Source organism: Ochotona curzoniae, unplaced genomic scaffold, assembly GCF_017591425.1.
Source record: "Ochotona curzoniae isolate NIBS_2020 unplaced genomic scaffold, NIBS_Ocur_1.0 contig_3498, whole genome shotgun sequence".
Taxonomy (NCBI): Eukaryota; Metazoa; Chordata; class Mammalia; order Lagomorpha; family Ochotonidae; genus Ochotona; species Ochotona curzoniae.
Window position 1 is genome coordinate 32,786,529 of NW_024465885.1, and position 144,179 is coordinate 32,930,707.

Genomic DNA, 144,179 nt, shown 5'->3' on the forward strand with positions numbered 1-144,179 from the left:
GTTATAGAATTTATGTTTAATTTTGGCTTTAAATTCTGATTTTTATATTAAAATCTTCATAATTTAGTCTACTTTTTTCATTTGTATTACACAATAATATTAATTTCTTTTTAATTATGTTTTTTGTCTATTTTGATTTTGTACTCTTAAAGCACTGTATGAAAGCTTTACAGTTCTTAAAATAAAAACATTTGCATGAAAAGCAAAATGTGGGGGTTCCGTATAATGTGCATGATAAAAAGGAATAAACAGACAAGCTTATTTTGGTGCAAAAAGAGAATACATGCATCGATTTTTAATAATAGTATATATTATTAATGGACTTTGAAAAGTCCACTTTTTCTTATCAAAGATGGATTGTGCTGTGTTTTCTAGGGAGATAGGAAGAGAGTTGATTTCATCATGACAAGAATCAAATGGATTGTCTCTGGCCCACAAATTCCTCATTCTCAATTCACCTTTGGTCACTCCCCATTGCTGGAACTCTTCTGTCTTTGAAATCAGTCTGCCATGTCTCTCTTTAACTTTTATAGCCTGGGAAAGTATGCCTTCCAGAAGTTTTGACTTCCACAATTCAATGCTTGATCATTGCTTTTTCTAAATCTGGCAGATACTCTGAAGAGAAAAAAAAAAATGACTGTGTTTGGAGGATTCTCCAATTCTACAGCTTCTTGTCTTAAGTACTGCAGGAGCTATTGGTTAAATTATTTGATTTATTAGCTTCCTGGCCACTTTATAAATGATGGAGATCCAGGGAGTATCACCTTGGGTGCATTGACCATCTGAGCATTTTCTTATTTCCTGCTTCTTCCATTAGTCCTGCACAATTATCAAACCTTACACTTTTCTTACCTTAAATTCAGTTTCTCTGCATTGACTCTTCCTGACACAGAGTGCAACTTGAATTCGGGCCCAGCTCATTATCTGATTTTCTCCCAGTAAGAAAATAATCAGCATCTAAGAAACATTCATCTTTCTGTCCCAGTTTTATTCATTGCTGCAACACTGAACTTCAGTGTCTTTAAATTGTGACTTTCATAATATTTTGAAGTTTTGCTAGTTGTTACAGTACAACCATTAAGGTGGTACTCAAGATACACCTTTTTATTTTACATTTATTCATTTCTTATTTTGAAAGAGAGTGGGGGAGATAGAGTATATGAGAGCTCCCATTCACTGTTCTGTTCTGGATATGATTGCAGCAGCTGAGGCAGAGCTAGTCTAATGTCATAAGCTGGGAGTTCACTATGGCTTCCTCATAGGTCCAGCTAAATGAATCATCACTTAACGTCGACCAGGTTACACAGCAGCCAAATACTGGAATCAGGAGCAGACCAGGACTCAAATCTAGGTACTCCAATATAGCTAACAGAAATAAGCAGTGTAACCTGGTCCCAGAACACCATAATAGATTTATTTACATTGTATAAATTAAATTCATATATCTATTTTGATGCTTATGTGTATGTCTAAATATTTTATATCTATATATTATATACCTACCTATCTAAAATATAGCATTGATATATGCTTTAAGGAGTTTCATTGCTTGTATTTGTAACAAACTTCCACATCAAAATTGATTCTTATCTTCAAAACTATGTAATACTGTATTTAGTAGTTTTATGTAATATAGCCATATTTGCTATGATATGCTAACATTTCCAGTGCTTTCCTTATATCCTCAAATAATTTTAAAATCTTTAACAGGGATTAATACCTTCTAATACCTGATTGTAGACATATACTCCATATTTTAATTTCAGGAAGTTGTAATCCAAGAGGACTTCCACATCCATTCAAAAGAGATTCTCTCGCAGGCTTTCAGGGTGTCTGCCACCCAGGATCATTTTGTGATGGACCCAATCTCTTTGCTAGTTCTCTTACATTAACCTAATACATACAAAATATTTCTCTGATTTTTAAATTTTCATTTAAAATGTTCATTTGATTTTCATAATGAAATGAAATACTTCCACAAAGAAGCCTTCCCTGAACACTTACTTTAAATTTATATCTTCCCATGATACATAATTATCATTCTTCTACTACATTTGGAGCAGTCAACCAAATCTCTATTCAATATCTTTATTTGCTCACTTAACACTGCAGGCCTCCCAAAATAATGGAAAGATGAAATATCTTTTCTTGTTCAATTTCCTCTTGTCATTTTTTTAAAGATTAGTACTAGAGCGTGTTTCTGGCAAATCAACTTCTCTATTAAGGACCATATGTTTTACTTTTGTGTATGACTCATTTAGCTATATTTTAAAGAAAAAATGTTACCAATTCACATTTGCATCAACACTATGTGGTGTGGTTTCATTGTATCTTTCTGAATGTCTAGATGGAACTCAGTTTGTGTCACACTAATGTCAAGACGTGAGCTCTTTAGTCAGTGAATAGTCTAAAATTCCTGCCTTGTGAAGGTGATGGAGGACATTTTGAATGAGCTCCACATAGGCCTTTGTCCTTGCACTTATTTGGTTATTTGAGGACACAGCATTCTTCACTCTGGGATTTGCAGTAAACTTAGATTCAGAAAACCTTTCTCCCCGTAAGTAGAACCTGCTGAAACCTTGATCTTCGACTTCCCCATCTCTGCAACCAGGAAACTGAACGTCCGCTGTGTACTAGTCATCCACTATTTGGTATCTAGTTAGAGCAGTAGCCAAGACAGTGCAGGACACAGACATTGCAGACAATGAAATTTGTAAATGTAGTATTGTATGGTTTGGACATAAACAGATAAAATGTATACTGAGTGAATCAATCAAATTCAAACCCACACAGAGGTCATTTTAGTACATTAAAAACAACACAGTGGTTTCAAAATGTCTGAAATAATTGAACACAATATTTAAATGGATTATTTTGTAATAAATTGAGTTGGTTTCAATACATTTATTTCATTTCAATCCAGGAAAAGTGGGGATTACTCAGAAACATTAATATTTAGTGAGACTAATAATTGACAAAGCATTTATCTACATGTTAGTTTGTTAATATTCAATTCTGCATTCTTCCCTTATCTTTTCATTGTTTTTCTTTAACATTGCAGTTTCTAAAATTGCCCTTCTTTGCATTCAGCCAAAAAATGGTAAATATAAAATAAGGAAGCAATGACTTTTCCTCAACTCACTAGTCACATTTTTTATATACAAACTTCATGAAGCTGATATATTTGCATTATTAACATCTGTTTGGTTTATCATTAAATTTCCCCCCAATGGTTAATGCCTGGAGATGCAAAAATATGAGAATTAGCTGAAAGAATCTCAAATTAAAGAAGATCATTAAACCTTTGGACATGTAATGCTAGAACTATAATCTTTGGTCATGCACAAAATAACAGCCTCAAGCCAAACATAATACTCTTTTTAATAATGGAGAAAATTTAAATGATAGTAAATTGCTGGTTTGAAGAAAGATCCAGTGAATGAATCTTGGAGTTTCGTATGCATAATAAATGTATTTTATGTCTATAATACAGAATACATTTCAAAACAGCTGTGCATCCGAATATATATAATGCTAAACAATTAATATGTAAGCTGTTCATTTAATAAACATATCTGACATGTATATAAAAATCACAGGTTTAACTTGTTTAACATCATAACATAAAGACTGTAGAAAAAGGTATGTTTGGTTGAATGTCAGTGAGCAGTCACAGATATTCTATACAATGAATATAATTTTTATAAGATTTACTTATTTGCTTGAAATGAACGTTACAGGTAGAGAGAAGATTTAGAGAAAGGAAACTTCCACCTACTGATTCACTTTGACAAGTGACGAACAGCTGTGGCTGGGACAGGCCAGCCCCAAAGGGCCCCCAGTTTCATCATGTCTCCCAAGCCGGGTTTAGGAGCACAAGCACTTAGCCATCTGCGGTTGCTTTCTAGATGCAATTGCAGGGATCTGAATTGGAAGCAAATCACCCAGGACTCAAACTACAGCTGACAAGAGATGCTGACATTGGAGTCCACTGCACCACAATCATAACTCCTTTAATATCCTGCTTTTAAAGTCCCTTTTATGAAACAGTGAAAAAAAAATAAAAAGTTATATCTCCTCCTTTATGCTGTTCATGGAAGATACGCTTGATTGTTCGTTTGTTCTCTGCAGACAATATTAATAAAGGGATTATCCTTAAAAAAAAATGAGTTGCACTTGACTTCCAGAAATAGAGTATGACTATCACCTCATTGTCTCATATAGTTTCATGTGTTAATAAGCTGGCATTTTTTGGCACAAGCCCACCTAATTCAGTATTCTGTCCTTAATGGATTCCAAGCTTCCTTAGTCTTTTTAAGACGATGATATTCTCTTTAACAATCATTGCTCCATCTAGTTGGTCTATGTTTTCCCTCTCCATCATTATACCAAAACACTCAATGATTTGGATAGGTAGATTGCAGCTGTTCCACAGTAAAAACTTGAAATAGTCCTCAGAAATTAGAAAATATTTAATAGGGCACACAATAAAATATTACCTTTCAATACTTCAACAACATAACATGTTAGGTCTCTAGTTTTAAAATCAAATTAAAATTATTCTGTGGGACTTAGCTTCATTAGAAGAGAACACAAATATATATTTATATATATATCTATATCTGTATCTATCTATATCTATATCTATAGCTATAGCTATATCTATTTTCTAAAGTTTCCTAAACTGAAGAGACTTGATGTTCTGTCGAGTCCAGAACTGACTTTTTTAATCTGAGCACTACAAACGTTATCGAGTCAAGAAAACTGACTTTTTAATCTGAGTACTACAAGAGTTAAATTGTTTGATAATAAATATAATGCTCATAGAGTATTAAGACATATATCTCGATTCATCAAATGAAATTTTACTCAAGATCTGAAATCAATGGCAAGTGTAATGGTTTTTAAAATAGATAGTGCTGTTTTAATTAAAAATGTCAGCAATGTAATTACTCCTTAAGCAAAAGGCCACAGAGAGGAAAATTGGATGATACTTAAATTGAGCATATGGGAAAATTAATTCGCGTTAAAAAAGTAGCAATTAGACATTTCCATGACAGCATGAGAGATCATGATTTCAAGTTTTTTTGCTCTTTTGCAAAGTACAATTTATTTAATATATTAATTTTAAAGTAAAAGTGTAAGCCTTTTACAATTGTGGAAAATAACACAAATTTTTAAAATCTGAAAATGTATGCTTTCTTAGAATATTTATGAAGTGCATAAGATTTTTCTCTTTTTTGTTTTCTCATGTTGGTATTTCATTTCTTTATTCCAGTAATAAGTTATTCAAACTTAAATTATGTCACTTTCAGATTCAAGAATTCTGAGATTATTGTATGATTTTTGTCTTTTTTTGTTGTTGTTGTTGCTGTTCTTGTTAGATGATTGGTAAAATAAGTGTGGCTTGGCATGTGAACAGACTGATCACGTATGCTAATCATTGGGAGAAAACATTCCTCTTTCAAATAATTATGTTATACTCTGCATACTAATTCTTCATTGTTACAATGTTTATTAAAAATGTATATAAAAAGAAAATCTCATCATAGGTAATTTTTTCCACGTTAGTGCTGACATAAACATCACAAAAATTGTTGTCTGTTTGAATGAATCATTTTATCAATATACATTTTGCATTATTATTTTATAAATAAAAAGGACAGAAATCTTATCATTCACACACATTTTGCAATGGAAGTCAGACTCACTACTAGTTTTCTTTTATGTTTTCAGAATTTTTAAAATGATTAATTTGAAGGTCACAAGACTGAGGCAATTTCAATATTGTGAAGTTTCACCTAAGACAATACAAAGTCATTCTAAGACTTAGGCTTAACCAATCGGAAATAGAAAACCAAATTCTAACTTTGTTCTTTCCACTTTTCAGACTAAATCAGTTAGTCCTCCAGTCAACTTGAAACTTGAGACTTTCCATGGAATGTCTCAGAACTACACTTTTGCCAAGTTACATTGTTTGCCATGATTCCATGTTTACTTTACAAAAACCATCCCACCTTCACCACCTACTCAGTCTCCTTCTTCGTGGGTGGGGAAGCTCTGAGATATGATTCCTTCAGGTCCTTTCATCCACATTGACTTAATTCGAAATTGAAGACTTAAAGATGTACAGGACAGCAAAATTTATTCAAAACAGAAGTGCAAGCTCAGGAACTGAGTTGTTCATGAACAAATATCCCCAAATGCAAAAAGGCTTTAAAGAAGCTTCTTAAAACAATCGATAGTAAGAAGTTTTTAGTAAAGGAAATAGCCAATAAAGGCAAAATCAGAATGTCCTATGAGCAATGATATGGTGTCCCATGTTTACCGTCTTAGGTCATGGGGAGTGGTGTTTGGAGCTTCATGCAACTGAATATTGAAAAGTGACTGTTAGCTAATGACAGTTTGAACAACATCTACTCCTGTGCTCTGTCTGGGAAATACTGAAGCTTCTACTTTTAAAAGGGGGCTTACTGGGGCAAGGAAAATTAGCTTATACTATGTATAAAAAGGTTTGTTCACAAAAATGGTGGGGCCACTATGGTCCGAGGCATGGTAATCAAATGGCCTGACTACAACTGTCCTGGCAGGTAGGTCGTGGCTGCTGAAAGGCGGAACCTGTGGAGTTTGCAATCATCTACTTCTTGCGATTCCGTGAGGAGCTGCAAACGGTGGTTTTGTTCAAGGTCAACCAGAGCAGTGAAGCGATTTGAGAAGAATCTGTCCATCAGCAGCTCCACTGCATCTCTGAGCTCTCATCTTGGCTGTAGTTATCTATCATTGGATCTCAGGGTCCTGCAGATTGCAAGCAGTTGTCAGAACTCAGCCACTTTGCTAGCTATGTTCTCAGAACACTTCTATGGAGCCCAACACTGCTTGGTAACACAGCAGTTTTATTTGCTGATAAAAACACTTTAAGTGATACTATGTTACACTTTTTTTTTAAAGAAAAAGAAACATATCTGAGAGATAGTATGCACAGTTGCTTAGAAATGAAAAATGTACATTGAAAATGTCAGACTATGATCAAGGTCACCTTATTTCACCCTTCATCTGGGCACGACTTCATACTACTGTGAAGAGTAACACTGCTCTTGTCAATTATTTCATCACTGAACAAATCTGCTCTGTTCTAGTGATCTGCATGTTTCTTTCTGTGCCAACATTAGTTCTTATTATAAGTTTCCTGTTGTACGCCTTCAATATTTTTATAGGAATGCCTCCAGATTCGTTTTTGTTGTTTAACATTGTTTTAGCTATTTAAGCTGCCTTATATTTACACACAGATATTAGAATATTTTTTTTCTGGAGAAATCATGCTTTTCAGAGAAAAAATACCATAGGCAATTTTATTGGGGGCCACACTGAATCTGTAAAAGCTTTTGGTAGAATAGTCAATTTGACTATATTAATTCTACTAACTTGTTAATAAGGTAGATTTTCCTGTATCTCTGTGTCATTTCTTTTGTGATTTTCAACACAGAGATCCCACACATCCTTGATTAAATGATATTTAAATGTATTGTGAATAAATTTACAGTTATTGTGAAAGGGACTGGTGCTGCAAGTTATCTCTTTAAAAACATTTTTCTTTGAAAGCCAGAGTTACAGAGAGGAGGAGAGACAAGGCTCTTCCATCCACTGACTCACTCCAGAAATTGCCACCACGATCAGACTGGGCCAGCCTGAAGCTGGGAGCTTGCAGTTTCCTCCATATATTCTGTATGTACAAGGTCCCAGGGACTTGATCCATCCTTCACAGCTTCTCTAGGTCATAAACAGAGAATTGTATTGGAAGTGCATCAGCTGGAGCACTAACTAGAACCTAAACTGAATACGTACCCAGGAGGAAAATGAGCTTGCTGTACCACGGTGCTGGCTCCACAAGTTATTATTCAGTCATGGAATTGCTAATGTATTCAAGGGTTATTAAATTTTGTGTGTTCACTTCATATCCAGACACTTTACCAAAATCTCTTAAGAGTTCCAATAGTCTCGGTAATCTTGTCATTGTCCTACGTGAAGAATTGTGTCACCTGTAAACAAGCATAACTCAACTTGCTCTCCTCCAAGTTTAATTCATTGATTTTTTTCTCTTATTTTCTTTATCTGATTTATTTATTTGGTTTTTAATCTGATGGATCTGGCTAAAACTTTCAATGGTGAAAGTGGTTAACCTTGTATAATTCCCTGCCTTAGGGGAAATATTTCTGAATTTTTTCCATTTTGTACAATTCTGGGAGTGAGTGAGAATTGTACATATTACCTTCATTGTGTTGAGTAGTGTTCTTTCTATATACATTTTGCCTGACATTTTTATAACGAAAGGGTGTTGTATTTTATAAACTACTTTCTCTTTAGGGATAATCATATTGTTTTTGTTTTTCAGCATGTAAATATGATGAATTACATGTATTGATTTGCATACAAAGGATAAATTCCGCTTGGTCTGGATGAATAATCTTTCTGACAAGTTGCTAGGTTTGATTATCCAATATTTATTTAGTTATTATTTTTAACCACTTTTGTGTCTATGCTCATCAGGGATGTAGGATTATAACTCTTTCCTGGTGTCTTTTTTGCTTTTGGTAATTAGTTTATGATGGACTCACAGAAGGAGTTTGGGAGGATTCCCTTCCTTTGAGCAATTTTGAATGCTTTGAGAGGAATTGGAGTTAAATTGTCCTACACAGTTTAGTAGAGGCCAGCAATAAGACAATGGGTTCTAGGCTTTTCTTGTTTGGGAGAACCTTTACTCTGAACTTGATAACTCTGTTACTGGTATATTTTTTATTCCAATTTAGATAGATTGCAGATTGCCAGAAATCTATCTGCTTCTTCTAGATTTTCCAATTTGTTGGCATACAGCTTTTTGTAGCAATTCCTCATAATTCTTTGAATATCTGCCTTGTGTGTTATTATCTATACATGTAAATACATACAGACATAATTTTTATTTACTTTATTTTACGTGTTATCTCTCTCTCCTTGTATCTCTCTCTCTCTCCCCACTTGCCTCTTTTTCTCTTGCATTGGTCATTATTGTATTGATTTTGTTTATTTACCACCACCAGCACCAGCAACAACCACTCTTAAATTCACTGACATTGCAAATAATTTTCTGGTTTGAGTTTTGTTTATTTCTTCCAATCTCAATTATTTCTTCCTGCTGCCTTCTATGTATGATTTGTTGCCGTTATTCCAGATCCTTGTGATGTACTGATGGTTCATGTTGTTGGTGGTTTTCTGACTAATTGTTGTGCACCTCCCTCTTAGCACTGCTTTTGTTATAACCTATATGTGTTGTTGTTGTTGTTTAATAATTATGGTTTTTGTTTGAAAGGAAAAATATGAAGTGAAGGGCAGAGATAGAGAAATCTCCCATCTAAAGGTGTAATCCTTAAAGGACCAGAATGAATGGGGCTGAACCTGTGAAGGCAGAACCAAGAGCCTATTGTGGGTTTCTCATGTACATACAGCAGCCCCCAAACAAGGGCCTTGGTCCACTGCTTTCCTGGGGACTTGAGGAGTGAGATGATGTAGAAGTGGAGCAGTTGAGTTGAGTGGTATATACATGGGATTTCAGCAATGCAGACAGAGGTTTACCAGCTATACCATGACATTCAAGAGCCAATTAATTTTGATAGAGTGTGCTATTGTCCTCACTTGTTTTCAGGAAATTTTTAATTTCCTCTATGAGCTGTTGCTCATCCAGTGGTGATTAGCATTCTTTAGTTCTCTTTGTAGTGCATCCTTAAACATTATTTTGGGGGTGGGCCAAGCGGGGGCAAATGCAGTTAAATTCTGTTTGCTTTGGAAAATTCAAAAGTTTGACATAAGAGGGTATGGTGATAATCATTTCTGATCATGCATGTTAGGAGTTCTTTGTGCTTCCTGTACTTGGATGACCCATTCTTTTTGTATGTTAAAGACACTTTCTAGTATTATTTGCTTAACAGGGCTGCTAATTTATTTTTTCTTCCAGAGTACTCAAGCATTCCTAAAATAAATATACTTAAGTCCTTGATAGTGTCCCATACATATTGGACACCCTTTTGAATTTTTGTAAGCTCACAAAAATATCGATTAGTCTCAATTAGATCATGGCATTCTGGAGAATGCTAATGATAATGAGATGATATTCAGAGAGAGAAAGTGAAAATATTTGAAAAGAATGTTCATGAAAATAAGTAAAATCCAGAAGTCTTGGAGGTTTAGGTAATGGAAAAACAAATAGATTGACAAAGTAGCAGATACATCCAGGATAAAAACATATTTCAGAAACAGCAAAGAGAAACAAAAAAGTGGCCATTGGATTGATCAAGCAGCTGTATGGGGATCACATTTATGAAGCATTTCAACTAGATTTTAATACAGGAAATATATCAAATTAATTCTCATAAGTAAGCCTGGTGAATAATCTATTTCATTTGTTACTTTTGCTAAATGCCAGACTTTATCATATATTTTGTAATAGTTTTACGCAAAGGAATGAGATGAAAATTTTGCTGGTTGAAGAACTTCCTATTAAGGAAAAAAAGGCATGCAGGATTACTTTTTTTTAAAAACCAGGGATCACATTTCTTACACACACACACACACACACCACAGAAATAATAATGAAAGATGCTCATTTGTACAGTAATCCTTCAAACAATATTGATTTTTCCATTCACCTGCCTGCAATTAGGTTTAAATTTACCCAAGTGACATTATCAAGGCCATAATTTATGTTTCAGTTCATCACCTCATCAGCACATTTGTTTACTGCATGTAAGCACCTACTTTCACCATGTTACTGAATATAAGAGCCCAACACACACAAGCACCAAGATGTACAGTTATCATCCCAATCTCCTCAGCAACAAGGACTGAGCTGAATGCCAGAGATGGAAGCTCATGATTTCTCATGTGGGTCATAAGAATCTACTTCTCTGTATAATCAATCCTGCTTTCCAAGGGTCTGTGTTAGAAGAAAGCTAATTCAGGAATCAGATTTAAGCACAGTAATGTGGAATGCATGAATCTTAACTGCTAAAGTCAATGTGTGCGACTAATGTGTCTGTTAAATTATGAATTTAAGCTTCCTCAGCTGTCTTATTTGGAATTTATTTAGGATTTATGTAAAAGGTGCTTGTTCATTGAGGCTAAGTTTGATATGCTGGGAAATAAATTGGTCTGGCTCCCCAAAAGATGAAAATGAAACAATGAGAATTTCTATCGTATAAGTAATTCTTAATAATGCAATCCATGTAAATGACAAGCAGAGAAAAATCATCCTCAGAAGTGAGAAGCTGAAAGCTTCATGAATAAAATTATGTAAAAGGTTAACCTGAAGTTCCTCACTTCAATTAATTTAAATATCAAATGTATGTGAAAAAGTATTATACATTAATCATGTATCTCTATAATATTTACCCTCAGGTGTGTTAGTTCAACAATTATTTTATATTATCAGAAAAAAGAGACTCTGCACAGGAAGGTTATATTATTACAAAGCTGACCATAAAATGTAGAAATTATTCAGAATGATTAATCTAATCCAAGGAGATTTTTTGTAGATAATTTTATAAAACTTTACATTTTTTTTCAATATAAGGATTCCTCCCCACACCCTGGAGACTTTGAAAGCGTTGGAGATGGTTGTTTGTACTGCCAGAGCACTGAAATATGAAGTACTTCTTTTTAAAAGATCCACTTATTTTTATTGGAAAAGGAGATTTATGAATAGAAGGCAAGACGAAGACAAGAATCTTCATCCTCTTGGCTCACTCCCCAAGTGGCTACAATGTCCAGAGCTAAGGTGTCCCAATTCCAGGAGCCCAGGGGTTCTTCCTTGTCTCCCACGTAGGTGCAGAGTTCCTAAGCATGGGCCCATCCTCCACTGCTTTCCTAGGCAGCAAAAGGAAGCTGCATGGGAAGCGCATCAGCCAGGAAATGAAAACTATGCCATATGGTATCCCGGCACTGGAAGGATTAGCCAATTGTGAGTCATTGTGTCAGCCCTGAGATTTTTGCTTTTTAAATAAGTTTGTTTTGGTTAAAAAATATTTCTGTTCCTTTATTAGTACTTGAATAGTTTGGTATCAGAAGCTGGAATCTCTTTACATACTGCGGGGAGGGGGGAAGAGGGCAGAGCAAAGAAAAGCAAAGAAAGAGTAGCAATCCTCTGAGCCTGTCTAGCTTCTTGACCTGAAAAAATTGTCACATGATAAATGAGTGCAGTTTTCAGCCATGATGTTTATAGCAGTATGTTATTGAACTAGCAAAGCAATTCTCAAATGATCGTCTCTAAACACAATTAGCTTAAAAAGAACAATTACAACTCTAACCTTTATAGTATATTGGGTCAACAAGAAACAATGTCTGTAAATGGTTGGCTTCTATTTCTTTCAAAAGAATACCATCTTAGAGGTATTTTTGCAGTTCTCTATGGAAATATAAATGCACAAATACTAAATTTTAAGGATGAACAGACAACATATTTCATTTATTCATTAATGGAATGAAAATTATAAACATTGAAACTCACTTACATGCAAAGCCTCTTCATTTGGGGTTTTGTATTTTACTAGGTATTAAACATTTAGGTGAAAATGTAATATCCATTGTTGTATGTAGTAGACTGGGTTGCTTTGCCAACATGATTTCTGTTTTTCTCAAGCTTTCTGTGACTTCCTTGTATATTGAAAATAGTCACACACTGCACATATGAACACATAGCATTCTTTGGTAAATTGGAGGGAATGCAGAAAGATTTGGTGGCCAGTTCTGAGGGGCAAGGAAATTCACTCTCCTTCTGGAACTTTCTCTGTTTCTCATTAGAAAGAAGTATCCAAGTCAATGCTGTAAATAATATTTGATTAAAATATTAAGATCTATACTTGTAACAATTAAGTGATGTGAAACGTTTCAGCATTTTTTTCTGATTTTATCTTAAAAACATGAACAAATTATGAATAAATACTATGTTAAAGGTTTAGAAATCCAATTTTTACATGGGCAAATATGTATTTAGGCATTCACTGATAAGCGTGCCTAATTTTTAAGCATTTAATTTATTTATATCAATATTTGGCATGTGTTTAAATTATACTATTACATTTTTGAGAAGTAATCTCAACTCAATAAAACAGTTATCTACTTTTTAAACTATGCAATATTTTCTGTAATACTTTAACTATGCACAACAGTTTTATTAATGATATTCTATTTAAATCAACAACAAATTATTTTCCCTATTTGGATCATTTTGAATTATGACAAATGCAATGGATCTGTATAATAGAGCTCTTTCCTGCCAGGACAGAGAACCATCTTTGAACAATATATCAAAGATTAGGCTCTGCTTCATTGCCCCAGTAATCAATTTCACAGAGAGACCATTTAGTCAGCTTACGCATGAGTGTAGTGTAAGGGAAAAATTTGGAAATATATTATTATGTCTACATAAGAAAAATACATTTTAAAATATGGCACTTAAGAGAGTACTTTGGGAGTGCCTAATGGGAAGCAAAGGGCACTGGGGGCTAAGTGGAGAGAATTGGTATTTGGTCTTGACTATAGGCAAAAATTAATGAACACAGTTAAAGAAAAGTAAAACCCAGCAAAAGATCAAGTCCTGTTCAGTAGTCTTATCGTTCATAACAACATTTCTGACGTTACAAATAAATCCATGCCATTCTGTTCCTGAGCATAGGAAAAAGAAATTTTTAATATACATGACACTCATAGAAATAATTTGTCATGAGCATATAGAAATACAAATGGTAACTGTTTCACATATCAGTAAAACATATTCTAATTATAAAATAACATATTTGCAATACATAATGTAAAATGGAATACACTACATATCAATAGATAATTGTATACCATAAAAATGTAACTTAGGGCCTGGCGTGACAGCGTAGTGGTTAAGGTCCTCACCTTGAATGTACCGGAATCCCATATGGGCTCTGGTTCAAATCCCAGCAGCTCCACTTCCCATCCAGCTCCATGCTTGTGGCCTGGGATAGCAGTTGAGGATGGCCCAAAGCTTTGGGACCCTGCACCCGTGTGGGAGACCTGGAAAGAATTCCCTTGCTTCGGACTGGCTCAGCACCAGCTGTTGTGGCCACTTGGAGAGTGAATCATCAGACAGAAGATCTTCCTCTTTGTCTCTCCTCCTCTCTGTACATCTGTCTTTCCAACAAAAATAATAAATCTTTAAAAATTGCAACTTACAGAGATAAAATTTATCTTCTACTAACACTTGAAAAGGAAATTCTCAATACACTTTGTGATGGTTATATAAAATGCCAACTAAAGTTGCAATTGGAAATAAATAGTGATTTTGCAAAAATAATTAATAATAATCCCATATTACTTGATGACAATAAAATGTCCTTATTGTCTTGTCTGTAGCATAGTGATTGAAGCTGCTGTGGTGGCACCTGCATCCCATTTAGGCACTGATTTAATTTCTAGCAGCTTTATTTCCAATGCAGTTCCCTATTGAAGTGTGTGGGAAGGCTGCGACAGATGGATGTGTCCTTGGTGCCCTGTCCCTACTTGAAATACATGGAAGAACGGTTTGACTGATTTTTAGGAACAAAGATGGATAAATAGTGTAAAGACACACAGATTTTGTCAAGGAAGGATTAGTGAGGGAGAAGCAAAGGGGTTGCAATCTCAGGTGAAAGATGTGGTCAGATCGGTGGAACATGGATTACAAAAGACCCAAAGATACTGAAGAGAGACTGATGGCTAGAAGGTGAAATAATGGCCAGAGTTCTTACCTATGCATGAGCTTTCAGAATTACACATGGGAAAGTGGTCTCTGCAGTCATGGCTAATACATTCTCTCATTAAACAATGAGATCTGCCAACTTAGTGATTGCATGTGTGTAGTGATGGAGCAGTGAGGTCCCTTTGTATATGTGTGTTTGAGTAGAGCATGCAATCTGACTCCCATTGCTACTGCAAAGTAACTGTTTAGGCTGCTTTTGGGTTCCATTCTAGGTACTGAACGAGATCCCCACAAAGAGAACTCTGTACACAGCGTTTGGTTATAATGCAAAAAAAAATCAAGAACCTTCTTGAAGAAAATGATGCTTCTGTTTTTCATTTCTTGAGCAAAACATTAGTCATTCAGCAGCATGTTATTTAACTTCATGGTGTTGTTAATTTCATTTTTTAAAAATTTTTGTTGATTTTGCTTTGTCACTTTTCATTTAAGTGGATGTATAGTACCTGTAATGGAGACTAACATATCTGGCAGCATGCTATCTAACTTCATGGTACTGTAAATTTGAATTTTTTTCTGTTGTTGATTTTATATTGTGGGTTTTCATGTAAAGGGGTGCATAGCAACTGTGTAATGGAGACTATCATATCCAGATGTGAAGATACAATGCACTATGCGGCTCTACTTCCAGACAAAGATGGTCTCCCAATGAAAGTGTTTAGTGTATCTTGACAATAAGATGATGGACTCTCTGCCATTTTCCATGCCTGAAATGATGGACATATGATTGTGTGAGAAGAACTATACTCTTGCAATGATATATGGAACTCAGTCAGGGGGGAGGGATTCGGGGAGGGGATAAGCAAATTTCAGGACCTATGAAACTGTATCATGAAATTATGATAATAAAAATAACTTAAAAAACGAAATAGATATACCACTCACCAACTAATCAAAAATTAGAATTCTAAAATCTATAAAATCAGAGATAAAAAATAAAGTATGACAATAGATACTGCAAACAACTCTATGCCAATAAGTTGGGAATTCCAAAAGAATTAGAAGATTTCTGTACCCATATAACTTACTGCAATGAAATACAAGAAGATCAAAAACCTAAATAAGTCACTAATTAGGATCAAGATTTAATTGGTAATTGAATTGCTCTTCATAAAAAATTTTGAGCAGTGGGTTTCACTAATAAATTTTTTGAAAGCTTTCAAAAAGAAACTTCAATTCTTCATAATCTGTTTCAACAAAAAAAAATTAGTAGCTCTCCCAATCTCCTTCTATTCCAATAATATTGGCTTAATTCCAAATCTCACACACACACACTCACACACAAATACAGCTGAGCAAAAGAACTATAGACCACTATATCTGATAACATAGTTGCAAAAATCAACAAAATATTAGTGAACACAATACACATCAAATAACCAAAACAATCTTAGCCAACTAATCTACAGCAAAATAATTTTTGGGAAGTGAACCAAAATTAACCTGGACAGAATGGATAGACTCTTTAACTAATGAAAGGAAAATTGAATATTTATTTTCAGAAGTAAGAAAAAAGACCACTTCCTTCCACCTTGTATAAAAATTAATATTAAATGAAATTAGTGCTAAATGGATCAGGATCTAAACCGATATCCACACAATGTTGAATTACTAGAGGGGAGACATTGAAAACATAGACAAATACTTCTTAGAAAAGCCACATGCAACATAGCGATTATTTTTTTTTTATTGGGACAACATCAAGCTAAGATGTTTCTGCCATGAAAGGGAATAGTCAACAAAGCATGGATAGAGTCAACAGAATGGGAGATAGCATTCACACACAGATAAAGGACTATAATCCAGGATTTACAAGAATCTCCAGAGACTCAAAAAACAGCAAAATAAACATCACAGCTTAAAAAAAAATGGGCGAAGGACATGAGTATATAATTTTCAAAGTTGAAATCCAAGTTCCTAAAACGTCCTGGTTTGCTAGCTATCAGGGAAATGCAAGTAAAGATCAGAGGAGGGTTCATCTAACTTTCATGAGAACGGCGCACATGCACATATTAACAAATAACTATTGATGAGGATGTAGGGGGAAAATTATCCTAGTGCACTGTTAGTGAGAATGCCTGTAAAATCATGATGAGAATCAGTATTGAGAGTACTCAATTAAAAATTGGTCTATCTTATGATCCAAACATGCTACTCCTGGAAATACATTTAAATGGGATGAAATATGAGATTTTATTTAAGAGATTTATCCTCAACCCTTTGCTAGCTAAGAAATAGAAACAATCTGAATACTCATCAACGGATGAATGGATAAAGAGCCTATGGTGCATTTACTCATTTACTCCATAAAATAATACTCAGGTATTAAAACAAAACAAAAGAAGCATTTGGTGCAAAGAGATTCCAACTGGGATCCTTTAGGTTTAGTGAAATAATCCAATGACCAAAGGAGAAATATCATAGTCGCTTTCTAATACATGACAACTAATATACAAAGTATATATCACAAGAAAGTTTGGCAAACTGTATAAAGGAGACTAGCAAACTGGGAAATGAGTAATACATTCAAAATGCATCTCTACTTACCAATTAGTCGTGGGATTCCCATTGGTATTTATGAATAGTCATTCGAACTACAATATTATATTTTCGATCTTTTCATATACTTACCATGCCATGATACATCAGACTGTTAAATGTTTGTAATGGTGAACTGAGTGATCATGCTTTTGTGATAAATGTTGGATCCTACTCCTGATTCTTTCTGCTAATTTGGATTTCAAAAGTGACAGGTCAAAAAGCTGCGTTCATGCCACCCATATTAGAAACCTGGATTGCATTCCCTTCTCCTGGCTGTGCATCCAGCCGAGCCCCAGCCATTGATGATTTGGGAGAACGAAAAATTCAAAGCTAAATCTGTCCTGTTGTCTGTCATTCTCTTTCTCCTTGCCTCTCAAATAAACTACACTAAAACTAAACCAAACAAAACCTGAACTGTAAGTTTCTACAAAATTCTGATGAAATTTGCATAATATTCAAAATTATTGAGACACAATTATCATAATTTTTAGTAGTTACTTATGCCAAGAAATTGTAAGCCAGTTGAACTTACACTGCTGTTTTAGGACTGATTGAACTATTAGGTTAACTCACTTTATAAAAACGTAACTGAAATAACAATTCAAAGACACAGCCATTGTGGTATTCAAATTATACATCTTTGCCTATCTTACATTATCAGCCTAAGGAATTGTTAATACTTAAATCTTTTCAGCCATAAAATTAGAGAAATAATTGCAGTGTTTAATAATATTGGTAGACATATTCAATAGCAATGAATGTGGAAAGATGTTATTAAAAATAAGAAACAGAGCAACTGAATCATGGAAAACTGGACACAAAGATGCTTTGCTGCTTAATGAAAACATGTATTACATATCATAAAAAGATCTGAAGGAACAATATCACAAATGATAAGTTAAAGGAGAGATAATTTGAAATGCATTTGCTTTATTTACTTTACTTGTGTGTGTATATACACACATTAAATTATATTATACATAATATATATGTTTTATTATATATGCATTTAGGATGGGATTCAGAAAAAATCAGCAAAAAACTGGAATATTGTTTCATTATAACAATTTGTATTATTTTGTAAGTACTTATAATTTTGTCGTTTCAGATTTGAAGGGTACAATTTAAATATATATATATATATAGTCATGTGCTTATTTCTTTCATTTATATCCATTTGAGCCTTACTTTTTATAACAGTGAGGTAACCTTTGAGTCTACACTTTATGCTCTAACTTTCTGATCATCTGATTGCCCACAGATCAAATTAAAAGGATTACTGAACTGATAATGCTGATTAATTTTCAGACTTGGTCAATTAATTACACATGTGCTCCCCATTTACCCTTAACAAGATTTTGGAAATCATTTTGTCAATAATACGTTGCAGCATAAAACAAAAGGATAGCAATCTAAACTTTTTTTTTTTAAATGAGTTGTTTCTGGAGGGAGCAGAATGCTAAGATGATTCTGATTAGTCTGGCTGGTTCGGATGAATTTCATTGATGTTCATATTAGTTACTATCCACTTGTAAAATTATTTTTATTCATGGAACACCAATTATAAATGGGGAAATACTAAATGAATATATTTTGGGTTCACCAAGTGGGGAGGGTTCTGTTTCATCATGCTGCCTTTCTGATTTATTCACTAATTTGTGCATTTCATGCCCTTTGAGTAATGTCACAGTCTGTTGGCTTTGCTTTTACCATTTGAGCAATCCAACTTTCACAATGTTCCCTATCTAAAAGGCTTTATTTAATATCCTAGAAGCTCTCACAATTTTATAATCACAGAGATTTTTATTTAAGGTCAGTTATTATGTTACATGTCACATCCCTTTAAAATTAAATATAGCCATCTTTATCTTTCTGCTTCACCTGAAGGGCAAGTGTGTCATGATTATTGCCCAACACATAGATTGATCTTTAAATTAAATTGGATGTATTTGGCTTAAAAATTGAAATGTAAATTAAACACAACTTTAATTAAATTTGTTCTTTAAAAAGGAAGGGTGATGATGCTTCCACAGTTACTTGAGTGAATTAGCTATCATTTTACTCACAATCCTAGAAAAGGTCCAATTTCATTTTTGTATATTAGTAAGGAATAGGTTAACATTCTATCAAGTGCTTCACTAGTTATCTCTCTGTATTTTATTAAGTCTGTGTGTTCATTTATAGTGTAAACATTATCCTTTATTGTCAAACTAATTTATTTTAGTGTATCTTTGGTGAAAGTATCACCAGTTTTTTCTTAACTACTTTTAATACATTATACTATTTTATGATTTAAGTTTTTAAGACATCATTCTTATCACAAATTGAAAATTTTGTATATATCAGAATAAAATAAAAATACAAAAGTGTGTATACATGATCAATGACAATTGTATCTATGTTTTTGGGGGGAATAAGTTTTAAATCTTATTGTCCTTTCACAAATGCATATCCATATGCCTCTCACTTAAACTCTTTAAAAAACTGAAAATTAAGTAAATATAACAATTGCACAGAGATTGTGACATTATAAACATTCAAATCAGAAGCTATTCTATTAATAAACCATTTTGTAAACTATAAGATGTTGTGCATACACTCTGCCGACAGGCACCACTGGGGTAAAGTGTGTTAAGCAGACATTTGCAATGTCAGCAGCCATTTTTGAAAGGCCAAATGAAGTTCCAGCTCAGCTGCTCCAAAGGCAGCTTCCTGCTAATGCTATGGCAAAGGCAGACACTGAAAGAAGGATGGTGTTGCTGGCTCCTGGCTTGGGCCTAATCCAAGAATAGCTGTTGAGGCCACTTTGGACATAAATCAGTTGATTAAAGAGCTCTCTTAGTTTCTGCCTGTTTCTCCCTCTCTTTGTGGCTCTGCCTTTTTAATAGGTGAATCCTTTTTAAAGATAATTTATTTTTCTATTTATTCATTCATTTATTTAGGAAAGGCAGATACAGAGAGAAGGGGATAGAGACAGTAAGATACATTTTCTGTTGCCTCGCTCCCCAAGTAGCGGCACAATGGGAAGTGAGCGGATTTGAAGTTAGGAACCTCTTCCGGGCTTCCAACGTGTGTGCAGGGTCCCATGGCTTTGCCATGTCTTGCCCTGCTTCCCCAGGTGGTAAGCAGGGGGCTGGATGGGAAGTGGAGCAGCAAAGGACAAAGGAGCACCAACGGTATCCCGGTACATGCAGGGCAAGGATTTAGCCACTGAGCCATCACTGCAGTCCCTGTATTTGCATGTTTAAATCCTCCTTACAAACTGCTTTCATCTCTGAAAAAGAGTCTAGGTACATAGACCACTGATTTTTAAAAACCTGTAAGATTTTTTTTTAAACAAAACAAAAATACGTAACCTAAGGTAACTTCAATTTCATAAATTTAGCTTGCTTAAAAAAATGCTTCTTCTCATTTGAAATCTTTCTTTTTCTTTTATCTTTGATGAGACAAGTGAAATACAGAAGGCATGGGCATATAAAAGATGTAATATACAGGTAGGGTTTTCGCTCCAACCCCAATAATAAACTTGAAAATCTATTTTTATCTTTCAATTTTGTCTCTTATTTTCAGTTATCCATTTAAAATTACAAAACTCAAACACTTTTCAACTTGTTTATGACAAGTACATTGTAGTCAGTTCTGTGATACTGAAAAATGTTCTTTTAATCTCAGAAAACTTTAATACATGTGAAAAACTTTCAAGTAATCCAGCAATGTACTTTTTAATTAAAAATAAACTCACTAACTTAGATGTAATTGTTTTCATAATAAAGTTCAAATAAATTTATTTTCTCATTTCAAATGAAAGAGTAATTAATAAAATACTGGAAATTTAAAAAATCAAATCTGTTGCATTTTTTACTACAGAAACCTTTATTTTCTGTTTTTTTTTTACTTTTCAAATTATATTTTTGACAATCTTTACATTGTTAATTATGGTAAAAAGTTTCAAGGGCTACCGGAAAATGGGTAAGACTATTAGTGTCATGTTGTTTCCTTCATATATCAGAGGTAAAAGGGTATTTTAAGGGAGAAGCCCCACCCAGTCTCCACCAACCCCAGGTCCCTGATGTGTGGCATGCTCCAAAGGTCTTATTCAAATAGTTTTGATAGTTCAGCAGTTCTGAATTGCTGCCAATCTCGCCACTTCAAGCACTATGAGGTCTTTTGAAGAATCTACTGATTGACATAATCCATCATAGAGTCTCCATTTGCCCAGTTTTTCACTGCCAACATATAGCTGAGGTGGTTGATTGACTTGTTCTGTCCTCTGTCTTTTTGTGGTTGGAGTTCTGAGTCTGACAGTTTGATTGGGGGGATTTCCAAAGAAACTTTGTCTGTGGTGTTCCCAGACCAGATTCTTGTATGTGCTAGCAAGCACAGGGCCCAGCACAGTCCATTGCCTGGATCACCTGGTGGTTGCAATTGTTGGATTGGTTCTGTTTCCAGCCCCAACTTCCACTGGAACCAATGGGTGTTGCAGTCCAGCCTACTTCTGCCCAGCACATACTTGGCCCTCACACAAACCAGTGTGGGCTGCAGCCCAGCTGGCGTGACCCACAATAACCCCCACCAGACCTGCCACTTGCCCTGGTTTGCCAGTATGTGTGCTTATTTTCAATTTTAACATTTGGCTTAAAAAAGTAGAGATATTTGTAATCTAAAATGATCACAAAATAAGTAAGTACATACAATACACAACAAAAATATAATAAAATCTAGATAATTCTGAGAAGTATATTTCATGTTAAAATTCCCATTTTTAAATTTTGGGAAAAAAAGTATACATTTACATTTTGCTAGAGTTAAATATGATAATGAGCAGTGCTTAAATTATTTTTATTTTACATTTGTTTTAATTTCATATTCACTTAAGTCACAGAGCATGGATTATATGGAATGCACAACTGTAATTATTACAGAAATACTGTTTGGATGGAATGAATCAATGAAATTAAAGCCTTGGCTCAAAGATCTACTCTAAAAATTTCTGTTAAAGAAGAACACATCATTTGAAGAGAAAACTCCTTATGTATATATAAGTCTATACTATTGATTTATAATTAGAGAAGCAATCACCAGTCAGCTTAGAAGTATTCAGATGTGAACTATACAATGGTATCATTTTTCCCAAGAAACTTCTGTATTTCCTTTTTGTCACTTGTGTGTTGTCTTTTTTTTTTTTTTTTTCTTCATGGTGCTGTAATTTGTTGTTGATGTGGTTGTTGTTGTTGTTGCTGTTGTTGTGGCTGTTCTAACTAAAAAAAAAGTATTAAGTATTAAGATGTATAAATAAGTGGGAAGTAAAATAAATATTTTTGGATCTATTAATAAGACAAAGTTAACATTTTATTACATGATGCTTTGGGTGGTATCTGTACAAATTTATGCTTGTTCATATGTATTTCATTTATGCTTTTATGTTAAACTTGTATTGTGGGCTGACATCATGGCACAATTGATTAACCTGCTGCAAGCAAAGCTAGCATCCCATATTGGGGTATGACCATTTGTAGAATTAACCAGTAGATGGGATCCATGTCAATTCATTTCTGTGGATCACTGTGCTTTTACACAAACACATAGTCTTTTACCTAAATTACATTTATGTCTTTAATATATTAAATATACATCAATACAATCTTATCATGGATAATCAAGTAATTGAACAACAGCTTTCCAGAAAGCTATTATAACAGCTAGGCATATATTTTAGGAAAACATTACAATGCTTTAGTTTTCTAGGTTTGGGAAATAAATGATCATTAATTGAATGGTGGAAAGCAAAAAAAATACTGTCTAGCAATTTCTCTCATGGAATTTTTGAAACTAATCTAAATCTTCATCCACATAAGGGAATACAAAGAATTAATTCAATACTGAAGTTGAATCTTTAATTGAAGCACCATATTATCATGTAGCCAATATTTTAAGATATTTGATCTACATTTACTTGAAAGATAGAGTTATACACAAAAGCAGAGACGCAGATATAAAGAGACAGATCTTGCATCTGCTGGTTCACTTCCCAATTCACGACAATGGCTGGCCCTAATCCAATCTGAATCCAGGAGCCAAGAAATTCCTCCAAGTCCCCCATGTAGGTGCTGGGGCCCAAGTACTTGAGTTAACCTCTGCTGCTTCCCTGGGCCAAAAGCAGAGATTTTTCATAAAATGTGGAGTGACTAAGACATGAACTGGCACCATATGGGATGCTGATGCCACAAATGGAAGTTTAGCTTGCTGCTCCATGGTTCCTGCCCTGATGTACTGATTTTTCTTGTTTTTAAGTTCAAAGTCGGTTATACAGAGAGAGAGGAAGATCTTCTGTCCCATGATTCACTCCCCAAGCATCTGCAACAGCTGGAGCTGTGCTGATCCAAAAGCAGGAACCTGGAGTCTCTTCCAGGTCTCCCAAAGCTTTGAGACATCCATTTCCTAGAATTTCATTCTTTTTAGTTGCTCAGTAGTATTCCCTGGAGCAGATGTACCATAGTTTCTGTATGCACTCTTCTGTGTATGGGCATCAGGGACATTTCCATGTCTTTGTTAATTATAAATTGTGCTGTTATAAATATATGATTACATATCCCTTTCTTATATATTCTTAGGAGCGGAATAGCTGGGTCATATTGCAGGTATATTTGTAGTTCTCTAAGCACTCTCCATACTGATTTCCATAGTGGTGGTACTAGCCTACACTACAGTCAACATTGATTGAGGGGAACTGTTTCCCCACATCCATGGGCAGCAGGTGTTTTTATTTGATTTCTAAAGGTAAGCCAAGCTCACTGGAGATAGAATTTCAATGTGTTTTTCATTTGTATTACCTTGTCAGCTATGGAGCCTGAGAATTTTTTTTATATGTCTATTAGCCATTTTAATTTGTTTTTTGTTTGTTTTTATTTGTTTGTTTGTCTAATGTCCATTCATTTCTTTTGCCCATGGCTTCACATTGCTGTTTGTTTTGCTGTCACTGGGATTCTGAAGCTCCTTGCAAACCCTTGATATTAGTCCCCTATCAGTTCTGTAGTGTCCAAATATTTGCTCCCATTCCTTGTTAATCTCTTCACTTGGTTGATCATTTCCTTTGCTGTACAGAAGCTTTTTAGTTTGATAGAGTGCCATGTGTTTATTTTGGCTTTGACAACCTGTGCTTTTGATGTCTTTTTCAAGAAGTCTTTTCCCATTGCTGTATCTTGAAGAACGCTTCCTATGTTTTCTTCTAATAATTTGATGTTTTCTGGCTGTAGGTTTAGGTCTTTGATTCATTTAGAACTGACAGGAGGGGGTCTTGTTTCTTACCTCTGCAGGCTATTACCCAACTGTCCCAACAGCACATTTTAAAGAGGCCATTCTTTTTCCCTGAATTATTTTCAGTTCTATTGTTGAATGTTAGTTGACTATATATGTATGGGTTCACTCGTGCTGTTTCTATTCTTTTCCATTGGCCTTCTCTGCTTCTGTACCAGTACCAGATTGTTTCAATTGCCACTACTCTGTAGTACGTCTTGAGGACTGGAATTGTGATTCCTCCAGCTTGATTTTTTTTTTTTTTTCATTCAGGATAGCTTTTGTTATTTGTGGTTTCTTATGTTTACAGATAAACTTTTGTTTCTTTTTTTTTTTTCTATTTTTGAGAAGAATATTTGGTGGGCATTTTCATTGGAAGTAGACTGAATTTGTATATTACTTTTAGTAATATGGATATTTTGATGATTTTGATCTGGTTGATCCAGGAATATGATAGGTCCCTCCATCTTTTCATTTTCATGTCTATCTATCTATCTATCTATCTATCTATCTATCTATCTATCTATCTATCTTTCTATTATCTATTTTAATGTTTTGTAGTTTTCATCATAGAGGACTTCCACATATTTGATTAGATTACTTTCTAGATATTTAAGATTTCTCTTGACTATTTTAAAGAGGTCTGTATACAATTACTTTTTGTTTGTTTGTTTGTTTTTTTAATTTGCTGAGACATGGTCAATCCTGTGGAAGATCTCATATACTGATGGATAAAAATGTGTATTCCCGGTCTGCAGGACAAAAGTTTCAGTAGATAACAGCAAGTCCATCTGCTCTGTGTCTGTGTGAGTTCTGTTGCTTCTTTGCTGAGTTTCAATCTTGTCAATCTGTCCATTGATGCTAATGAGGTTTTAAGGATCCTCTTTATTATTGTATTAAAGTGTACCTCTCCCTTAAATTCATTAACATTTGTTTTCATGTAGCTGAGTGAGCTGGCATTCAGGGTATATACATATATTATGGTGATTTCTTCCTGCTGAATGGATCCTTTGATTGTTACACTGTGTCCTTCATCTCCATTAATGCTTTTCACATCAAGTCTATATTATCTGACATAAAAATGGCTACATCATCTCATTTTTCCTTCCATTATTCTGAAACATCTTTTTCAATCCTTTCACTTTCAGTTTCCCCTGATCTTTTTTGGCGAAATGTGTCTCCTGTAGGCAACAGATAGGTTTTGTCCAGTCTAATGCACCACATTTGACATGAGTTTCCTCACAGCTTAGTGCATGCATAGCTCACTGGTATCTTTCTAATCACACAGCCTTTGTCACGCTAGAGAAAATGGTACCCGATGTGGCACAGGGTTTTGGGCTGTGAGATCCACTCTGTTCCTGTACCCCTACTTGGAGTCTGCTGCTTTGTCTCTGTTCCTGGAATGGTCTAAGAAATTAGCACAATGGGCACCTTTTTTTGCCTGTGTTCAACTCCTGAGCTCACAGTGAAGGCCTTTTCGAACCTGGCAGTTACTGGAGCTCTAGCTTCCAGTTGAGCTCAGATTACCACTTGAAAATTGCTGCTATATTATCTGCTCAGTGCAACACATTTCCACTATCTCCGCTGTTTCCCAGTGTCCAAGGATCTCCAGGTTCCTCTCTGCCACTGACCTGTTCTCTATCTTTTTCCTAGAATCTACCCTCTGTGTCATCTCCCAAGCTATTGATTCTCTGTCAGTTCAAACCTGTCTGCACCTTATACTGCCATCTTGCTTTCTCTTAATTTTATGGAATAACTTGATGAAAACAAAGGCCTTTGCTTTCCAACATTCTATAGGTATGGAAGGGTGTAACAAGCTTGTTCAGAAGAAATCATGAACTACATTTTAAGAGAGAGAGAGAGATAGTATTCTGAAGGTAAAGCCATATACCATATCAGGAAGAAAACAGGATTCCTTCGGATGAATATGTCATCCACAGAAAACTGTTTACAGGTTTGTGTAAAACATTGATTTTCCTGGATTACTTTGAAACTATGAGTCCCAAAGATTAGTTACTTCTCACTAATGTATTGAAGATTTCTCTGCACACTCCACCTAAAACTGTTCTGCATCTCAATTGTTAACATATGCCTTGTTAGAGTCATAAGCCTGTTTGGACTATCCTAAAATTCTCCAAGTTCAGTTAAATCATGCTTCAATAGTATAAGCTGCTAAATATAAAAATGTAAATAGACACAAGAGTACTGAATAGTACCCTATAACCATTTTAAGCAGTATAGCAGCCAGTTGTGCATAAACTAAAATTGAAATGTCAATGAAGTAGTCACAGGATGTGGTTAAGAACTTGCATTTTCTACCGTATTGGTCACTCAATACCATGTCAATTAACTCCATAACGTTGTAAATTGTTGTTGATGTTATGTTGCAGCTTTTCATTGAAGGGGATGGTATTCTGCCAGCTCTACTTTTAGAGTAGAGATGGTCTCCCAATTGAACTGTTGCATTTTTCTGGACAATATGATGCTGGACTCTATGCATGGTACATGTTTGCAATGAAGGAATCAGGACTGGATATGAACTGTAATACTGCAACAATGTGGAGGAATTCTATATAGGGGGAGGACCTTATTGAAGGACTGGGGGGATCCAAGAGCCTCTAAAACTGTGTCATAAAAAGAAATAAACAAAAAAGAAACTATGTGTCCTATTTCACTTTTATTTCCACTTTGAATAACAATGTCTATAGTTGAAACTTTATCCCTGTTACATTATTGCATTTTCAGAGAACTAACTTGTTCACTGAATTTTCAATGTTTACAAAAGGATGTTAGTGGTTTTAAAAGTGTCATAGCAGGAACCATAACCACACATGGTTAAGCTGATTTGTTTGATGAGATAGGGGACATTTGAATGGAGACTTAATAAGATTTTGGACTTGAGTTGATTCTGTGATGCAATAACATTAAGGACATTGAGATAAAATACAATTAGGTTGCATTTTGAATAAACATGGATCTTTTTGTGTCAGATAAGAGGTCATGGTAGGCAGTAAAGTGCACCTCCCTCAAAGGAACCCATGTTATAATTCCTGCAACTTCGAATATATTATTTTAGTACGCATAGACAGAGAAAATTAAAATTTCATATAGAATTACAGTTGCAAATACTCTGACCATAATGCAGTGATGTCAATGAAATTAATTTCAAGTATCTCTAAGTGGCAATAAGTGGAAGGAGTGTCATGAGTAGAGATTACATCATTAGAATGTTGCCAATCATCCATTTTTGCTACAAAGGGGAAAGAGAGCATTAACCAAGGACTGACTGCAGGCAAACTTTTGTCTGGAAAAGACAGAGATACAGGTTTGAGGGCCAGCATTGTGATGCACTTAGTGGAGCCACCACTGGTGAAACCCAGTCTTAATTATCGAAGTGCTGTTTTGAGTACTGCTTTGGCTGTCCTATTTTCATCCAGTTTGCCATTAACATATCTGCCCAATCACGAGTCCGCACGATCCAGGTGAGAGACCAGGATGGATTCCAAAGTCTTTTAGATATTTGATATTATAACCATAAAATGCCACCAGCAGTTTAGCTTTGCATGTCTATGCTTCAATCATTGTTCTTTAGGAAAAAGGATTGTAAGTGTTATTGCCATTTACATCCAAGTTATTAGTTCCTGCTTCATGATTATTTATCATTAATAAAGATCCAACATACAAGTTTCCCAGCAGTTAAAGGAGAACTGCAAGCTTGACAAACTTTGATGAGCAGTTTTCATCTTTTTAAATCTGATTATCTTACTGCTTTGTTTTAAATGATAATTTGTTTCATCCATCATAGGAGAGATCACAATCGAGAAACAGACAGAAAGGAGATAAACAGATTACCAAAGCACTGATTCTCTCACCAAATTCCCAACATAGCTAAGACCGGGCTAGTCTGAAGTTAAGAGCTAGTACTTAATTTTGGACCTCCACACAGCAGGTGTTTTAGCAGAAAGCTAGATTTAGAAGCAGCTACTGGCTTCAGCCTGGCCTGGCCTTGGCAGTATTGGTCATCTGGGGAGTGAACCTGTGAACGGAAGACCTCTCTTCTCTGTTTGAATTTCTCTCTCTTTCTCTTCGTCTCTGCGTTTTAAATAAATAAGCTATATCTTAAGAAAACTTAGAAGCAAAACCACTGCTTAGAGTCAGGTACTTAAATATGGGCCATCAGTTCCCTAAATGGTACCTGTACTCTCTCCTTAAAGGCCTGTCCCTGTTGCTCACTTAAATCAGTCTATACTACCTGATGACAACATTGAATGTTAAAATCAATGTCTTTTTTTTCAAGAGTCTTGTTTTTCATACTGGAAACCTGATGATTTCAAGTAGCAAAAAAAAAAAACAGAAGTAAATTAAGTAAACCAGTACTGCCCCAGCCATTCATTTGCATGATCTAATGTGTAGGTCCACATAAACACCTTAGAACACCTGTGCTGGTCTGTCTTACCTTCTGGAAAGGAATGTTGGGAGATAACATGGCTAATTCTACCTCCAATATTTAAGCCAGGGATTACAGTCTCCCCTTGAAGCAACTTGCGGATTCGCACTCTTCATGGCAATGACTAGGCTGCCCCAGAATGCAGGACGTTTCAACCGCAGACTGGTAAGCAAAGACTGTTTGCATGCTGAGACCGTAAATGAGGATCTTGCCAGAGACCCGCACCAGCTGAGTTTGGAGCCTGGGAAAGGTGCGTGAATCAGCGGGAGAGAAGATACGAAAAGGAATGGATCACTACGGCATGGTGCTCATAATGGACAACTCAGAAAAGCTGCTTTCTATGTTTATATGTAAATTATTTCAAGCTTTTGCACAATACCCAATTGTTTCATTTTTAAAAAATATTTATTTTTATTATTATTATTATTTTTTTTTTTGTATTGCAAAGGCGGATATACAGAGAGGAGAGACAGAGAGGAAGATCTTCCGTCCGATGATTCACTCCCCAAGTGAGCGCAACGGCCAATACTATGCCAATCAGAAGCCAGGAGCCTCTTCCGGGTCTCCCACATGGGTGCAGGGTCCCAAAGCTTTGGGCTGTCCTCAACTGCTCTCCCGGGCCACAGGCAGGGAGCTGGAAAGGAAGCGGGGCAGCCCGGATAGAACCGGTGGCCATATGGGATCCCGGGCGTGCAAGGTGAGGACCTTAACCACTTGCGCCACGGCGCTGGGCCCCAATTGTTTCATTTTTACTTCGTGGTTAAAAGAATGGTTACAAGGGCCCAGTACGGTGGCCTAGCAGCTAAAGTCCTCACCTTGAACGTGCCAGGATCCCATGTGGGCACTGTTTCTAATCTTGGCAGCCCTGACTCCTTTCCAGCTCCCTGCTTGTGGCCTGGGAAAGCAATCAAGAACGGCCCAAACCCTTGGGCTCCTGCACCTGCACAGGACACCTGGAGGAAGTTTCTAGCTCCTGGTTTCGGATCGGTGTAGCACTGGCCATTGTGGTTATTTGGGGAGTGAATCACAGGAAGGAATATATTCTTCTCGGTCTCTCTTCCTCTCTGTATATCTGACTTTGAAATAAAAATAAATAAAAATCTTTTAAAAATGGAAAAAGAATGGTTACAAAAATAATGCTAACACACATTATTATTATTTTACTTTCAAAACAAAAATTTTTTTAGGAAACCATTACTCATTCAAACCTGATTGAAGCCAGGTACTCCACAGTTGGCAGCGCATGTGGTTATTTAGTAACAAGTAGTTTACTTATATCCCAAACCAATTTTCACTAAACCTGAACTAATATTAATTAAAATATGAGTATAAAATTTAAAAAAATGCATAAGTGAAATGAATTTATAAAGGCATATATCATAGATGTTTTATGAAATCTAATAGTCAGTCATGTACTAATTACCATCACCTTCATCTAGTACTGATTCAATTATTTTTTGCTCTTTGGGTAAAGGACACTGAAAAGGATCAGGTCAACTCAACCTTTCTAGGAACAGGTACTTGTGCAAGAAACTTGTTTTTATCTTTTTAAACTGTTTCCCCCCCTAAATGTAAGTGCCAATATAAGGCAGACGTTTCTTTGGGGGTTCACATATTGTCTCCCTTTAGAAGATGCCCCATATACTTTCTGCTTTCTGTGGTGAGAAACCAAAATGCATCATTTGATGTGTTATAACAGTTTGAGACTGCACAGTATATAATCTCTTTGTATCCCCATAATTGCCATCTGTTCCAAGATATTATCAAACCATTTTTTTTTTAAGATTTAGTTTTTATTTTCATTACAAAGTCAGATATACAGAGAGGAGGAGAGACAGGAAGATCTTCTGTCCGATGATTCACTCCCAGAGTGAGCGTAACGGCCAGTGCTGTGCTGATCTGAAGCCAAGAGCCAGGAACTTATTCCAGGTCTCCCACATGAGTGCAGGGTCCCAAGGCTTCGGGTCATCCTGAACTGTTTCCCAGGCTGCAATCAGGGAGCAGGATGGGAAGTAGAGCCACCGGGATTAAAACCAATCAAGCCATTATTTAAGGAAACATTACTAATATTAGAGTAAACTCCAGGACGAAGGTGGGGACAAAACAGGATGCTTGGGGACAATATGGGCTCAATGGTACTATTGTATGCGTTTAGGTGTGTGCCATTGCCTTACACTGCTAAAGTCGCTTTTACACTAATATGATTGATCAGTTTGAGGTGTTATACCAGTTACATGAATCATTTCACGTTTGCAGAAAAACAACAAAACCCTCAGGAGAATTCTATGAAATGTGAGAGAGGTGATCGAGTGTCCATACATCGGAGGGAGGCAGCAATATTGTGACCAGAGACATTCTGTCAGGCCTTGCCACACAGCCAGAAACTCCTCGCAGCCTTGTTAACTGAAATGCTGTGCTGGTTGCACCCTCATTCCATCTGTCCCAACTGCAGGGCTTCCTGCAGGATCCCAGGTAATTTATCTAAGTAGTCTTCATTCAGGATTTAGTACAGAAACCTGCTTGCTAATATTGTTCAGCTTTGTACATAGGAATATGACATATATATATTAACTTTTGTGTTAAACTAATCTTAGTGACTTAAAAGTTTCATTTAAAATTAAATGATATAGTCTAATAATATAGGTATTTGAGCTTGTTTAGTAAGCATGTTCATTTGGTGTCAAAAGAAATGTAGAATATTTTAACATACCTAATGAAAACAGTTTATTCATATTTAACACTAACTTAAATTATTTGAGTTCCAAAGACAAAGAAACATTAGGTCTATTCATCCTGAAATATGAATTAAGAGTATTGTATGGAAGTACATATTTTGGCAAGAATTTCTACTAGAACATAAGGTTGGATTTACAACTCAAAGATATTCAAGGTGAAACATGTAATTATAGGCTTCAGAACAGTAAAAATCCTGGAATGATAAATATAACATCAGTTAGTATCTTTGATTTGGAAATAATGGGGAGGCATTGTGTTGCACCATGGTATCTGCATCCAAGATTATAGGCTAGTTCGTATCCAGTCGGCTTTGCTTCTTACACGGTTCCTGGTAAATGCTACTGGGAAGCCAAAGTGCATGGCTCACAATGTGTTGGCTCTGCCCACACATGTGGGAGGCTTGTAATAATTTCTTGGCTATTCGTTTTAGCCTGGCAGAGTCCTGGGTGTTATGACTATTTAGAGAGCCAACCAACAGTTAAAGTCTATTTTTCTCTCTCTCCCACTCTGCTCTCTCTTTCAAATAAATCAATAAATTTACATTCTGCAAAACACTGAGAATTACTAAGGGCTAGTAATTTACTTTTCTTTCACAATACATTACAGTACTTAAGGAAGATTTATGAAAATATTAATAGCAATGACATTAGACCATAGAATGACCTCTTAAACATTTACAAGCTTTTATTACTGAAGATTCCATGTTCAATCGTAGTAATAAAAGGGGAAATTATTTGATTCTTGGAAGAATCTATAAATGTTAAATAAAGAGATGATAACTTCGACTAATCAACTGCAAGTGTAATTTGGGTGCTCTGACTTAGGCATGTCTTTGCCTTCTGAGCTTCTTCAAGGTATTGCATAAAGTAACAAATTAAGAACAAAGATAGTTGGAAAGTGTCCATTCATTTTAAGTCTGCATAATGATTATTACATAGGTTTTATCCTGAATCCATCTCAACAAATTAGCTTCAAAAAGAGATAATTAATTTTTGATAATAATGATGCATATTCTCAAAAGTAGATGTGTCTTTTTTAACTGTATCCCTTTTTTTAACTGAGATGCAGTTCAAACAGTTTTTCTCATAATTAAAGTTTTAATTTTAATATGTAGCGTATTCCAAGAGATTGATACTTCTTCAGAGACATAGTATGACTATCATGTTACAACGCCATGTGCTTTATTTCCTACATTTTTTTCTGTCACTCATACTTGTTACTGAGTTCACTGAAATATAGAATGTTATTCCAAAACCATGAGGCACATTACGTAAGATCACAGATTTAGGAATGTGATCTGCGATCGCTCTCCTAGCAATTCAAGAAAATTAGTCCACTGAATGGTATTATTACAGATGAAAACAATGTATTAAGGGCATGACAAAATGGTTTAATGACTAAATCTTCACAATGCAGGCTCCACAGTCCAATAAGTTCACCAGTTTGTATTCCCACGGTTCCATTCCATTTCAGCCCGTTGCCTATAACTTGGGAAATCAGAGAAGCAAGGCCTAATATTTTGGGAACCTATGCCCATGTGGGAGACCTGGAACAAGCTCTTGGCTCCTATCTTTTGATTGACGCATCTCCAGCTGCTGTTGTCTTTTGGGTGAGTGATGGAAAATCTGTATTTCCTTCTGTCCACAAATCTGATATGCCTTTTTTAAAGGCAATGCATAGATTGGACTTAGACATGACCTACAGTTTTCTAAACCTTAGGACGTTATAAACATACCTGAAACAAAAGGTCTAGTGGATTGGCAACCTTGTATTTGAAAGAAATATACAAATGAATTTTTTTTTAATTATAACAGGGTTCAGATATCACCGGAATTTTGTGCCATTGATTCAGTGTGACACACAAAAATACATTTAAAAGAAGACATAGCTTGTTGGGGGAGTCTTTACTCAAAAACAAAGTGGAGGAGTTACACAAAATTAGAAAGGAAAAGAAAGATTTCTGTCAGTCTGAAGGATGGACCAGTTTTAGTTTAAGGAGTATGGATAATGAAAATCCTGTTTATCTCAAACATTTAAACATAATGGTTCATTACTGAGAAATCCTTTATACTGTGCATACAGATTTCTTGTATCGGCTGTCAAGTTCATGTTCCAGTGAGAGATTTGTCTTAGATCCATACTGAAGTACTGCCTTGTGAAAAATCCAGATTAAAACAGTGTTTTGGATTTTTTGGCAAAATTCACAGAATAAAATTCCTAGTGAGGCATCACTGATTATGACAATCAGGATGGTTGTCATTTTTACTTGGACATACAGAGTATCTGTGGTCAACTATTTTCAATTCACGTGTTTAATACCTGAGGAGTTGAGTGCAATTGTTCCTGACACCTGAAAATGTAAATCTTACAGACCTCAGAAATACTTGTAGAGCTAGTTTCTAGTATGCATGCTGTTTATTCATTGTGAAAAAAATTTTATAAGGGTTGCTGTTTTAGCACCGGTAGCTGAAGGATGGTTGAATAGGGAAAATGCTGATTTTGATCACAGGAAAACACCACAAGAATAGGTGAGGGACTTCACTCCTAGAAAACGCTTGGTGATAAGTTATGATAATAATACAAAAAAAATCTACAGAAAGGAGTACAGAAAGGAGGGATGCTGTGAAACACGGAAAATGGTACAGTCATACAAAATTGGGTTGGTAACTACCACTAGTTCCTGCAGCTGCTGTCTGGAGTTTGTGTCATCTTTTTTGGAGGTGAGAAAGCAGAAAGCTATCCATGCTGCCAGTGATGCTGAGGGAGAACCATGGATGCAACCTGAGGTGCAACTGAGGGGCAGTTTTCCTACCCAATCCCATGTACAAAGAGTCCACTGCTTCTCTCCCCCGAACTGCTATGAACATTGTGGAGCAAGCACCATCACAAAGGCAAATAGAAGCTGCTGTGACTCATGTGTTGTCACAGAGCTTATTGGCATGATAAACCCATAGTACACACTGAGTTTGAGTCTGTCCTGGAGGATTGGAGGGGTACAGGGTACATAATTAGGTCGAGTGAGGACGTGCTGCCCCCGTGCATCTTGTTTCATCAAAGTGTCAAGACTCAACTTGCCAAGGTAGAGCATCAGTTGACATATGCTGAGCCAGCAGCTGGCTATGAATGACACAGCTCCTTCTGTGAGTTGGCTTCAAGGGCTGAGAGCAGATTTCCTGCTCACTGTGACTGTAGGATTTCTGTGTGCTGTGACTGTGGGAGTCTTGTTTCCACACTAGTGCTTGGGTGTGGTTGGGTCTTTGGGAAGTTTCAGGGTGTAGTTTCAGAGGTTCAGTGTTCACTGAGTGCTGGGGGAGGGTCACTGTGGAGACACTGAAGAGCACACAGATACATTGTGGTTCATGTACCTGTGTGCTTGGGATGTGTAGGCACTGTGAGTGTACCATGGGCAGCTAGTTTACTAGCTATGTAGTTCATGCCCTACCCACTACTGAAAATAAAGAAGACATACCAATATGCAAATTGGGTTTCATTCTGCACTCTTAAGCTGTATGAGGATAGTGTCTGGCGCTGCAGGACAGGCTAGTGGCTAAAGTTCTCGCCTTGCACACGCCAGGATCCCATATACATGCCAGTTCTAATCCTGGCAATCCCGCTTCCCATGCAGCTCCCTGCTTGTGGCCTGGGAAAGCAGTTGGGGATGGCCCAAAGCCTTGGGATCTTGCACCACTGTGGGAGAACCAGGAGATGTTCTGGGCTCTGACTGTTAACTGCTTGTGCAGTGAATCAGCTGGAGGAAGATCTTCCTCTCTGTCTCTACTCCTCTGTCTGTGTCTTCCTAATAATAATAAAATAAATATTTAAAAATATATTTCAGATCTATTGTTTGATTCAGCCATTCAACTGCTACAACTATACCCTAAGAAAATAAAAGCAACAATTGAGTTATCTATAACTTCAGGCTCACAGTGGTCCGATTCACAATATATAAAATAGGGAATAAACCCAGATATATGTGAATTGGTGCCAAGATTCAGAAGTTTTAGTTTCTGTACATTATCCATTTTTACTAACCATTACAAAGATAGAGAATAGGCAGAGTTGGGGGGAGATCTAGCAAGATAACCTAATGGCTGAATCCTTTCCTTGCGTCTGCCAAAGTACCATATGGGCACCCATTCTTATCCAGACCGTTCCACTTCCCATCCAGCTCCCTGCTTGTGGCCTGGGATAGTGGTGGAGGATGACCTAAAGCCCTGGGATCCTGCACCCTCTGGGGAAACTCACAAGAAATTCCTGGTTCCTGGCCTTGGATCTGTTCAGCTCAGTTTCTGCTATTGCAGCCACTTGGGGAATGAATCAGAGGACAGAAGATTTTTCTCTCAGTTTCTGCTTCTCTCTCTGTGTCTGCCTTTCTAGTAAAAATAAAATAAAGAAAATAAAATAAAATAATATAAAATAAAATAAGATAAATATTATAAACAAAAACTGTGGTTTCTTTGTACCCCACAATACCCTCCCCCCCAAAAAAAACCCTACAGTTAAAAAACATTATTTGTGAAATCAAAAAGTCCAAAAAGGACACATACACTATTTCTGGTGTCTGGCAAATATTATGTAAAATGCAAAAACATATGATATATATCAGCAAAATTGATATTTTGACAAATTATTATTGTTTATAAAATTTATCTATGGAACAGTGGTTTTTCTATGTATTATTATTAGTTATTTAGTGTAAGGATAAACATACCGCTATAAAGCAAATTAATACTATATGATTATAAAGATTGGAAGCAAAATAAGAAAAAAATGTGTGATAGCGGCTGGGAGACATGCAGGAACTATCATTTTGCTCTTATAATTTTACATGAATACATGAGATTTGTTCTATTTGTATTATGTAAAACAACAAATATAAAAATAGCAAGCATGTAAATCACAGATTTTTTAAAAGTAAAAAAATAAGTTTTTTTTTAAATTTCATTTGTTGTAAAGTCAGATACATAGAAAGGAAGAGAGACAGAGAGGAAGGTGTTCTGTCTGATGGTTCACTCCCCAAGTGGTCTCAATGGCCGGTGTTGCACCAATCTGAAGCCAGAAGCCCGGATCATCTTCCGAGTCTCCCAGGCAGGTAATGGGTCCCAAGGCTTTGGGCCATCCTCAACTGCTTTCCCGAGCCACAGGCAGGGAGCTGGAAGGGAAGTGGGGCTGCCGGGATTAGAACCAGCGTCCATATGGGATCCCTGCGCGTGTAAGGCAAGGACTTTAGCTGCTAGGGCACTGGGCCCAAATGTAAGTAAGCTTAGTCGTGGATTGCATGAGCACATGTATTTCCACTTAAGTTTGAAAGGCTGACTTAAAATGAAAAATATTGCATTGATGTGGAAATACAAATTATATTATATTATATTATATTATATTATATTATATTATATTATATTATATTATATTATATTTGCTAATCACAAAAATCATGTTTTATGTAAATAAAAGTGATTTCTTTGGGAATACTGACATCTGTAACTCTAGTATGGTCAGTGTAATGTTTGATAAAAGAGAAGTTAATATAATTATAAATATAATCAAGGTAATTTTTTATTTTTCAAAATTTTAAATGATAGCATTTGTTGTAAAAGATTCATAATTGTCTTAATTACTGTCCTGACAAGAACTGAATTTTTTTCTGGCCACCGATTAAACCAATATTCTTTAGAATAAGATAACTTAAAAAAGGTCTATGTAAGCTTTAATTCATTTACTGGCAACTCCTATTACTCTCGACTGCTTTTTTTTTTTTTTTAAGATTTATTTATTTATTGGAAAGTCAGATATACAGAGAGGAGGAGAGACAGAGAGGAAGATCTTCCATTGATGATGCAGTCCCTGAGGGACCACAATGGCTGTTGCTGCGCTGATCCAAAGTCAGGAGCCAGGAGCTTCTACCAGGTCTCCCACAGGGGTGCAGGGTCCCAAAGCTTTGGGCCGTCCTCAACTGCTTTCCCAGGCCACAGGCAGGGAGCTGGATGGGAAGTGGAGCTGCAGGGATTAGAACCGGTGCCCATATGGGATCCTGGTGTGTTCAAGGCGAGGACTTTAGCCACTAGGCCATGCCGCCGGGCCCCTATTACTCTCTAAATGTTTATATTCTTAATAATATGGTATTGCATTAAAATATTTGTTAATTTAAAAAGATGCTACAAAGCATCTCTTATAACAGAGTATGTAATGTCTAGTTCATCATTATATAATGAGATTATTTTTTTTTCACATGGCATAACTTATGAAAATTGGAATTTTGCAACCGCATGCACTATGAATTGAGTTTTTGATTAAAAACATTCTGCATATAAAACTTATTATTGCAGAAAACATTATTGGTTAACTGTGACAACTGAAAGGCTATCCTATATCTTGAATTAATAAAACAGTCTTAATATGAGACTCTGGGCATTAAAACACACAAACATGAAATCCTATTTGCTTAAAGTAGTGACGGGAGTAAAAGACAGTGACAGGATCCAATTATCTGCCCTCTTAATCCCCTGTCTCTGATCCTAGCACAATCACTTCTTATAATCTGTAAGCTCATAGTCAAGAAAATATCTGAAACTCATCATAATCTGGTTGTGGTAAACATTTGTATGTTATTTCATTTTCTATCATTCAATGAAGAAAAAGATCCTTTTAGTTAACTGATGCTTGCTTGAGTTGTCAGTTATCCATGGAAGTAGCTCCCATTGCTGGTTTGGATCCAGCTGGAAAAACCAGGACGGACTCCACTTGCTTGCTTCTCACAGATCCTCTTACTGAAAGCAAACTATGTCAGAAATGTTATCAGCTATACATGTTTATAAGATGGTCTCTGGTGACGATGAGTAGAGGTGACATTTGAAAATATACTAAGTGAAAACACATCTAGTCAGAATTATATCTGATTTTATTTTATACTTTCAGAAGCTCTTTTTTCATACTACTCCCTTTGCTTTGCTTCAAATATTAAAAAAAAATGCATCCATTTCTCTTTAAATATAACCGTCATACATTTGAAATGGCAATTCTATTGTTTCATTATTGTCATTGATAAATCTAATTATTCAGTTTTACAAATTTTGCATTATAATTTGTGGACAGAATATCTGTAAAGAAAAATTAAAAGTGAAGATTATGCAAATTTTTTTCTGGTACAAGCATTTAATGAAACGCCCAATATAATTTACTTGATAAATGTGTGCTTATACACTAAATGACATCTTAAGAAACTTCATGAAATTTCACATATGATTCATTTGTCATAAAACCACGAAATACCTTCCTAATGATTGGAGTTTGACAAATGAATGCAAGCATTTGGTTTAAATCACTCTAAAAGAAAGATACTTTTTTGAATTTGTATTTACAATTGAAATTCTTGGTATATCATCTTCATCTGTTTTATTGTTGCACCATTTACATGGAATCCATCAAAAATTAAATAACTAGTGACACCACTTAAAATCCTTATGGAAAGCACATGAAAATATTTTGAATAATACATATGTAAATATTGTATTACAACTACACTAACAAGCACTGTCCTCGTTTACTGTCTGGCTAAAAATGACAAATGAAATCCATGCATATATTAACATGTCTTTAAGAAGTCTACGAATTGCTTACTAGAAAAAAGTGATGGGTATTCTGTTTCTCCCACTGTTTCCATAATTCTAATTTTGAAATAAATCAATGTCTAAAACAGGAAGAAAATTCCCACTTTTTTGATACTCTCAAATCCATGCTCCCCTAACACTGAACTTTAATTTCTTTGAGGAGTTGGTGAGATAAACATTGTCTGTTTCATTTCCATCACAAATGTTATTGTAAGAATAAAGTTTCTAACACCTTATACTATCTCATCACATACAGAATTCCTTTATGCTTCTTGACAGAACACCTGCAGTGGAAGAGTGCCCGAGTGTTACGTCCTCTTTAGCGTCCGCATCTGAGCTCGCAGCAGTTTATCATGTCCCAGAATATATACTTCCTTTGGTTTACGTATTTTCAAAGATTAAATCTGATTTTTTGCCTGGGGTATTTTCTGACTGAGACATGTAAAAAGGGAAATTGTAGAAATATTTTCTTTTCAGACTTGCAAAGAATGTTTTTTCTGTATTTTATGCCAGTTTTTACTCTACATTTAGAATGAATGCATTTCTCAGTTAAGTGAGAAAATTTAGGTTGCTATTTACACCAGAGTTTAACATTCAGATTTTTTTTTTCTCAATAAGTGACCTACTTCTGATTTTCCTTTGTATTGGTTAAAAAAGATTTATTTCTGATTTTCTTTTGTTTTGGTTCAAAAAGATTTCTCTTTCCAATACAGTGTCAATTTATGTTCTTGATATAATTCGTATAAATTACCATGGATACAACAGAAAATTGCAATTTTAATCAACTTAGAAAAAGCCTTTGCTAAATCCAAATTACACTTAATTATCCTTGCTGTTTATGTTTTTTGATAGTTCATTGGTCTTATACTAAATCATTTCCTGTGTTCTGAGTTGGTTTACACCATGCTCTCTGTTTTTGACTTTGTACACATTCCTGGTAACTTCATATGTAGCATACATTTCTGGAAATTGTTGGCCTCTCATGGTGAACCTCAGTAGAGAATGAATAATAAACTATAATAAGGAAACCATGGCAGGAAAAAAAAAAAGACTTTAACATTTGTAGGCATTATTATATATTCGCTCATTTGCATTCATTTAATTGGGCTATGAATTAAAGAGTACCATAATGAGTAAAGTGTCAGTTAAAAGGATTAGAGAAAATAAAATTAAATTTAGATATTTATTTCTTTATTATTCAATAGACAAAATGAAAATGGAATGTTTATTTTTGTTGAAAATATGTCTGGAAATTATATGAAGACAAATTTAGTGGCACCATATTTAAAAACAAACAAAAATCAGAGGGTTCGATGAAAAATTAACTGATCATTAGTTCATATTGTTAAGATTATTTCACAGGTCATATATTTTAGCTATGTGCGCATTGTAGGACGTGAATGTGACACTGCCTATTACAAATCTTGGCAGTTCTTTTGTCTATATTGTTTTTATATCCTAGCTTCAGCTGGGCACAGACCTGGCTTTTGTAGCCATTAAATGAACCAACAGATACAAGATGTTTTTCAAATATTTTCCCTATTTAGAGATTTTAGAATCTAAAATACTTTTTAAAAAGAAAACATTGATTGTCAATAAAGTAAATATTTTATACATTTATTTTACAGCATGATGAAGCTTAAAGTCAGAGCTTTTGCTCATATATCAGAGAATGGTCTCATGTGCGGTACCTAATGGAAGCATTAGTGTTCTTAAAATATGCAGGATGAAAGTATTCTGAAATATTAAAACGTATACATTTGCAAAATAAACCATTAATCATTAATGTTAAAGAAATAATATACTGCAGTGATGTGTATTTATAATATGTTTTTCAAATTTTTATATTTTAGATTCTAAAATCTCTAAATAGGGAAAATACTTGAAAAATTTCACCTAGGGAGGCTAGTGGAAGAAAACTAGAGAGGAGAAATACTGAGTGTGTGTGTGTGTGTGTGTGTGTGTGTGTGTGTATGAGAAAGAGAGAGAGAGAGGGAGAGAGAATCAGAGAAGCAGAAAGAGATCTTGTGTCTGTTGGTTCAGTTAATGGCCACAAAAGCTGGGTCTGTGCCAGGCTGAAGCTAGGATAAAGAAACAATATTGTTGACTCCCAACTTGGTGGCAAGGCCCCAGTGCTTAGTGCGTCTTCTGAATTCCCCAGTGCAATGGCAGGGAGCTGGACCGGCCATGGAGCAAGCAGGACTCACACTGGGGTATGGAATGTCTGTCTGCATAGCAAACTCAGGCTTAATGTACCGTGCAAACCTCAGCATGTGACAATTCAAATTCTTAGGACAGAAAAAAAGAAAAAGGAAACCTGTTAGTTTTTAAGTGGGTTTATTAATTCTAGTCAATGTATTTAAGTGAATCTGTGAAATATTTTTTTTCTGTATTTCTACCAAGGTATTATTTAGCTTGATGTGTTTCTCCTTCAATTTTACTAGTTAATTATTTAAAACTGAAAGAAATAATAAATTTGACAAGTCACAGAATTGACTCTCATTTTGATAATTACTCCTATTATGGGCAAATCAACTGCTTTAGCAATTCTTTGTTTCTTTAACAGAAACAGTGTCTTTTGTGCACATTTTAATGGCAGGATATCAAACAGTGTAAATTACTATTTTTGACAATGCTTTAAAAAATTAACTAAGCTCAAAATATTACTCTGATTTCATGAGCTTTTGCACTACTATTTTTTTTTTCTGTCCTATCTCAGACCACCATTGTGCATTTAGTTGTCATATTCCTCTGGTCTTCAGTGTTTTATGAGCTTTTTCCACATGCTTCGTTCAAGGTGGCTTGGTTTCATTTATTCTCCTAATCAGTCTGTGCTCTTGGTTTTAAAAATTTCAAGTGGCTTCATCACACCACTTGAAAAGCTACAGGATATCCACAAAACTATTGGTAAGGGTTATGGTAACATTGATCAAGATTTCTAGATCTGTCTTTGAAGTCAGTATCTTCCTCATCTGTCCTTTTAGGGAAAGAAAGTGAGTCACCAAGTCTAGGTCGTTTAATAAAGAAAAGTTATTTTCTACGGCATTAATAAAATCAAAAGTGATTCTGTTTTCTTCTTGCTATTAATTTAATCATTTATCTATCCTAACGTAATGCATTTTTACTTATGTTTTGATTATGACATAATAATACACTTTTTTTTTGACTCAAATTGTCTCAGTTTGGGTATTAGGAAATGTTTAAGGTTGTCTATGATACTCCTTGACTTAATTCTATTGTTTTAGTTTCTGATTGCCCCATAGCATTCTGGTACTACAAAGATTCCCCCACCATCTCCTTTTTTTTTTTTTTCTGGCTTGTTTTTCATTCAGCTGTCTCTCATACATGATTACTTCCAATATCAAAGAGTGCATTTCACATGGTTATATGGGTTCAAGTTGTGCTTGTTATTATTAGCATGGCATTGATGTAAGTCCTTCTCAGCAAAGACGGTGATACATTTATGTGAACTGAACTGTGTGTGAATGCATATATAAAATTGGTGTTGTATCTCTTCATGTGCTTATATCAAGCCAAGAATAAATTCATACTCTGCACAATTCTGTATATGTCAACTTCTTGTTGCTTTTCTTTAGCTACTGTTTCATCAGTGGGGATTATGTCTCTTCTCCTAAAGAAGGAAAGGCAGGCTGAGCTAACCAATGATATCCAATGGCACATGCATAAACTGGAATGAATGCAGCCTGGTCAGTTTCTACAGCAACACCGGCTAGCAGGTGCTGGGACTGGGGGCAGATCCTCTTAGGCTAGACTACATAATCACCTGTGTAGTGCAAGATTCGGAGCTGGGAGTGGGCCTTGTAGGAAAATTGTGAGCATTCCTCTAATGGGATGTAGCTCTCACTAGTGAGAATGGGAACCAGGGCTGGTGTCGGGCCTGGCTGGACAGGCAATAGCACTCATTGACATATTTGTGGGCTAGATAGTGGGACTGGTCAAGCTAAGCTAGGTTCTAATACCTATTGACCTGTATGAGAGACTAATGGGATGCAGGACTGACTGGACCAGGCCACTGCACACACCAACATACTCAGTAACCAGGATTAGGGAAAGGAAGGGGTTACTGTGGTCAACCCAACTAGGCTATAGATTTACCTAATGTGTGGTGGGAAGTGTTGGGCTTGGCCATAGCATCCACTGGCTTGTGCATCAGATGGGGCTGGGGACAGAACTAACCAGGCAACTGCAACCACTAGTGTCTGTGTAGACTGATGTGTGTGATGGAGTGAGCCAGACCCTGTACCACCTGGAACACAGAAGAGTCAGGTCTGTGTTTACATCTGGTGAGGATTCGTTGGGGACCCTTAACTGGATCACTGGAGTCAGAACTCCTACCACAGGGAAAATCTCAGGATCTGTTTGCTGACCATGGAGTGAATGTGTCAGAACTGGGTCTCCTCAGTTGTCGAATCTTGTGTAGTGAATGGCATGCCAAGATGCACATGGGGGGCATTATAATCAATTTATTGAGGCCTACAGAGAATATCTTGTACCATAGAAGCTAGAACACATTGGACAACTCTTCCAGCCAAGTTTTGACAGTGAGCGTCTAGGCAAGTGGAGACTCTAAGGTGAACTACACAATGGAGCTTAAAAGGATTTCCCCAAGCTTAGAGCAACACATTATCAGCATATCAGAACTATCAAAACCATCAAGCAGTACCTTGGGAAGACTCTGGGATGACATCTGGTGATGCTCCCCATCCACGGGGAATGATGTGGCTGGGCTGCTATAAGGGCTCTCTGTCCTTGCTCTCTACTTTTTTCAGATAAAGGAGGAAAAAGGGAAGGCATTTTTCTCATCCACTTTTCCCCATTCCTCGACCTTTCCCACTTAACTAAGCGAACATCAACAAAATATAAAGTAAATGTATTATGAAAAAGGCATATTTATAAACTTGCTTGAGCAGATATTGGATGTAAAGCATTCCTACATAATTTAATTTATATAACAGATACTAACATACCAACTTCAGCATACTGTTTATGGAAAGCTCACTTTTCAATTAGTCTTACAGATTCTAGTCAAAACAATTACTTTTCCAATATTATTTACATGGGTTCTTTTTGCTCCTCTTCATTTTCAGTGTAATCTCTTAATATAATTGTCCTATGGTTGTTGATTTATCAGTCTACATCTATTCTTCCAATCTCCTAAATTGGTTATATTTGTTCTTGTTTACATGTTGAATCTCAGTATTTTTGTTGTGCGATTCTATGAAGTTTGCCAATGTAAAAAGCCATATATTTATCACTATAGGTCTTTAGAAAAAATTCTTCCAACCTCAAACTTCTTCTGTTCATCTGTTTATAACAAATTGGCTTCTACCTGCAGCAAGCTGATGAACATTACTCTTTTTCCAGTTTCCAGAATGATTTTCCTGATTTGAGAACCATTTAGCCTACCTAATTCATCCTATTAAAGATGGTTTACCTTTTAAAATCATTTTATTTTTTATTAACTTATGGTTTAAATTTCAAAAACATTTAAAGTATGGCATAAAAGTATCTCCTGTGAACAGTCACTCTGCAGTCTTTCTCACTTTAGCCACTATCAACCAACAACTTCTGTACCTAAGGAATCAGGTATATTTGGACAACAATATTCTGAATATTTAGCATTTTTATCATATTTTACTAATGTTTTCAGGGTTCCTACATAGCACGTAGCAGTCTCTCATAACAATTTGACTAAATATTTTTCCACTGTATGTATATATCCTATTTTTCTTTGCACTCACTATACTTGAGTAACACATGGGCTGTTTTTGTCTTTAAACAACTATGAATAAGGATATTAAGATCTAATGTCCTACAATGCATTCATATTCAAGTGTTGCAAATTCCATTTCACACACATGTAAAAGCAGAATTGCTGAGAAAGCTTGCCAGTAGGTAAGCTGCATTGATTTGGGATTGTACAGAAACACATGGGAGTTCAAATTTTTCTGCATTTTCATTAAGATGCAGTTGTCCATGCTAACCACAAAATAGCACAGTGGAATTTTCTAGATAATGGATATTTTCATGGTGATAATTGGTGGTAATAAATTGAATCTGTTTTCTAATATGTAAAATCACTGTACACTAAAGAGGTTTTAATCATAATACATCAAAGTTTTTAATAAACATTTTAAAATCTTATCAAACTAGCTTAAGTACAAACGGATTTTGGTAATACAGAAATATCACCAGGACTAGATTTGACATAATTCAATGCTATGAATGAGTAAATTATTCAGCTTTTTGTGGTAAACATTTTAAAATCTTATCAAACTAGCTTAAGTACAAACGGATTTTGGTAATACAGAAATATCACCAGGACTAGATTTGACATAATTCAATGCTATGAATGAGTAAATTATTCAGCTTTTTGTGGTAAATGTAAACTATACAAGACGATACTTTTATTCAAGCATTATAAATATCCCAGGCTTCCTAAATATTTGCATTTATTTAATATGAATTGGCCTAGTGTTATACATAGAGAAATTATTTGCGTACAAATAAGTGGTAGTGTCCATCACATTTATAATTACATGCCAATACACTAATCATAAAGTAATGACAGTGAAGAAAAAATTGTGACCATGTACCTTGAATAGTAGAAGTTTTATACATGTATTGAAACCTCATACTCTAATCCATAAATATGTACAATTATTTTTGATAAATAGTAATAGAAGGAATTGACTTCATTGTACTAAATATGAGGTATCATGTCCCATACTTACCAGCTGTCAATGTTTCAGTATGTTCATTGTGTTAGATGCTTCGTACAGAAATTAACCTACAGCATTATTTAACCATTCTTTCCATCTTCTGGTGAGGCATGTTAAGATCCTCTGTTGAATTGGGAGGCTAGTGATCCTGTCTTTTATGTGTGTCCCAGTGTATTATCTTCCCTTACAAAGTCAGCAATAGGGTCATCCTAGGGCTATAACATGTACTCCAAAGCAAGACCAGTTGTATGTGGTGTTCTCTCTGTTGGGGATCAGATGGAGTAGACCCATCAAGTTGATTCTAAGAACCGTTGCTCAGCCACTTGCCAAGCCATCCTCTCATGTGTGCTAGTAAGAGCTATAGGCCAGCCCAATGTGGTTTACTCCTCATGTGTCAGTGGAAGCTGTAGGCCAGCCTAATCTGGTCTATTCTTAGACTCAACCTTGTGTCACCTGAAGGTACAGCAGTTTAGTTGTAATGAAACCCAAGAACCCCAACCAGATCCACACTCATCTCAACACCCATGCATGCCAGCACATGCTGGGGCCTGGCCCAGCTCATCCCTAAGACACAACTCCAACTTGTACAAACTGGTGCTGCAGCATGGTCAGCAGACACTTAAGGGCTGCTTCCAGACCTGTCCTCAGCCCTGGTTCTCATGTTTATGATGGTTACTGTGGCCTGTCCCACCTTGCCCCCTGACTTACAAGTAAGACATATGCAATTGGTGCTAAAACCGTGCCCATTCCTGTTCTCAGCTCCCTTGTGGGCTGGATTGTGCCACTGCCTAGTCAAGAAGATCCCCCTCAGAACCCTAACATGGACCACTCAAACATGTGCTTGTAGGTGCTATGACCTAGTTGAGAAGACTCAGTATCCCCCTCCAGACCCAGCTAGCTGATGCTATTATCTACCCCAGACCCAGCTCATTTGCAGACCAGTGAGTGCTATGACCCAGTCTAAGTACCTCTTAAGCTGCCCAAACAGACCTGCCTGGATCATGGTCCTTGCATGGGTTAATGGGTGATGTGCTCTGCTTTGGTCCACTCCAAGCCGAAATATTCTAGATCAGCTGCAACTATAACAGACTTGCCCAGGAATATCCCATAAATCTCCACCTTTGCCCACCATGAAACCCATCTTCCCTGTCTCTGTGGTTATAACAACAAAATCAAGCTTTCTCACAGTCCCAGTTTTCAGTTCCTAAACTCCTCCACATACAGTCTTAATCCCAGCTCTCTCTATGGCCTGGCCTGTGGAAGTACCTAATATTTGTTAATAACATCTCAAACAAGTACCCAGTGATACACACAGTAGACCTAGACCACCAGTGGGCAGACTTTGGATCTGCAGGTGTGTCCCCCTATCCTTTCTCCCCTAAACCCACCTACCTACCACCCGGATGGCATATTGAAAGAGAAAAGTTCATTTAAGACACATTCATTTAAAATGACAAAGGTGAAGCTGGATATTTAAGATAATCATATTTTTACAAGTGTCTCAATACACTCATTTTTGAACAAGTTAGATGTTGCTAATGTCTTGTTGCTATACAAATGTTCAGATTATTGAGCTCTTAAAATTTGATCAGACTCATACACATATTTGCTTACTTCTATTCAAATAACTGTAGCTAAAGTAGGAATGCTCAACAAAGTTTTACTCAGATATCCAGAGCAATAACGGTCATGTTTTCCTTGATAAGGCAATTTCCACAGCAACATATAGAATGTGTATAAATGTGTATAAATTAGCTAATTAAAAACACATCTTCAACAGGTCAATTTACAGATGTGAAACTAATTCCTATTTGCTATTGCAAAGAAAAATGTTTGTGTAAGTGGAAAATGCTCAGTGTCTACAGCATGCTTCCCTCTGTTACTTGATATTTCAGTGTCTTTTTTTTTTAATGAATTCCCTTTTGAAACAATTATATTATCACCATAATCTCTTCTTGAGTTGTTGACATCTTTAATACATGTGTCACTTTGTATTGGTGTCAAACTCATGGTTTTATTCTTTTTCGGAAAGTATCTACTAGTGACATCCTCCCTGGATGCCTCAAAGAGCTCTTACAAGTGAAAAGTGGACTGAAACATTATACAGAGTTACCAGAAGCAGAGCCAGAGACAAGGGTTCAGATGGATCTGAGTTTACTCGGAAAATGTTTATTAGTAAAGGAATGAAGAATAGAGAAGTGAAAAACAAGGGCAAACATTGGTTGTGTATCCAGGGTGCATGCATCTCATATGTCAATGCGAGGATGAGAGCCTGCTGCTCCACTTCCAAACAAGCATTTCACTAGAGCAGTTTCTACATGCGAGAACCATGCAGACTTACTGGCTCCTGCTTCCTGGCTCTTGACTGGCCTAGCCCATGCTGCTGTGGCTTTATTGAAGAATAAGCTAGCATATACAACTACATGTCTCACACTCCTTTCACTCTGTTTTTCCCCAAATAAATAAATATTTTAAAATAAGGTATTCCTAGTCACAAGGGTAGGACTCTGGAAAGTGCAATACCCTATAAGAGAGTAAGAGAGCAGGTGGAGAATTTAAGAGTTTAATCTTGTTGAAATCCACTGTGGAGTACACTCTGAGGAAGGAGTGGTGGTATGATTTCCTAATGAAGTGCCACTATTGAATCAAGAGCAGTTCTATGAAGATTTGTGATAGCTTTTATTAGTTAACCCTCAGAATAGTGGGTAAGGGATCCGTGGGTTGGCTCAATGGGCTAATCTTTGCATTGCACACACCGGGATCCCGTATGGTCACCAGTTCATATCCTGCCTGCTGCACTTCCCATCCAGCTCACTGTTTGTGGCCTGGGAGAGCAGTGGAAGTTGGCTTAGGGCCTTGGTACTCTGGATGTATTGGGAGACCAAGAAAAGAATACTGGCTATATGCTTTTGGTCAAATCAGCTGCAGCAATTGAGCAATTTAGGGAGTGAACCAACGAACTGATTTGCATGTGTGTGTGTTCTTTCCTTTTTTTTGTAACAATCATTAATTTTTATTGGAAATGTGCATTTGCAGAGAGATAGAGAGATATAGAGAGACAAAGATCTTTCATCCGCTGATTCACTCCTCAAGTAGCAGCAGACCAGAGCTGTGCTGATCTGAAGCCCAGAACCAGCAGCTTCTTCCAGGTTTTCCAAATGGGTGCAGGGTCCCAAGGATTTGGGCCATCCTTCACTGCTTCCCCTGGCCACAAACAGGATGCTGAATAAGAAGTGGAGTAGCCAGGACAGAAACTGGCACCCTCATGGAATTCTGGTACAATCAAGGCAAGAATTTAGCTTCTGAGTCATCACACCCAGATGGCTCTGTAAATATGCCTTTCAAATAAAAAGAAATGAATTTGAAAAAAAAAGAGAATAGTTTGAGTATTATATAAAAGGAAGTAAGTACAACTTCTTATTCAAGTTCATAGAAACCGTGTCTAGGTTAGCATACAGCAGATTATGCAATTAAATATTCATGTTTATCAAATTATATTTGTAATAATTTACTGAATATAGTGCCTAGCAAAGGATTTTACTATTCTTACATACAAAGCAACACGGCTTGTCTGCTTAACATAAAATTCCATATCTCATTTTTTTAGCTTTTTTTTTTTTATTATTGTGCAGCTACTTCCATTCTTTCCAAAGAATTAAACGAGGATTATAAAGACGGCAAGATGTATGTGGCAAACTGCTATACAAATGTGTTCGGAGAAAATTTACCTAATTATACAAAGAGGCTGAATTCAATGCCTGGATCCTGCCTCTGATTCCAGTTCCGTTATGCTGAGAGGCAGTGGTGACAGTTTAGATATGGGAAACCTGGGCTGAATTTCTGCTCTCAGCTCAGTCATTGCCGTATCTGTAGCCAGGTGCAGTTTTGATCATTGCAGGGATTTGAGAAGTGAACCAACAGATGGAGAGCTCTCTCTGTGTCTCTCTATGATAAGCAAACAAACAAACAATAAACACCAAAGCTGGTAGCGGGCAGGAGATTGGTGTACTGCTTCGGATCCTGCTTGGGCTACGTCCCATACCAAAACTCAATGAGTAGCTCCGCTTTTGATTCCAGTTTGCTAGCTTTCCACACCCTTTGAAGTAACAACACTTGGTTTCCACTACCTATGTAGAAAACACAGATTGAGTTCTAGGCTCCTGGCATTGGGCTGAATCAGAAAGTCTGCGGAATGATTGGAGAGTGAACCAGCCTCTGTCTGTTTCTTCCTTTGCAAATGAAATAGAGATAAAAATAAATAAAAATTTAAAAAGTGTTGATCAGAGAAATTGAACATCAAAGGCCTGGGAGTAAAATACTTTTCAAGCTGACTTAAAGCATGAATAGGTGGCTAATTAAAATGTAAATCTATTATTTAACCTCACAGATAAAATGTGCATATATATACACATTACATACATACAATATATGTGTATATAATATATATGTATGTATTGAGGGAGAAAGAGAGAGAGAGAGAGAGAAACTGAATTCAATGCCTGGATCGAACCCCTGATTCTAATTTCAAGATAATGTAGACTCTGAGAGGTAACATCTATTTACTACAAGCGGTTCTGTTGTGATAGGTTTTAGACATCTATTTGACAACATTGCATACTCTGAAAAGTTGTTCCTTTATAAAAGTAGTGGAAAGAAAGAAATTATGTTTTAGATAGATATGCAGATAGAATACGTAAGTCAAGTTTTTGATAAGATGGAGCCAAGGCAATGAGAACCCCAAGTGAAAAGTCCAGCCACAGTGTCGTTCAATTTTATTGATTAAATAAATGTAATACAAGATTCGAACATGACTAGAACCTAAGAACATCGAAAGAGCCATAATCCATGTAGCAAAATTTTTTGGTACATTAAAATTTCAATAATAACAACGTAATTGTAAGGGCTTTTTTTCACGAACACATTTAGTTTTATTGCAACAAAGCAACTTGTACACTTTTTAATGTTTAAAACTGAGCGTCTTTTCCAGTGAAACAAAAAGAAAATTTAAAAATAAACAGGAACAAAATTACAATAGAGAATGTCAATTCCAAATAAGATCCTACAGGTTCTGCTGATTCTCCCATCGAGTGGCCGGGCTCGGTCATCATTAGGAGACAAGTGTTTTAATCATTGTTGTTGTTTGTTTTTAAAGTGTCACCTTAGACTGCAAGGATGTCTGTTAAACACGACAATGAAACATGCCAAGGGAGAAGCCGTGCTGTCAGAATGCCCACGGAACCCATCCAAACATCTCAAACCCACTGTTCGCTGACCTTCTACAACCCCATTTTTAAAGTTTTTTTTTTTTAAAGAGAAAGTAGACAGATACATGTTGGTAAGTGCTGACTGTCCATATTCACATAGAGACACGCTGTAATCTCTGAGCTCAATATACAGAGAAAGGAGGAAAAAGCTAGAATTCTATGCACGACTGCACAGGGGCCAGCAGCCGCCAGCTCTCCGCCGAGCAGGAGGTTTGGTTTTCCCACACAGCTTGGTGGTGTTGATTCCAAACAAGAGGGGATTAAAATGACATTTGGAACAGAAAGGGGAAAGAGATTCTTTTCCCATTATATTCTGCATAAGGTATTAACCCGCAATGAGGTGATAAGCATGGAGTAAAGAGACCTTAAAAACAGGCAGACTGAGCGAGCATAGGAGGGGAAAAATAAGACAGCAACTTGCTCCCAGGGGCATGAGAAGTTAAGCACACACACACACACACACACACACACACACACACACACACACACACGAGAGGAATCCATCAGTGTTTTCTATTAGTCATCTGCTCCTTCATCCTCCTCTCTTTCACCTTCATCATCATCATCTTCTTCACCTTCATTCTCATCTCCCTCCTTATCGATGTCTTCCAATCCTTCTTCTTCATCATCGTCATCATCTTCTCCTTCCCCTTCCTCATCATCCATTTCTGGAACCAAGTCCTACTGCAGCGGGTTGGGCCAGACGTGGTCCTTGATGGCCTCGCGCGGCTCGTCCGCAGGGTCAGTGAACCAGCTGAAGAAGCTCTAGGGCTCCTCGTGCTGCCGCTTCCTGCTGACTTTGTTCTGTGTTGGACTTGAAGGCTTCAACGGGTCCTTTCTGGATTTCCATGTGATCTCAGCGGACTTTGAGGAAGGATGCCCGCTCTCGTTCAGATGGAATTCTTTGGAGACAACTTCATTTTCAAAGTAAGGGTCTTCATCAAAATAAAAATCTGTTCTGTAACCTGACCTAATATCTTCAAACTATCACTTCGACTCTGGTGAGATAACGCAGCGCATTCTCATCCTCTTCCCCCAGCAGTGTAGACACTTGCGGCTGGATGACAAATGTTGTTACCCCAAAATTTGGCATTTTGGCGATCAATTCTGACCTCTTCTGAAAAAAGATTGGCGGAGTTTGTTATATTTCTGTTCCATGTTTAAAATCTCCTCTCTGGCTTGTTCATTAAGTCTGTTTCATTCTGTACTTCATCGATATGTTCAATTGCTTCTTGTTGTTCGTTTTCCCCTTGGGCGGATCCAGAGAGGTTCCTGGATCCGCCGGCTTAGCGTCTGGAGCCAGTCTGGGCTTCTTCATTTAGGGCTGGAACGAAGCTGGGCGTTTGGAGACCATTCTTAAAGGAACTTAGCCGCACCACCAAGCGGGAAGGAAGCAGCTGAGGAATGGGACTCGAGGGCAATTTCTTGTTCTGATGCTTGTGCAATCAAGATACAGAGAGAGATATTATTTCAAGACTATTGATTTTATTTGCATCAAAAGATTATATTCAAGATTTAATTATTCCATGATGAATCCTGCTAATGTATCAATTTCCTATGTTTCCAGAGATTCTAGGTGGGAATCATGACACAACTGATTGCCACAATAGTAGCTCCATGCCGATTCTATGATGATAATTTAGAAACATTCGGAGACAGTCTTACCCTCAAAGCTTGGAAAGCTGAAAAAATGACCTGACTCTTGAGTTGCTCAGGGAAATGCCTGATTCAGGAACCAAGGCTTTCCATATGAACCAACATATTCTAGTAAAAGCTGTTTTCCTGTTACTCTCTACTCAGAGCTAATTGTTCTAATTAGGAATTGCAATTCAAAGAGGTTTCAGTGTCTCATTTAGAAAGTGTACTGGGGCCCTGCACAATAGCATAGTGCTTACGGTCCTTGCCTTGAACGCGCAGGGATCCCACATGGACACTGGTTCTAATCCTTGCAGCTCCACTTCCCATCCAGCTCCCCGCCTGTGGCCTGGGAAAGCAGTTGAGGACAGCCCAAAGCCTTGGGACCCTGCACCCGCGTGGGAGACCCGGAAGAAGCTCCTGGCTCTTGGCTTTGGATCCGCTCAGCACTGGGATATGGAGGTCACTTGGGAAGTGAATCATCTGACAGAAGATTTTCCTCTCCTTTCAGTACATCTGCCTTTCCAATAAAATTAATAAATCTTAAAAAAAAAAAGTATTCTGAACTTTAAGCTTGGTCCTTCACCCCTATCCCACGCCTAAGCTAATAAAAAGTTAACTATGCACAATGAAAACAAAATCGGACACATCTTTGAATCTTCATAGGACTGTATTAAAGTTCGTCTTGAAAGAACTAAATGTATTATTCTGAGTTCTCTCTAATTTTTAAAGCATGAGTTTTATAATTCTGTGTAAAATGTATTACAAAAGAATTTTTAAAACCTACATAATTATGAGTCCACTTATTTCTTTCCTTTTGTTAAAAACACCAGTAGGACCTGTATTGCAAATTAAGTTCAAAACTAGCCATTTTTGTATCTATGTTCCTACTGTTATTTGTGATAGAAATAACTGTTTTGAAATAAGACCTATTGTATGCAGTAATAATTTTATCTATTTTAAATATCTTTAAACAGTCTCACATTGGGGTCATGATCTCTCACAAAGACTCTTCTCCTTTAGAAAAAGACCTGTGAACATCCAAAAAAAGTCAGGCTTTTTCATTCCAGTTTGAATACAAAAGGACAGTGCAGCTATTTAAAAAGTGTGCTAGTAATTAAATGGATAACTGAAGAGCCACTTTGTAATAAGAATTTTCAGACACAAGCTCATTGTGCTGAAATGAATTTAAAATTGTAATGGAATATTTGCATATGTGAATTATCTGCACTTTCAAAAAAATTGGAATCCTCTTTTCAATATATTTCAATGTATCCACATTTGCATAATGAATTGGAAAGCATGGTTATTGCTTAGACAAACCTTGATTGTTTTTAAAAACTGTTGAATATAGAGGTAAATGAGATTTAAAGCAAGCTGCACATACCTTTAATTTAGCGTCTACATCATACGTTTTGGTTCTTATGATATAGATCGTTCAGCATCCAAAGCTGTGGGTAGATAAACCAAACATTCAAACAATCTAAATTTTGATTACATAGGAGATGAGTGATTTATTGGCTGTGTCACAAATCCCTGTCCAAATGGATATTTTTATAATAGAAGACAGTAGAGCTTCATTTTTATTAATTACCTTATGATTTTTTTGAATATGAAAACCTATCTCTTGCTATGTAAGAACATTTAATTTTATATCCCAGTAAATAACTCCAATGCCTTTTGAAGGAATTTTATTTGTATTATTTTATGCAAAATTTTCATTGAAATTAAAAATGATAAAATATTGAACAAAGCATTCTCCATATTTTCTGCATTCAACCATCATTAAGTTTTTTCTTTCAAAAATTTCCATTATTTTTATATAAGCACTTTATGGTCATGAATACATAAATTTACTGATCACAAGTTTAGAATATATACATACATATATATTACGCATTATTTTTGCTTCATATTGTTTTAGAGTAGTTTTAGATTTATAGAAAAGCATAAAACAGTCCAAAGTTCCCCTATAACCTCATCCAATATATACAGACCAGATAATCATACATGAGCATCTGCAACTTCAGTTTCCTCTTGTGGTGACCAACAATTACTTCCGGCTTCTCTCTCTTCCTTCCTTTCCTTTCTTTCTTTCTTTCTTTCTTTCTTTCTTTCTTTCTTTCTTTCTTTCTTTCTTTCTTTCTTTCTTTCTTCCCATTGTTATACATAGAACCAGTGACTTAACGGACTTCCAGCTCTTGTTGGGTCATGTGCTTGCCTACTTTGGACCAATAACTTATACCTATAATTCCTTTTCATGCCTTTGTTTAATTAGATTTTCCATATTACACCTTTTTAAATAGTTTTTGTGTCTTACAGCTGTTTCAGCTGTAATCTGTTGTATGATGAGCCCAGTTGAAGGCAGTAGCAAATGGTATCTACACTTTCATGGCTATAATTTCTGTGCTGTGACTCACACAAGTATTTATTGGTTTTTGACCGCCTGTCACCTGTTTAGGTAAGACAGGGGTGCAGACAAGGCCGAACTTGGGTGAATTCTATGACAAATCTGACTAGACTCTGGTAAAGTCCACTTCTTTGAGAAAAGCCCTGCTTTATTGAAACTTTATGGACATGCTTCAAAATGATTTTCTCTCTTCTTTCCTGTAAAAATCAATCTCATTCTTTTCCTCTCTTTCTCAGAAACATACAGGCATTTTCACAGATCTTCCCATATGAAAATCTAGAGACCCTGAATATGAAGTCTGTAAATGTGGAGAAAGCCTCTTAGGACTGGGTTCCCAGAGATATTTTGTTGTAAAGTGAGTTGTTGCTCAGATTCCAGAATTCATAAAAATTGTCACTGAAATGCCCCTGACAGGTTACAGCTTCAGTTACTTTTGATCCATATAAGTTAATTTCACTGGTTTCTACTTATCTCTTTCAGATTTATATATGCTTTGTTCTGTAGTTTAAATCCTCTAAGTATAAGAAAATTAGTTTGCAGTTTGAGCTATATTTTTCTTATAAGTGATGGTTTCTAATAGCTTTGATGTGATTTCACATCTGTGTTCATGATTTGTAGTATAACAGTCATGATTATGCAAGTTTCTTTTCTTTTTCTTTTTTCTTCTTCTTCTTCTTCTTCTCCTTTCTCTCTCTCTCTCTCTCTCTCTCTCTCTCTCTCTCTCTCTCTCTCTCTCTTTTTTTTCCTGTTCCCCTGCTGTGTTATCTCAAAGTTAAGATGTCTTTCATTAGGACCCTGGGCTCAGTGGTTAAGGTCCTCACTTAACCGTGCCAGGAACCCATATGAGAGACTATTCTAATCCCAGGAGACTGCTCCACTTCCCTGCCTGTGGCCTGGGAAAGCAGTTGAGGACGGCACAAAGCCTTGGGACCCTGCACCCACGTGGGAGACCTAGAAGAAGATCTGGGCTCCTGGCTTCGGACTGGTGCAGCACTGGATGTTGCGGCCACTTGGAGAGTGAATCATTGGATGGGAGATCTTTCTCTGCCTCTCCTCTCTGTACATCTGCCTTTCCAATAAAACATAAATAAATCTTTTTAAAAAGTCTTTCATTATCAAAGTTTTGTATGGCTGTGTTCAGAATTTTTGCTAATAATACAAATCAATTCCCACACATATCATGATAAATTTTAAATTACATTTGAAGAATTCAGAACATGTTCTCCTTCTTGTTTTTTATGCTACTTCCGTTGTGGAACTGACACCAAACTATGACCCATTTTGTTGACAAATGCTGTGCATTGTAACCTCTCCCACATTGGTTATGACTGATCTACACCAGTGCATGTAAATTTATTTTGGATTAGTTAAAATAATTCAATCAGATATACTAGCAGATAGTTTTTTTTCACTGGTTATGTAGCTATACTTTTCCTAAGCCAGTTACAGGATAGAGACCATTAGAGACGAGATGAATGTACTAAAATTGTGAAATAATGATTGGCCACATAAGTTGTGAAAATCCCAGTCTAATTATACTCATGCATGTCTATTTTATTATGTTAGAGTTTTGTTTTATTTAATTGCAAGCAAGTGAATTATTTTCTGATACAATTTTATTTGTAAGCCTTTTTCTATTTCTTGGTAATATAAATATTATATATTGAGTTTTCTGAAATGTTGTGAATGCTTTGTATTTTTATTTAGAAAATATTCTGACAAACTATATTATTACAATGCAAAGAATAGACTGTTTTTAATATTCAGGACACTATAGGAAAATTTCTCTTTAAAGCGTTTTCTGCATTGGCAAACATTTGATTCTCCAGTTAAGATCTTGATTAAGATGTCTGTGTTTTTGCATTAAAGTATCTAATATCAGTACTAAGTTCTGAATCGTGACTGTAGCTTCCTGTTGATGTAGATCCTGAGATCTTGTTTCAGGGCAAGGACTTTACCCACTAGGCTATCACACTGGGCCCTCTACAATCTTTAATGATAAACTACAGTAGAGATACAGGACATCATATAAAATATGCCATGCATAAATGCATTGTTTTATTTGCAAACCAGAGTTACAGGGAGGTAGAGGGGGAAAAAAATCTTCCAACAACTGGATCACTCTCCAAAGGTCCTCCTCAGTCAAAACAGCCTTTCCAAAGATGGGAGACAGGAGACTTAACCAATCTCCTGTGTCCTTGCCATGTAGCAAGGTCTTGCACCATCCTCCTCTGCTTTTCTAGACCTACCCTACTAATGATCCTTATATATTATCAGCCTGGATAATCAACAACAACAATATTAGCAGCAACAACAAAAATTTATCTGTTGCCCACAGGAGATATAGCTCACCAACAAAGTAGAGAAGGCCTCTTCATTTTTACGCAGGAAAAATATACTTAAATATGCATGTCAAAAGTCAATTAACATATTGAGGAAATACAATCAGACTCATCATTGACCTCTCAGATGAAGCTCGACAGGCCGGAAGACATATTCCAGATTCTAAAAGGAAAAACAAACAAACAAGCAAACAAATAAATTGTTAGCCCAGAATAACTTTCCCTGTGAAACTTTCCTTTGTCTTTGAAAATAAAATAAGATTTTTTTCACAGTAAAGAAAAGCTCAGAGAATTCAGCATATGTAGACTTGCTTTACAAATGTTTTCTCTTCCTTTTGTAAAGCACCATAGATTCAGTCACAGGATTCCTGGTGACCTAATACATTGAAGTCACTCCCAAAGGCCGCAGCCATACATATTATTAGATTAAGTGTTCACATTCTTTATTATCAATTCTAGATTCAAAACTAAGTGCTTGTATTAGATTAGAATAAAATCATACCCAAAGTTGATTCCCACAGTGGAATCTTCAAAGTAGGCAATGCTTACTGTATGTCATATGCAATTTGCGGTCCCTTTCCCTATCATTTGTCTTTGATCATTTAAACTAGAAGTTCTTCTCTCAATTCAGGATATTAGGGCCACACGTTATGATGCAGTGACTAAATCATTTCCTTGTGCACACCGGGGTCCCTTGTGAGCACTGGTTCATGTCCCAGCTGCTCAACTTCCCATCCAGCTGCCAACTTGGGGCTTGGGAAAGCAGCAGAATATTTTTCAAAGCCCTGGGACCCTAAACTTACTTTGGGGACCTGGAAAATGCCCCTGGCTCAGTTCAGGTTATTGCGGCCTCATGGGGGGTGTATGGTGAACCAGTAGTAGATGGAAGATCTTTCTCTCAATAGCTCCTTCACTCTGTAAATCTGGTTGTCCAATGAAAGTACAAAAACCTTCAAATTAGAATTTTGTTTTCTGAACATGTCTTCATGCATAAAAATAGAATGTAATTTGAAAAGATATACTATACACAATTTTCATGCGGACTTCCCATTTTATTAATTATTCCTTATAAATGCTGAGTGAATGACATGGGAAATATACAACTTACACTCCAGCAATGTTTGTTTTAGTGTCTCTAGTGTGATGTTTATGGCTTTACCTTAACTTTTGTTTTAATTTCCAGATAGTGTTATTTTTCCTTTATACCAAATTGCAATGTCTTTCTTTCTTTCTTTCTTTCTTTCTTTCTTTCTTTCTTTCTTTCTTTCTTTCTTTCTTTCTTTCTTTCTTTTCCTTCTTTTCATTTTTTGACTACTAAATCTCCTTAGTAACAGTGAGAGCGCATGATCAGAGAAACATGCTCTATGGTCACTTGTATTTATTTTTGCATGAATCAGCTAATGGAATGTATCTGAAAGAAATAGAGAGCCTGGGAGTCTTATAAACAGGCTACCTATTTTTTTTTTTATTAGTTCATTGGCGGAGACCAGATCCAGCTGACTGAGAGCTTGCAAAGGATGCATGGATTGGCGAGACAATAGGAAGAAGAGATAAGACACGGACCACTATGACATGATGCTCATAATGGACAACTCAGAAAAGTTGTCTTCTTTATTTATACACAAATCATCACAAGCTTTTGCACAACATCCGATTGTTTCATTTTTACTTCATGGTTAAGACAATACGAAAAACAATCCTAACGATAATATTTTCAACAAACTATTACTCATTGAAATCTGCAATCACCTGGCTGAAGCCAGGAACTCCACGGTTGACAGTGCATGTGGTTACATAGTGACAAGGATTTAATTATACTCAAAATCAATTTTTACTAAATACAAACTAATATTGCTTGAAATATTAAGAGTACAGAATTAAAATATGATAAATTAAAGGATCTTATAAAAGCATATAACATAGATTCTTTGCTAAATCTTATCATCAAATCATGCGTTAATCACTGTCACCTTCACCTAGAGCTGCTTCTTTTTTTCTTTTTTTTCTCTCTTTTTTTTTTTTTTTTTTTTTGTTAAAGGGCATGAAAGGGATCAAGGCAATTCAGCCAATCTACAGAGGGCTTTTACAAGAAACTTTCTTTTATCTTTATAAATTATTTTCTTTCCCTAAATGTAAGTGCCAATATAAGATAGAGATTTTAAGCCATTTTGAGGGGGTTTTGTTTTGTTTCCTTTTACAAGATGCCCCATATATTTTTGCTTTTTGTGGTAAGAAACTAAAATGCATCATATTATGTGTTGTAACAGTTTGAGGTGCATGGTAAACAAACTTTTTGTACCTCCATGATTGCCATCTTTTGCAAGATGTTATTAAGCCATTTCTTTCTTTTTATTAAAATTCAATTTATTTATTTATGTGACACAGTTTTATAGGTACTGGGATTCTGCCACCCTTCCCCAAACTCTCCCCCACATGGTGGATTCCTCTTGACCATAGTTCAAGTTCAGTTGAGATTCCTTCATTGCAAGCATATACCAAGCATAGAGACCATCATCTTATTGTCCAGATAAGCTCAATGGCTTTGTGGGGAGACCTTCTCTGGTCTGAAGGTAGAGCCAACAGACTAAAAACCCAATCAATCAAAGCCCCAACATAACATCGGCAACAATATACAATGTTATGATATTAATTGATGTAATATTGAGTAAACAATCTATTAAAAATAATGCAAGTTCTTAGCTACATTCTGTGACTACTCCATTGACATTTCAACAATTGAGGTGCATAACAGTTATATTAGGGGTGAAGCACAAGGTTTTGAAAGTATAGTAGGTTTTACAATTTTTCAAAAGCACATGGGTTGAGACAGTAGTAATTACAGGTTCAAAAAGAGGAAAAAAATTACACGTTAAATCAATGCAAACATGTGGTATCTAACCTTTTGGGATTGGCTCATTTCCCTTAGCATTATAGTTTTCAGTTGGGCCCATTTGGCCAAAAAGAACTGCATTTTGTCAATCCATTTCTTAAGGAAAGCATTACTTATATTAGGGCAAACTTCAGCACAAAAGTGGCCACATAATAAGATGTTTGGAAACATTGTGGACTTAATTGTACTATTGTATACTTTTAACTGTGTGTCATAGCCTTACATTACTAAAAGTGTTTTTATTATAACATGATCAATTTGAGGTGTCATACCAGTTATAGGAATCACTTCACATTAGCAGAAAAACAACACCACCACACTCAGGAGAATTCTATGAAACATCACAGAGGTGATTGAGTGTCCATACAATGAGGTGAGGCAGCAATAAAGTGACTGGAGACATTCTGCCGGGCCTTGCCACGAAGCCAGAAACTCCTTGAAGCCTTGCTACAAGGAGCAGTGCACATCACACACCCATGCCATCTGACCCAACTGCACAGCACCCCCAATTCATTATGTGTCAATTTTTTGTATCAAAATTTATTCAGATGATACAAGAAATAAAATACATAACAACAGCAGCTAGAAGCACAATCATCTTTAATGGGCAATTAAATGGGGAGGACACAGAAATGGATGGGTCACTGATAACAAAAGCCCATCCAGGGAATGATGGTGAGAGAGCTACTCTCAGGGAAATCCCTAGGATAGGGCAGAGAAGGAGCTGCCCTGTCCAGGTGATGACATCCCGTGGTATTGAAAGTAGGAGCTTTTTGAATCTCAGAACTTGAGTGATTCATGGAAGCCTGAGCCCATAAAACTACAAGGACTCTCAGGGGAGACTCTTATAGAGCACACAAAGAAGTTCTGCTCTAAATGGCTAAAATTATGCTGTTTTGCTACCTTGGGCCATTTTTGAAATAATTGGATGTATAAGAATTGAGTTTGATAACAGTAGACTTTTGATCCAGAGTCCCAGGCTGTAGTGAAGAAACAAACAGCCTGGGGAGCAATTCACAGAGGCTATCTTGGATTCATTTATACTACAAAGCAGAACAATAATTCTTGCCACACATCTGCCACTTGGGGGATTAATGAAATAATATTTCTGAAGCTCTTTGTAATTTTTCTCAGGAAAGCCACATTATTGCTCCAAAGCAGGTGATTAAAGCAGAAATCTTTCCCCAAAGTAGCTTACACACAATCACTGCTGTTATACTCATTGCAACTGAAATGTGCCAGTCACAGAGACAATAAACACTAACATTTTTCCTTTAGAAATTATTGGGAGGGAATTAGTTGAACTATTGAAAATCCATTTAAACAATCGTTTACATATACATATCAAATAGAGATTTGTATTAAATGGTTTTTCAAGGATTATATTAAGATTTTCAATGAATAAAGTGACGTGAACGTTCTGATTAGTATAAAATATAAGTCATAATTAGATTGAAAAGTGTGTTTTCACATGAGGAGCTGTGTTCATAGAAACCAGTCTATCTATAATCACTTTGGGAGAACGCAGTTTATTTGACATTGTAGAATAAATTGATTTGCTTTTGTAACCTTAAATGTCACAGATTAGAAAATCTGTGAAATTTCTGAAGAATATCTGTGATATTTCTGAAAAACTTTACTAATTGCTATTTTGAAACAATAGGCATTATGGAAATTTATCACTAAATCAGATGAAGCTACTTTCTGTGTATATCTGTACATACATACATGCTTAGTGAGATTAATAGATGAATCAAAAATCACTGTTTAGCTGTTTAGTTAATAAAAAAATCATATAATTTTTAGTATGATTTGCAATGATGTGATTAATGTGAGTGAAGAATAGGTGCATACAGACATTTAAATAATTCAATCTACTGTTAATAAATCACATTTTAAAGTTTGCTTTTCCATTAATTATTTGATCAAATGTGAATATCAAAAATGACAAAAGGCACTTTAAGTTTGTCTCATTTTTATCAAATTCTCTTAAAACATCAAAAGAACAAATATTAATTTGAAAAAAGATTAGTGAAAATTGTATAATCACACCCAGCTCCTGTAGTCGAAGTCCTCTTTATTAATTATATATTAGTTATGCACTTCTTCTCTTAAGCTAGAATTGACTTCCCAAGTTGCCATGATTATTCTGATACATATTAAGAGATAATAAATATTGTTTACCTCCGCTTAAAATTCTATCCTGAATATGCTGGTTTTAATCTCAACCCTGGATGTATTTTTAATTCCTAGTGATTAGACTAGAACGATGACTAATGTCAAAAAGCATCTATTACTTAGAGAGGCCAACATTGTGATACAGTGGTTCAAGTTTCCGGCAATGCTGGCCTGTTTGTGTCCCAGATCTTCTGTTTCTGGTCCAACTCCCTTCAAATGTTCCTGGAAACACATATGCTTGGGTTCCTGCTATATACTTGAGAGATGCAGATGAGTTCTTAAATCCTGGATTCATGGAGGAGGTCAAATCACTGCAGCCATTTAAGCCTGCACATGGAAAATCACTCTGTGTGGCTCCCTTTCTCTATATATAATTATTTCTTTCAAATAATGTTATTCTTTCTTTAACACAAGAATACATCTATTGCTATAAATAAAGATTCTATATTATAAAACATAGAATTGGTTTTGGTTAAGTGGAGTCTATGCAATTGGATGATTTTATTATTAGCAATCCTATAATTCTGATAACGCGCCCTCTGCTTCATTGCTATGCTAGCAGAGAAAATACTTGACATTTTTGTCTGGTGAACATTGAAGAGAGTACCGATACCTTCACACTTCGTTCTTGGTTCTACAGCTGCCTCTTGTTCCCCTTATATCCTTCATCTTCCATCAAGCCTTGTTCTTAAAGAACACCTAATGAAAGGTTGTTGTTCATTGGTAAACCATAGATACTCACACTTCATCTCTTTCTCCTCCTGTACAAGCTCAACAATTTTGTCACTAATTTCACATTAGGAAGTTTCTTGTGAAGAAACAGTGTGGATTTTTTTAAAAATTATGGTTATCATCATCATTAATCATTAACTCACCTATGACTCAACTCTTTAGCTATTCTCTGACCTAATATCATGCAAATCTCTTACACAGATCAATGGAACATTTTAATATTATTCAAATACAGTTCATACATGATACAGCTTTAGACTACCAAGGTCCATATTCCAGTTCTCTGGTATTAAGCCCATGGCAAAGTAAAGAGCTGTTTTTATGGCTGGTGACTAATTCTATAATGTTGATTTCACAGTCTTACTGAAGAATCTCAAGATACTATGTGTGCTATTACTCACAAGTGAAGCTTACACAGTTCCAAGCAAATTTATCTATAACAGACATTTTGGCACCAAAGATTTAGCAGAATTGTTTAGACGTGGGGGATAATACAACATCAATAGGTGTAGAGCCTAGTTTTATTCTGAGCTCCCTTAAAAATGCTTGCCTTCATAATCAATGGCATGTAATACAATTCTAGAATTCACTTCACTCTCTCTGTAGTCAATTAAACCCAGTTCCACATTAGTGTTGCCTTTCGCAAACCACTGCTCCTTGAAGATAAGCATCATAAAATATTGCAGAAAAACTAGTAATTACCTTACCTGTCTCAGTAAAATTAGTGTCTTCTGGACCCAACCTGTAAATGCAGTCTGCACAACTATATGTGCCATTATGAGTATATTCTGTGTCTTATTCATTTCTCCATACTGCAAGAAAGATTTTTAATCATAGTTGTCTCATTGTTTTTCCCCTAAGTGTCATCATGATCAAATTTGAGGGAGAATTCCTTAGGAATATTACGACCAAGCCCAATTATCCTTACAATAAACAAATTATTTACTGAGAACATGGCCAATGGAAATAATTTTTCTGTAATCCAGGTTTCTATCCCAGCTGTGTTACCTTCTGTCTTACACTCTACTGACAAAATTCTTTCCTATTTTCTGTAGGATTTAAGTCTGTTCATAGTGTTGGTGATATTGAAGACTTTAAAATGGAAGCCTTTGTCGAGTGAAAAGTTGAGATGGATGCTTTAGACTAAGAGAAGCGAATATCTGGTTCATCTTCAAAGTTGCTTAGCTTTGACTATGCAAGTTTGATACCAACTAGGTTATATGCACCTGAAAGTTTTTATGCAAACAAGATGTCAATGGAGCAAAACAGTTGGAGCCAAGGTGATTGTCACCTCAAAATATGCAGTCACTGGTAAATTGCAGAGAGATGTGGAAGCTAGAAAAAAAAAATAGTTTGCTACCCTGTGCTGGCTCAAAATAGGTGGTCTCGAAATAACACTAAGTCAAGCTTTCATGGCAACTGCTATGTGCACGATGTTCATCTTTTGAGTGAGCAACTGTGGCTGTTTCTCATATTGTAGGGGACTTTTGTAGGATCTCTCTGACTACATAAAATGGGGGCTCTGGCAGAGGGGAAAATTGTTTGGTCTCAGAAGGTCTGTTTGGTCATGGTGCCCTGCCACACCATAGAAGCCAAAGAAAACTCCAAGACAGTGATTTTTTAAAAAAATGACATAAGTGATACAGAGATGATAAGGCAAATATATCATGGTACAAAAACAAACAACAACAAAACCTTGAGCAGGGGCCAATGTAAAATAAAAATACACTATATGTACTAACTTGGTCATTGGGTATTTATGCATTTATGTATTTTTGAGTCCAAATGTGACTAGATGCAGAGTGTGGAGTCCTAATTTCAATCATGGAGATTAGTGCTGATAAAGACCTGCAAAGTTTTACCAACCTTTTAGTGCCCTAGAAGGGTCCACAACAAATGTCCTTACTAAGATAGAGACACACCAGAGCTAAGTTGGACTCACTAGGTTCAGGTTTTCAGATCTGGAAATGAGACCCAGAAGCTGGTTAAAAAAAAAAACAAAAGCAAAAACTCCACAACTAAGGGAATTGTGTAGATCACAGGAAGACTCATTAAAGATGACTCAGAAAAGTTTAACTATGAGTTGATTCAAAGTAAAGAATAGTCATACTTCAGCCAGGGTATCTTTACTATAGAGTGCAGAGGCTGAAATGCCTGGGTAGGATGTGTCAGATTTTAGGCACAAGCCCTTGCCTCAGAGACAGGTGATTCTGTTTTTTCTAGAATGGTATGACCTTCTGGAACAATACTGTTCCTATGTGGGGAGACACAGAGTAACACAATTTGCAAAACCTTTCATTGGTTTTCCTTGCTTTGCAAGGGTTCGGGCTTCACAGTAATGCCCTCTTTTCTCTTTAGGGAACATGAACCATCCCTCTTGCTCATCCATCTAGGAGGCTAAGTTCGATAAACACATGGGAGGATTGTCGACCTGTATGGCCATCTTGAACATCATTGGTCAGACAGTGGTAATTACTAATGAGAATCTTACTGTAGTACATGAACACTTTCATAGTTAGCCATTCACTTTAGTTGTCAATGTTTGTACCTTTTCAATTAAACCAGCTTAATTTTTCATAAGGCTGTCTGTAAGAGACGAACATCTACTTGAAAATTGCTACTGAAACTTTTTGCTTTTATACTTTTAGAGAACACTTTCAGCTTCCAGTTGGATACCCAGAACCTATAATTTCCTGTCTACAGGCCTTTTAGTATCATTAGCAGGAGCCACCCAACTCCTCAATCTTTATAAATATCACTGCTATTATAGCTTTCAAGTGCCATGGCTCTCAGATCTAACATCTAAGATGGCTCCCTCTTCTTGTTCCTTTCTCCTAATCAAATAACGTTTTAGAATTTCTGATGTGAATATGTTCAATAAGTTATCATCAATTTATTTCTAATATCAGCTATTTTTCTTGGACTCTTCAACAGGATCTTGAAACAAATATATGGAGACATTTTTTTTTTTAAGAAGTAGTTTAGTACTCCCATAAACTAGATAGCAATCATGTAATTGAGGCAGGAATGTCAAAGAGAAAAGAAGACCATATGTTGGTAGGATGGATGTACGTAACTTTATATCAGATATGACTCTTTTTCTTAAAAGCAGTGTGTGTTTTTGACTCTGGAATGGAGGTGGAAGGGGGATGAATGGCTTTTATTCATCAATGGCCAGATTGTTTTGTTCTGTGTCACTTTTTGTGGGACACAAAAAGGTGAAATCCATTTATTATAGATTTTCTTTGAAGGTTTAAAAGAAAAACTGAGAGGAAGCCTTAAGCATAAGTATTGTAGCACTGGGTAGTGACTGCTGCTTGGGGTGATTTTAATTAACATGATTTTTTTTCCTTCATGATTGGATGGTATAAAACAGACCACAAAGTTAATGAATTGAAGTATTTGGAATGTAGCTTGCATAAATTTACATCAAATGAAGTCAAACTAAAGCAAATAAAAAAATCTAATGATTATCTTCTTTAGCAAAATCTATCTAATAGTTGTCTAAAAACTATCTAATAGTTCCACTTCCCATCCAGCTCCCCCTGCTTGTGACCTGGGAAGGCAGTCAAGGACGGCCCAAAGCTTTGGGACCCTGTACCCACAAGGGAGACCCAGATGAAGCTCCTGGCTCCTGGCTTCAGATGGGCGCAACACCGGCTTTTGTAATCACTTGGGGGGTGCATCATCGTACTAAAGATATTTCTGTCTCTCCTCCTCTCTGTATATCTGGCTTTGCAATAAAAATAAGTAAATATTACACACAAAAAAACATATTCTCTGGTGTTTAGACAAACTTTATGAAAACATGCTTCTACTAATTTTTGCATTTATCCATGTTAGCTAAAAGATAAGCATTAATGATTGACCCTCTTATTCTCAAGTTGAGGTTTAACTAGTTTGCACAAAGATGCTAGTAATTCCAAAAGTTACACACATACAAGGTACTCATGCCAAGATCAGCTAAACACCAAAGAGTATTTCTTTTCTTTTTTTATTTCTTTTTTATTTTTGTCTTATATTTGATGATATTTCCTATTAGAAGCTTGAATAAAACTGCTTGAGAAAGAGATGAGAGGGAGGGAACTAGAGAATTTTCACCTGCTGCCTCACTCTCAGATGGCCTCAAAGGCCAGGCATTGGCCAGGCCAAACCCAGGGTTCTGGAACTGTATCAGTCTTTTGTGTGGGTTGCCGGTGCCAAAATACTGAGGCCACTTTTTACCTTTTTGGTCACACAAGTAGTTGGGAGCTGGATTACAAGCAGAGCCAGCAGAGTAAGAAATGCTAAACATATATGCAATATACATTACATTACATTTTTAGTACTAGTAATTTTTACTTCCAAATTTGCTTTCTTTGTCAATTTAAAAGGATGTTCATATCAAAAGACATGATCATCATTTTTTAGTTTTACATTCATATATTGAAAACATTTCTTTTTCAATAAATTATAAATGAAGCATATTTAATAAAATTCATGAGTTTTGCAATGACATCACTTAGGAGAACTTTTTCTACTTAAAAGCTGATTATTTGTTAATTTATAAAACATATTCTACAGTCAGACATAGGAACTGACAGACTAGAAGAGAATTTTTGGTTTGTTTTCCAAATACCTACAAAGCTGTAGCTAAGAGAGGTCAAAATCAGGAGCAAAGAACTGACCTTAGGCACTCCCTGTGGGTGAACATTGACCATAAGTTAGAACTAAGAGTGTTTTCAGAAGTTAAACTTACAACATTCTGTGATTTTGGTGTACGTTCTCCACAATGTAAGGGCTGTGCCAAATGCCTGCCAAGTTTTTCTTTCTGTTTTGTTTTCTTTACTTTTATATATATTTCCTTTCTGATTTAACATAATACCTCATATAAACTAAAAGTCAGAGAATATTAAAGAAAGCCAAAGTGCAAAAATTGCCATAATTACTTGTCGCGCCCACATGTCTTACCGCCCAGCAATAAGACGCAGACGCGAGTGAAGCCTCCTGCGGTAAAATTTATTGTGCACACCAACATGAAGCGGAAAGAGGCCCAGATCCCGGCAGTCTGTCTGCTCTTATGTGCTGTCTGGCCCCGCCTCCGCCGATGATAGGTCGGCGTCATGATTACGCAGGGTTCTGGGCGACTGGATTTGTCAGTCCCAGTGTTTACGTGCCTGCCGCGCCGCAGCTCACTGCGCATGCGCTAGGCGCCTGCGCAGTACTGCGAAGGCTACGTGACTCTGCACCAAACACCAAGATGTGGCTTCTCTGGCCGGCGCCATTTTGGGTACGGCATGTAGCCAGTACATACAGATATGGCTGGCAACAATTACTGGGTTATATTGTCAATTGAATCTTCAGCTTCTAAATCATAAAAAAATATGTGCAATAATACCCTGCTATTTTTTCACTAGATGCATTAGAATGAAAGTTCTATTCTTGCCATAAAATACATCCTATATTTTGCTTTAAGGAGAGTAAAAACATGGGGTCAGAATTGTAGGGTGGCAACTGAACAGCAGCTTGTATTTCATGCATGTGGTTGCAGTTTTGAGTCCCTTGTGTTTCACTTGCAATTTAGTTTCCTGCTAATGTGTTTAGGAGAATGGGAGATTGTGGCCTCTGTGCTTGAGTCCTTAATTCCATGTGTGAAAGATGCACCTCACTTTGGCTTCTGCCACATTCAACTTCAGACTTTGTGGCTTCATAGGAAATGAACTGGGAGACTTAACTGTGCCTTTCAAAAAAAGAAAAAAAAAAAAAGAGAGAGAGAGAAATATTTCAAAAAAAAAAAAAAAAAAGAAATTTCAAATTCAGTATAGGCTGCATCAACTTCCCATATTCTCTTTCCAAAAGGTTTACGCATTTATTACACACAAATCCCAATCTGCATGTGCATGTGTGGGCATGTGGTACATGCTGTAGCACATGTATCTACATTGTGACATGATTATCAAATCAGGCTAACTAAAAATCATAAATACATATAGTTGACTATTCATTTTCCCATAACCTCATTCATGACATCACATTTGTAACACTTTATCATTTAAGATTTTTTTTTTTATAAACTGGTCTGTTTTGGAAAGACAGAGTTACAGAGGGAAGGAAAGACAGCAATCTTTTCCATCTGCTGGTTTATTCCCATAAGAAAGCAGCTGGATTGGAAATTGAGCAGCTGGGACAGGAACAACTGTGCATATGGAATGCCTGGAATGCTGGCGGTGCCCGCCAAAGATTAGCTCATCAAGCCATTCTTCCTGCCACTTATTTTTCTTGTCAATGGGTACATTTTTATGTGCTATAGAACAACATTTCAATACATATACATATCCTAAGACCATCAAACCTTTATTTATCTTTTCTTTGTTTTTGGCACTCATGTGTTCTTCTTTTCATATATATGTAATATGAAATATATATAAAACACATATTACATATATAAAATATATATGAATATACATATATGTTTTTTACTAAAATACATTATAGTGAACCACAGTGATTCCCCTGTGTTGTGGACACTTAGAATTTCTTCCTTGAATCTCACTGTATATTGGTCATATTATCCCATCTTTTGTTATCCTTACCTTAACCTTTTTCCTAGCAATCATTGTCTAAACTCAGATCTGCTATTGTTCTTAACTTTTACATGCACAAAACAACATGTCCATTTTGTTTGAACTTTTTTCTTCTAATATTTTATCAAAACTATGCTTATTGATTTGAATATAAAAAATAGGTATCTAGAGACGACTTATTGCCTAATGGTTAACATACTGGTTTGAAGGCCTGTGTCTTATGATAAGAATTCCAAGGCTTCAAGCACTAGCTTAACTTCTGGTTCTTGAATCTTATGACTAGAAATCTTAGAAAGAATTTGGTATGAGTCAAGTAATTTGTTGCCTGTTACCACATGGGAAGCTTGCAATGTGCCTGACTCCTGCAGGTGCAGTCCAGGAAGGGCGCTTTTAGATATTTAAGTAGCAAACTTAAATGGGATCTGTTTTTCTCTCTCATTTTTTCTCAGTCTCACGACCATTTAGATCTTCATTTTTCTCTGTCTGCTTGCTCAAATACAATAGTTACAGACATAACAGTGAATGGAAATTACAGTAGAACAGTAGATTTAGAAAACACAAAACATTGAGTACAATACCTGAAATATCATTATAATACATTGTTCAGGAATTTGTTTAAAATAATAAGTAACATAAGAAAATATAACCAACCAACACTGATATAGCCTGATAGCACTATTTTGTGAATATGATCATGTCTAGAACCATTTGCTCATTTAAGAAAATATAATGGCTATTATTATATTGAATTTAGCAGTATTTTTTTTTAAGATTTATTTTATTTTTTTAAAGATGTATTTATTTTCATTGGAAAGGCAGATATACAGAGAGGAGGAGAGACAGAGGGGAAGATCTTCCGTCTCATGGTTCATTCCCCAAGCAGCTACAACGGCTGGAGCTGAGCCAATCTGAAGCCAGGAGCCAGGAACCAGGAGCTCTTCCAGGTCTCCCACGTGGGTGTAGGCTCCCAAGGTTTTGGGCTGTCCTCGACTGCTCTCCCAGGCCACAAGCAGGGAGCTGGATGGAAAACAGGGCTGCCGGGATAAGAACCAGCGTCTATTAGGGATCCCGGCGTGTGCAAGGGGAGGACTTTAACCACTATGCTATCGTGCCAGGCCCAATGACAGATATTTTACAAAGTGCTATTTATTCATTATCCTAAAATTTACTTTTAAATCTCAACAGTATAATAAAATTCATATTTATTACTACTTTTTGACATGTGCATTTCACAATAGTACATTTCAAAGTAGTAGTATTTTCTGGCTTTAGATAGATGTCTATGTGAATTATTAGAAATGTTAAATATGGAAAAGAGTTAAATGCTCCACACTTCGAACTATAAATACAGATTTGAAACCTTCTGTGTCAAGTGCTCCTTTTAGAGAACAATTAAATATATGACAAGGGCCTTCTTCTCGAAAACAGGACAAATATGTTCATTAATGGAAAGAAGTTTTGTGACCTATTTAAATTGCATGAAGATTATTCTTTTTTTCTATAGAAGAGTGAAATAATTTTTATTTTTAGCATACTTACTCTGTAGGAATTAAACAATTTTTATCTGAAATTTATGGTGTTCCTGAGAATAATAAATCACTGAGAATAAAAAACCACAAAGAATCGTCATACGTATATTTTATAGTATCTGAGATCCTATCTTTTTTCTGTGCATGCTTTTAACTAACATTATTCTGCCTTTTAAACATTTCTTTTAATGATAAATGCTTTCTAAGTTAAACAAGTTCAATGAATTAATTCAATTGCTTAAGCTTCTTTTAGTTGAGACTTTCAATAAGGTTTAACTTCCCTTATACCTATGAATAGTCTAATGATTTATTACATTACAATAATGTTAGGGACAACACTCAGGGGTCTGAGGTCTATGGCCTTTTAAAGAATATATGGAACCTTTTGGATGAATGATTAGTACAAAATATGTACAAAGACAGATGGTGTAAGATCTTTGACATTATACCATGTTAGTATTTCAGAACAGTTTGTTATAGAAAAAGGTCACTCAATATTAGAGGCAGACTGTAAGGGAAAAACGTAGCTGAAAGACTTGGAGGAAATGAAAGTTTAGAATACGCTATGGCCTGTATGAACTCTTTTATGCACGCAGATGGAGGAAAAGTATTGAAAAGTACTTAAAGTTCCTAAAGGAATGAAATCTTCATTTTTTGAAAAAACTATTAAGATATTCAAAAGTGGGGCCTGGCGTGGTGGCGCAGTGGTTAAGGCCCTCGCCTTGCATGCCCTGGATCCCATATGGGCGCTGGTTCTAATCCCAGCAGCCCTGCTTCCCATCCAGCTCCCTGCCTGTGGCCAGGGAAACCAGTCTAGGACAGCCCAAGGCTTTGGGACCCTGCACCCACGTGGGAGACCTGGAAGAGGCTCCTGGCTTCGGATTGGCATAGTATAGGCCATTGCGCTCACTTGGGGAGTGAATCATCGGACGGAAGATATTCCTCTCTGTTTCTCCTCGCTGTATATCTGCCTTTCCAATAAAAATAAAATAAATCTTTAAAAAAAAAAGATATTCAAAGGTGTTTTTTACTCCCAATTAATTTAATCTAAATCCATATAGCTTTCAAAAATAATTTTACTCATATTTTGTCTAGCATACCTTCTCTTTCGGTCATCACACTATTCCAATCTGAGCACAAGCTTTTAATCATAACATAAATATCCTAATTTTTATGTGTACATTTATTTGATTATTTCATTTGACAATCTAAGATATTTTAATGTTAACATGAACACAAAATCTTGTTAATTTTTTTTAAGATTTATTTTTATTACAAAGTCAGTTATACAGAGAGGAGGAGAGACAGAGAGGAAGATCTTCCATCCAATGATTCACTCCCCAAGTGGCTGCAATGGCTGGAGCTGAGCCAATCCGAAGCCAGGATCCAGGAACTTCCTCTACGTCTCCCACACGGATGCAGGGTCATCCTCGACTGCTTTGTGCCATCCCCAACTGCTTTACCAGGCTACAAGCAGGGAGCTGGATGGGAAGTGGAGCTGCCAGGATTAGAACTGGCGCCCATATGGGATCCCAGTGTGTTGAAGGCAAAGACTTTAGCTGCCCAAGATATTGTTAATTTGTGCCTAATTCTGTTTAATACTATCATAGTTATCCAAGATGAAAGTGAGACTTATTTCCTCCTCCTTTTATATTTATAATATCCCTTACTCATTTTTCCTTAAACTTATATCACAATTCATTGAATGTTTAATTTGTAACTTTAAGTGATATGTAAACTGCTTACTGCCAAGTTCAACTACAACCATAGATACCACAGGTCATCATTCACTGGCCTACCAAAACATGAATGTTAATGATTAGTTTGCTTTAAGTATGATCTTAGGTGTGACATTGTCCACATAACCAAATAGTGTAAAGTTTTACAAATGAATGTGTACTTTTCATTTTATTGTTTAAACTGTGTCAATGGTTTCAGAATATTAAGAATAAAATCCGGGCCTGGTGCAATTTCCTAGTAGCTGAAGTCCTTGCCTAACAAGAGCTAGGATCCCTTTGGGAACCAGTTTGTATCCAGACGGCTCCCCTTCTCTTCCAGCTCCCCGCTTAGGTTGTGGCAAATCCGGTGAAGGTGGCCCAATGCCCTGGGACCCTGCACCCTTGTGGGAGACCCAGAAGCATCTCTTGGCTCCTGATTTTGGATTGGTTTAGTTGCCGCTGTTGTTGCGAGTGAATCAAGATAGAAGGTCTCTCCCTTACTGTGTAAATCCAACTTTCCAATAATAAAAAAAAAATAAATAAATAAATCTAAAAGAAAAAAACAGAATAAAAGACTAGAATTTAATCTTATCAACACCTCTTTGAACTGTTTCCACATTTTTATTATTTTCTGGTGACTCTGACTTTACCTTTTTGTTTGTTTTCTGGAGAGAGAAAAAAATGTTTCATCTGTTGCTTCTGCACTCCCCAGATCCCAGTGACGGTTAAGCAGAAAGTGAGGAATTGGATGCACACGTCCCTCTTGCACGACAAGAAAACAGACAGTGGAGCCGTCATCCAGTGCGTTCTAAGGTGCACGATTAACCAAGTCAGCAACAGGAGCAAAACCACAACTGGAAATACAGCTAGTCTAGAGGATGCCTTCACAGCAGTCAGTGCCTTGATCACTACTTCAGGCGCCCATTCGAAACTAACTTTTTGTTTTTCTATTGCTACAGATACTTCATGGCCTAGAACATATGTAGCAGTTGAATTCACGTTTAAGGTATGTTTTCCCTTGAACTTTTACGTTTTCCATCTACAGTTTCAGGTTGGCAGGTTTGTGTTTCCATCGTGGCGTCTTTTAATGAAGACCACTGAACATCGTAGATCATCATGTCTTCTCATTTTACTCATCTTCAGAATGAGTTTTATTTAGTTTTACCTTTAAAATTGACATCCATCATTTGACCAAAAACTCAATGACATATAAAAAAATGAACTACAGTGAAAAGTAAATAGAAAACCTGAGACCCAGAAAATGCATCATGACAAATATGGAAACCATGCAGACACATACACTACCCAGAAGTTTCTAAAGGTGGTTGCAGAGTGGAAGCTATTAGACTTTCAGGTTCAATGGTCAATTCGCTTGGATGCTGTCAGTGCTTTATTGCTAGTCCCCCAGGTTGCCCCATTCTTTCACTTTCATAATCTGTGCTTTCACTTGCTCTAAGTTCTCTTACCCATCTTTGATATCTCTCTTTCCTTTATAACATAAATAGACTATGCTCAACTTTTGTTATGTTACTTTTTGAACTTTTTATTTACTTTTATTTATTCATTTTTTTACTTTATTTAATGATACAGTCCCGACGGCCCTAGGTTCCCCTTCTTTCCTCCCTAGCGGTGCTGCCCTAAGCTACTGTTTCCCCCAACCACTGTAATTATACTAGTATAGTCCTTTATATGCAGCTCTAACTCTATCTGCTCCTTAAGTTTATTCTGACTTGATAGGTATCAACAATGTCATACATTTTTTTAAATAATATTCGCTGAATTTGAGTACATTTTATTACATTCGTCACTGCAATTGATCTTACCTTTCCATGTCATTACTTTAGATATTTTCCATGGGGATTTCTGGATAAAATTAAATAATGTTTGTCTCCTTTTGATGTAAGAAAAAATTAAAAATTCATATCTGAAACAGAAAAATCGATATACATTAAAATTAACATGAGTAACTAGAATGTAGTTTCTAATTCAAATCTGAAATCATCTCTCACTTGTTATTTGTTTCTCAAAGACCTACCTAAGTTTTTGAATGCGACTAATTCCTGATCTCAGGAATTGTTCTTTCTTAAGAATATCTGTCTTACTGCCTTCCCTGGATTTACTTCACCAGCTCTCTAACTCATAAAATCTAAATTGTTTCTGAGAAGTCAGCTTTTTAGTAGATATGCCAATACTGTATAATAAACTTAAATTTTTCTTTCCAGATGCATTGATTTCCTTCTTTATATTGCTTTTCATTATCTAATATATTGTATGGTCTATGCAGTTGGCTTTCACTATTTCATTCTTTCTCTTCCAAAGGAATGCAAACTACATAATTAGAGACATTTCATATTGTTCAACACTTTAACTCTTACAGGGCATGGTCGCAAAGACAACATGCTAAGCAAATAACATGTGAAATGATATGTGAACAATTGATGAACTAATCTAACCTGGAATGTTTTTCTTCCTAAAGGAAAATGAATGTAAATTTTGGAAAAATATGTTCAATATGTAAATTAGCAGCAACCACTTTTTTTTTAATGAAATGAATGATCAAGACAGCACATGCCAATCTATCAGTTTTACCAAGTCAAAACATAAAATTTTGTGGCTATATATTTTCTGAATTTTTACAGTTTTTTTTTTAATTATTATTAACTACATTGCATTATGTGACACAGTTTTATAGGTGCTGGGATTCCCTCACCCCTCCCCAAACCCTCCTCCCATGGTGGATTCCTCCACCTCATTGCATAACCACAATTCAAATTCAGTTGAGATTCTTTCATTGCAAGCATATACCAAACATAGAGTCCAGTATCTTATTATCCAGGTAAGTTCAACGGCTTCTTGGGGAGATGATCTCTGGTCTAAAGGCAGAGCCAACAGAGTATCATTCCGATCAATTAAAAGCCACAACATAACATCAGCAACAATTTATAACGTTATGGAGCTAATTGACATAGTATTGAGTAACCAATATGTTAAAAAAAAATACAAGTTCTTAACCACATCCTGTGACTTCTTCATTGACATTTCAATTTTAGTTTATATACAACTTACCATATGGACTCTGCATAAAATAGTATCCATTAAGGATGATTAAAAGCTATTGAATGTAAAATATTAACAAATCAGGACTCTCAGGAACCACTGATAATGAATGATCTTAATATTTGTTTTCTCCTTTTTGACATACTTGTCTTGAAGACTTTTCCTTTTCTATGTCTGGTTGTTTGAACTAGAGCAGCATGTCAAGGCCCAGCTCAATAACCTAGTGGCTAAAGTTCTTGCATTGTATGTGTTGGGATTCCCTACAAGTGCTGGTTGGTATCATGGCTGCTCCATCTCCCTTATTGGCCTGAGAAAGAGAAAGCAGTTGAGGACAGCCCAAAGCTTTGGGACTCTGCACTAGTGTGGGAGACATGGACAAAGCTATTGGCTTCAGATTGGCTCAGCTCCAGCCATTGTGGCCACTTGGGAAGTGTATCATTAGACGGAATATCTTCCTCTCTGTATATCTGATTTTTGAGTATATATATATATATATATATATATATATATATATACATTTAACATATATATGTATCATTATATATGTTTTTAAATATATATATATATTTAAACATCAAAACATGTGTTTTAAAGTTCAATGACTCCAATGCTTCATATTACCTTACCCTAAAAAAGGACATTTTTTTCAACCAATGTATGCTAAACATTCTAGTAATCAGTAACAACTATAACAGGTTGTTAACAAAAAGTATTTCTGTTCCCCAAAGGAGGCAAGCACTAATGTGACTATCAGCAATCATATACCATTGTAAGACAAGCTTATACATTAAGACAAGTGAAAAAACTTCTTAAAACTAGTATGTAACATTTCCTATATTATCTGTACTCAAGACACAAGGTATTTAGCATTAAGATATAAAATTAGATCTAGGTTCTCTGAACCAAAATTAATTAGAGCTCATCAAACTCAGAAACTCTTACTCTGCAAAATATAGCTAATTTAATAAAGATGTCTCATAACAGAAGCATTTAAAAATCGCATATCTGAGAAACACGTGTAGCTAAAATATATAAATAGCGTAGCTGTTATAAACTTAACATCTTTACATTAAAAATGTAATCAGAAAATGAGAGTTAAAAAATATCTTTAATAAAAAGCATAGATACTTGGAAAATAGGCCTATGAAAGAGATGTTCAGTAGCATTGACTATTAGGGAAATGACTGTGGAATCTGTGCTGAGGTGAGGTGTCAAAACGCACTTAGTGGAAAGAATAAAGCATGGGCCTGGCTTTGCACAGTTGGAAAAGCTTTCACTTCTGCAGATACACCAAATGTCGATACTGAGATTCAGATCCCAGACATTCGGCTTCTGGTCCAGCATCCTGCCGCTGAGCCTAGAGAGGCCAAGAAGAAACATGGCCCGAAGATCTGGGCCATTGTCACCCATGTGGGAGATCAGCATAGCATGCCTGACTCCTGGCTTCAGCCTGCTCCAGCACTGATTTATTATGGCCATTTACGAGTGAACCAGAAATTGGAAGCTTTCTTTCTTGTAATGTGCTTTTCAAATAAATATGTAACATACATAAAGAATGACAGAATAAAACAAAAATATTGACTCTACCCAGTCGAAATATATAAGGATGTAATTGCCAAAAAATCACTCACGATAACTTAAAATGGAAGTCAAACTGATATAACATCATAATTTCTTATAAAAGTAAAACATGCAAATATTAAATGTTTTAATAGTACATGTTTAGCAATTTATTCTAGAATAATAAAATTTTATAGTCACAGAAAAATTTGTATATCAAGTTTAAACTTTTATATTAGTTTACACCTTATGTTAGGTTCCAACTGAATAGAACCAAATGTTTTAACAAGGTGAATGTAAAAACTATGGCATACCCATTCAGCTGAATACCATTCCAATTAAAGAGAATGAAGTTGTCCTGACCTGCAGGACATGATGCTCAAACCCAAAGGGTGGACTGGGAATGCCGGGCTGCTGGCCCAAGAAACACACAGACACAGGTACTTGGTGGAAAAGAGTTCCTTGTGCTCTTTATTTTGCTCCATATATATATATATATATAAATTCTTTTCTAGTGGAAGAGAGGAAGGGGAGGGGTTTCCTGCAACTAAGTATCTTCATTGAAACAGGGAAGGAACTAATTATCTATTGAACCAGGAGGAACTAATCATCTATATTGAAACAGGGGAGGAACTAATCATTTGAACAGGAACAAGGGTGGAGTTTCTATTCTGCTTGCTTTATACAGGATGTTCTGGCCTAAAATCCTGCTTGCTGTGGCCCTGCTTGCCCAACGCAGGCTTTGCAATGCAACAGGCTGTCCGGTAGGCCAAGTCTAAGGCCCGTAAGCCTGTGGCTCCTAACGTGAACTGTTGATTTGCATAGTATCCAGACATCTCAAAATCATTATGCTGAGTAAAAAACTTCAATCTCCATGTGTATAATGGTGTATGATTCTGCTTCCCTAATTTTTCTAAAGTCACGAAAAACTGCAATGGAAAACAAATTGATTCTTTTTTATGAGATAAGGTTTAAGAAAACTTATGACACAAGGGATGTTAAGGTGATGAATTTTTCTTTTGTGATTTGGATAACACTTGCACAAATTTAAACATGCGGCACATTGTTTAGAACTGTTCATTAATAATGCATGTGAAATCTAGTGACATTTGATGTTTGACGATCTGTAACTGTGTTAACACAGATGTCAGTTTCTTGGTTTAGACAGATTTAATATTTTTTACTCTTTGTATTTCTTAGAATGTTCATTTTTATTTGCTTTTTGTTGAATTCTTTATTCAAGGGAAAGTTAACCCTGCGATTATTAAATGAACTGAAATTATGTAAGCTTAACAAAATTTTAAAAAATTTAAGAAAGAAATGGTGGTTCACGTATGGGAAGGAGTTTGAAGTGAGATACATCACTATGTTCCAAAATATATATTGTGAAATACATGAAATGCAGACTTCACTTAAACAAACTAGTAAAATTGAAAAAAAAAATATTTTGAACAGTATTTTGATATTTCTCCTACAGGATAGATTCATTACTTCTAGAATCAATGTATTCCTGGTCTGCATTCAGATTGTGTATTTATGGTTTTGTTTGTTTTTGTTTGATAGATTTACAGAGAGATGAGTAAGAGATCTTTCATCCACTGGTTCACTCCCAATATGGCTGCAAGGGCCTAAACTGATTGGAACTGATGGCTCTAGCCAGGAGCTTCTTTTGGGTCTCCTATGCAGGAAAAGGGTCTTAAGGTCTTGGGCCTTCTTTTGTTGCTTTCCCAGGCCGTATGCAGGATGCTGGATAGGAAGTAGAACAACTGGGACACAAACCTGCATCCATATGGGATTCTGGCTCTTGCCGCAAAGAATTAGTCAGCAGAGCCATTGCACCACCTCCTCTACTTTGATTTTAAGAGTCCTTGAAGTTTCATTAACATGATATCTTCAATAATTTGGTTTACCTATAACTGTTTTCTTATAGAATTTCTGAAAATGACAAAAATCAGCCATATATTGAGGAGACAGAAGTTCAAGTTCCCTTGATAACTGTACTAGAGGTCAGTGGTGAAACTTGGCAAAATCCCTCCTCAATACCCAGAGCATTACATGAATAAATATCCCTCAATGCCCAGAGGACACTACAAAAGCACATTGCTTTTTCTTGAAGTTTGTGTGATTTCTTCAAAAAATTTAATTATTTTAAAAATATTCCTTGAAGTCGGATATTTCATTTGATGCTTCATTATTACACAGAAGCCTTGTTCAATATTCTTATTCCCAGGGAGACTGTAATATGTTCCCTGACACTTACATGGAAAGATTAAATCATATTCCCTTTCAGTGCTAGATAATCTGCAACTGGTTTCACTCTGCTTATGGTTAAACAGAATAAATATTTGTTAATGCTTCATATTCCATAACTCATTTAATGAATATTGAATATCCTTTGATTCCACCTCTTTTAGTGATCTCTGTTCCTTTGAAATTTTTGTTTTGACTTTTCCTCATTTTCATTTTAATAGAGGCCTTGGGAAAGACAAGCTATTGACATGACCTTCTTAATTCAATATATGAAACATCTTAGCATTCAATATATCAGATCTATAGGGAAAATTTTTTCTGATGCCGTGTTGTTTTATCAATGACTTCATTAATATTTTATTTTGGTAATATTTTAAAAATAAACCATTACATGTGTGTACATAGAGCACCTTGTGCGGTTTATATAAATCATGCATGTCATTGTTATTTCAGTAAATATTCATTTTAGATAATACTAGTTGATACATTTTATTATTGTTTAGTTACTCAGAATGTAGTTTTTAAATTGACCTTTATTTTCATAATCTGACTTACTTATTAAAAAAAACTTTTTTTTTGAAAATTCAACCTAATCGTTTATATTTAAGCATTTGTTAATGAATGATGGTATATCTTTAAATGATTATTTACACAGTTAAGAGTAAAAATAAATCAACCAGAACTAAAATAATATAATTTTTCTAAATTAATTAAAAGGAAGAGTTCTCTGTCTGAAGCTGGAGCTCAATTAAATTAGCATTCTTCTATGTTACTTACTATGATGCATATAAAAATATCTTCCCAAGGTTATTGGAAATGGAGCTAATGAAAAACAAAATAAAAATGTTCCAAAATATGTGTACTCTGGAACATACTTTCCTTTCAGTTACATTTTTCCTGAACTTTACAGATAGGTACATTCTTCAAGATCATTGGAAGCCTATATGTAAAAATCAGGCCAAATAAAATGCTTATTCCCAATACTGATAAAAGCAATGTTATTTCACTTTCCTTAATTGTCATGGAATTTTTATATTTCAAATCATTGTTTTCCTTGAAAGGTTCTGTGTTGTTGTGTAGTGAGTAAAGCTGCCTCCTGCAGTACCAGCCTCCCTTATGGATTCTGATTATTGTCCCAATTGCTTTACTTGGGACCTATTTACTTGCTAATGTTGTGGAAAAATCAGTGGAAGTTTGCATAATATTTGTGCTCTTGTCCTACCAATGTTGGAGGCATGAATTTTTTGGCTATCTGGGAGTGAATGAGCAAATGAAATATTTCTTTTTCCCTCCCTTTCCATATATCTTCTCATTGTATATCTAATCCTACCTTTCAAATTAACTGTCACATCTACAAAAAAATAAGCCACCGTGTCCAGTGTTAAATATAGTGTAGGCAGTTTGTGCTAATGTCTTTTGACTGATTTAATGTTAGAACTTGGGATTCCTTTGTCTGATTCTTTTAGTTTTAGAATAAGTCTTCTCAGAGTAACCATGTTGATAAATCTCATGACAATTTATACAGCGACTCCTCATGCCCCAAAATCACATAACCCATTTGCTTAATAAATATCACTTCTTTCTCGCTCTGTCTCTGTCTCTCTGTTTATGTAATGTATCAATCTGCTTTTGATTCTGTTACTCTTTGAGAATCCAAATGGGCCTCATTTTAAAATATATCAGAGATTGTTGCAGAGGAATAGAATTTTGTGGATCTCTCTTTAATTAGTTTTGAGATTTGTAGAACTGGTTAATTAATCTGATTAGACCTAAATATGTTGTTAACTCCACATTTAACAATACAGAGAGCATCAATACTTCATGATATGTACTATTTGTAGATCTACTTCAAAGAAGGAAGCAACTTAATGTCTGCTTACATTGCTTTTTAGCATTTAATTTGATTTTTATTTTTTAATTATTGCATACCATAGACTCATGGATTTACCACTCCCATTATTTTCCTGAAATATTATTACAATAAAATTGTCCTTCAACAACAGTCACAAGTTCATTATTTTTCTATTAAGCACATCATGGCATTCTATGTGCATACACTGATAGAGGCTCCAGCATCTTATTGTCAAAGGATTTTTAACAGTTTCATTGGGGATACATCTTGTATTCATTAATAGAGATGCATACTGTACTGTATCTTCCCTTCTTGGTATGATAGTCTCACGAATTTATGTCTAGATAGATAGATACATATTGATCTTGTATTCTGACTACTGCTCAACCACTAAAAATAATGAAATGTTACCATTTGTAACAAAGCGATCCCAACAAGAGAGCATTATGTTCAATGAAGTAATCATTCCAAAAACGACAAATGCCGTATGTTATCTCTGATTAAAACAACTTATATGCAAAAATAGTTTTTAGCATGTATAGAAAACCCAAGAAATATCATGATATTAATAACATTTCTTTAATTAATGGTAAAAATGGCCAAAAGCAATGTTCACCATGACACATGATAGTCAAGCTCTCTTTAATGAATCATAAGGAAAGATATTTAAATGTGCACATGAAAAAAAATCAATTGATTTATAGAGGAATGGCAATAAGACTCACAGCTGACCTTGCATAGGATCCTCCTTAGGCCAGAAGAGAAGGAAACAACATATTGCATGTTCTAAAAGGAAAAGAAAAAATATTGTCTGCCCAGAAGTGCATACCCAGCAGTGCTTTTCTTTGTGTTTGAAAATGAAATAAAATTCTTCCACAGTAAAGAAAACTGAAAGAATACACCTCTTCAGACCTGCCTTACAAGTGATATTTAAAGACGCTATTTTGTCAGAGAAAACCCAAAGCAAACATGGAGAACATCCCAGTAAAATAACAACAGAAGTCTAGATTAAACAAGGAGCAACCCATTGCTAAAATAACAGGACCAAATTATCACCTATTCATATCAATCCTAAATGTCAAGGTTTAAGCCCATCAATCAAATGGAATAGTGGACTGGAATGAAAACAAAACAAAACCCATGTGTTTGTTTTGTGCAGGAGACAGTTCACCAACAAAGATCAGAGGAAACTGTATCTGGTAGATTTTGGTGTTTTTGTTTATGTTTTTGCTATCTTCAAAACTTTCTTTTTTTCTCATATTGAATTCTTCATTGTCTCACAGGTCATAAACAAACATCATTTTCTTCAAGAAGGCTATTGATTTTCATTTCTTCAGTGACACGTTGGTGATTCAGTAGCATGTTATTTATTTTCATGACATTGTAAATTTCTATTTTTCATTCTGTTGCTGATTTTATTTTGTGCCTTTTCAAGTGAAACTGTTAAATGTATCATGATAATAGGATGCTGGATTCTCTGCCATTACCCATGCATGAAATGATGGACTTACGACTGTTTACGAAGGAATAAAGGAATGTAATAATATAGAGGAAATCAAAGGGGAAGGAAGAGTTTTGGGTAGGATATAAACCCAGGACCTATGGAAGTATATCATAAATTAATAATAAGTGGGAAAATGCAAGCTAATTGTATAGAGCAATAATTGGAAGATCATTAAGTGATAAGTATGACAAACATTGATATGGAGCTGTTAGGCAGGACTTTTGTGTATGGAAGTATGAATAAAGGCCCTGACATTTCTCTGATTGTTTAGGTGAAAGATGGTTCAAAAGATATATCACTATAGTTGCACTGAAGATTCAAAATCTGCCTTAGTTTGTCATAATTAAAGGATTTATAGGGTAGTGATGATTGACAGGATAGAATATATTTGTCATTTAACATCCGTTATTTCATTTTGGAGTGTTCCAAATGGCATACCCTTTGAAAAGGACTCATGTATCTACAAGTTAATAGGTAATTACTTTTCTTTGTAGATCAAAGTTAACAGTAATACCAATGCACTGAGAATAGTTGGATCTTAGCGTGGCAGTGATTAAGTAGTGTCATTGAACTGTGAAAGCAGTATCAGTGTGGTTACAATAATGGATGTCAGACACTAAACAATGAGAGTCACATTGTATACTTCTAAAACTTTGGCTAGTTCATCCTTGTTTCTAGAAGGGAAATAGAATACCCAATAAATTCTTACTTAATGTGTCTATGTAGAAGTGATGAAATTTATTAATACAAAATTATATTCCCTCAAACATTTTCCAGACTTAGATTTGGAAACATCAGTTTATATCTCCATAACATTTTTATTGAAGAGGACACTGGATCTCATTGGATAAAGACCTTGAAACATCATAAAAAAAACATTGAAATTTCTTTAGTTATACAATATAATGAAATGCATAGCCTTTATGTGTTAAAGGGAAGGAAATAAGACATTTTGGGAACCATTACATCCTGATTTTGAACTCATGAGATCAAAATGTCACCAGTGTTTTCCCATTAAATGTAAAGATATATGAAAATGCAGATTGTGAATGCAGTTTTAGTTCATTTCAGACACACCATTGACCTTCTGGGTCTAGGATGCTTAATCAGAATAGATATAATGCTTTCAGAATGCCCACATTGTTGCTAATGTATGGAATGAGGGCCATTACATTGGAAGAAGCCACCAGGTAGCCATTAAATCTGGCGCCACCTAGGAAAATGGCATTTTAAGAGAGATTTTAAAGATTAATGACACTATCAAAGAGTTGAAGAGTACAAGGGTGATGATTTCCACAATTTCCTTCATTCAGTGTTCTCATTTTGCCTTGCAAAAGTCAGATCAATATGACAAAATGACAGTGGATTGCTTAAAGCATCATTAAATGGTGATCCCTGCTGCTTACTGTAAGTAGAGTTTCAGTTGGACAAAATCACACATCTCTGAGATATAATATATGGTTATTATTGTCATAAACATCATTTTCCATATTCATGTCCATAAGATTGATAGATAGATTTTCTTTAATTGACAAGGCCTGCGATACAACCTCCGTCTTCTTCATCAAGGTTTACCAACTCTTCAGCCTTGAGTCTCCACGCAATTTTCAAGGATTTGAATTGCCTTTCCTTTCACAGATATAGCACTGCTCTATTAAGTTGATTATGTTATATTGGTTAGATTTACTTAACATGAACCTATAACTATTGTCACTTCATTGGAAAAAATTGCATAACAACTGGTGTGAAATAAATCTGAAAGGTTCAAGATCTTTCTTTCTCAGTGAAATATATGGAGGCCTAATGCTGTGGAAGAGCTGATGTGGAACATCCGTAAGATATTGTAGGAAGGGCCCGGCGCGGTGGCGCAAGTGGTTAAAGGTCCTCGCCTTGCACGCCCGGGATCCCATATGGGCGCCGGTTCTAATCCCGGCAGCCCCGCTTCCCTTCCAGCTCCCTGCCTGTGGCCTGGGAAGGCAGTCGAGGACGGCCCAAAGCTTTGGGACCCTGCACCCGCGTGGGAGACCCAGAAGAGGCTCCTGGCTTCGGATCGGCATAGTATCGGCCCGTTGCGCTCACTTGGGGAGTGAATCATCGGCCGGAAGATCTTCCTCTCTGTCTCTCCTCTCTGTATATCCGCCTTTCCAATGAAAAAATAATAAAAAAATAAATCTTTAAGATATTGTAGGAAAATTCCTCACATTTCTGAAAATAACTTCACAAAATGGTGAGAAAGATTCAGGTTCTCTACTGGGTGGGCATTCATATGAATTGAACAAACAGTCATGGGGTATAAAGTGATCATGAAATTTGAGTTGCCTATCAGGACAAGACATAAAGTTAGGTATAAACAAAATGGTTCCATCATCAAATAGAAATTATCTATACATGGTTAGAAGTCTTAAAGGCAAACAAGATTATAATAAGAAGGTATCCAAAGGCCTACATTTGCTTTACTCTGGAACACAGTCTCCGCTTTCTCACTGCGCTGTGCTCCCTTCTAAACCACCCTAGTGATCACCTAATAGGATGATGGACAAAATACTTATGGCGACAGCAGTGGAGGTGGCACGTGCATCAGAAGCAGAGTTTTCTGTTCATCATGTCTGATCTATTGCTACCTGTCAGTTTTTAATCTTCCAATAGAATAATCACTAAGCTTCCTAGATGACGCCTTTCCCTGGAAGTAGGCTGATCATCTTGGACTGTTTCTGTGATGAAAGCCATAGTATTTATCTTCAAAAATAATGGAAGTTCTGTAAATAGATCAATATTTTTGTGCTCAAATATGTCTGCAAAACTACCACCGTGAATTTGCAGAACGCCTGTATCTAATATCAGAGCATGCTGTCACAACATTGATTCTTACTAAGGATTCTGTTCCCAGCCATAAATAAGTAGCAGTGTGTGTGTGTACCCTTGAAACACATTGCTTGCTCTACTATCCTGAAATAGCTGACTTAAGAGAATGATCAAATTTTCCTCTTTAAGTTCTAGGTACATTGCCAACTACAGAAAACAATTGTCAGGACCAGAGCAATGTTTTCTAGATAGCTGATTATGTTCTAAAATGGCATGCATTCTATGATACTATTTCTCCCTTATCTAGGATTCACAGATCCAAGAAGCTTGTTTATCCAATAAGAATCATTAGCTGAAGTTCTTAGGCTTCCTGAAGGCAAATGGAGTGCAGAATTGTTCAGAAGATGGCAGTTATAAGTTGCAGCATGTGTCCAGTTATAGATGTGAGAAATGTAAATGTCACTAGTATTTCCATCATATTTTGCAAAGAATGCATTGTCTTAGAGTGGTGCTCAACTGGCTAACTCTGTACCTTCAGGAACGGGAATCCCAATTGGATGCTGATTTGTGTCCCAGCTGCTGTGCTTCCCATCTAGTTCCCTACTGGTGGCCTGCAGAAGTAGCACTTGATGACCCTAAGCTTTGGGACACTATATGTGCATTGGAACCCTAGAAGAAACTCCTGGCTTCAGATCAATTCAGTTCAAGACATGGAGGACATTTAGGGAGTGAAACACTAGATGGAATATCTTTCTCTCTGTCTCCTTCTCTCTGTAAATTTGTTTTTCAAATAAAAATATATAACATGTTTAAAAAATGCATCATCAATAAATAAAATTTTTAAAAATGTATCACCTATATTTTCACATGTTAAGAAAATATCTTTGCTTTTATTATTATTTCTGTAGTTTGAATGTATTCAATTTTATATCAATGTATAAGATTTGTTATTTTTACATTATGGTATTTAAATTATAGAGTAACAGGAAAAAGATAAATTACCCATGAATTTTACCTCTTTTTGTGAGGAAGCAATTACTATATTTAATTATAGCATGTTAAGCAGAACTGTTAGCTTGTTACAGTACAAAAATTGCTTTTCCAGACCCTCAGTGAATGCCTGAATCTGTGTATGATATGAAACCCCATAATTTCAAGCCTTTTCCATTTTAATAAACCCCTTATCATGCCTATCACTTTTGTAACATAATATAAAACAACATAGCAAGCATGAATTTATTCTTGCATTTTTCCACATTCTGAAGGATTTGTTCTTACCTTAGATTTCATATGTCTTTTGCTTTCCATTTAAGGGAAACATACTTTGAGATAATTATTAACTGACATAAGAATTGCTTGAACAAAACCATTGTCATAACTTACAGTCAACTTGATAGATGAAATGGTGACAACTGATAAATGAGTATTATGTAATGTAGTATACTGAACACATGAATAATGCATGTCATGGACAAGGAGTATGATCCGAAAATTTCATCTAAATATTCAGAATGACACATAATTTAATACCTATGACTTGTTTATTTTTGAAATTTTCAACCTGTTATTTTCAAATGACCTGGGTAAGCGAAACTATAGAAAGCAGAATTGCAGATGAGGAAAAACTGTTACACTGTTTCCCTGCTTTCTTAAGATTAAGAATGACTCAAAGAGACATGAAGTGCGTCAAGTTGGTAAGGGTTTGTCTGTGATAGGTAATTTAAATTGTGAACTTGGGAGAAAGAAGCAATACCCAATTGGACCCTGCGTGATGGCGTAATGGTTAAGGTCCTCACTTTGCAAGCACCAGGATCCCATATTGGCACCAGTTCTAACCCCGGCAGCTCTACTTCCCATCCAGCTCCCTGCCTGTGGCCTGGAAAAGCAGTCAAGGATGGCCCAAAGCCTTGGGACCCTGCACCTGTGTGGAGACCTGGAAGAGGCTCCTGGCTTAGAATTGGCTCAGCTGATGCGGCCACTTGGGAGTGAACCATTGGACTGAAGATCTTCCTCTCTATCTCTCCGCTCTGTATATCTGCCTTTCCAATAAAAAATAAAATAAATCTTAAAAAAAAAGAAGAAGAAGAAGAAGAAGAAGAAGAAGGAGAAGCAGCAATACCCAACCAATTAGTGAAGCCATACTAGCTGGTGTGTCAGAGTATTTCCAGGGGTGTCTGGTTTCTGTTTTTGTACACTGACTGTGGGAAAATCTACATTCAATACAAACTGGTAGCACCCAATTAGCTGATAGGCTGAACAAACTCAAAAAGGGAAAGAAGATTTTCTTTTTCTGCTGAAGCTGACACTCTCCACCCCCTGCTGTTTAGAGCATAGGTGCAGAGTCTAGTACTTCAGGACTTAACACTTGCAACTGCCTGGGCCGGGGGCTCCAGGCCGTGTGCCTCAGACAGGTATCTCTATTGTCTATAGTCTTAGGCTAGATTATAGATGGATTTTCATGGACACCTCAGTCTCCATTATCACATGAACCAAACTTAGCAAATGTTTCTCATCTCTTCATACATTGTTATTATGTTTATGTGTTTCATTTATGTCTTTATATTAACAGTTTTCTATTGTGAGAATACAAATTCATAGGACATGGATACAAAATGTTTGTAAACAAAAAAATAATTAAAATATGGGTTTAAGAGGTACAGGTGTATTCTTATGGTTAGGGCTCCACTTGCCGCACCATAGTGTCTTCTTTAAGTTTTTCGGTGTAGATCTGGACACCAGCTTCTTGCCATGACAGTTCTTAGAAGGCAACAATCATATCTGAGGGTATTTAGTTTGTGTCAGTGAAGTGGGACCTGTGTTCTCAGAAGCTGTATAGCCCTAATTCTCATGGACACTTGAGTGAACCGGTGGATTGGAGCTCCGCTCAAATGACTAAAACATTGCAATATAAGTTAAGAAAAAGTAACTTTTTTGAATATGACATTATTAAAATGTATGTACTTTTAAACGATATTGATCTCCCATGGCTTCGTTAGACAGTGTATATGTGACTTTATTTTCTTTTACGTAAAATTTACTTTGGTACCATGGGAAACTAATTTTTAAATATTTCAAATATTTTGCTGTTTTTTCTTCTCAAAATGGTTGATTTATATATTTTGAAATGTGTTTAGTTGTTTTAAAAATTATCATTCTTGTTGAGTAACATGCATTGGACTAGAAAGCATACATAACCAAAAATCATTATGTAAATTATTCTTTCAAATGAATTGAATAAGCCATGTTTTATCTGTTGCATATTCTAAACGTAACTACAATATCTGTACTAATTGTCCTTCTAAGTAGCACAAAAGGAAATTAAAGCAGATCAGTGTTTTTTTGTTTAAAAGTCATAGTACTAGAAGTTTTAATTCTGAATGTGTTCTGAGACTTAGATACAAAAAACTACAAGACACACAAATGTTTTTACAGTGCAAAGTACTAACTTTCAAAGACTAACTTACGTGACTACATAACTTCCATAGAACATTCTATTGCAATATTAAAGTTGCTATTTTCAAAATAATTATTCCAAAAGCAAATTTGAAATTTCAGTTCAATGCATGCTATGATTATATCTCAACTTCATATAATAGAAAAAGACAATGCGCTTTGAAATTGCTTCCTAAACATACGAATGGGGCCCGGAGCGGTGGCGCAAGTGGTTAAAGGTCCTCGCCTAGCACGCCCGGGATCCCATATGGGCGCCGGTTCTAATCCCGGCAGCCCCGCTTCCCTTCCAGCTCCCTGCCTGTGGCCTGGGAAAGCAGTCGAGGACGGCCCAAAAGCTTTGGGAACCTGCACCCGCGTGGGAGACCCGGAAGAGGCTCCTGGCTTCGGATCGGCATAGTATCGGCCCGTTGCGCTCACTTGGGGAGTGAATCATCGGACGGAAGATCTTTCTCTCTGTCTCTCCTCTCTCTGTATATCCGCCTTTCCAATGAAAAAATAATAAAAATAAATCTTTAAAAAAAAAAAAAACATACGAATGAAGCATATCTTTTTCTTTCTCAATTATCTTCCAAACTTAGCTTTCTTAACCTCTTCATCCACTTCATCAAGTTTCAGAATATACAGTTTATGAAAGAGTTGAAAAAAAAAAAAAGAAAAGAAAATGACTTCAGTGGTTGTGAATGTCATGAGTCACACATTTTAACTGACATATGCTGAAAGGATGACAGCATGAAAAATATAATCTGTGTAAGAACATGAATTTTATCGGCATGTGGCATTTATCTTTAAACTGCAACAAACATTTTGCTTACCCAACATTCCAGCTGGTATCTCTGAGAGGTTTTAAGAACATATTTATGTGATGTTATAAAATACACAACACTTTTGACATGGTTCCATTGCTAGAAAGACTTCACTATGTGTACTTCCTTTTATGTAATTTACTCAACATAGTGTATGGTATGAAACATTATAAGCCTCTTAAAATATGCTGAATGGTACACATTATTTTTTTCTGTAACATTGGGAGTTTTAGACAAAATAGTTGCATTAGCACATCCCCTATTTCCTTATATTTTAAAATTGGGTAAGTTACAGAATGTTTGCTTTTAATTTTTTAAAAATATTTATTTTATTTTTATTGCAAAGTCAGATATACAGAGAAGGAGAGACAGAGAGAAATATCCTCAGTCCGATGATTCACTCCCCAAGTGACCACAATGGCTGGTACTGCACCGATCGAAGCCGGGAGCCAGGAGCTCTTCTGGGTTTTCCATGCATGTGCAGGAACCTAAGGCTTTGGGACATCCTCAACTGCTTTCCCAGGCCACAGGCATGGAGCTGGATGGGAAGCGGGACCGCAGAGATTAGAACCAATGACCATATGGGATCCTGGAGCCGTGAAGGCACGGACTTCAGCTGCTAGGCAACCACGCTGAGCCCGTTTGCTTTTAATTTTAAGATTGCAAAATTAATCATACTTTTAGAATGCCTGTAAATATAATAGAGATTTTCAAAGTAATCAGGGACAATATAGATTATGAGAATTGTATGGATTTCAAGTATTTTGCAACTAAATACACTCATCTTTTAATTACATTTAAAAAATAATTTGTGCTATTTTTTGGCTTTTAACTCTTTTAAAATATTAGGAATATGTTGGGTGAAAAGCCATAAATTGAGACTATTTTTTTAAATAAAAATATTTATAAGTTAAAATACAAATCACTTGTATAACAATATTTGAATTTTTTTATTATTGATAACATTGTATTATGTGACACAGTTTTATAGGTACTGGGATTTCCCCTACCCCTCCCATAACCCTCCCCCCCCCCCCATAGTGGATTTCTCCACCTTGTTGCATTACCACAGTTCAAGTTCAGTTGAGATTCCTTCTTTGTAACCATATATCAAGCATAGAGTCTAGCATCTTATTGTCCAGATAAGTTCAACAGCTTGTTTGGGAGACCATCTCTGATCTGAAGGTAAAGCCAACAGACTAAAATCCCGATCAATCAAAAGCCCCAACATAACATCAGCAACAGTATACAATGTTATGGTATTAATTGACATAGTATTGAGTAAACAATATGTTAAAATAATGCAAGTTCTTAACCACATCCTGTGTCTACGCCATTGACATTTCAACAATTGAGGTGCATAACATTTATAGGACTGGTGTGCAGAGAAATCTTCAGTACCTTGGGTGAGGAGTACTTGCTCTGTGTCCTACCTAGTAAGGTATGTGTGAGTCCATGCTGACCAAGCTTTCCTTGTTGTTCTCTGCCTATCTATTCTAATGTGTTTGTGTGTGTGTGTATGTGTGTGTTTGGAGGGGGGCTCTGGAGTGATCCTGATGGTCATTGCAGAGAGGGTGGAGACCCAAAGTTGGAATTAAGTAAGGACCAGAGAAAGCTTCTCTCCCTAGTCCCGAAGGAAGTTTACTGTTCTTCTGATTCCGAGGACTGCTCTGGGTTCCTGGCTGTTGTTCTGATGACCTTGGATCCCATGAGGAAGATTTCGGGCTTCTTTCATCCCGTGTAGTAGATCCAAAGCAGGGGGGATGCCCTCTGAGTTCTCGGGCTATGAAGGCATTCCAGTTCCCCGTGGTAGTTGTGATGCAGTCCTTGGTGCCCGTACTGATAGTCCTTGGTGGGGATCCGGAAGTCTCCAGGTGTGGGATACAAGCCTCTTCCTGTCCTCCTGCTCCACTCTGGGGTCCACCCCTGCCCGATGTATATGACCTCCTATGGTTGTCAGGATTGCTCTTGGTTCCTCCAGTATGTCTTTGTAGTTTAACTATTGTCTAATGCTGTTTTAAATCTATTACCAATAAGTTACCTGTTGTTTTCCTGATAGGTTACTCTACATGTCTTCCTCATACAGTCTAAGGAAATGGAAGATTTCTTTGCTCTCCCGCCCCATTTCTGCTTAGCACAAGGTTTTGAAAGTATAGTAGGTTTTGCAATTTTTCAAAACACATGGGTTGAGACAGTATTAATTACAGGTTTATCTGAGGAAGATAAACCTTGGAAATCTTTAGGATTGATTCACGTCCCCAAAGCACTGAGGGTTCAGCTAGGAGATATTTAATCAGCATATCAAAGAATGAAAATCCCAGAACTCCCTGGCCAGGCGGCCAGCAGGTGGAGCCTAGCACCAGATGGCGCACTGGCCGCCTGGTGGCCGCTCACCACATGGACGTAGCTGGGGCTTGTTGGAATTAGGCACGAGGCAGCCGTCCTGTCCAGCGGCCCCCACAGCCAGGCTAGTGGCGGTTAAGCTTGCTGGACTCCCAGGTCCAACCCCCTGAAAATGTTTGAGGCAGAACATAATAATTAGGAAGAAAATCAAGACTAAGAGTCATTCCCACCAGTGTGTTTTAAAAGCAAACATTTTGCTTCTGGGTGATTATCAAAATAAGCTTACATTCTTGTCCACTATATCAACAAGCATTTAAAGATATAAATCAATTAATTTTAACCTAGGGGGACCTGTGAACCACTCATTCATTCATTCATTTCTAATTAAATACTGTTTTAATCTAAAAAAAATACATACATAGATATATTTAATTTTTCTTTTCATTCTAACAAATCTTTAGAATTGTAATCCCTTCTTTTTTTTTTTTTGCACTTGGAAATGTGTTGGGGTTCATCACAACACTGGGGGAGACATTAATGGGGTCATAAAAAACAAGAGCAGAATAAAACTTGCAGGTATCTTAAAGGAGTTGGGTGGACCATGCTGGCAATGCTAGCTTGCATTATTCAAGCAGTTATATTTTCTTCAATATCAAAACTCCTAGTATTTCTAGCCAAAGCAATCACAAGTTTAGAAAATTTCAAAGTTGCTGCAAAAGTGTTAAATAAGAGCTGCATTATTTGACTCATTTGCAACTATTCTGAATGTGACTGACCTTGCAACCTTTTTCTCAAGTGTAGTACTGTATGTTTATATATAAAAAAAAACTTATAAGTTCTAGATTTAAACACATTGGAATATATTTAAGGATGTGAGGGGTCTCTGCAATGAAAACCATACAGCATTAAGACAAAAAAGAGGAAGGCACCCCCCAAAAATTGAATAATGTTCAATGTTCATGGTTGGTACAATTCATAGCATCAAAATGTCACTACTCTCTGAAGCAATTTGCAGATTTCGTGTTATTACAATATTCATTTCTCAATCTAGGAAAAATACTGTTATAATTGTATGGAAATATACACACTGCTAAATCAATCTTATATAGTAAAAGAAAGACCAGAAATATCGTAATATCAGATTTTGAACATATGCAACATGGCAGTTGTAATCAAACAGCCAAGTATTGGCATGGAATAAACAATAAAACAGAAAATAACACATGCGTTTATGGTCAACTGTAGATGATTTCTCTGAGGAGACCAGGATGCAAGGTGTGCCAGCCACGCCGGAAAGATCTGGATACAGCGGATGCAAAGTGAGTAAAGCAATGACACTTTATTGAAGGCAACAGGATATACATACGCTAGGCAGATTACCTAGGCAACCGTGTAAAGCCCCTTTAAAGATAGCAAGCAAGGAAGTGAAGTAACAATCACCATACTGTCACAGGGGTAAACATGTTTTTCAGGAACAGATTATAACAATCAAACCAATTAACCGAGGAAGGGGATACCCTTGGCTGCAAGCTACTGATGAGAAAGGAGGCACAGGGTGGCACCACTCATCCCCAGCCATGCTTGGCCAGCGAGGCAGCCACCGTCCCATGCAGGAAGTCTGCTTCCTGCCAGCACTCCCAGTCTGCTGAGAGTGTGTGGTTTCTGGAATCGTCAGGCTGGTTTAGGAGTGCACTTTTACAGTGAACTAACTTGGAACAAGCAAAATAAGATCCAATTGGAGAAAAAAGGCACTTCTCTTCATGAACTTGTGGTGCAAAAAAATGTATATCTATATGTGCCAAAATATGAAACATGACCTCTACTTCCTATTTATTTATTTATTTGCATTTCTTTATAATACAGTTGCATAGGCTCCAGGGTTTCCCTTACCCCTTCCTAGATCTAACCCCTTCCACACACATATACACAGACACTCATTTCCCCTTTATCACTAACTTAGTATAGTCCTTCGTAAGTCCATCGTTCAGCTATTTCAGTGTATCCTGGCATTGTCGGTATGGACCATAGCAGAAAGTCTCTCATCCTATTGTCAAGATATGTTGAAGAGTGTCATTGGGACTCCATCTTTGATGGTAGAGATGCACACTGCACTGTATTTTCACATCTGGATGTGACAGTGTGCACTCCACAGTTGCTATACACACCCTTAAATGAAAATTAATGACACAAAATCAACACCAGAAAGAAAAATAGAAAATTTACAGCAACGTGAAATTAAATATCATGCTACTGACTGACCAACGTGTCTGTGAAGAAAGGAAAAAAAATAAAAATCCTTCTTGAAGAAAGCAATGATGCTCTATAACCATTGAGTCACTGGAAGAATTAACAAGAAAAGCAAAAAGAAAAACAAAACTTGTTCAAACAAATGAAAATAAAAACAGAAATATCAAAACCCATGCGATATAAAACAAACACTATCAAAAGGATAATCTATCATATATTTTTCATGAATGTTCTCTTATATCAGAGAGGATATAAGTAATTTTTCCATTGGGATTGATTTATTTTACTTAGTGTAAAAGTCTTCAGTTGGGACCATTTCTTTTCAAATCGTAGGATTTCATTCTTTTTATAATCTGGGTAGCAGTTCCTGTTATAGACAGACCACAGTTTCTTGATCTGATCCTCCTTGGATGGGCATCTTGGTTGTTTCCAGATTTTTACTATTGTAAAGTGTACTTCTGTAAATATAGGATTACAGACCACTTTTTCATATGCAGATCTTATTTTCTTTAAAATCAGTTCTAGTGGATCAAGAATCTAAATGTGTTCCCCGATTCCATCACATTTTTTGAGTACAACAACAGACAAATTGTAAGGCACAGGTGCAGGCAAACACTCTTGGCCGACACCCCAGAAACAGAAAAGCAAAGCAAAAGTAAATATATATGATCACATCAAACTAAAAACCATCCACACTGCAAAGAAAATAACCAACATGTGTAAGACTGTAAACACAAATGCATTTCAGAACATTCTTCATTACATAATTCTTAGGCAAAACAAAAAATTCTCTCTTATTTAAGTTTATTAGATATATGATATGAAATAATCACTCCTTATCAATGTCACCAGTCTAACTATAATGCTTGTTAGGTATCTTAATGTATTCTTCTTGACTAAATTCAGAGAATATATTATTTCAACCCAAGAGTAACACATATTTTTAAAGAAGCATATAATGCATCAAGAAGGAAATGCCTTTTAAGTTTTTTAGAGCAACAAGTAGGAACTGCAAAGCTCAAATAATAAAATGAACCTTGTGACAGTCTGATTAAACTTCTGATTCAAAGCTAGCATGAGGTAATTAAAATTGCCTTGTAAGTACAGTATAGACTGTCTTACAAATAATAAAAAAGTAGGCTAAATTGCCAATATATTACAAATTGGTTTTATTTTACTGTTCTAAAATGCTACCCAATCTTACATCCATTTCTAATTAAAATACACATTTTAACAGCTTAATTTTTAAGGCTTCACTCTTTAAACTATTGATATACACAGGCTTGAATATACATTTCTCAAGGCACATTATGCCTTATATGAATTCAACAACTAATTTTCTAGGATAAGAATTGATGTATAGATCAGAGAATGGAACACTGTAGACATTCAATACCTTGTCACCAGTTGTCAAATTCTGACTGTGTGTCATTAACAAATTGGTGCTAAGTTATACATGTTAAAGGCCTTTGAAGTACCCAGGATACTCTGTCCCATTTATAAATCACTATAAATTGCCTTGATATTATTATATTTATAGCCAAAGCTCCTCTTAAGTAAAATTTGTAAATCCTTTGGAGAGAGAAAGTTTGTAAGGTGATGGCTTTAGTCTGTTAAGCACAATTTGATATTTTCAAATACATCCATGGATTTTTAATAACTAGCTGCCTAAATAACTACAATAATAAAAATAATATATTAAATGCAACCTCAGTTTTGACAAGTATTTTGTTTAACATATTCCTCTTTCTGATTGCATGTTAAAAAAGGAAACAGCTACTAACTTTATAGCAGACACTCTTTGTTTTATAACATATTCTTTTGCATAATTATACTTTAGCAATTCAAAAAAATCCAACAGGAAAGAAATTCGCTTTATTTTTAATATGAGAAAATAAGCCAGTTCACAAAATAAAGGTTATATTCCAGAATTATTTTTTAGTAAAAAGTTCATGTCTGCTTTTAAACTCTCGAAGACAGTATTTGTCAAAGTTTGCTGAGAGTATAGGGGAAGAAATCGAATCTAGTCATGAAATCTGAAATCTGAAATCTAAGCATAATTATCTGAAAATTAGAGGAGAACCGATTTTCCCCACTCACCTTGCATTACTGGCTTTATATAGTAAAGCAAAATATCATTAAAATGTACCATGTTAACTTTCAGGATAAATAAATACATATATACAATAAAATGCTTTAGAATGGACACAGCAAGTCTAAAACAGATAGAAGAAGCAACATATGAGAAAGTAATTTCAATCTAACAGTGTGTCTGCTCTGCAAATATTATCATTTAAAAAGCACATGTTGGGCCCGGCGTGGTGGCGCAAGTGGTTAAGGTCCTCGCCTTGCACGCCCGGGATCCCATATGGGCGCCGGTTCTAATCCCGGCAGCCCCACTTCCCTTCCAGCTCCCTGCCTGTGGCCTGGGAAAGCAGTCGAGGACAGCCCAAAGCTTTGGGAACCTGCACCCGTGTGGGAGACCCGGAAGAGGCTCCTGGCTTCGGATTGGCATAGTATCGGCCCGTTGTGCTCACTTGGGGAGTGAATCATCTGACGGAAGATCTTCCTCTCTGTCTCTCCTCTCTGTATATCCGCCTTTCCAATAAACAAAATAATAAAAATAAATCTTTAAAAAAAAAAGCACATGTTATGCAAATATAAGATTTCCTAAGGGGGGGGAGGTTGGTGAAAATCCCTTTTTATAGAACAGATAAAAGAGATAACAATGGGACAAACTGCATTTCAGAAGATGCTAAAAATATTCAGTTGTCTGTAAAAACGTAAAATAAAATGTAAAATAATAACATGAGATGCCACTGTGCAACTACCACAAAGGACTTATCTAGAGAAGAGAGGTATTCTGTGGAAGTTAAGCCATTACTTGGGATGCCTACATGTAATACGAGCTTGTGTATGTTTCAATTTCTTTTTTTTTATGATTTTTTTTTATTGGAAAGGTGTATATACAGAGAGGAGGAGAGAAAGAGAGGAAGATCTTCCATCCAATTGTTCACTCCCTAAGCATCCACAACGGCTGGAGCTGAGCCAATCCGAAGCCAGGTGCCAGGAGCTCTTACAGGTCTCCCACGCAGGTGCAGGGTTCCAAGGCTTTGGGTCATCCTTGACTGCTTTCCCAGGCCACAAGCAGGAAGCCGGATGGGAAGGAGGCCTGCCGGGATTAGAACCGGCGCCCATATGGGATCCTGGCTCATGCAAGGAGAGGACTTTATCCACTATGCTATCGCGCCAGGCAAAATTTTTAAGACTGATTGTGACACTTTACAGTTTTCATGTAAAAGCATTATAGGCAATAAAATGATCTAACAGTACACGCATTTTTTTTAAAGATTTATTTTTTTATTATTTTTTCATTGGAAAGGCGGATATACAGAGAGAGGAGAGACAGAGAGGAAGATCTTCCGTCCGATGATTCACTCCCCAAGTGAGCGCAACGGGCCGATACTATGCCAATCCGAAGCCAGGAGCCTCTTCTGGGTCTCCCACGCGGGTGCAGGGTCCCAAAGCTTTGGGCTGTCCTCGACTGCTTTCCCAGGCCACAGGCAGGGAGCTGGAAGGGTAGTGGGGCTGCCGGGATTAGAACCGGCGCCCATATGAGATCCCGGGCGTGCAAGGCGAGGACCTTTAACCACTTGCGCCACCGCGCCGGGCCCTAACAGTACACGCATTTTAAAAACACACACAATGTGTACCTTTTAAATCTCTCTGCAGTCTAAATCTTAGCATGTTGTTCAACTACCTCAGCAAAGCATGACAACAAATTTCTGGGTGCATGGAGACTCTGAGCTGGACTGTGCCCATGAATCATGGAACATTATTTTATCCTTGGATCTGCAACATCAATTGCATGTCAGAACTATTGAAACCACTTGAACAGAATCCTCAGAACATGCTCCACATCAGGTACTTTGAGATGACATCATGTGTCATTTCTTCATTCCAGATACTAAGGTGTTTGGAAGACTGGATGTGGTTTCTCTCCTTGTCTCTCCCCTCTGGACCCCAGACGCAGGGAGAAGATAAGGAAAGTATGGAAAGAGTGACCTCACCCAATTTCCCCTAACACTCCATCTTTCACATCCTAATTAATTATGTAAACACCATAAAAATAAAATTAAAGGAAAAAATAGAAAAATGTCACTTAATTGGATAATAGAATTATACTGTAAGAGAATTTGTCATGTTTTCTTATTGGGCAGAGTGAATGTCACAATATGAAAATCGTAATTTGTAAGCATGCCTCAAGCTTTTTTTTTTTGAAATTTCTTCTTTTTTAAAAAAAATATTGATTTTATTTTTATTGAAAACTCAGATATACAGAGAGGAGACGAGACAGAGAAGATCTTCTGTCCATTGATTCACTCTGCAGCGGCCTCAATGACCAGAGCTTCACTGATCCAAAGCCAGGAGCCCCAAGGCTCTTTTTGTCTCCCACATGGGTGCAGAGTCCCAAGGCTTTGGGCCAAACTCAACTGTTTTCCCAGGCCACAGGAAGGGAGCTAGACGGGAACCGGGGCTGCTGGCATTAGTACAGGTGCTCATATGACATCCCGGCTTGTGCAAGGTAAGAGCCTTAGCTGCTACGCAAAATGCCAGGCCCTATTTCCTGTTCCTATTTCTTCTTGTGTGCATGTTCACATTCATGCTCATACACTAATATTTCACTGTAATTCTGCATATATGTTAATGTATAACATGTACATAATTTAATGGAAATATGTTTAAGTGGAAATGTAAACATTTTTCACAATGTACTTCTCAATATGCCTCTATCATGAAGAATTTGTTTTAAGATACTTTTGTTTTATGAAGTAGAAAATATTGTATAGAAATCAATGAACCATCATTTATATTTTGTTCCAAATTATAATATTTAGAGTGCCTTCAAAACATTTATTGTACTGCTTTCCAAATGTTCTTATAGTAATCTTTTTATTATAGTGTTGCCTAGGCTACTGCAGTTTTGTGTGTTAACAGACATATTATTTAATCAATTACATCAAACTGTGGTATTGAGATTATAACAGTGCTTCATCATAAACTGGTGGGTGTTATGCTATGTTAAGTAGAACAGGAAACTATTTATGCCAGTTGGTACTGCTTATATTTACTACTCATTTTCTCTTACAGCATTTTGTGCTGAATGAATGGCAGGAGAGTATTTCATAATAATTATTTTCCTGCTGAAATTATATTAATGACACTTGCTAGGTTCCCTACCGAGATGAAAATTCGCTAGCTTTGTGCAATATATAGTTCATTTGATGTGAAAATGAAATGATTAGCTTTGTATTTATAGCTGTGCAATGATGGATTCATTCTGGTAATTGTTAAGATGTTTAATAGGAAAAATGATTATGAAAGGATGAAATAGGATGAAGTTTAGTCAAATACACTTATTTGTTTATTTATTTTTGAGATGAGGAAAGTCTCCATTTAAATGTGGACTGTGTATGAGTGCATAGCGAGTGCAATGACTGTATGATTATGGAAATAAACAGTTCCCTTCTGCAAGGTAAATGTGGATGCCGCAGGGAGCAGAGACAGAAAATACGATTAAGTAAATTATCCTTTGTCCTAAGGAAATTAATTTGGTTCACTGTGAAACTTATTTGTTCTCTGAATATTTTGCTGAATCAGATTCATGATACAGTTGAGTGTACATCTTTTTTCTCAGCGATCATTGTTACTGTAAAATATTTTAAGAGACGTAAACTGATTATTCACCTCTCAAATTCTTTTGAAAGTCGCAAGTTGATGAAACAGAGAGCATTGACAGTTTAGGCTTCAGATACATCTGAATGTCTTTCATGTTACATACCTTTTTAATTTTGAAATATAGGATTTTAATAATCTTTAATCAAATTTTTGGATTTTTACTATTTTAATCACTGACATAACAAATAAATATGCAAAAATGTGTGTGTTAGAATCACAGGATAATGAAGACTGTAGTCACATTATAACTGCATTATTTTATGGTAGATAGAAGTATAAGGTAATATGTCTTTTAATAAAATCTAAATCATATACATTGCTATGATAAATAGGCTTATGAAGTTTCTTTTTTTATTGTTTAAAAGGCATAGAGAAAGACATACCAGCACAAAGATGGGGAAGATCTTCCTTCAACGTTCTTGAAATGCCAACAGATGCCAAAGGTTGTACAAATTAAAGCCAGGATTGAAGAACTCCATCTGGTCTCCCCAATCACTGGTAGCTTCCTAGGTTGTTAAGTGACTATCTGCAGGCTCTCAGGATGCTCATTATCAAGATAATGTAATACTAAACAGAACTAGAATACAATCAATGCCAACTGACATGGATTGTGTATATACAAATGATATCTTAACCGGTGCGACAACATCCATGTGCGCAAATGTAAATGCTACTTTTCTACCCAAAGCAAAATTGGGAATATGTATTTCTGGAAAATCTTTGGAAAAACATGCCGTGTGAAAACTATGGTTTTCTTCTACTTTATTTGTCACTTGCTTGTATTATGTCTACTTCATAAAGCATCAGGTTGGGATGGATGAAAAGGAAGCTTATCGAAACAATGTAACAATTCAGGAACTAAATAGATTAAACCTTTCTTGGTGAATACACTTGGTTAAAAGAAAATGCAAGAAGAAGAAAAGAATAATTAAAAGGTCAATCAAAATAGATCAACATTTTCTACAAATCTAAAACACACAGAAAGACAGAGACATATATACATCTCATAAACATTCTGTATATTTAGCCACACTGACGCACATACACATGCACACATATTAACACACACACACTTATTTACATCAACTCAAATTTTTGTAGCAAAACAAAATTATATTTTAATTTCATTTCCCAAAAATATTTTTGTATCAGCAAATCACATCTGTGTATGTGTGCATGTGGGTGGGAGGATAGATAGGTAAATTAGCGTGGCTGTTGATACAGCTCACATATGAGTGTATTTAAGTAATCCCTGCTTTGCCTGAAGCAAACTCATTCAGTGAACTATTTTTAATGTTGTTATAGTTTTATACATATTAGGATGACCTTATACAAGGTTGTAGGCTGATATTTTCATGTTGAACCCTCACATAGCAGAAAAATCATTTAAGTAGTTATCTGAGGTCATTTTTCTTAGCCATGGATCACATTCATGGGATGTCTGCCCTAATGACTTTATTACATCCAAAAGGACCACTTCATCATGCTTCCACAATGAATCCAAGATTTAATCAGAATTGCCTCCTCTTCTATTGATTTGAAGAGGTTATGGAGGATTGGGTCAATTTTGCTTGGAATGCTTTGTAGAATTCAGCAGTGAAAACTCTGGCCAGAAATTTTCCTTTTTGGAAGGGCTGTAATTACTGCTCAGTGCTTTCCCAGGCCACGGACAGTGGACTGCATGGGAAGTGGGACATCCAGGACATAAAACAGTGTTAAAATCTTAGTTCTCAAAGTGATGGTATAAGATTTTCATGATGTGGCATTTTCATGAGAATATGGCTCTTATAAAGGAAGGCGATGTTCTTATAAATGTAGTTCCAGGAAGATCCCTGCCCCTTTTACCGTTTGAATCCTAGTGAATGCAGGATTCTGTGGACAAGGAAACTAATCCTCACCAAATGCTGACTGTCCTCCTGCTTTGCTCTTAGGCTTCCCAATCCCCAGAAATACGAGGTTAGTGCTGATACAGTAGCCTGAATAGACTAAGACAAATCAAAGCAGGAGTGCAGTGTGCAATTGGTAACATGATTGGAGAACATTTACGAAATTATTGCTTTGTTAAAAGGTTATGTTTCTTTCAAAGATGCATAGCTGGCATAAATCATGTTGGTATTATTTCCTTTAGGAAATATAATGAAATCAAAATAACACAGTTAAGAGTTATTTCCAAAAGGAAACTTATCTGTTTCACACATAATACTCTTAAAAATTGTAGCAATTTGTCATACATTATACCAGTTGAAGCAACTGCTAATTTAGATCCAAATCTACAATATCTGTAAATATTTTAAAGAAAAAAAATTATACCTATAATGCACTCACATGATCTGTACTTGTCAGAAGAGTAATTAAGTACTAATGGACATGCATGAAAATACAAATCAACTAAAATTTAAAAGTAATCATTTTAAGAGAAATACAGTTTTCTGATAAGTATAGTTTTTTTCCTATCAAATACTTAGGTGCAGGATGTTATTTCAAACTGTAGACTTGAACACGTAGGGCTGCCTAAAATTTTTAAAAATGTATTAATACACACATATCCATGATTAAAAATTTTAAATTATTTTAATAAGATGTAAATATAATATATACTCGTTTCTTTATCATTTTACATTTGATAATGTACACAAAGACTACATATTCTGGTAAGCCTGAGTAAATAATATTTTACAGCAATGTATTTAGACAAAGTTTTTCTACACATTATATAAAGCAAATGATTCAGATTATAACAGTCCTTGTTCTACAATGTATGCTTATTTATACTTTTTTAATTTTAACTTTAAAATATGCTTACCTTGTACATTTTAAAGCATGGTTGAATTGTACTAATTAACATGTCATTTCTTTCACGGTCATCTTTCTTATTCTAGGCAAAACCTTTACACCCTACTTTCTTAGTATTTTTCAAGAGCACACTATTTTATCATTAAAGACACCAAATTGTATAACAGATACTTCTGGCTTACTCCTATTTAACTGAAATTATGTGTCTTTAAAATTTTTAAACCATTAAGTCACATATTTTAATCGGTAACTATTTTACACACCTATAGATTTTGGACATTTAAAATGTCATAAATGAAACATGCTTGTCTTCATTTTTGTAAAACGCTTTTAAGTCTTCTAAAAACATTTTGCTCACTTGCCTTATCACATTCTGTTCTGAGACTAACACCAAATCACCTACCCTTAATTAGTTTCCTGGTTAGAATATTATGTAACAAATCACGTATGTAATACATAGTGCCATGACTACAATTGATTTTTCCTTTATTGCCTCTCATACTTGTACTACAATATTAGGTCAAATATAATCTTTGAATTATGTAAAAACAAATATTGTTTAAAGTGGAGTCAAAGAGCAATTGAAATTACTATTGATTTCTTAGCTTGACATTAATATTGTCTCATTTTATCTTTATGTGATTGCCCATAGCATTATTAATACCTATCAGTAATTCTACCAAATGCCCTTTATAACACAATTAAATGTCAATGAATATGCATTTATTTCTTCAACCCATCCCCCAAAGCCATCCATGTGAAATTACATCTTCCAACTTCTTTTGAATGGTTTCAGCATGGGTTTTGTATTACCCATTGCTTGTCATTTATATATATATACCTATGTATACACATATATTCTTACATGCATATGTATATATATGCATATTTAGTTTGTTTTACTGCAAAGTCAGATAGAGAGGATGAGAGGTGGAGAGGAAGATCATTCATCTGATGATTCACTCCCCAAGTGACCACAACTGCTGGAGCTCCTACGCGGGTGCAGAGTCCCAAGGCTTTGGGCTGCCTCAACTGCTTACCCAGGCCGCAAGCAGGAAACTGAATGGGAAGCCTGGCTGCCGGGATTAGAACTGGCACCCCTTTGGGATCTCGGACATAAAAGGCGAGGACTTCAGCCACTAGACTACCCCGCAGGGCCCATTCCCTTTCACGCACTAAGTGGACACCTGACACAGTAGTTTATGAGGGAAGATGTTTTCTTTTGAATCAGGGATCTGGACTTCTGGGAGCATATTATTGCATCTGATTCCCTTTTGCTGAAAGCCTCATGTTGCTTCATGAGTTTCAGAAGAGTAGCTATGCAAACAGGCACACATGGAGAAGAAGAAACACGATGAGTAACCCTGCATTGTATCATGCTACTCTCAGGGTAACTGGTGCAGTCCTGATAAGCAAGAATTCCTTCAAGCTAGACAGCACTACTCCATTCAAACCCAACACCTGCCATTGCTTCACCTCATAACACCTTCACATAGAATTTCACATGCATGATGCTTATCTGCAATACAGTAAAGCACATTTTTAATACATAGTTATGCTGTTCTGAAAAGGTACTTAATCCATTTATGTTTCGTGGAATTTTTCTGTGCTTGAAAAATTATCAAATCAGTTAAATAAAAAAAAGAAAGGTTAACATAATAGTTTTTTTTTTCTGAAAAAGATTTCTTAATTTCAAACTGAGAAAAGGAATAAAGCAACATGTTCAAACATGAGGCATTTTGCCCAATTTTATCTACTGAAGGAACAATATTAAAGGCAAAAGTGAGCATGTAATGGAAATTCAAACCACAAGCTGCACCAAAAAGCCAAATGATTCATAAAAGCCACTCATTTAATATGCTTAGTTTTATGTTTACAACTAAGGGGACACAAAGGCCAGAAATAAGCCCAAAACTAGGAGTGAGGGGATTCTTCCAGGTCTCCCGTATGTGTTTAAATCTCTTTTTTTTTTTTAATTTTTTATTGTTAATAACATTGTGTTGGCCCATCCTCTACTGCTCTCCCAGGAAACAAGCAGGGAGCTGAGAGGAGAGTGGAGCACCTGGGTCATGAGCCAGTGCGCATATAGAATCCTAGAGCATGCAAGCTGAGGATTTAGCCATCCATCCATTGTGCTGTGCCCATTAATTTACTTTAAAGGCCAATTTTACAGAGAGAAGAGAGATGGAAAGAAGTCTTCTATTTACTGGGTCAGTCTGAAAATAACTGCAGTTACCAACGCTGAGCTTATCTGAAGCCTGAGACCTGGAGCTTCTTCCAGGTCTCCCACAGGGTGCGGGGCACCAAGGACTTGGGCCATATTCTACAGACAACGTTGCTTTTCCAGCCCATAATCTCAGGGCTGAATCACAAGCTAAACAACTGGGGCATGAAGCAGTGTCATTGGAATGTCGGTGCCAAGGGTGAAGAATTAGCCAGCTGTGCCACCATTCTGGCATCTGCAAAATAACTTCCCAGGGTGGGTTGTAGGATTCATGATCATCATTACGTTACCTAATAAACTGGTCATGACTCCTTTATATTTAGTTAACAGGAAATGCATTGTAGCAATAGAAAGCAGGCTTGTTTAAGAATATTGAGTAATTTTTAGTATTGATTGACTTAGCATAATTGCTCTTTTTTGTATTTATCCATACGTTATGAGTCTGTTCTGCATATTAATTGCTTATATTTTAATTTTTAGGAAATATTTTAAAGATTTTAGATTATTTTAAAACATTTGATTAACATGTAATATATTCATGCAATTATGGAATTTAACATAGTACCAGTACCACATTATCCAATCTGTGTATCCGTTTTGTACACTGATGCTTTTTTATCACTAATTCAACAAATGGACAACTGTACTTGGAGAACATCAGTGCAGTTTCTTTCCTGGACATGAAGTGAAATTCAAATGGAATGCTCCATACATAGTTATGTCTTACTCCGCAATTTTCAACAGTAAACCCACCAACGTCATCAAAAATAAGCACCATCCTGATGACTTTCACCATCATTTCAAAAACAACTGCTAACAGCATCAGCATTGCCATGGAAACAACAGTCATAAGGACATATAATTCCAGATTATACCTTCCGTACTGTAAAAATACAGCTAAAATGTGTTTATTTTATCTCCAACATTGGGAGAACTGGCACAAAATATGACAGATTGGTTAATAGCTCAGACCCTTTAGCTGAGCCCTTGGGTCTATATAGCAACTAACAGTAAAAACAATTGAAGGTAAATACATAACGACATGCTAACATTCAGACTGCAGAGGAATTTTAAAAGGCACAAATCGTGTGTGTTTTTAAAGTACATGTACTGTTAGATAGATCATTTTATTCCCTATAATGCTTTTACATGAAAACTGTAAAGTGTCACAAGCAGTCTTAAAAATTGGGCCTGGCGTGAAAGCATAGTGGTTAAAGTCCTCTCCTTGCATGAGCCCATATGGGCTCCAGTTCTAATCCTGGTGACCCTGCTTCCCATCCAGCTCCCTGCTTATGGCCTGGGTAAGCAGTCGAGGACGTCCCAAAGTCTTGGGACCCTGCACCTGCAAGGGAGACCAGGAAGAGTCTCCAGGCTCCCGGCTTCGGATTGGCTCATCTCCAGCTGTTGCAGCTGCTTAGGTAGTAAGCCATCGGATGGAAGAACTTCCACTCTGTCTCTCCTCCTCTCTGTAATTCTGCCTTTCTAATTAAAATAAATGCATCTTTAAAATTGTTATAGTAATAGCCCAGCTTGACTTAGTAAAGAAAAGCAGAGTGGATTATGTCTGGTTGGTACCTTGAGTTTGCCAACACCTAGCAATGCAAACCAAGGTCAAACCCTCCAGAAAATGATTGGCAAGTGGGCAAAAGTGCTAGAGCGTAATATAGGGCTGCAGGTCAAAGTCACGACTGGGCGGTGCTGGAAGGTCACAGAAATGTGTGCTTTAAGAATATCCTGAGACACTAATGTACCGAGTTCTCCATTTGGTCGGTTGTTTTCTGACCATATGCATTAGCTGGTTAACATAAATATCGGACATGCCGATAAAAGTTTGTGCTATGTTAATTACTGTGATCTGATTCTCTAAGCCATTTGATAAAATGCTGATGCAAATAGCAGAGCCTGCATTATTGTCCTGCCTTTCTTAAATCAGATAAGGTGGCTTCCCTGTTTCTTTTATAAACTTATCTTTTTTCACTGTTTTTCATTTCTCATTTCTTATTTCTCTAAGCCTGGTCATGCATAGATGGTATGTCTTCATGAAGTGCGTTTTGTTACAGACGGCTTTGAGATACTATTATTGGACCAAACAGTATTTCTAGGAGAGATCGATAGTTTAGTTAACTTGAAAAGTGTATTTGTAAGAAATGAAAATGGAGAATATTGCAATTTTGAGACAAACTCTAGTTTTTATGAGAAAATGTTCTGGGAAAATGTAGCATAATTAAGATTTACTAGAGTAAAATAAAATTACAGATTCTGGAAGCTTAGAGAAGTCACCTAGACTGACAATCAAGAGATAAACCTTTAAAGGAAACTAACGGCTGAACCATGCTGACCAAAAGACTGTGAAACTTTGTTGTAAGAGCAATAGAATATATGTTTTTAGGATAACAAAAAACAAAGGACACATAATGCCAACTCCTCGCTATTGCATTTACTATTACAGTTCTTAAAAATCTTTATCCCATTTGATTAGTGTCCAGGGTTTGTTAATTGTTGACACTCCCACCCCAATTTGAATGGTTTAGGAAAAACTGAACTCTAAAATGGTGCCATAATGACAATGCAACAGACACACTAGAGTGTTAATTTAGCTCTAAGTAGAAGAAAGTGACACAGAAGTAAGTGGGACATTTGAACATTCTAATTCTGGGTAGCTACTATTGAATTTTCAAATCCAACTTAAAGTTATTTTGTACCTAGAATTTTATAATAAAATAATGTCACCTATTTTACAGAATAAATGTTTTTTTTTAAATATGCACAAGAGCACACTCATTTTAAATTATTAAACCAGTTTCAAAAACCTATAAAACTATTCTTCATGAAAACTGAGAATTAAAGAAAGAAAATTTTGAGGTCTGTGAAAATAGAATGGCCACTCATGGGCATGGGTACCAGATAACAGTTAATATACAGATATTAAGAATTTGTGTACTATCAAATATGGTTGCCTTCCTAAGGAATTTGATTCAGAGCCTGCGTTTTGGCATCATGAATAAAGCTGCAGTCTGCAGTGTTGGCATTACAAATGGTTGTAGGTTTGAGACCTTGATCTCCAATTCAGATCCATCCCCCTGCTAATGCAACAGGGAAAGCAACAGAGGATGATCCTGCAGCCATGTCAAGGCCCTGGAGTGCTTTCTTTCTCTCTTGCTCTCTTCCTCTCTTGTCCCCTATGCCTGTCACTGCCGCCGGTGACACTAAAATAATGAGGCACACTCTTAAGGGTCTGGGAAAAGCCGGAACTGCAACCAGACCCCTCACTGCCAAAAGAGGCCATGTTTAAACCCTTCTCTCTGCTGCCCCTTTCCCCATTGGCCTTAGCTTTCCTCTGCCACTTCTCCAGCCCTCTCTGCACCATCCTTCTTCTTTCTTGTTCCTGTTTTCTGCTGCATTTCTCCCTTCTTGTCCCTGAACTTAGATCTTACTACTTCTCTACCGCTTTTCCAGCCCTCTCTCTGCCTCCCATCTTCTCGCCCGTCCTTTTTCTCTCCGTACCATCTTTCTCAGTCTTAGTCTCTCCATCTTTCTCCTTGCCGTCGTCTCCGTCTGTCTGTCTGTTCTTCTGTCATCCGGGTCTAGCTTTTTCCGCCTACTTTTATATCATTCTCCACCAATCACTTCTGCAATGAATCTACTTGGCGCTATCTGATAGGCAAGTAATCACAGCAAGGGCATTAGCCTATCCCTGTGACTTCCTGTTTAGCTGCTGGCCAGACCAGCACTGCCTCCTAGCCTTGGGCCAGCCGCCATCATGCGCCCCTCTCAATCCCAGACTGGCTTCAGCATCTAGCTACCCACATACACCCCCATCACACACAGCTCTGGTTTTCAAATAAATGAAAAAGTCTTTATTTTCTTTTTTCATTTCTTCAGTGATACACTGGTCTTTCAGTAGCATGTTATTTAGCTTGACGCTGTAGTTAATTTTCTATTTTTTCTTCCAATTGTTGATACCAGAATACCAGAATAATGGACTTGTGATTAATTATGAAGGACTACAAAATTGTAATGTCATAATAGAAAACAGAGGGGGAGGGTGTGTGTTTGGGGAGTTAGGAAGAGAAACCTCAAAGCCTATGGATCTGTACCATAAAATAATAAAATAAATAAATTTGATATAATAATAAAAATAAATATTTACAATCATTCACCTCAAAATTCAAACTTTTAAATTGCATTATTTCAACTTTTAGCTTGTCAAAAATTTTCAGATTCATAAATGTTACATATGAATCAAAGTAATCCTTAACATTTTAATAAAATGAAAACATAATCAGAAAATAGCATAATTTATCAAAATATGAATACTATTTTGTAACAGAAGGAGCATTAAACATGGTTTCAAAAAAAATTTCTGCTAAAATGAAAGAGACCTTTGTCTGTGAGGGTACTGTGAGACAATATTGCAACATACTAATATTTTTCTATAAGATCTAGACTATATAGCAATAAAAACTAAGAATAAAAAGCTACAATTTTAAGTACATGCAAAAAATACAGCATGCTAACATTTATGTTAACACTTTGTTACAGTTTGTTTGGCAATTTATGATTAACAGTGTTGGTTGAAGGAGATATTTTTGTGATGAACACTAGAGTAGCATTTTTCTATATGAACGATATTAATTTTAAGTTTTCATTTTTATATCATACATATAAACTATTTAAAATATGTTAATATTTCATGTGTTTGGTAATTAAAGGAAGCATCTCAACTTCTTTAGGGGATAATAGAGAAATATTTGTAGAAAACTATTGTTAAAGTGTTATTAATTTTTTGTTGATAGAAAAACAAAGGGAAAAAATCCTTGCTTACATTCTCATTTAAGTGACTATGGGACATTTAAAAAGGGAGTTAAAATTTTAATTTCTCAGCTAGTTCTATTTCTCTCAAGGTAGCTTGGAACATATAATTACACAAGTTAGTTTTTAAGGTGTTTATTGAAAGTTGTTTTATTGCTTAGCACCAATTACTTTCATGACATTAGATGGGATTTAGCCTGATTAATTGGGTGAAATGTTTGATGTGGTACCTCAGGCATGAATCAAAGATGATTTAATTTAATTTCCCTTTGTGATTTGATTAGAATTGTATTACAGCTAAACTTACACATATGGGGTAGAACTGACAAATTTTTCTTTTTTCTTATTTGAAATGCATGTTTTTTTTTTTTTTTTGAAAATCTAATAATCAAGTAAGTATTAAGCAACATTTAAAGGACACAATTGCCACATACCTACCCATTTAAGTACTTAAGTGAATTGGATAATATTTTTAATTTGTTCACTTTTAAATTTTTTTTAAAGATTTATTTTTATTATTTTTTCATTGGAAAGGCAGATATACAGAGAAGAGAGACAGAGAGGAAGATCTTCCGTACAATGATTCACTCCCCAAGTGAGCGCAACGGGCCAATACTATGCCGATCCGAAGCCAGGAGCCTCTTCAGGGTCTCCCACGCGGGTGCAGGGTCCCAAAGCTTTGGGCCGTCCTCGACTGCTTTCCCACGCCACAGGCAGGGAGCTGGAAGGGAAGCGGGGCTGCTGGGATTAGAACCGGCGCCCATATGGGATCCCGGGCGTGCGAGGCGAGGACCTTTAACCACTTGCGCCACCTCGCCGGGCCCCACTTTTAAATTTTTTAACAATATATTTTATGTCTATAGTCATAAGAAATCATATAAAAATTATATCATAGCATTATTATAGGACATATTGCAAAGTTGCACATTGAAACCATATCATGAAACAGATAAGTGGTATTATAATTGCCCACTGAAACATTCAAAATATTCATCGATTGCATTAGCATTTCTTAGTAATAATTAAGAGGAAAACATATTTCAGAGACATCCGTTATATAAAAGTTCGAGTTCCTCTCATTAAGGAAGTATTCTTAGGAGGAGACTTTTACCATTAAGCAATTAAAGTGAGTTAGATTTTCAATATAGTGATGGTTTTATAAATAATTTGAAGTTTTCAGAAGGCAAAAAAAAATGTGTTATTTACCCTCTTTTGTTGAATCACAGGAAACAAGTGGAATGTCCTCACATAAAATATAACAATAGTGTAATGACTACCAATGGAGGATATAACATATTCCTATTCAATTTATGTGCTTCAAATAATGAAAAATTTATTTTTTTTTATTTTATTTTTTCATAATATCGTTCCATAGGCTAAGGAATTTCCTCTTCCACCTGTCCCATGAAGAAAAAAAAAATCTTAACAATGATAATAAGAGCATTTAAGTTTTGTAAATGGCATTTCTGGGGACAGCATTCCAGATCTACTTAATTGTAGCTTTTATTGTCAGTTTTCCCCTAAAACACTTTTAAAGTAGAAACAAATAAGGAGTGAGAGAAAGGAAAAAGAGCATTGTATATTGCAGGTAACATAAGCATAAATTAATTATGTTGCTGAGAATCATGGTTACAAGTTCTTGTGGAGAAAGAATTTCCCGTTTCCAAAGGGTCATGTCAAAAATTAGATTGTATTCGCATGTCTGTTAACTGACCATGCTTTTTGCAATGTGTTTTACATTCTACCAGCTTCTATATGTACACTTTAATCTTTCTGTGTCTCTTTGTATTTAATTTTTTCACTCTCTTGGTGTCTCTATCATTATGTAATAGACATTTTTTAGTTCATAACAAATTTTTTAAACGATATATTTATTACTGTGCAATGTATATGTTGGTCTATACAAGAGCCAAGCAGTTGAATTAATAATTATGTTTATTTTAATGTGCTTTAAAAATATTCATTCGGTTTCATCACATACTGCCCCAACCCATAACATGATTGTAATATGATTCTTTCATATAATATGGAAAACTATCTTAAATATCACATGTGAACCTATTAATATATTTTTATTAACTCTTCAACGCTGGATGGAAGGTCCGACTCAGTGGCCTAGCAGTTAAAATGTCCTCGCCTTGCATACACTGGGATCCCATATGGACGCTGGCTCTAATCCTGGCAGCTCCACTTCCCATCCAGCTCCCTGCTTGTGGCCCAGGAAAGCAGTTGAGGATGGCCTAAAGCCTTGGGACCCCGCACCCGCATGGTAGACCCGGAATAGCTCCTTGCTCTTGGCTTTGGATTGGCAAGGTATTGGCAGTTGCAATCACTTGGGGAATGAATCATCAGATAGAAGATCTTTCTCTGTGTCTCTCCTCTTCTCTGTCTTATTTTATAATAAAAATAAATAAATCTTAAAAAAAACTGGATGGAAGGAAATATGTTCAATTGGTTTTATAAATTTTGATTGCTTTAAGATTTCCTAAGAGTTATCAATAGTTGTCAAGGTAGGAAAAATACAACATATTTATATTTAGTTATTTTAAAATGAGTTTGCTTTCTATATAAGGATTTTGCAAAATCTTGACAGTCAGAATTATTTACCTGAGATTGAAAGCATTAAAAGTGTGTCTGTTAAACAAATTTTCCATGTCAGATGTGTTCTCCTTCCTCAGTCACAGATACTATATCAATCATGAAACAGATTAAATATCGTTTCTAAAATGAGAATGTTTATTAATTTTACACATTTGTCTGTAGTTATTTTTACATCATTTTTTTGAAATTACAAATATTTTGTTTTTCATAGCCAGAATTTTAAAAACTTATTTATTTTATTATTTTATGATGCAGTTTGATAATTGTGACATTCCCTTTCCCCCTTTCCAAGTTCCCCACACCTCCCCCAAATTCACACTGATTTCACTTATGTTATAATAATATTATAGCCCTTTCTAACCACTTGTAAGCACATCATTCTGTTAATCAAATGTCTCATTACATCGTGGGCAAGAAAAACGACAGAGGGTCCAGCATCCTATTTTCAAGACACCTTCAACAGTTTTATTGGAGGTTCATAATTTATTTGGAAGTAGAAACCCATACTCCATTGTATCTTCACAGCCAGATCTCTACCACAGTTATATACATGCCCTGACTGATAGGCCATAATACAAAATCAACAACAGAAAGAAAAACAGAAAATTTACATCATGAAGTTAAATTGAACATGATACTGAATAAACAAAGTGTTTTAAAAATGAATAAAAGAAAATTAAAGACCTTACTAAATGAAACGATGCTATTGTGTGAGCTATGAGTCAGTGAACAAATTAATAAGAATAAAATAAAATACATTTTTTCAAAGAAAGAAAATAACGTAAAATTATCCAAGCTCCCTGATGTAACAAAAACAGTATTGATAGGTCTAATTGATATGATATTTTGCATAAAGTTTACCCTATTTTTGAGGGAACATATGATATTTATTCTTTTTGGTATTGACTTACTTCGGTTAGCATAATGGTCTCTAGTTGCATTTGTTTGCAAATGTCAGAATTTTATTTATTTATTTATTTATGTATGTGTGCATGCATGTATGTATTTATGTATTTTTATTGGCCGAGTGTCATTCCACGGAGTAAGTGTGCTACAGTTCCTTTATCTACTCTTTTTGGATGGGCATTTGGGTTGTTTTCATGTCTTTGTCATTGTACTTTGTGCTGCTATAATAAATACAGGATTACAGAACCCTTTCTCACACGCAGATCTTATTTCCAGAAGTGGGATAGCTGGGTCACACAGCAGATGATTTCTCTGCTTTCTTAGCACTCTCTGTACGGATTTCCATAGTGGCTGTACTAGCCATTAATCTCATCCAAAATAAAGCAAGGTAAATTTCTCCCCAGACCCAGGCCAACGGGTGTTGTTAGTAGTTTTGAATGCAGGTTGATTTCACTCGAGTTAGGTGGAAATTTAATGTGGTTTCCATTTATATTTCCCTAATGCAGAAGCAGAGAAGAACATCAACGCACACAATAGAAATCCCAGATGGGAGCACACACATGCATTGACTTTTTTTATGTATAGCTCATTTTTCTTCATTTTTGTTATCTCATTATGTATTTTACTTATTCAGATTTATGTGACTAAAGTTTCTAAATCAAGCTTAGTGTAGAATGAAGTGAGGTGCAAGTGTGTTTTCAATTTTTGAATCAATTTTGTGATATTGGACAACTGCTACTTAGAAGAACTAATCCTGAATTTTTTATTTCATGTCAAGGATAGTTCCCACAATTTATCCCTTTATATTTTTCTTACTGTATGGATGTATTACAGTAAGGAAATTTCTATTAGATAATCAAATAATTTGGCATTAACATGTTTATGTTTTCATGAAATTAAAAGCTTATATTTTATTAAGTACATCAATATTACAATAGAATAATATAATTAAACTGTGCTTAATTCAAATGGCAAATATTGGTATAAACCTTTGATTATGACATGTCATTTTGAATCTGTCTCAGTGAATCTAGAATGCTCTATCATTCATAATCACCAAGGACTAAATACTCTTAAAATGACACTAAGTTCAAATTAATCATAACTATTACATAGTATCGCTTGCTATTTCTATGGCTAACATTAATACTGTCATATATTTTATGCAATTTTTCATAAAAATTGGTTTGTTTAATTTGTGTTTGAAGAAACTTTATTTCTTTAAAAAAGTAAATTTTGTGATTAGAAAATACGTCCTGATAAGACAGGAATTGCACGTTAGGCTGCCAATTGCAATTCAGGCAACCAATACTGTCACCAGTTAAAGTTCCAGTTTATTCACGTCTGAGCCAGCTCCCTGCTAATACGTTTGGGAATGATATGCAAGATGGCTCAAACCTTTGAGCTCCATACCAGTATGAGGAATCCTGAAGAAGCAAGAGGGCTACTGGATTGGGCCTGGCACAGCCCTGGTGATTTTGATCATTTGGTGCTCAACCAGCAGATGGCAGCTCTCTCCCTGCCTCTAGAATTCTTAGAATTTTATTTTTAAATTAATTAATGAGTCTACTTTTTTCTTAAACAAAATTATTTTTGTCTACAGATTTTTCATCACATGATGTCATCTATAATACCATTAATATCGAAAGACAATTATTTACTGGGTCTGATCCAATTAATCCTGTGATCTTAATGGAAGTATGGAAAAAGACAATATAAGGATTTCTCTGGTAAGATTGTGAAAAGTAAAACCACACATTCATATAAATATGCAGTAAATGGATCTATGAGATTATCAATTTTCGCAGCATTTGTAATCCATGGAAAAGAAAGAACAGCATTATGTATGCATGTACTTTGGTTAGCACATTTTGCCTAAATTCAAGCTATATTAGCTGTAGGATGCAACAGTATTGTGAGAGCACCAGAAATTCAAAACTGATTCTTTGAATTTTATTTGATTTTTTTAAAAGGTTTATTTTATTTTTGTTGGAAAGGCGGATATACAGACAGGAAGATCCTCCGTCCGATGATTCACTCCCTAAGTGAGCTCAACGGCCGATGCTATGCCAATCCGAAGCCAGGAGCCTCTTCCGGGTCTCCCACGCGGGTGCAGGGTCCCAAAGCTTTGGGCCGTCCTCGACTGCTCTCCCGGGCCACAGGCAGGGAGCTGGAAGGGAAGCGGGGCTGCTGGGATTAGAACCGGCGCCCATATGGGATCCTGGGCCTGCAAGGCAAGGACCTTAGCCGCTGCACCATTGCGCCAGGCCCTGATTTTTATTTGATTTTTTCAAAAATTGTATTCCTTGAATCATTCCATGCAATCCTGGACTTCCAAATAGGTGATAGAGGTCCAACTATGTCAACTGTTGCCTTCTTCTGCCCAGGTCTGTTGATGGGAACTTGGAAGTAGGAACCAGAGCTGAAGACTAAATCCAAGCAGTGCAGTCAGTATAAGATGTGTACTTCCTAACTATTGGCCAAGCAACCCCTTATAATTCTTTTACAACTTGTTGTGTTCAGTATGTTTTACATATGGAAGACAACATGTTTCTCATTTTATCACTGAGTACTTGCTGGAGAGATATTAACACTTATTTAATAGTTAAAATAATTTATTGATATCAAAGGACAAAACAATAAAATTGAAACGCAGGCAATATCTGGAGATGACTTTTTCCATTCCCAATTGGAACAGGTGATATTTTCATGAGAATAACAGCAGCTGGAGATTATTTCCCAGGCACTTGCGCAATACATATTAGTGATTCATTCCGGCATTTTACTTGTGGATGAACTGTCCCCTCAGTATTCAAAAATAGTACTGGTTCTGTAGAAATTAATGGAAACAATATACCATCTTCTAGGGGAGCGAGTAGCTTCCCATAGGTATAACTCATCAATGTAATGTATCAATATGGAAAAGTAAGAGTTCATTAATATGTTTTCTGAAATACGTTATTTGAGCCATTCAATCAACTATCTTTGCTTAGAGCCATGTGTGGATATTGGGATATTTGGGAAAATGGGTCTTACAGCAATTTGGGTTAACTGTTAACTGAGCATTCAAATGGATAAACTTAGAGCTAGGTGGGAGCTAGTGCTATTAATAATAGGATTGACAGATCTGCATAAACCAGAATACTTCAGTTCATATTGTAATTCATTTGATCTTTAAATTTAGAACATGATTTCTTAACTGAAGATAGCATCAGACATTCATCTAAAAGCAGAAAAACACTCATAACCAATTAATAAACATTGTTTCCCAGAAATCAGGTCAGAAAAAATAAAGAATGTTTTTATCCTCTTAACTATACATTGCAACCAGGTAACATATCATGTTGCCCAAAAAAAATATCTTAGCTAGGAATACTTATATCTTGAGCAAAATAAGTAATCTACATTCAGAGAAATATGGAAACCTTCAGTATTCATAGATTACCTATCAATGTCTATAAAAACACAGAGAACTTGATAAAAATATAAAAATTGAATTGACAGGATTTCAAAAGATTAAAAACACTTAACAAAAGTTAAAATAATTGCCTATCTGGGCTTTCTCTTTAAAGGTTTATGGAATGAATGTGTGCTGCTTTTATATCTCCTGGCTCATTAGCTTAATTGCAGTCCTCAATGTGGTCGAATTCAGAAGTGTGGAGTTTTACAACTATTTAGGTAATAAAGTTAAAGGTATCACAAATGGAATTGGAGGTTTTGTAAGAAAACCAATGGCAATGCGCTGAGAAATTGACCGTCTGGAACCAATAGGATCTTCAACTAGAACTTAATTATGGAATCCTGATATTGAACTTCCAGCCTTTAAGACTAGAACTGTGAGAAATAAATTCCTCATATGCACAGTGAGAAATGAAGCACGTTGTTCATTTTTCACTATACATATTGTACTTTATCATGGCAGGCTGGAGAGACTAGATAACACTTGACACATAAAATAATTATTTATTTTTTTCAAATATTGGAAAGTAGCCCTGAAAGTTAGTCATTGATAAAGGCTGAAAGAATTTTGAAGTGAAAGCCAGACGTTATAGCTATCATTGATGGACTTTTACAGATAAATTTGATGTAAACATAGCGAGGAAAGAAGACAGCTATACTAGGAGCTTACATCATGTGACAGAATAAACAGGTTGGCAAAGCAGGGGTTGAATGTAAAGGATGATTTGGTAAGATTGTATGAGAAATTATGACTTCGTCATTGGACCATTAGGAAAAGGGAATTGTTGGTGTAATGTAACAATTTGACTGAACTGTGATTGTTACACCATTTTTTGAAAGCTTGAATTTGCAACAATTGGAACTGAATATTCAACAGAGATTTATAGACAAAATTTTGACAGCTTGAATTTTTGTGATGCTATGAAATAAACAAAAACAGAAATAGGTGGAACATGGAATTATTGGGGAAAAAGCTAAATAAAATTTAAAGCTCTGAACATTTGGAGAATACTTAGATTTTTAAAAATGGGAAAGAATTAAGTAATCAAACAACTCTCAGAACGTGACTAAGCAATTGGGTGAAAAAGACATAGATATGGAACTAAACCCCTGACTTTATCAGCCATCTCATCAGATAAATTGCCAGAATGAAACGAAGAGGGAAGAGACAGGAAGAAATAAAGGAAATTTGTTGAAACTGGTATTTCAAGAAATTAGCTCATAGTCATTCATATGAAAACAATCAATAGTCTTTAACAGTGAAAAAAATAAAAGTAATTAAAAGATCAACAACAGTTTCTGGAAGAGATGGAGCTGCTGTGTGTGAGAGAAGGTATACAGCATCCACCAACATCTTAATCTTGGTGCTGTGTGGGCTCAGCATCCCTGTAATGAGTCTCCAATGTTGCTACCTTTGAATCACAGAAAGCATCATTTCACCAGTGAGCCTGCTGGCCAGAGCACAGAGACAAGGCAGGTTATTCTAGATTTTAGAATTAAGAGAATGGCATTACTAAGCTTCAACCTTACATGTATCCTATACTGTTCCTTCTTGCTTCTTCTCAAAGTGGATTATCTGCTCTATGTTTTATGTCAACCACAGTATTTTGGAAGCACGTAATGTATTCGATGTATAGTTTGGTTTATTTAGGGATTTTTTTTTTCTGAAAATGAATTGTATCCTTTTTTGAAAGATTTATTTATATGTATTTGAAAGACAAATTTTACATAGACAGACAGAAATAAAAAAGTATTCCATTTGTTGGTTCACTCTCCAATTAATAATAACAGCCAGATCTGAAGCCAAGAGCTAGCTTTTTTTCTGAGTCTTCCACAGGTTGCACGGACCAATGACTTGAACCATCTTCTGCTGCTTTCCCAAATTATAAGCAGCAGCCAAGACTCAGACTGGCATCCAAATAGTATACTGGTGCTACAGGTGTGATATTGCCCTTGTGTGCCATTATCCAAGCCACATTAGAAAGAATGACTCCATACTAGGAAGATGCGACAACCAAGAGCACACATTGTTCTATTTCCAAATCTAGTTATCTGAGCATTCATATTAAAAGATGTAGCTGTGAGCCATGTGTGATGTTCTACAAATAAATTAATGCATTATTAGAAAAGTTTTTGTACTGCAATATTATATGTCTTGCTTAGGAGGCGCGCTGTTGCAACGTCTGATTGTACTCTTTTTTTTTTTTTTTTAAGATTTATTTTTATTATTTTTTCATTGGAAAGGCGGATATACAGAGAGGAGAGACAGAGAGGAAGATCTTCCGTCCGATGATTCACTCCCCAAGTGAGCGCAACGGGCCGATACTATGCCAATCCGAAGCCAGGAGCCTCTTCCGGGTCTCCCACGCGGGTGCAGGTTCCCAAATCTTTGGGCTGTCCTCGACTGCCTTCCAGGGCCACAGGCAGGGAGCTGGGAGGGAAGCGGGGCTGCCGGGATTAGAACCGGCGCCCATATGGGATCCTGGGCGTGCAAGGCGAGGACCTTTAACCACTTGCGCCATGGCGCCGGGCCCTGATTGTACTCTTTTCATGTGAGATGAAATAGACCAAGTAGTCTTTGTAACTTTTGTAACACCTTAAAAATTCCACATGTCTACATTGTCCATAAATCGTCTTACAAACAAAATGCATTTATTTTATACAGTCCCAAGCATGGAGGAAGCCAAAATCTAGGCACCAGTACGTAAGTGTCTGATGATAACTCACTAATCCTAAATTGGAGTCTTTTCAAACTGTCCATTAATTGCAAAGGCATGACGTCTATTTGTGGTACCATTCATCAGAGATGCATCCACCTCACCTGGCTTCTACATTTATGATTTATCACTTTACAAAGAACTCAACTGCAAATATCATTACAATGAAAATTGTATTTCCATATATAAATTTTGCTTGGAAATTAACATTCATTTAACAATATATTCTATGATAATCTAAGAAAAGTTAGATTACTTTTTTCTCTGTTTTTTAAGGCACAATAAGGCTTTAATTTTTTCTAGAATAATTCTAATGTTTACTATTAACATTTCCCTTTTCAAGAGCTCAAATCCAAAATGACCATTTTTCCTTTGCCTGCTTCTCTTGTCAGTAGTGCATGAAGAAAAGAATTTATATAGAAACTGATGAAAATGAGACCATTCTGATGACAAGGTAGAACGTATATAAAATAAAGGAATTAATGAAGATCAGGAAAGAGGAAAAAAAAAAAAGACTTTGCCTATCTTGGAGAAAAACGTGTAAACTGAAAGGATTGAGAAATGTGGAGGGCCCGGCTGCGTGGCCTAGCAGCTAAAGTCCTCGCCTTCAATGCGATGGGATCCCTTATGGTTCTAATCCCGGCAGCTCCATTTCCCATCCAGCTCCCTGCTCGTGTCCTGGGAAAGCAGTCCAGAACGGCCCAATGCTTTGGGACCATGCACCCGTGTGGGAGACCTGGAGTAAGTTCCTGGCTCCTGATTCCGGATCGGCACAGCACCAGCCATTGCGGCCACTTGTGGAGTGAATCATCGAACAGAAGATCTTCCTCTCTCTGTTTCTCCTCCTCTTTGTATATCTGATTTTGTAATAACAATAAATAAATCTTTAAAAAAAATGTGGAGCAAGAACTATCAAGTAGAGCTCTTTGGCCTTCTACTGGAATGAACATGGCAGTGTTAAGTAAGTCTTAATTTTTTAAAAACATATTTTTATTTAAAAAGTAGATTTTACAGAGAGAGAGATGGAGAATTATACAGAAAACAACTTCCCTCCAAAGGTTCACATTGCAAATGGCCACAACTGCCAGAGCTGAGCTGATTAAAGCCTGGGACCAGGGGTCAGGAAACCTCCAGGTCTCCCATGTGGCTCCTCCTGTTGCTTTTCCAGGCCATAAGCACAGAGCTGTACTGGAAATGAAACAACCTGGAATAGAACTGGTGCCCAAAGGACGCGTGAGCCCCTGGCAAAGATGGAGTCTATTACTCTAGTGTGCCAAACCTTTAATAATTCTTAAGATTCCACATAGTGGAGTATACTCTTCCGCTGCTATTCCTTAAGGACTTATGTGGGACAAAGGAAGTGACACACAGGCATCTGCAAAGAAAAAAAAATAGATTACAGGTAGTGGGCTCCAACAACTCAGGTTGCTTTCCATGGATTCTAACAAAGTTTGCAGCTCTGGGTGCAACAGGACAGGCTTTAGCTGAACCCAGGCATCTTTCTCTTGGGCTTCATTTTTGTTCTAAACATTTTCTTTCATTTATTTCAGAAAGCTTTCTTGGCTCTAAGTGTTTAGTATGCTGAATATGCACATTGATTCTCTCAGAAAGTATCTTGCTCTTAACTTGTGTCATCAACAGTGTCACCAGCATGCTGTTTTGAACACTATTTTTATTTTTAAAAATGGTATGAAGTTTGGAAAAATCACATTTAAACCTTGACTTGAGAACTTACTAAATAGAGGAAGCACACTAGTTTAATTTTGATGTGTTTAAAAAGTTATCTAAAGTAGACTATGCATTCAAATTCTAGTGTTTAATTTTCCAACCTCAGCAAATGTTTGCTGTGATGAATTGGAAGATTTTTATATTTTCCTTCCTCTTTAATCTGTTGTCTGGGGAGGTCATAATCTGTTTATAAATATGGAGTGGTTTGTGTGTGCTCTGAATTACCAGTGCATGAAGAAAAGCAAAAAGGAAATTGTAACTTACTTTGTCAAGCATGATTTTATTGCAGCATTTATTAAAATTGCAAAAGAAATTTAATCTAACATTTAAAGTAAATGAATAACTAAAATTAACTTCTCAGTTGTTTTAGCAATCTGCTTAATTAGGCACTTAGGCATTTTCTTTGAGGCTACATCTAAGATTTGATTCTGGAAAATTGCTTTTAAAAATAATTCACATTATAATAAGATTTCATTTCAGTTTAGAACACTAAACACAATTGGTATCACCATCTACTTCATTCTTCTTATTCTAAGTGGTATTCACTTATTTGAAAGGTACCATTGCAAAGAGAGGGAGAGATGGAATTCAACAGAACTTACATCCATAGGTTTATTCCCCAAATGTCATCAGTGGCCTGGGCTGGGCCAGCAAAGGCTAGGAGCCAGCAGCTTTTCTAATATGTTCACGTGAGTGCCAAGGGACTAGTACTTAGACTATTTTTAGATATTTTACCAAGGACAGTAGCAAAAACTGGATTGTAAGTAAAACATCCAGGACCTAACTGGTGCCCATCAGGGAAGCCAATCTTGTAGGCCATGGCTTGACCTGCTATACCACAATGCCAGTCCCTATTTTTTTGTAGAAAAAAATATTTCACAATGCATTTAATTTTTTCAATAATTCAAAGTTGAAATTACTGCTTACATTTCACTTATATGAAGCTTTTTAAAAGATATACATTTATTATTAGAAAGGCAGATCTGCAGAGAGAAGGAGAAAAACAGACAGGGGGAAGAGAGGGAAAGAGAGAGAGAGAGAGAGAGAGAATCTTCATTTGCACTTTAAAGGCAAAGCTTAAAACTGAGAGCCAGTGTGAAGTGGAGAGTGGATGTGAATCTGAGGGCAGGGAGCTTTGTCCAGTCTCTCACATGGATGTGCTACCTCATAGGCGTGATCCTTTCTCTGCTACTTTCTGAGGCCATAAGCAATGAATCGATTCATAAATGGAGCAGCTGGGACAACAACCAGCTCCTATATGGGATGCCAGCACCGAGTCACCATATCAGCCCAGGTTACTAGGCTTTTGGTTATGGATAAATAGGTGTAACTTGGTTAAATTGCTTTAAATATACTATCATCTAATGTATTGTGCAGATTTGGTTGTTTCATATGAAATAAATTTGATTTGTAAGTATGTTTTAGATCAAACTTGGAGTGACTTGATTAGATGTACTTAAGAATCACAGGTGACAGCTCAACAGACTATACTACAACTCTTGTCATCACCATATCATTGCAAATTTCACATTCTGTAACACTGTTCACCATGTAACCTTGACTATATACACTTGGTTGAAACATTTCTTGTTGTTGGCACTTCTTGTTTCACATGACACCAGATAGTGTATTTCTTTGATAAAGTGCAGATATTTAGCTTTAAATAGTGTACTCAAGTAATACCAGGTTACCTGAGTGTCACACTCGGTTTTGTTCTGCCCTGTGACAGAGCTGATTCACTAATAAATATAAAAGTACTTGTTAACATACATTATTCACTTATGGAGTACAAAACAATCCTTATTTTTGCTAATTTGTTTTTTTTTTTACTGCAATCAAAATGTATTAGCTTGTCAAAGAAACCGATGTGAATCATAAGTTTTGTTCTTATTCTTTACTTATTGTGCTTATTTACTTTATTTCAATTGGGACAATTCAAAATAAATCTTTTATTTCATTGAAAAAATTCTCTCAGTGAGTTTGGAAAAGAAAGATGAAAGATATTTGAAATATAACCTGTAGAAAGAAAATTCACCATGCAACTGAAATAGCTGTAGTTTAAAGTTTCTTTCAAAAAGAACTTTACAGTAACAGTACTGTTATGGATTTTTCTTCCATTTTAGGGCAATAATTATCATATAATCCATCTAAGTTTTAGACAAATGAGTCTTAAATGTGTTTCTTGTAAATTCATTTGACTATGTGATACAAAAATGCAGTGTTTCAACATATCTTTAACAAAATCAATAAATGTATGGCTAACTGGAGAATAGCTCAATCAGGTCTATTACAATGTAACTGTACATTAAAATTCCACAAAATCTATAGTCACTAACTTATGATAGAGTATAAATACAGTTTATTAGATCTGTTTTTTTTTTAGTTCAAAAAATAACATCTGACAATTTTCTTATTGATAAGACAAGTCAGTTTTAAGGTAGAGTATCTTATTTAAAATAATCAGAAATAGGGCTCGGTGAGGTAGACTAGTGGCTAAAATCCTCGCCTTGAATGTGCCGGAATCCCATCTGGGTGCTGGTTCTAATCCTGGCAGCTCCACTTCCCATCCAGTTCCTTGCTTGTGGCCTGGGAAAGCAGTTGAGGACGGCCCAATGCTTTGGGACCCTGAACCCCCGTGGGAGACCCGGAAGAGGCTCCTGTATAGCATAGGCCGTTGTGCTCACTTGGGGAGTGAATCATCCGAGGGAAGATCTTCGTCTCTGTCTCTCCTCCTCTCTGTGTATCTGACTTTCCAATAAAAATAAATAGATCTTTAAAAAAATAACCAGGAAAATATTGTAGTATCCTAATTAGTGAGTTACATTTCTGCTAATCATACTATAGCATATCATTTTGTAAGGTAATGACATTCCTGATTGCATTAATGCTGATTTTATCAGCTGGCGTATCAACCCAAATTAATACTGTGATGTGAAACTGAATTGATATTGATAGATGGCAATTGACTAAAAATTGTAAGTGTTCAATATAAAACAAAATTTCATTTAAATATAAATGGTAAGTTATAACTTCTTAGTAGCATAAAAAAGCAGTTTGACAGTCAACTGATTTTTACATGTCAGTTGTTACATCATTTTACATGAATACATTTGTATACATATAATTAGACATTTTATGAATAACAAAGTACTTTACTGATAACTATGAATGATAAGTAATCTCTCTCAGTGAAATGCTTTTTTTGTTCTGTTTTAGAACAGTGATTTTTCTGCATTTTCTTGTTGAACTCTATATTTAGTGGTGCATTAATCCAGTGGTTATAAAACACATTGGAAGTGTGTTATCACAAGCATTAAAATAAAAAGAAACAAAAGAAGGAGGAGAGAAAGGGAGAAGAAAGTATCCTATGCTCTTAGAAATATATCATTGAAATAGAATAAATTAATTCCCTTTATAGTAGTAGAACAAAAAGTCAATATTCCCCCCAAAAGAAGTTGTGTATAAATCTTGCATGGTTTTTAGTCTACACTGAGTTACAAGGACATTCATTAAAAAGGAGGTGAAGCTGTGCTTGACAAGGATATAGAACCTTAAGATTCACAACACAATTCTCCTTTTTTGACCTGAAGATGGTTAATGAAGATGATGATGGGGTTTCTTTGTATTTTTTTTTAAGATTTATTTATTTTTATTGGAAAGGCAGATATACAGAGAGGAGGGGAGGCAGAGAGGAAGATCTTCCTTCCAATGGTTCACTTCCCAAGTGACCACAAGAGCTGGTGCTGAGCCAACCCGAAGCCAGGAGCTCTTCCAGGTCTGCATGCAGGTGCAGGGTCCTAAGGCTTTGGGCCATCCTTGACTGCTTTCCCCAGCCACAAGCAGGGAGCTGGATGGGAAGCAGGACTGCCAGGATTAGAACCAGTGACCATTTGGGATTCTGGCGTGTGCAAGGCCAGGACGTTAACCACTGTACTATTGTACCGGGCCCAATGATGGGGTTTTTAAAGAACAGATGAACTCTGCCATTTGGCTCTGCAGTTAAACAATGTTTGAAATGAGCACATCCAGGAAGAGAATGCCCAGATTTCAATATTGGCCCTGCTTTCAATTCTAGCATTCTGCTTATAAACACAATGGAAGGCATGAGATGATGTTCAAGTTGTTGAATCTTTGTCACCAGTCGCTTCTCTCTGTAACGCTGATTTTCCAATAAAAATAAATGCAACTTGGGCCCTTCATGATGGCCTTGACGTTCAAGTTCTCTCCTTGAATGTACTGGAATCCCATATGGGCACCGGATCTAATTTTGGCAGCTCCACTTTCCATCCAACTCCCTGCTTGTGTCGCCTGGGAAAGCAGTCCAGGATGGCCCAATGCCTTGGAACCCTGCACCTGCGTGGGAGACCAGGAGGAATTTCCTGGCTCCTGGCTTCAGATGGTGCAGCACTGGTCGTTGAGGTCACTTGAGTGAATCATCAAAATGAAGATCTTTCTCTCTGTCTCTCCTCCTCTCTGTATATCTGATTTGCAATAAAAATAAATAAATCTTCAAAAAATAAATAAATATAAGTTTAAATTTTAAAAAATCCTACTTTTGTAAATTTCTATCACTATATTCCTTGAAAATGTGCAAGTTACTTATCCATTCTGACAGAATATTCCTTGAAATTAGTCCAAAAGTCAGATAAATTCTTGTTCTATTACCTTTCTGATTACTATGGCATATTTTAACTGTTTTCATAAAGTGCCTTCTCATTTTCTTAAAATATAGCAGTAACCTTATCCTGGAGGCAGTTGGCAAGGAAATATGAAACTAGTTTCAATTTCACTGCAAAATATCAGTCTTAGATTAGAAATCTCTTATTCAACATAACAATGTAAATTCATGCTATTTCTGAAATGTTTGAAATACTGTTGAACTTGTTTGCACTAATTTTTGCATATAAAAATATGAAGTGTTGAAATATAAAATTGTCACCTGACTTAATTTAAAAACAAAACAAAAGGAAACAAAAACATGACTTGGCAATTTCAGTTTAAATAAAAGTATTTCATTAATAACAGTAGATTTTTCATAAAAGAATGGCCTAAATCTGTTTACATTAATGGAATGTTTTATCACTTGATAATAAACTGTACCAAGAATGAGCTGCAGGCAAAATTTTAGGTGAAACCTCAATGTGGGTTTATTTGTTTTTCACTAATAATTAGGTAGTCTGAGAATTTTTTACTATGCTTATTACCCATTGAATTTTGCTCTTTTGAAAAATGCCTACTCATTTTCTCCATCCGTAATTTCCACCTATAGGGTTGTTAGTTTTCCTGTTGTTGAGTTTCTGAACCGCTTTCTAAATTCTGAATATGTTCTACTGTGAGTATAGAGATGCAAGTTGCTTTCTCAGAAGCAGAATTCACTTCATTTGAATATATTTTCAAATATATATTCTAATTGGTGTTGCCAGTTATATGGTAGGTCAGTTTTTAAGTATATAACATTCTCAATTCTGACTTCCATAGTGCCTGCACTAGTCTACCTTCGTATCAGTACTACAGTAGGATACTTGTGTTTTCAGAAATTTTCTTTGTATGTCATTGTCAGTAGAATTAAAAGGAACCTCCGACAAGTTCCAGGTATGGGTTCTTATGTTAGATTTCCACCATGGTCTCACCAATCTCCACCGCCTGTGCTATCGTGCTGAGGTTGTACTGCTGTCTGTACAAACTTTTCCCCACTTCCAGTTGGAGCAGTCCCTTTCGACCTGGTTGCTGGTGGAGTTCAGATTGCCGTTAACTGAATGTCACTGGAGTATCAGGCACTGCAATACCACACCATTGTTTTTTCTACTTCCCTGTGTCTGTCAGTCTACAGGTACCCTTCTACTGTTGTTGTCTCTCCTATTTCCAGGAATGTGTCCTCTCAGCTTCATCCTGATTAAATGTTTCTCTGTCTGTTTGAAAGTGTCCTTATCCTATTCCGCCAGTGACTCATAGATCATACAGTAGCATCATTTTCTTCAAGAAAGTTCTTGGTTTCCTTTTTCATTTCTTCAGCGACACATTAATCAATCAGTAGCATGTTATTTAACTTTGTGGTGTGGTTAATTTCTTTCTTCTTCCAATTGTTGATATTGTTTTGTGTCTTTTCATTTAAGGGGATGTATAATAGCTGTGTAACGGAGACTGTCATAGCTAGTCATGTTATTCAACTTCATGGCATTGTAAATTTCTATTTTTTATTCCTATTGTTGATTTTGTATTATGGCTTTTCATTTAATGGGAAGTACAGTAAGTGTGAAATGGAGACTAACATATCCAGATGTGAAGATACAATGTAGTATGCATCTCTACTCCTAGACAAAGGTGGACTTACAATGAAACTGTTTACTATATCTTGACAACAGGATGCTGGACACTCTGCCATTGTCCATGCCTGCAATGATGAACATTTGACTTTGTATAAAAAACCATACTTTAGTAATGATATAGGGGAACTTGGGGGGGGGGTCTGGGGAGGGAATAAGAGAAATCTTAGGAGCCTATGGAACTGTATCATAAAATAATAATAATAATACAAATTTTAAAAAGGAAACTCAATGTTGTCTTTGTATTTGTCATAATTGCTAGGGAACCTGAGTATTTTATCATATATCTTTTAGCCATTTGAATTGATTTTTCAAAAATATTTATTCATTTCCTTCATTAATTTATTAACTAGGTGGTGTATTTTGTGGCATTGTGTTTCTAATATTCTTTATAAATCTTAGCTATTGTTCCCCACATGTTATGTAGTGTGCAAAGATTTTCTCCCATTTGGTTGGCTATCTCTTCATGTTATTGATCATTGCTGTGTGTGATTCAGCTTCCTTTTCCTATATATGTTTTTTTTTCAGTGAAAATACTTTTTGAAACAGATGATCTTATGACTACTCCCTCAGGCTGAGTCATAAAGAGAGCTTAATGTTGGTAAGTCATAGATATTTTAAAGGTTGTTCCTGAATGACCTAGATTGCCAGCTAATGCATGTGATTTGAAAGAAAACATTTTTTTTCTTTATTTTTGTTGACAGTATTATTGCCTTCCTTTTTTTGTATGCATTTTTTTTTTACACTAGAAATGTCTTGATACTATATTGCTTCCAACTCTCAAACTCTATAGCATGGTTTTACTATTTTCCCCTCCTGGAACTTCATCTATCTTTTTTTGTTTTAGAAAATATAAAAATGCAGCATGTAAGTTTCAAAGGATACGACAGGCATTTTAGGCAAAGAAATACTGAGATGTTTAACTTTTCCTGGCAAGGTCATGAAGTGTTCCCCAGGATGATAGAACTTAGGGTTGTCTTGGAGATGGATGGCCATTTTACACTAATACAAGACTGCTGAGTTCATGCCATGCAAGAAATAATGGATATTGCACATATAAAGAATTAAGAAGATAGCAGGGAGCTCTATCCATATATTGTTGCTAATTTTAAAGCAGAGAACTTATAATTGCAGTACAACAAGTTAATGGAAACACATACTTTAAAAAAAAAATGCATGAACTTCAAAGTAACTCACAATTAAAGTTCATTGCAGAACCTTTGCCCCAAAGACCTCCTGTTTAAGAAATGTCCTCCTCAAGGTGGACTTAGTATAAGTTTACCATTTCTGTATTCAAAATCAGTTTTAGTTAAGGATTGGGCACCCCATTGGCCAAATACGCTCCCATACACATCTGCATTTGTGGTTCAGGTGGCAGATACTTTGAGCAAAGTGCTAGAGGCCTCATGTTATCTTCACTGAAGCCTCCTCCAGAAGGAAGGAAGAGTAAAACTCACAGATAGTTTTTTCCACTCAAACTCAGTAACCAGGGTCTTCCATATTCAGTATTTCTTCCAGGCTTTTTGTCTCTCTCTCTTTAATTTATTAAAAATATATATATATTAGAACGGTTTGTTCCCTGTGCTTACTCATACACTGAATTCAACTGTACATAATCCTGAATCGTGGTTCAGCTAGTAGAGAAAACCAACAGATACTGTCAAAAGGGGCACAGCTACAAATAAATATGGAAATTGTTTGTTCTGTCTGTGATTATGTTTAGCAACAATAAAAGAAAGATGTATAAACAGCCAAATTTATCAATATTCTACCATGTTCTAATCAATGACTAAACAATCTTCTCACTTTTTAATTTGTTTTATAGAAAGGAAACCAGATCATTTCAACATTGCAAAGTACAGCACTGTAGTCCTCTCTATATCATGTACAGTTTTGAAAAAAATATGGAACAAAAAGTATCTATATCCAAAATATGCAGACTGTATATGTTTTCCTGAAAGTTAAAGATAAATTTGAAAAATGTTCATGCAGTATCTTTTCGGGGTTTAGACCTGCCAGCAGGCCCTGAGGTCACTGAGGGAGAGGCAAACAGCGTGAGAACCACCAGGGCCATGCTGGTGAGGAATGTGCATCTATTCAGCCCAAGGTCCAGGTTTATAAATGTCTAAGAAATGGAGGGTGCTAGGGCATTTTCAGGTTGCCCCTTCACCCATTAATGTCACTGTGATTGGATAAAAGGCATGGTTAGTCTTGTTGACATTCCAATCATATCAGAGGTCAGGTTCTATATCCAAGATGGTAAGTTACACCCTAGACCAGGGCAGGTAAGCTCTAGGTCATGCACATCAGGTACCAGGCAGAGACCTGGGAATGATCTCCCACAGTATCTTATCTGAAATATATAATACCTTATAACTATGTAGTACCTTATAACCATGTCTTTTATACATCATATTTACAGTCAAGTGGTATTCCAAGCTGTTCTCATAAAAGTCCTAACTATATGGTAGATTTTTAATGAAAAATTATCCAATAAATGTGTTTTTATTTTGATAATGGAAAGGGCTTTTGCATTGAGTTTATCTGAGCTAGGGGAGAGAATTAAGGTTTAGATATAGGAAAAGGGGATTAAACTAGCAAGATCAAAATTCAAGTACTAAACTTTAAATAACTTACAGTGATGATGCAAGCAAGATTCTGAAGCTCCTGTGAAAGAGTGTTTAACAGAGTCACATAAATAACTGAAGACACGGGCACTATTTTACCATAGAACCTTATAAGAATCCACTGAAATTCTCTAGAATCCAAACGTTTTCTAGGGGTAACATTATAAGATTATCAACCATTGCTCTCCACTGGAATTGTTTCTATGTAAATGTGGTTAGGGAGATACATATCTGTAAATTTCTTCATTATTATATATTGACTTGCAACTCTCATTTCAGGGAATAAAGTAAAAATTGAAAGCATAATCCAGCTGGGAAAATAAGCAGAGGTGGAGTTAACTTCAATGGGGTTAAAGTATCCAGCAGGAATCTCCTGGGATAATCTACAATAGTATATATATATAGTATATATAGTATATATATATGCAAATGATATATGAAAATAACATATATATATACTTTTTCAATTTAATGTTTTTCAGTCCAAGAAGTGATTGCATCTCCATTCTTTGAGTAGGATTTAGTGTACTGACTTCAAAATGTAGCCTACATCCTTGTACCTTTAGAGAACTAGAAAGTATTGCAAGTTTTAGAATCTATATATCCAGTTGTATTTATTCTAGAGTGTAAAATACTGATTTTTAAATCTCAAAAGACTTCATCCTCAGTCCAAAAGAAGGGAAAACAAAAATAATTATCATATTTAGCTAAATCGGTATAAGATTTGAAAGTAGGTGAGTGCTAGCATCCACGTTCTAAGTGTAAAGGATTTTTATTTGCTTACCTATATGCTGCCAAATTCAGCATTTTTTCCACTTAGGACATTTTCCTATTGATTGCAGTAATCTTTATTTTATATGTAATTATGCGGTTTTTCTTGGCAAAGTGTTTGATAGCGCTTTGAAACGACTTGCTTCTTTGAGAGATTGGGTGAGACAGGCCAACCTGCACAATTATTTGTACATCATACAGATTTCTTTTGCGAATAAGTCAAATAATATATGTCAGCAATTAAATAAATCTAGAAAACACCATGTGACCATCAATACTGAAAATGTTTTTCTATGGGAGATTTGATTCTAATATTAACTTACTCTATGTGGTATCATTTCACCTTTTTAAATCAATTACCGATATTTATGTTCTAGCTTATATTCAAATGGGCATTTTTAAGTTATTTGCTACATTTTTATAGGTTGCATATAATCAGATTCATTTGCTAGTTGCTCTGCTATTACCTTATATGATGTAATTTAGAAAATACATAGTCGGGCCCAGCGAGGTGGCACAAGTGGTTAAGGTCCTCGCCTTGAACGCCCAGGATCCCATATGGGCGCCGGTTCTAATCCCAGCAGCCCCGCTTCCCTTCCAGCTCCCTGCCTGTGGCCTGGGAAAGCAGTTGAGGACGGCCCAAGGCTTTGGGAACCTGCACCCGCGTGGGAGACCCGGAAGAGGCTCCTGGCTTCGGATTGGCATAGTATCGGCCCGTTGCGCTCACTTGGGGAGTGAATCATCGGATGGAAGATCTTCCTCTCTGTTTCTCCTCTCTGTATATCCGCCTTTCCAATAAAAAATAATAAAAATAAATCTTTAAAAAAAGAAAAAGATAGTCATCTTTTGGATAAAGAAAAAAGCCCTTCATTTTAATACTAGATAGAATTGTTTTAATATTTCATTGCTAGAGCTTACATCAGTTACTTTTAATATGATTTCAAACAAGTTATCTTTCATTAACATTTATAACTGGTATGTGCTGGTATTAATAAGAGCCTTTGCATCTATTATCTTAGAAATTCTCATTTTCTTAAATGATCAATTTCAGACTAGGCTGCTCTCCAACACCATCATGACTTGCGCCCATAATTCTAATGAATAATCCCACTCTCTTAGGAATGAACTCCAAGAGCAAAAGTTCAGTATACCTTTGATGACATGCACTTATTCATTTGCATTCATACTTTCAAGTCATGTGGTCTTTGTTTTCTATAATCACATCGTGGTTGCACATCTTATTTCAAGCATTGTCATGCAAAATGCAGGCTGAACGGGATCATAAAGAATCAAATTGTTAGTCAGTTTCAAGTTTATGAGCACCTGACAGAAATATTTTCAACTGACTCTGGTATTTCAGGTTTCAGGTTATTGCCCAAAACTAACACACGTCCTCTTTACTGGCTGTACTCCTTAAAACTGTGACTTTCTTTATTGCTTCTGAATAGCAGGAAAAAACTGCTACCTGCATACCATGTGGGCACCAGTTCAAGTCCACCTGCTCAATTTCTGCTCTGGTTCCTTGCTGATATATCTGAGAAAGCAGCACTCGATGGCTCAACATTGGGCTACCAGCATAAATCTGGGCTACTCGGAAGTAGGTCTTGGTTACTGGCTATTCATGGGTCAAGTCCAGGGCTTTAGACCCATTTGGGGAGTGAACCAAGTGAATGAATACCTCTCTCTTGGTTTCCCTCCCCCCACAATCTCCAATTCTATCTTTCAAATAATAAAACAAGTGTCTCTCTTAAAAAAATAAACAAAATGTTTTTTAAAAAGTTACTATGAAGCTGCAACAGAAATACAATGTGGAGTTATCTTCAGTTTATTGATTCTGAATTTTTAAATTGAATTTTTTCAGTTCAGTCTTGTGGCATGGCAGACAAGGTTGATCCTCGTGATGCTAGCATTCCTCAGTGTCACAGGTTGTAGACCTGGCTGCTCTCTCCTGATCAAGCTACTGCAGATGAACCTCCAAAAGCAGCAACAGCAAATGGTACAAGCTCCTGAGCCCTTGTATACAGGTAAGATATCTGGGTTCCTGATTCCAATCTGGTATAAACTTGGCCTTTGAAGAAACTTGAGGAGTTTTTTAGTGAATGCAAGATTTCTCTGTGTTTCTCTCTCTTTATCTGTCTTTCTCTCCCTCTCATCTGTTAACAGCTTTGCCAGGCAAATATTTATGTATATATGTATATATATTAATAAAATGAAATATTGAGAATATTTATAAATTATATATATACATAAATCAATTTCTTTGGAAGAAAAATAACAAGTCTATAGATAAATGGTAGATAATAAACATATATAGAAATAGATAAGCAAAGGAAGAGGTTGGATCTGGCACGATAGCATAGTGGATAAAGTCCTTGCCTTGCAAGCACCAGAATCCCTTAGTAATGCCAGTTCTAATCTCAGTGGCTGCCCTGCTTCCCATCCAGCTCCCCACTTGTGGCCTGGGAAAGCAGTCAAGGACGGCCCAAAGCCTTGGGACCCTGCACCTGCTTGGGAGCCCTGGAAGAGCTCCTGGCTCCTGGCTTCAGATTAGCTCAGCTACAGCTTTTGCAGCTGGTTGGGGAGTGAACCATTGGGCAGAAGATCTTCCTCTCTGTCTCTCCCCCTCTCTGTATATCTGCCTTTCCAATATAAAAATAAATAAATCTTAAAAAAAAATAAAGGAAGAGGTCTCCATCCATGTTCTTTGTCCCAAATGCATGTAACTCTGACTTGTGGAATAAGCCAAAACAAGGAGATAAGCAATCCAGCCATGTTTCTTACATGGGTGAAAGGGATCTATATTTAATGCCTATTCTGCTGCTTCCAAACATGTGTATTATCAGGAAGCCAGATCACATGTCTAGATGAATTTCAAACATAGGCACTTCCACACTGAATGCATAGAATGTATAGAATGCATGCATTGCACTCCTACATGGAATGCATGCATCACTTAACCAATGTGCAACATCTGCTCCTGACATCGTATGTTTAAACATTTCCTTTTCACTGTTACCATAAATGAAATCACTCAGGATAAATGTATACCGATGCTTCCTAAAGCATTAATGAATGATAAGCCATCGCATGCTAGTAAACATTTTAAAAACTGCAATTAGAGCAGAAGTCTTGATTTTAACCCTTTCTCTGTGTGACATAATATTCCTTTATTATATTATCATATTGCTTTTATGACACCATGTTTCTGCAGTTATCTGACCACCTGTTATCATGTCACAAATTGATTTTAATTATGGCAAAGATCAGCTGAAGCACAACACTTGATTGTGCCAAGTAAATATTTCACAAAAGAATTCAACTTATACAAAGAACTAGAAAGTAACATCACAATCCATCATTCTAAATTAAGAAAGAGGTAAAAATAATCGTGAGTAGGAGGAAAGGCAAGGAAAGGCGGCAGGAAGACAGAGTTCTTCCATCTGCTGGTTCATTAGCCTTATACTGTTATATTGCATTTTTGAAATATATTTGATACAGATGGTGAGTGGTCTGCCTAATACACTGGAAGGAGACAAAGTAGCTGGCCATCACAGCCAATAGTCAGATGGGAAGGAGCAAAACACCTCTAACCAGGTTTATATTTCTGTAGCACCGCAACTACTCAGACAGCTGCTTCAAAGCCCACCATGAAGTCTATAATGATAGGGTCCAGCAGACATGCATTGTGCCCAGTGCTACAGTGCAATCCCCAGACTAAAGTCAGAGGGATCTGCCACTGGGTAGCAATATTTATTACTGGACTATCTGCTTTGAAGTTAATGGAATCCTCTCCCATCTCCCTGCCCCCACCAAAAGTGACTTCCCTTGCTGCATTTTTTGAAAAATCTTTCCATAAATAGAAAACTCAATTTGAACAAGCATGGTTGCTTTGTCTTCAAGAACAACAGTTACTCATTTACCAACTAAGAGCAAGAAAAGATTAAAATAGCAGCAGGGTATAAAATCACAGCAATAGCTTTCCTGGCCCTGGGCACCACGGGAAACAAGAGCAAGAGAGGTTAAGTCATGAGTGTCTAAGTCAAGAAACCAGAAAGACAGGCAAAGTATATATCTAAAGGAGCTACAAAAACAACAGTGAAATAACCACAACATTAACATAAAAACAAGAAATAATTAAAATAAGTATGGGAATTAAAATAAGTAAAGGAACACATCAAATAAAAACCAAAAGAAAAATATTTAAGATCATGAAATAAAAAAAAAAAGTTATTTGATAAAATCAACAAAATCGATTCTATAGAAGCTCAACATTCAGAAAAAAAAAAAACCAAAAACGCTAAAGCTCTTGCCTTGCCTGCGCCGGGATCCCATATGAGCATCGGTCTGTATCTTCACGACCCAGTTTCCCATCCAGTTACCTGAATGTGGCCTGGGAGCTCAGTCGAGGAGAGTACAAAGCCTTGGGACACTGCTCCCACATGGGAGATCTGGAAGAAGCTCCTGGCACCTGGCTTCAGTTTGGCACCGCTCCAGCTTTTATGATCATTTGGGAAGTGACTCATTGGACAGAGGATTTTCCTCTCTGTCTCTCCTCCTCTGTATACCCGCCTTTCCAATAAAAATAAAGTAAATCTTTTTAAACAAAGAGGGGAGAAAAAGACACAGATTAACAGAATCAGAGACAAAAAAAAGAAGAAAAAAGGATGATTCAAAAATGCATAGAATACTTAGTAACTATTACAAGCATCTAAGCATCTACAATTCAGAAGGTCTAGAAAAAAATAGATTCTTTTGGGCACCTACAATATACCAAAATTCAAAGGGAGCAATTAATAATCTAATAGACCTATAACAAGGATAGAGTAATTAAATCCTTCCCATCAAGGAAAAGTCCAGGACAAGATGGCTTCACTGCTGAATGCTACCAACAATTTAAATGTTACCCTGATTCTCCACAATCTATTCATAACACAACAAAAAAGGGAAATAATCTTTCCAAACTCCTTTTGTGAATTATTTATCACAAAATGCTAAATCCAAATAGAGATATAACAGAGAAAGAGAACCTCAGACACATATTGCTTGTGAACATAGATGCAAAAATCCTTAAGAAATACTACCCAACAGAATCTTACAACACACCAGACAAAGAATTCACCTGGACAAGATGGGATCTATCCCCAGCATGCAATAACATATGATCACCTCAACAGATGCAGAGAAGGCGTTGGATAAACTTATACATCACTTCATGCTAAGAACCCTAAGCAAGATAAGCATTGAAGACACATTCTACAACAAATCAAAGCAATATACAAAAAGCCCAACACCAGCATGATACTAAATGGAGGAAAGACTAGAAACTTTCCCATCAATATATGGAACCAGAAAAAGATGTCAGCTTTGGTGACTGCTATTGAACATAATACTCAAAAAATTCACTAGAACTATTATGAAAGAAAAAGAAATTTAATAATTTAAAATGAAAAACAGGATGTCAAATTATTCCTTTTTGTAGATGGCATGATTCCATACATAGGAGAACCAAAGTACTGAATAAAGATGCTATTAGAACTCATAATTTGAGAATAAGTCAATGACCTTTATATACTTAAACAACTCCTGAGAAAGAAGAAATATGTATATTCATGTTTAGTGTAGTGGAGAAGAACGCTAAATACTCTGTTTCAAGCCTAATCAAGTATGTGAAAGACCTATGTAAGAAACATTTTTTTAAAAAGCCATAAAAATGAGTGGAGAAAGACATTTAAATGAAGTTTATGGAAAAAGTTATCATGTTTTTTAATAGCTAACATCAACACAATCAAAATTTGCATGTTAATGAAAAAACAATACACAAATTCAACTAGAAACACATAAGAATATTGAAAAATATAAGGGAGTTTGGCACTGTAGCAGGATACAAAATTAATGAGATTTGCTGTATTCCTGGATTGGCAGGATGACATCATCAAAATGTTGATATCATTGAAAGAAATGCACAGATTCATGTGGTCCCAATAAGAATCACAGCAATGTCCTTCTCAGAACTGGAAAAGTTCCTCTGGAAACACAAGACACTGTGGATAGTCAAACCTATTTTGAAGAATGATAATCAAACTTGAGGAATCACAATTTCAGACCTCAAGACATACTAAAGGGCAGATGTAATCAAAATTGCTTGATCCTGGATAGAAACAGAGAAGATAAATGAAACAGAACAAAAAACCCAGAAGTAAGCTCACATATTTATAGCCAACTAATCTGAACAAAGAGAACTGAAAATGATCCCGGGAGAAAAATGTGTCTCTTCAACAGTTATGGTTGTGTTAATTGGATAGCAGCCTGCTGAAGTAAGAAGATTCCCACCTGTCATCTTATATAAAATCAACTATAAATGGATCAAGGCCCTAGGTCTGCATCCAGAAACCATTAAACTATTACAGGAAAATATAGAAAGCACTCCACAAAATATATGCATTTGTAAAAACTTCTTAGAATAGTCACCAAATCACAGGATGTAAAAATCAAAATAAACCAATGGGACCATATCACACTAAGAAGCTTCTGTACAGTTCATTGAAATGATCAACCAAGTGAAGAGAAAACCTGTGAAGGAAATGAACACATTTACAAATTGAGAAGGGTAAAGAGACATGATGTAAATTCAAACTATATAACAATTAAGAAAAAAAAAGTAAAGTTCACATTTAGATTGCACCTAACTCCATTGAGATTAGCCTACAGCTGTAATTCTTTTAATAACAGCTGCTGACCATGACGTGGGGGAAAAGCTACCCTACTCAACTGCTGCTGTGAGGGTAGACCAGTGCAACCTCTATGGAAGTCATTATCGATCCATCATATGACCCAGCAATTCCACCTCTGGAGATATAACTAAATGAAGTGAAATTTACATATGAGAAAGGAATCTGCATATGCATATTCACAGCAATATAATCCACATTATCAAATATGCGGAAATAACCAGATGCCCATTGGAAAAGGAATGAATGAAGAAACCTTGGTACATCTATTCCATGGCATACTACCAAGCCATTAAAAAGAATGAAAGTCTACCATTTGCAACAAAATGGCTACAACTGGATACCATGATGTTCAGTGAAATCAGGCAATCTCAAGAGGAAATAGAATAGGTTATCTCTGATATTCAGCAATCTTCATGCAAAATATAAAACAGACATGTAGATAAAGAATTTTATACGTGTATTCCCATAAACTGTGTTACAATGGAGACTAGAGTACTGGGAAATAAAGACAAGGCAGTATGCATCTCTACTCCTGAGTAAATAAAGATTCCTGTCAATGAATTTTTTCAAACAACCCTTGACGATCTGATACTAGATAGTCTTCCATTACCTTTTTGAAACTGTCATTTCATAGGTAAATGGCACAATGTTGCATTTTTCCTGCAGCTGAAGAACTATATACCTGTAGTAATACTGGGGAAATATTTGTGGGTGGAGAATGTGGAGGGAGAAAAGGAATGGAAAGGCAACAATTCCTAAAGCTTCAAAACTGAATCATGAGCAAATAACAGCAATGAAAGAAATGCATGAGATGTATTAATCAGAGGGTTGTTTTTGGTCATTTACTACTATTGAAGTTTTGATTCTCATAAATTATACCTACATTTATCTTGTATATAAAACATACTTTTGTGTTGGCATTGATTTATTTTGGAATAAACAAATTAAATAGTATTAAATAGCTGTTAGATTGGTACAGGAAAATATTTGATTTCTTTTTCATTAAACATTAGGCTCTCTCTAAAACAGCATGCGTTTCTGGTCAATATCACTACTTTTCTCTATATTGGAAATAAATGAAATTTACTTACCTTATAAAAATCAAAATATTTTTAAAATTAATTTTGGGCCCAGCGTGGTGGCCTAGCAGCTAAAACTCATCGCCTTGAACGTACCAGTATCCCATATTGATACCGGTTCTAATCCTGGCAGCTCCTCCTCCTCTCCAGTTCCCTGCTTGTGGCCTGGGAAAGCAGTCGAGAACAGTCGAAAGTCTTGGGACTCTGCACTTCGGACCTGGAGGAGATTCCTGGCTCTTTGCTTTGGATCTGGGCAGCACTGGCCGTTATGGTCACTTGGGGAGTGAAGCATCGGTCGGAAGATCTTTCTGTCTCTCCTCCTCTCTGTATATCTGACTTTGCAATAAAAATGAATAAATATTTAAATAAAAACTAATTTCATAGAAACTCAATTCATAAATATATATTTGTAAATAAGGCATGGACAGTGGTTGGAAATTATCAAGTATTTTCCAAAAACAATATTCAGATTCAATTACAATGCCCTGTCAGTGCTCAGGTGCAATACGCCCTTAGTCACATCATAGGGAAGGTCACTAAAAGCACAGCTCCAGTTGCCTTATTAAAATGGCAATGAAACCAGTCAATAATGTCAGACAAATGAGGATTTGAAAAACTGTTTAAGCCTTCTCTGGCGCATGTCCAGATGTTATGAGAATACATCAACTATCTTGTGTTCTGATTTCATTTATTTGACTATTGAGGATATTTTCAACCCAGCACAACTCACACATTTCAAATGGCACAATGTTAATCTGTACTTGACTCCACTCATGTTTAGGGTCTCTCACTTTTCCTCATTCTGTCTCTCTCTGTCTCTCTCATCCACTTATTTTCATTATTTCTTTCTCCTACTCATTTAAGTAGAAACTGCTATGACTTTTCCCTTAAATTCTTTGTATAAGTTAATTAATTTTTGTGACAATTTTAACATCTTTGGCACAAAACCCTGTTAGAGAAAGACATAAACACTACCTTGTGGTGTCATTTACATGCAGCTGTTAAAATTTTATATTTTCATAATTAGCTGGAAAGATATTTGACACCGTGTTTCACCTCACAGGCTTAAAATAAATGATGATACATCTGTTTGGTTCTTTGCATAATTATTTCCTTCTGTAAAACACCTGATTGGCATGGGGGTTTTGTCACTACATCAATTGTTGAAGTGTACATAAATTGTTCTAAGACTAGCATAACACAAAATATAAAAGAACAATTGTGTTTATCTTTGCATATTCAGCTTTTCATCCTTTGCTTGTCTACCTGTCTTTCTTCCAAAATAGATTACACCAGGTACATTTCTGGATGGCTTTGTTATTTTGATTGGAGTTTTTGTTTGCTTGTTTTTATCTAGCTGTACTATGTATTATTACTATTTTTTAATTTGCAAATTTATACTCATATAAAGATATGAACAAGATTAAGCTATGATAAAGGTAAGAAAATTTCTTCACAGCTGACTGTTCTAATAGTAAATTTCCTTTAAAAAGTGATTTTAGTATTAGATTTTCTTCAGTTTTTTTTTTGAAAAGTTTTATTTATTTTTATTGGAAAATCAGATATACAGAGAAGAGGAGAGACAGAGAGGAAGATCTTTCATCTGATGATTCACTCCCTAAGTGGCAGCAACAGCCAGAGCTGAGCAAATCCTAAGCCAGGAATATGTATATATATATATATACTCCAAAACACATGAAAGTGTATAGTATCTCAGGTCGGTATCTTTGATCCTAGTTTTTTTATCTTTTACATTGTTTTGAGTTTTTGGGAAACAAGCAAATTCCATCTACTTCATGTACACAGAATAGTCAGTATAATGATAATCCACACCTCACTTTCTTTGATCCTTCCTTCTTAACATTTTTTTTTCTTTTTATGATGCCATGCTTTCGGTTAATCACAAGTTTAACCCTCCACCGAAGAATTCAAGAAGTAATAACTAGAAAGAACACGGTTTCTCAAGACCTTATACCCGGACTGCAAATAATAAATTCCAAATTTCGCTAATATACGTTTTTGTGCTTTTCTGCAAACAAACAGCTTTTTGGTGATTTTTTTGAATATATTTTAAGATTTGTTTACTTTTGTTTGAAACACAGATTTACAGAGTGAAGCAGAAACAGTCAGAAAGATCTTCCATTTGGTAATTCACTCCCTAAGCAGCCCGAGCTGAGCTCATCTGAAGCCAGGAGCCAGGAGCTTCTTTTAGGTGTCCCACACCAGTGCACATTTCTAAGGCTTTGGGCTTTCATCGACTGCTTTCCCAGACCACAAGCAGGGAGTGGGATGGGAAGCAGAATAGCAAGTACATAAACAGGCACCCATATAGGATCCTGGCATGTGTAAGGAGATAAATTTAGCTTCTGGGATATTACATCCCTGTGTCTGTATAGTTTAAAAAGACAAGGTAGCACATGGCATATATGGTTTGAAGTCAGACCCATGGTGTTGTTTTTTTTTTTTTAAATATACTTGTTGTTGATTCTCTTCTTGTTTGTTTTTGCTTTTTTGTGGCTTCTCATTTAAGGGAATGCATAGCGACAACATAGTAGGGACTATTATATCCAGATGTAACGATACAATGCAGTATACATCTCTATCTCCAAATCAAATATGGACTTCCAGTGAAACTGTTGAACATATGTAGACAATCTATGCACTCTAGGCAATGGGATGCTGGAGTGTCTGACATTGTCTGTGCCAGCAATGTCAGGGCACACTTAAATAACAGACTGATGAACTTAGGACTCTTATGCAGAAATACACTATTGTAGTAATATGGGAAAATCAGTCAAGGGGTGGGAGTTTGGGGAGGGGAAAACTCAGAGCCTATGGAATTGTATCATAAAGTTGAAAATTAAAAAAAAAAGAGAGAGATGATTTGGAGTAAAAGAATACAGCATCATCTGTTGATTATGTGACTTTCTAGAGTTGTAACTTTGGAATATATTTCTTAGTCATTGAAAATCTGCATTTTTGAGAATAAAGCTGGTGAAATAGGATGACGACACATTTGAACAGAGAAACATTAGCCAGGGTGAAGCAGAGCTGGCACATTCCAGGAAATAGGAGAGGACAGACCACCAGCAGAGGGGTACCTGGAGACTCATGTACACAGGAAGGCATTGGAGACAATGATGTGGTACTGCAATGACCTGATATGCCAGAGCATTCAGCAACTGGATCTCCATCAGAGCCACATGGGGAGTGGCATTCACAGGGAGCTCAGAAGGTGAACCCAGATAAAGAACTGCCCATCCTACTGGTTGGTTTGATTTGAGCAGGAGCAGAGATAGAACAACAGATTCCAAACAGCTGGTGCAGGAACAGGGTAGATATCATTGCCCAAACCCTGGGTGGTCGAGTACTACCCAACACCTTGGGATCCTGCACCTGTGTCGGAGACCTGGAAGAGGCTCCAGGCTCCTGGATTTGGATTGGCTCAGCTCCAGATGTTGAGGCTGCCTAGGGAATGAATCATCAGATGGAAGATCTTCCTCTTTGTATTTCCTTCTCTCTGTATATATAACTTTCCAATAAAAACACATACATAAATAAAATAATAAGGAAAGAAAGAAATAAAACCTTTTTAAAAAGTTGAACTTTCCTGTTCAACTTATGAGCGCTCCATTTTCAACACTAACTCATTGTGGATTCCTGTCACTCACTTCAGCTTTCAGGAGTAATGATTCCCTACACCTGTGAGCTTTTCTGCTGCTATTGGATGTTGTATCGTATAAGATTTCAATCATTATGAAATAATAATAAGATGGTCCTCAGTATAGTGTTTCAGTGTATTCATTAATATATAAATACATAATATGACAGTATACCATGGAATGAACATTTAAAGTAAGTCTCCATTACAAAATAACAGAAAATATATTAATTTATTCAAAATAAAATACTGATGATATCTTTAAGGAAATTTGAATTATTACTCTAATCTGATGAGTTTTAAAATGACACAAAAATTGGCGGAATAGACAACTGTAAAGCAGTGTCAGCCTACTACTGAGCCGGTGTTTCGTTAATGACTGACACTGTGCTGTACAGGGCTAAGTCATCACCTGCACTTTTGGCATTCCATATTTAAATGTTCCAGTCCCAGCTGGCTCCTTTGCTAGAAACCTCCCAGCAAATGCATCTGGGATGATACCCACATATTGGGCCCCTTGCCAGCCAAGTGTGACAATTGAATAGTGTTCCAGCCTCCTAACTTTATTCTGGACTACTCCTGGCAATTGCAAGCATTTGGAAAATGAACCAGAGGATGAAATATTCTCTCTCCCTCCCTGCTTCTCTCTCTCTCTCTCTAGTTCATACTACAATTCTTTTATTAAAGCAATGGATTTTAAAAAATAGTTACCAATTTATTT

General features: G+C 36.0%; 1 pseudogene; it reads right to left on the minus strand.

Annotated features, from left to right (window-relative positions):
* Positions 1 to 51,935: 51,935 nt before the first annotated feature.
* LOC121156641 lies at positions 51,936 to 74,534 on the minus strand (annotated as a pseudogene).
* Between the last annotated feature and the right edge of the window lie 69,645 nt (positions 74,535 to 144,179).